General features: G+C 41.9%; 1 pseudogene; it reads left to right on the forward strand.

Annotated features, from left to right (window-relative positions):
• The first annotated feature begins 112,920 nt into the window (after positions 1 to 112,920).
• On the forward strand, positions 112,921 to 114,042 carry LOC148030958 (CBL-interacting protein kinase 3 pseudogene; annotated as a pseudogene).
• Positions 114,043 to 144,179: the final 30,137 nt, after the last annotated feature.

The raw sequence follows: 144,179 nt of genomic DNA on the forward strand, positions 1-144,179 counted from the left end.
GGCTCGTTCAAAGTGATCTGATAGATGTCCTCCGTGGTGGATCCCTCTTTGGACTCATCACTCGATGATGTCTCACTAGCAGATAAATCTTCTAATGTCTCCAATTCTGTAGAAGATAGAGGAGCTCTCTCACTCTGCGGGGACTCAGGATAAGCATCAACCACCACACGCTGGGCACCTCTGCCGAATAACAATCGACCGGCGGGTATATCCACTTGGCAATCCGCTTGCAAGATCCAAGGTCGTCCAAGTAATACTTGGTAACTTGGCCGCCCTGCAAAACGAATCACCCTAAAGTCCAACAGGCATTCTACATTTGCAACAGTGACATGGACCTTAGTAATGCAGCCTTCCGGCTGTCTCAAACTGTCATCTGCCATTCTGAGAATTGTGGAAGTATCTTTCTGAATCGCAAGACCCAACCTTTCCATCAGTTCAGAACTCATAATGTTAACAGATGATCCCGTGTCGACAATGGCATAATCTACTAATATCCCATCGACATAGGCTGCAACCCTTGGGCAATGCTTCTCAGCATGCTCGAACCAGTCATCACCAACTCGCGCAATACCCAAAGGTTCTACAATATACCCGGTACGTAGGATCTTTCTAAATTCCTTACGTACTCCTGGGGAAAGCTTAATAAGCTGCAAAAGGTTCACATCCGGCTTGACTTCGCAAAGAGAGCCCGCCAAATCGAATTCATGATAGTTCGATAGGGCTCGCTTTTCACGCCAAACCATCCGCTCTTTAGGTCGCTGAACTGGCTTCATTGCCTCTTTCTTAACTTTCACCTTCTTCTTTGGTGGTTCCTTATCGGCTTTACTCTCTACGGGCTTCAAAGGTCCCCCTTCTAGGGCAGGATCCAAAACTTGCGTTCCTTTGTCGCCTTGTTTAGGGTTTCCGTCGACAGGCTTATCCATGTCGGCTTCTCTACCCTTTTTACCTCTTGTAAGGACAGCTCGTAGATTAGAGGTTTCAGTATCATTAACGCGTACAGCCTCAATCAAACTAACCCCACTTCCACTTGGTAGCTCTTCCACTGTAGTCTTTGGTCGTTGAAGTATTTGTTTAGGCCCATCCTCTCGCTGGGAATCATTTCCTTGGGCACGATGATTAACAGGCCCTGGTTGCCGACTACCCCGCTGGAGGGAACTGATCTTACTCCAGCAAGTAGCTGCTAGATGGCCGGATTTTCCACAAATGTCGCACTTAACATTTGGGCAATTTCTTGGATAGTGCTGCCCGCCACACCATTTGCAACTAAACCTCGACGGTGCACCCTCCTCCGGGTATCTACTTCCTATCAAATTTTGTTGTTTTTTAAGGAAGTTGACATCAACAGCTATTTGTCGATACTGCTCCGTAATCATGTCGGTATAATGCTTCATCATGTCCTTAACCTCGCCAAGAACATTGGAAGAACTCGACTCATAGCCTTGGTCATTACCATGTCGCTCCATCGGCCTAACAATTCGATTAGGCACTGGTTGTTGAACCACAGGCATGGGATTAGAATTGACCGCCTGGCCTCCACCACTTGGAGCCATTTGACTGCCCGTAGGCATCGACATGCTAGGGGGAGCTGGTAATAAAGGCACATTCTGCATCATGTTCCCTCTCCCATTAGGGTTAGCCATCGCTATCCCTTGGCCACTACTGCCATTGGCTATTGCCATATTGTTTCCCAATACTAGACCCATGTTCGAATTGCCTCTAGAAGCATAGGCTGCTTGTAGTCGGGATTCCACCTCTTGTGCTCGTGTAATGGCAGTATCTATATCCCCCAAGGGAACACTACTCAACTGCAATTGGATATTAAAGTCCAAACCATGTAGGAAATATTGCAATTGGGCAGCTGCGGGGATAGGAATAGAGGTGTCCAACTTACGGAAGACCTCTTTTATCTTCTTCGCATAAGCACGAATATCCTCGTGTGGATCTTGGCGGGTCACGTTGAGTACACGCAACCAATATTGCCCACCCCTTTCAGGGGCAAACTCCCTTCGAAAAGCTCCATAAAATGCATCAATGTTCAATATGGTTCCGGCTTCTAAACCATGATACCATATAGCGGCTCTTCCTTTGAGAGTCATGTTGAAGAACATCATTAAATGCCCTTCTTCTTGAATGCGACAGTTAAACATCAGCTTTTGAAACTCCCTAATGTGGAGTTCCGCATCTTCCTCAACTAACCCATTAAAAATGGGTAGCGGGTAGCCTAGAGCCGGCAAATCCGTCGTTCCTGCTGGAATTGCAATAGGCTGCGCCATGACGAGGATTGGGTTTGCACGAGGAATAGGGAACGGTGGGGTTACACCTCCCGCAATTGACGTGGACTGGCTTAAGGAAAGAAGGGGAGCACTAGAGCTTCCACCTTCTCCTAACTTACTGCTTGGGGTCCTAAGACCACTAGATCCACTCCCTCGTAAGGGTTCAGCACCGCTCCGCTTAGGGGAATATCTCCTAAAGATTTCAGCACGTCGCCTAGCTCTCTCGTCTCTTTCTTGCTTTTGGATTTCTGCTAGACGATGCTTATCACTAAATAACGGATCAAGCTCAGTATCCTTTGGCATAAACTGCTAGTTGGTCCCTAGAAAACCAGGATTCGAGAACCGCCACTTTTAAGCAGCTCCCGGCAGACGCACCACTGATGGACCTAAAAACGGGCCGGCACTGGCTCATGCACTAGCCGGACCTCGTCACTATGCACAAGACAACCCCTCGGCCTCGCGGCCAGGAGCGTCTATCAAAATCTCTGCCTTCCTAAACATTGCGTTTGTAATACGTTGTAGTCCAACTGATCCTAACCCAATATTGCTCCTCAAAGGGAGTCCCTTTCACATAGCCAAAAGGCTCGAATCACATACACATGGGGTTCCTCCTACGGCTGAATGCCGTCAACCCTCTGCGACTCTCCTACACCTTGGGGATTGGCCCCTCGATGCGCCGCTCAACATTTAGACATTTCGCACAAACGTCACTCAAGGTACCAAATAAACGTATCCAGGAATGTACCATTGTCCTTACTTGACTTCCCCTTTATGATCCCACGACTAGCCTACGACATAGGAACCTCACTGCCTCTCAACGTAGGTCATATCCCAAAAACAATTGCAATGCATATCCAGGAGCTAACTCTGATACTTTTAATTTCCTCTAAATGATCATACAAAGAGGTGGATGCCTAGTGCTCAAACATCTTAAAAATCAGCAGCGTGCAAGTGCAAATCATCTCTTTCATGCTTTTCTTTCTAACCGCTTTGTGCTTCGTTGCAACACCTAGCACCGAAGTGATCTTCGTGCTACTAGGTTTTAATTCTTATCATTATTATTCCGTCCTAGATGCGATGTATATAAAATCAGCAAATTATTCCTCATGCTCAGCGTCATTTAACCATTTTTCCACAACTCTACCCTTCCCCGTTGATAGTGCATCATTATATTCATTTCTTTTAGGGTTTCCTTGTCATTTTATGTGGAGAAAGGAATGAAACACGCACCAAAACATATAAACAAGGCTGAACTGAAGCATAACTTCATGCCCCAACCTTGCTATACATCAACAAACATAAATCCTATTTTTCTGTATTTTTCGTAGCCCCAAATGTATTTTTCCCCTATTTTTCATGGTGTTTTTATCATTTTTCCCCATTTTCTTCATTTTCTTGTATTTTTTAAATTGCTGAAAATGAAAACCAGTTTGTGGGCTGTGGCCCTTAGTTCATTTGCAACAAAATTGAAAGATTAGTTGATGTGTATCGACGGTTTTCCCCATTTATATGCCCAAAACCCTTGTTTTTTCCCCATTTTTATGGTTTTTCGTGTCTCGGTTCCCTATTTTCTGCTATCCCACACATGTTTTCCAGATTTTTAAATGATGAACAGCTAGAAACCAACTCAAAGCACGACATACTCAAAACTCAATCCATATGAACACATTTTTATCAACCAAATTTGCATCAAAAGACCATTTTCCTTGTAAAAACAATTATTACCGTGTCTTGCGGGTTTTTCCATTAAATTTGGCACGTCCCACGATTGATTTCCAGCCATGAATTCTGCTTGGAATCAGCAATCTACAATGGTTTTGCATTGCTCTTTCATCCCGTCAAGAATCGGCATCCATCCGGCCGTCCATCTTCATCCTATTCCTTCAAGCACGAACGGGGGCTAAGAGGAGAGAGAGAGAGGAGAGAGAAAGACTGGTTTTCTCTCTCTTCAACCAGTCCACCATTGCGGGAGCGGAGACCGGCGAATTGATCGGCACATCATCTTCATCAGGCCTGGAGGTCCATAACCATGGCTTCTTTGTGAGCCAGCAATCGATTGTGGGGGGGGGGGGTCGCGTTTTTTCCGGCGGCTGTTTTCAGCCGCCGCCCCCCCTCCATATCCACGATTTTTTGAGGGGGGGGTGCCAAAGGTCACCCCCCCTCCTTCACACCTTTTCAAATTTCCATTTTGGACCCCCTCTTGGGCACCCCGGCCGGTTTCGGGCCATCTTCCGCACCCGGACTCGGAACTTCGATCTGAAAATTCCTATGAGCTCGTCTCAACATCCCGGACAGGCCTGCAGCTTCACTGACTGGCACAGGCGCACGGAAAAATTATGAAAATTCACGGAGTGTCGCACGGGCGCCCGTCAAGCACTTAATGCTTAAAATCGTCCTAGGTCGAGCTGCCGCCTTCGTGGTTGAGCATTTTCCCCCGCATTTCCATATTTTTCCCCTATTTTTAGGCATGTTCCGGGGCCTAAAATCCATCCTTCAAGGGGTCACTCTAATTGCACATGCAAATTTCTCTTGTTATGCCACATATTAGTTGGAAGAGCCTATATTGGAAAAATATGCCAGTTGAGGAGAGACCAAATAATTATTTATGCATGGTAGATCATGTATGATCTAGATTTTTGGGATAATCCTTAGCAATTAATATAGAAAAAGCAAACAATAAGGGTTTCAAAGGTACAAAGCATGAAAAGAAAGAGTGAGAAGTAGACATGAACTATTGTAAATATTTATAAACAAAGAATTGAGCCTATTTTATAAGCATGGGAAAATAAAAAAGTGATGTACCACTATGATTAATAGGGTTGAAGTAAGAGACCAATGACTCTACCTATTTACATGTTCCTTTCGCGTAGAAACACTTACCTATAAGAGGTTATTTTGGGGATAGCTCTAAATTTTTATTTATCTATTGCTCTAGGGGATAATGACTAAAAGTTATTTTTTATTTACTATAGTAATTATTTTCGGGATATAAGAGTGGTGTTGAGCTATCATCAAAGATACTATTTTCTTAAGCCATCATCTTAGTTTCAATATATTCAACTTGAAGGGATTATTGCAATTGTACAAAAGAGTAATATAGTTACTCATTAGGTCTATCTATTTCTTGTGCATCCCATAGTTCTTATTTTAGTATTTTTATCTTCCATTTATCTTCTCTTAATTTCCTTTATCCAAAAAGGATTTATGCCCTCTTGAACTTGATGTAAAAGGCCTATGTTAGAGTTTATATGATAGGAGGATTAGCTAAAAATGAAGCTATTATCACACAAAACATATATCACAGATTTTAAGATGACTTATGGAACAAATTAAAAATGAAGAGTCTATTAGTAGGGCTTTGCCAATACTACAAGGGAATGGGATAATAGCCACGGCCATTTGCGATGCAAAACAGTGGTGTCACTATATGGGTCACGATTAACGTCGCAAATTCTATTTGCAACGCATATAGTGACACTAATAGTCATGATTATATTGGCACTAATAGTAATGCATACAACAATGCATACATATTTACGCACATAGGATGCTAATAGCGATGTCGCTCTAAGGAAAAAGTATCAAAACCTGAGCATAACATTTGTTAAGAATATTTGTGAGAAAGAATGAAAGAGAGACTAAGAGAGCTTAAAGCTTTGAGAGGGAGGGGGAGAGGAAGAGGGGAGAGAGGTGGCTCATCACCATCGTCACTGCCACCATGACCGTACTGTATGAAGAAGAAAGATATGTGTGCAAGTGAGAAGGGAGGGAAGGTGTGAAGATGTGGCACAAACTGTTTCATCTTCAGGCCTTTGAGGAAGATACATTGCCTCTTCTTACTTTATCTCTATGTTCTCATGTTTATTTTTTTTGCTTTTCTTTACAAAGAGATGCATGAAAGGAGAGGGAGGGAGGGAAGGAGAAGAATGAAGAGAGAGGAAACGAGTAAGAGGGAGAGAAATGGGAGATACACTACAACATATAGACCCAATAGCGACGTTTAAAGTGACGAAATTATTCATGGAAAAAATTACCCCCATCATCGCTATTCGCGTCGCTATTAGCGATACGATCGATTTGTCACTATTAGCGTCGCTATAAGCATCGCTAATTAAATTAGCAACGCTAACAACAACACAAAGAGCGACGCGTATAGCGACGGTTGCAGAGTAAATTTCCAATGCAAATAGCGATGGTTATAGAGGGTAAAAAAATTAGGTGGCAAGGTATGCAACCCTGCCACCCTTCTAGCTATATGCACTAAATATTCTTGCATAATTCATTTGTCAATGTCACCTACACCTAATGTCTAAAAATTGTGTATCAGATTTTCAAAAAAAACTGAATCGTTTGATTGCAAAAGCTAGATATAATCAATTCGAAAAGGTATTTCACAAGGAGCTTTTTCATCAATTGCTTAGGTGCGAGAAGAAAAAGAGCTTGTGATTGCAAAAGCTAGATATAATCAATTCAAAAAAGTATTACTCAAGGAGATTTTTTATCACTTGTTAGGCCAAAGAAGAAGACCTTCACTTCAAGCTTTCGTTATAGTCAGGGCCTTGAGGTATAAATAAGTCCCATTGATCGATCTTCTACTCACTCTAGCTTATTCCAAACTTGTTGAAGTCTTTTTGGGGGAGCATTTGGACATTTGTAAGAGTTATACCATGGTGTTGGAGCAAGAAACACTTATATAGGGAGTGGTAGTGTCTCTAAGCTCTACTTCTTCCTTCCTGTTTTTACCTATGTCTAAGTCATCTTCTATCTCTTTTTTCTTGTCTTCACCCTCAATCTCAGTGGATGGAGGTGTTTTAAGATGAAAAGAATCAAGCTCATCCTCCCCCTTCTCAAACTCCATTTCTTGAGCTCACACTAGTTGTTGTACTCCAAGTAGATCCCTGAAACGAACAAATTTCTCTTTACCAAGTGATTTGGTAAAGATATCTGCTACCAGGTCTTCTATCTTCACATGAAGTAGATCCTGTAAGTACCATTTCTCAGATGAAATTGTAATGAATCTCTATGTATTTTGATCTAGCATGATAGACGGGGTTGCTAGCTAGCATCCATATACACCTCAAGTTGTGTACATAACCCTCACGCTACTCCATATATACCTCTTCAAGCAAGTCACCATTCAAAAATGCATTTTTGACATCCATCTGTCATAATTTTCAGCCCTTAGAAGCTGTTAATGCAATGACTATTCTCACCATTTTTATATTCTTGGCAACCGAGCTGAAAGTCTACTCATAATCTAGGCCGTATTGTTGTGCATATCCCTTTGCAACAAGCCGGGCTTTATACCTTTCCAATGAACCATCTGACTTGCATTTCTCTTTATAAATCCATTTTTTTAAAGACATCGAGTACCTCATCCTTGTACTTTCGAATGTACAGCCATGTGTATCAGTTGAAATCATCTATCCAACCGAAAGTAGATTCTTGCAAATTTTGTTCTTCTAATATATATCAAGTATTTATTTTTTTTCCCTCTCGCGGAGAGGCCGTAGTGTTGGAAGGGGATAGAGGAGCCAACAAGCTCCTCGTTGGAGCTTGCTCAGCTCCACGAGCATGCAGAATGACACATAGGAGGGGGAGGATTCCCTCCCCTCCCCTATATAATGAGGGAGGGCCGCAGGCTAACGGAAGGGAGAGAGGCACTGAAGACAAGGAAATACTGCCGCCCGCTCACCATGATGTAGATGCCAACGCCAAACTGTCGTGAGGGAGCTTGCTGAGGATGAGAAGGAGCTCAATGGGATAGCCACCGCATATGGCATCACTGGCTACCGTCGCCAACGCAGCTTAAAATGCCCCCCCTCCTGTCACGTGGAGTATGGAAGCTTCCTTGAAGAAGCTTCTTAAGGGTGGCTAATTAAGCTCCCTTTCACCCCCCCTCATATCCATTTTTACTCACTTTTTCCCATCCCCCCCCCCTGGTTTTTTAACCCTTAAGCCCCCCTTCCTATACCCTTTACTTACCCTTTCACCCCCCTCCCGGTTTTATTCCCTTTATTCCTTTCACCCCCCCGATCTTAAACCCTTAACCCCTTTCCGTGGGGCCATTAAACCCCCACTCCCCTTGGCCTCATAAACCACAAATCCTCTCCCTCGTGCTTAAATTTATATGTCCCTTCTTGTGTTTTCCTTGAAACCCCGTGTTGCACCCCCCTCATATTCCTTTTTAACACACCCCCCTAAGCCCCTTTTTAACCCCCGTGTCCCCTTTTCCTTACACCCCCTTTTCTCTCTTCCCCGTGCTATAAGCCTTCACCCTTCACCTTTTCCCTTTCACCCCAGGTTAAAATCCCTAAAACCTTTACTACTTCGTGTCCCAAAAACCTCTCCAAAAAAATCCCCCTTCCTATACCTTTTACCCCAAGCCCAAAGATCTCCCAAGGCCTTTATATGTTTTTTTTGAAACCACACTTACACACACCATTTTTCACCGTGTATAAATCCCTATAGGGCCTTTTTCTTTTAGGCTTTATAAACCTTTCCCTCTCTGAAGAAGCTAAGACCTTAAAGGTCTTGTTACCCGTTTCTCGTGGTCAATCCCTTGACGATTCCTTGACTCGAAAGAGAGAAGAGGAATATTGAAGCAACGACGAGTTCAGAAAAGGAGTGTAAAGCTACTTTCACATTCGAAGGATTACAACTGCGATGCCGCCTAAGAAAGTCCAAGGAGTAGCTACGGGAGGGTCATCTCCCAGTATCCATGTGGATATCTCACCCCAAAACCAGGTTTTTCCTTCTTAAATTTTATATTAGTTTTAATTCAGTCATGCAAGGTGAATTGTCAGGGATAAGATATATTTATTCCTAGTTATTTACGATGAAGGAATTTAGTTTAATTGATCATGCAAAATGGATAAAGTATAAACATGGTTTTCCTTTAAAATAGCCTTATGCACTGAAACGAAATTATGAGCAAGATTATTTACCTAATAAAGTAGTATATTCTAGTTAAATCTTGAAGGAATAAAAACTGCATCTTGCACCATTAACCCCTATTCTTTTTACAATGAATCATCATAGAAGGTGAATTTCATGAAAGGTTTCTTACGTTGCTTAAACTCTAGGAAGTTATCATTGCTAATTGCATATCTTAGCAAGGAAAAGATTGTTTATGTGGCATGAGTTTTGTTCGTAAGGAAAAAGGAACATTAATTGAGCTTACCTAACCTCAAAGCATTAAAGTTTAGGACAGAAAAATCAATTGTCACATAGATAAAAAATCGTGCCGAGGTGATCTCGATATTACCCTCTAAAAGTTAGCTGAATAAATATAAACTTAGAAATACCTATGCTGCGAAATATGCATTGGGAATGATTTAAAAATCCAAGAAATGTTTATACCTTAAATACTTGCCCACCTTTCCTGATTGTAGGGTCAATAAATCGTAAACGTAAAAGAACTAGGGTTTGTCCCTGAGGTTCTTAAAGAAAATAATAACAAACGTTAGCTGAGAAAACTTAAATGAATTGTTTCATTGTATATTACGATGCAGGACTTGCGCAACAAGTACGAGGTCATATGGTCTTGTGATTGGTTCACAAGAAGAAAAGTGAAATACCCTCAACGAGGATGGCAGATCCTTATGCAAGTTATCTTGCAAAAGGATGTATTCTTGATATCCTTCTAAGTAAGGAAGGTTAAAAAAACCGGAAACTAAAGTATCCAATGAGCTTTAGGGTTGATCAAGTTGGGTTAATAGGGTACGCCCTAACCTAGAATATAAAGGATCTTGCCAAGTTGCAAGGTACCCAAGATCGAGTGCTAGATGCATTCAAAAGGAAAGATTCCTTTCTTAGTAGTTTGCCAACAACAAGATCAATTAATGGAAATGTTTGTGCTTGCTACAGATTTTAGAGCACTGTTTGATTTATGAATTACAATTTAAATGAATATCTATACTTCAGGTTGAAGGCCTAAAGGGAGAGGCAGTTTCAGTTACCCCCGACTACCTGCCTGACCCTAACCAAGAGGGTTGTTGACCGCGCAAGGAACGTGTACTGAACCCGTCGTGAGAGGTCTCTCCGTTGAGCTCTACTTGGAGCAGGAGGACACTTGGGTACCAGGGGGGGCTTTGGCCGTAAATCCCTCGCCTTCCAGGTCCTGCACAAGAGGCTAACGTGACTCGGGATTGGATCTCAAGGCCCGCATACTAGTCTACGGGCGGAAGCTTGAAATAGTGATCCTTGTGGATTACTGGATAGCCTTCAGGTGGATTATGGACAAGCGTACGGGTGGAACTCCTTGTATTTCAAAAATAAATATGATGATGTATTAACAAAGAACTTGTCTGATATTGTTTTTCTATGTCACGTGATAAGATTACGTGAAGAAACCAGTGCTTAATGGATTAATTAAAGAAGCTGATTGTTGCATGTCCAACTAACATGTTAGATAATTACCAAACTAAAAAAAACCGAGGAAAGTGCGGAGGATGGGCCATGGGTCCGTCCTATGGTTGGATGGTCTCGGTTGACCGGGAACTTTTCTCAAATCTCGAAGAATAGTGGGATGATTGTCAAAGGACACGAACAACGAAAGGGATGACCTAGAGTTATGTCTGAACCGATTTATGCTATTTTAGGGGAACGGAATGGGACTATGCCTTATGACAGAGAGGTTGAGCTTTGCATCCCTCTCGTTTCCCATTCTCCTTGAACCAAGTGCAGCATGAATCCGCTTCGGACCTGGCATTTCTATGTAAAGTAGTTCGCTTGGGTTTGATGCTAGTTGCTGTTAGAAAATGACCAATCAGGAAAACCCTAATTCGGATCCTAAGTGCGAAACAGCCAGAATACTTCCGCTACATGGCCGATGTGGAAAACCCTAGATCGCAAACCCCGTAGCATTCCATGGGAGTGCCGGGTGGAGCTTTCTAGACATCCTTTTCGATGGACTACTAAGATGTGTCCTGGATGATATTAGTAGACACATTACAGTTGGTATCAGAGCCGACCAACAACAAAATTGTTTTTATGAGATCTCAATGAAATGAAGTAAAGAAATTGTTGTTGTCCAAACATTTCCTTACCTTCAATGCTGTCTTGCAGAATTACGAAGCGTGGAACAAGTTCTTGGTATTTCGAGTCATGTTTATGACTGCAATGCATTCTCCGCTTTATAGACAAAGAATTGGGATGATGAACATCCTGGAGTTGATTTATAACCCATCACCTTTATACATGGAACGAAGATGGACAGATGCTTCAGGAATCTACTATATAGCCGCCCATCAGTTTGAGGAAGAGGAAGAACCGCCTGCATTGCCAATAGGCAAATGTGCGAAAGAGGGGAAGAAGAAGATCCGACCATGAAAGCAGAATTCGAAAGAGTGACAGTCCATGCCGCTTTACACAAGAAAGGGCCGAATTGCCAGTTCTCGGTGATTCAGAAACCATGGGATTATCAAGGTAAAGGTTTCAAAACCTTGATTGATTGTGGCAGTACACATTCCTTTATCTCACTAGCATGTGCAAAAATACTAGGAATAGCCACAGTAGAAGCGCCTACCCTGCTTGTGGAATTGGCAAATGGTCGTGAGGTAACTTGTACCAGGAAAATTGCTAAGGTGGAATTCTTTCTAGGAGGAAAGAAGACTTCGGCTAAATTCAGAGTCATGAATTTAGGTATCCATGAGTGTCTACTCGGAATGGATTGGCTTAAGCCCACGTCCACATTCACTGTGGAAAGGGTCAAGTTTCCTTTCGAAACTCAGAAAGGGAATTAGTCACAACTCAAGGTGAGGTAGGAGTGCCAAGAATCCAATTGGCCAAAGTATCTCAGATCATAAAAGGAGTCAGAAAAGGATTACCCGTTTACTTGATCAAACTCAACAAGTTAGATCAAAAGCAAGAGTCTCATGAAGGACCTTCTTGGCTAAAGGAATACGTGGACATATTCCCTGAAGAGTTGACTGAGATTCTGCCTCAAAGAGAAGTGGATCATGAGATTAGGTTAGTGGCTGGAGCTGCACCAATTGCCAAGAGACTATATAGAATGTCCATACCAGAAGTAATTGAGCTGAAGGAATAGCTCAAGAAACTGTTAGATCACGGCTACATCTGGCCTAGCAATTCACCGTGGGGAGCTCCAGTACTATTCCAGAAAAAGAAAGATGGGACACTTCGACTATGTATTGATTACCGAGGGTTGAATCAATCAAGAGTCAAGAACAAGTATCCTATTCCTAGAATAGATGAGCTTCTTGAACGTCTTCAGGGTGCAAAGATCTTCTCCAAGATTGATCTCAGGCCAGGTAACTATTAGATAAGGATCAAGGAAGAAGATATCCCAAAGACGGCCTTCAATACAAGATATGGGCACCTTGAGTTCCTGGTTATGTCATTCGGGCTTACGAATGCACCTACCACCTTCAATAGATTAATGCAGGATATCTTTAGGCCATATCTTGATGATTTCCTGCTTGTCTTCTTCGATGACACTTTAGTTTATTCTAAACAGGAAGAAGATCATGAACCTCAACTTCGGATTGTCCTTGAGACAATGAGGTCACATAAGCTATATGCAAAGATGAAGAAGTGTGCATTCTTCATGCGTCAGATTGAATATCTGGGATTCATAGTATCATCAGAAGGAATATCAGTGGACCCAGCCAGAGATGTGCTTGAATGGCCAACACCAGTATTTGTCAAAGAAATGCGTAGCTTTCTTGGATTGATAGGATGGTATAGGGTCTTCATAAAAAACTATGCTTTGATTGTAGCACCTCTGACGAATTTACTAAAGAAGCAGACTTCCATTACATGGTCAACTCCCGAACAAAATAGCTTGGATAGATTGAAGCAAAGTTTCGTATCAACACCTATTCTAAAACTTCTAGACCTTAATAAGGAATTCGAGGTAGTAACTGATGCTAGCATTCTTGCCTTGGGGTGTGTACTTATGCAGGAAGGTCATCCACTAGTAGCATACTCTTCAAGGAAATTGAAGAGCCATGAAAAGAATTATGCTATGCATGATCTAGAATTACTAGCTCTCATCCATGCTCTAAAGCTTTGGAGACACTACCTATTGGGTAACAAGTTTACCTTAGTAACCAACCATAAGAGTTTCAAATGGATCTTTATCGAGAACGAGCTCAACATGAGGCAACGCCGATGGATTGAAGTGTTGGAGGAATATGATTTTGAGATCAAGTATCGATCAGGGAAAGAGAATGTAGTTGCCGATGCACTTAGTCGCAAGGCATTTCTAAATTCCCTAATCTTACAGAATCCATCAACGGCCAGATCTCTAGCTACAAAAGTATCTATGCCAAACAACCCTATACTTCAGTTAGATAGAGAGGAAGCATGCCATGATTTAGCCTACCAAACAATGCTAAAGGAGATCTCTACCAAGGAGCAGAATCAAAAGTTGCAAGCTAAGTATCAGGAATTTTCCATTGATAATGGACTTGTCTACTGCAGAACAAGGCTATGTATACCAGCAAGCGAGTCACTTAAGCAGAAGATAATGTGGGAAGCTCATGATTCTCCTTTCGCAGGACATCCTAGCTACGCTAAGACTCTTAATGCAGTTAGGAAGAGCTACCATTGGGAGAGGCTCAAAGGTGACAGTCTCAAATATGTCACTGAGTGTTTGTGGTGCCAATGTATCAAAGCCAAACATGTCATGATGCCAGGGAAACTGCAACCGCTTAACATCCCCCAAATGAAATGGGAATTCATCAGTATGGATTTTGTTGTAGGTTTACCCCAAGTCCAGGGAGGATACAACTCCATCATGGTTGTGGTTGACATGCTTACTAAGGTTGCACACCTTATTCCAGTAAAAACAAACTATAAAGCCTCCGACATTGCAAGATTTTTTATCAAGGAGATATTCAAGCTACATGGTTTACCCAGAAGAATCATTAGTGTGACCGAGATTCTCTCTTCACATCACACTTCTGGAGAGCTATCTTTGAAGCTATTGGGACTTAACTCTATTTTAGCACCACCTACCATTCCCAAACGGATGGCCAAACAGAGCGAGTAAATCAAGTCATCGACGATATGTTTAGGGCATACTGTTGTCGAGAGCCGAAGAGGTGGATTCAATACTTGCCTTTGGTAGAATTTGCATACAATGCTTCTTACCAGCAGAGCATTCAGATGACCCCTTTTCAAGCATTATATGGTCATGATTGCAAAAGTCCCCTAAACTTCTCAGATCCAACCTTAAGGGTTGAAGCTTCAAGATAGATGTTGGAAGACATGGATGATCAAATAAAGTCAATAAGACAAGACATACAAGCGGCCAAGGATAAACAAAAGGCATACACGGATTTGAAGCATCAAGAAAGAGTCTTCGACGAAGGAGACATGGTCTTCATTCGCGTATGCCCTAAAAAGAGTTCCGTATCCTTAGGAGATTACAAGAAGCTAAGTCCAAGGTATTGTGGGCTGTACAAAATCCACAAATGCCTAGGACCCAATGCTTATAGATTGCAACTCCCTGAGAACCTAAAGGTTCACAATGTATTCCATATCAGCCTATTGAAAAAATATGTACCCAACCCTAACCATGTACTTGATGACCAACAAATTGTAATGCCTAGTCAAGGAGTCCTTGAACTAAGGCCGGATAGGATCTTAGATGTTAGGGAGAGACAGTTAAGATCCAGAACCTTGAGAGAATGCCTCGTCCAGTGAAAAGATTATCCCGAAGAGGATGCCACTTCGGTAGATGAAGGCACTCTCAACCATCAATATCCCCAGTTTATCTCCAGATGAGGACATCTCGATTCCCTCTAAGGGGGAGAGAATGTAATATATATCAAGTATTTATTTTTTTTCCCTCTCGCGCAGCGGCACGTCATGCTGGAAGGGGAAAGGGGATAGAGGAGCCAGCAAGCTCCTCGCTGGAGCTTGCTCGGCTCCACAGGCATGCAGAATGACACATAGGAGGGGGAGGATTCCCTCCCCACCCCTATATAATGAGGGAGGGCCGCAGGCTAACGAAAGGGAGAGAGGCACTGAAGACAAGGAAATACTGCCGCCCGCTCACCGTGAGGTAGATGCCAACGTCAAACTGTCGTGAGGGAGCTTGCTGAGGACGAGGAGGAGCTCGATGGGACTGCCACCGCATATGCCATCACTGGCTGTCATCACCAACGCGGCTTAAAATTCCCCCCCTCGTGCAACGTGGAGTATGGAAGCTTCCTTGAAGAAGCTTCTTAAGGGGGGCTAATTAAGCCCCCTTTCACCCCCCCTCATATTCCTTTTTCCTCACTTTTTCCCACCCCCCCAGTTTTTAAACCCTTAAGCCTCCCTTCCTATACCCTTCACTTACCCTTTCACCCCCCTCTCGGTTTTATTCCCTTTATTCCTTTCACACCCCCCCGATCTTAAACCCTTAACCCCTTTCCGTGGGGCCATTAAACCCCCACTCCCCTTGGCCTCATAAACCACAAATCCTCTCCCTCGTGCTTAAATTTATAAGTCCCTTCTTGTGTTTTCCTTGAAACCCGATGTTGCACCCCCCTCATATTCCTTTTTAACACACCCCCCTAAGCCCCTTTTTAACCCCCATGTCCCCTTTTCCTTACACCCCCTTTTCCCTCTTCCTCGTGCTATAAGCCTTCACCCTTCACCTTTCCCCTTTCACCGTGGGTTAAAATCCCTAAAACCTTTACCACTCCGTGTCCCAAAAACCTCTCCAAAAAAATCCCCCTTCCTATACCTTTTACCCCAAGCCCAAAGATCTCCCAAGGCCTTTATATGTTTTTTTTGAAACCACACTCACACACACCATTTTTCACGGCATATAAATCCCTATAGGCCCTTTTTCTTTTAGGCTTTATAAAAATTTCCCTCTCCGAAGAAGCTAAGACCTTAAATGTCTTGTTACCCCTTTCTCGTGGTCAATCCCTTAATGATTCCTTGACTCGAAAGAGAGAAGAGGAATATTGAAGCAACGGCGAATTCCGAAAAGGAGTGTAAAGCTACTTTCACGTTCGAAGGATTACAACTGTGATGGCGCCTAAGAAAGTCCAAGGAGTAGCTGCGGGAGGGTCATCTCCTGGTATCCATGTGGATATCTCACCCCAAAACCAGGTTTTTCCTTCTTAAATTTTATATCACTTTTAATTCAATCATGCAAGATGAATTGTCAGGGATAAGATATATTTTGTCCTAGTTATTTACGATGAAGGAATTTAGTTTAATTGATCATGCAAAATGGACAAAGCATAAACATGGTTTTCCTTCAAATAGCCTTATGCACTGAAAAGGAATTATGAGCAAGATAATTTACCCACTAAAGTAGTATATTCCAGTTAAATCTTGAAGGAATAAAAACTGCATCTTGCACCATTAACCCCTATTGTTTTTACAACGAATCATCATAAAAGGTGAATTTCATGAAAGGTTTCTTACGTTGCTTAAACTCTAGGAAGTTATCATTGCTAATTGCATATCTTAGCAACGAAAAGATTGTTTATTTCGCATGAGTTTTGTTCGCAAGGAAAAAGGAAGATTAATTGAATTTACCTAACCTCAAAGCATTAATGTTTAGGACTGAAAAATCAATTGTCACATAGATAACAAATCGTGCCGAGGTGATCTCGATATTACCCTCTAAAAGTTAGCCGAATTAATATAAACTTAGAAATACCTATGCTGTGAAATATGCATTGGGAATAATTTAAAAATCCAAGAAATGTTTATACCTTAAATACTTGCCCACCTTTCCTGATTGTAGGGTCAATAAATCGTAAACGTAAAAGAACTAGGGTTTGTCCCTGAGGTTCTTAAAGAAAATAATAAAAGGAGACCCTAGGTCTGACAAACGTCAGCTTAAAGAAACTGAAATGGATTGTTTCATTGTATATTACGATGCAGGACTTGCGCAGCAAGTACAAGGTCATATGGTCTTGTGATTGGTTCACAAGAAGAAAAGTGAAATACCCTCAACGAGGATGGCGGATCCTTACGTAAGTTATCTTGCAAAATGATGTATTCTTAATATCCTTCTAAGTAAGGAAGGTTAAAAAAACCGGAAACTAAAGTATCCAATGAACTTTAGGGTTGATCAAGTTGGGTTAATAGGGTACGCCCTAACCTAGAATATAAAGGATCTTGCCAAGTTGCAAGGTACCCCGGATCGACTGCTAGATGCATTCAAAAGGAAAGATTCCTTTCTTAGCAGTTTGCCAACAACAAGATCAATTAATGGAAATGTTTGTGCTTGCTAGAGATTTTAGAGCACTATTTGATTTATGAACTACAAATTAAATGAATATCTATACTTCAGGTTAAAGGCCTAAAGGAAGAGGCAGTTTCAGTTACCCCCGACTGCTTGCTTGACCCTAACCAAGGGGGTTGTTGACCGCGCTAGGAACGTGGACAAAACCCATCGTGAGAGGTCTCTCCATTGAGCTCTACTTGGAGTAGTAGGACGCTTGGGTGCCAAGGGGGGCTCTATCCATAGATCCCTTGCCTTCCGGGTCTTGCACAAGAGGCTAATGTGACTCGGGATTGCATCTTGAGGTCTGCATACTAGTCTATGGGCGGAAGCTTGGAATAGTGATCCCTGTGGATTACTGGATAGCCTTCAGGCGAATTATGGACAAGCCTACGGGCGGAACTCCTTGTATTTCAAAAATAAATATGATGATGTATTAACACAGAACTTGTCTGATATTGTTTTTCTATGTCACGTGATAAGATTACGTGAAGGAACTAGTGCTTAACGGATTAATTAAAAAAACAAACTGAGGAAAGTGCGGAGGATGGGCCATGGGTCCATCCTATGGTTGGGTGGTCCCGGTTGGCTGGGAAGTTTTCTCAAATCTCGAAGAAAAGCAGGATGATTTTCAAAGGACACGAACAACGAAAGTGATGACCTAGAGTTATGTCTTAACCGATTTACGCTGTTTTAGAGGAACGGAATGGGACTATGCCTTATGGTAGAGAGGTTGAGCATTGCATCCCTCTCGTTTCCCATTCTCCTTGAACCAAGTGCAGTGTGAATCCGCTTCGGATCTAGCATTTCTGCGTAAAGTAATTTGCTTGGGTCCGACGTTAGTTGCTGTTAGAAAATGACCAATCAGGAAAACCCTAATTCCGGTCGATCCTAAGTGGGAAACGGCCAGAATACTTCCGCTATGTGGCAAATGCGGAAAACCCTAGATCGCAAACCCCGTAGCATTCCATGGGAGTGCCGGGCAGAGCTTTCTAGACATCCTTTCCGATGGACTACTAAGACGTGTCCTGTATGATACTAGTGGACACGTTACAGTTCTGCTATCTCTTTAATTGACAATAGCTTCTTTGTAATAGAAGGTATATGTAGAACATCATGTAGGCTTGTCTTTCTATCGTTATAGCTACAACATTCTACCTTCCTACTGGTGGGCCATCCCGCACTTGTGCCCAAAATCTTTCCATACCTTTTACTTCCAAGTCTTGCATGACTTCCCGAACAAGGTCCTTATGAAAATATATTTTTGGGATGAGAAGCTCGTATCCGCACTACATGTAGAACATCATGTAGGCTCGTCATAACTTCTTGGTAATAGAAGGTACATGTCGAACATCATGTAGGCTCATAGCTACAACATTCTACCTTCCTACTGGTGGGCCATCCCACACTCGTGCCCAAAATCTTTCCATACCTTTCACTTCCAAGTCTTGCATGACTTCCTGAACAAGGTCCTTATGAAAATATATTTTTGAGATGAGAATCTCGTATCCGCACTACATTCTCCTTATCTCCCGCAGGGTGATAGTGCCTGGTTTCCAACTCCTCTTCTTCTCTAGTGGTTGTTGTGCTCTATGGGGAGCACCTGTTGCTACACTAGAGGAGGCTCCACCTTGTGCTCCAAGTGGCAAGCTTTGGCATGAGGCCTTCACATGGCCGAGAAATGGGGACATGCTTGCTTGGTGCCTGTGTTGCAAGCTCGAGGAGAGCAAGATGGAGAAGAGACAGAGGTTGGGGATTCCCTCCTTCTCCTTTGTAGTTGTCCCCTCTCTTTTAGTGGATGTGGTGGCAATGGTAGTGGCAGTGGAAGCCTCTCTCTCTCTCTCTCTCTTTCTCTCTCTCTCTCTCAATCTCTCTTATGCACGTTGATCTCTCTCACTTCTTCTCTCTATACACTCTTCATCAAAAAAAAGAAAGAGAGAAGTAAAGAAAATAGAAAAACAAAGAGAGAAGAGAGAATGCACTTACCGCAAAGCTTGAAGAAGAATCCTTTCGCGCTTCTCTCCTTCTTCTTCTTCTCCTTCACGGGTTCCCTCCTTCTTCTTTGTAGTTGTCCGCTCTCTTTTTGTGGTGGATTGGTGGTGGCAGCGACCTCTCTCTCTCTCTCTCTCAATCTTCCTTGCGCACGTTGATCTCTCTCACTTCTTCTCTCTATATACTCTTCATCAACAAAAAGAAAGAAGTAAAGAAAAGAGAAAAACAAAGAGAGAAGAGAGAATGCACTTACCTCAAAGCTTGAAGAAGAATTCTTTCGTGCTTCTCTCCTTCTTCTTCTTCTCCTTCACGGGTTCCCTCCTTCTTCTTTGCAATTGTCCGCTCTCTTTTTGTGGTGGATTGGCGGTGGCAGTGACCTCTCTCTCTCTCTCTCTCTCTCTCAATCTCCCTTGCGTACGTTGATCTCTCTCACTTCTTCTCTCTATACACTCTTCATCAACAAAAAGAAAAAGAGAAGCAAAGAGAAGAGAAAAACAAAGAGAGAAGAAATAATGCACTTACCTCAAAGCTTGAAGAAGAATCCTTTCACGCTTCTCTCCTTCTTCTTCTTCTCCTTCACGGGTTCTCTCCTTCTTCTTTACAATTGTCCCCTCTCTTTTTGTGGTGGATTGGTGGTGGTAGCGACCTCTCTCTCTCTCTCACTCTCTCTCAATCTCCCTTGCGCATGTTGATCTCTCTCACTTCTTCTCTCTATACACACTTCATCAACAAAAAGAAATAGAAAAGCAAAGAAAAGAGAAAAACAAAGAGAGAAGAAATAATGCACTTACCTCAAAGCTTGAAGAAGAATCCTTTCGCGCTGCTCTCCTTCTTCTTCTTCTCCTTCACGGGTTCCCTCCTTTTTCTTTGCAATTGTCCCCTCTCTTTTTGCGGTGGATTGGTGGTGGCAGCGATCTCTCTCTCTCTCTCTGTCTCTCAATCTCCCTTGCGCACGTTGATCTCTCTCACTTCTTCTCTCTATACACTCTTCATCAACAAAAAGAAAGAGAGAAGTAAAGAAAAGGGAAAAACAAAGAGAGAAGAGATAATGCACTTACCTGAAAGCTTTAAGAAGAATCCCTTCGTACTTCTCTCATTTTTTTTCTCCTTTGAGAGTTCCTTCCTTCTCCTTTAAACTTGTCTCCTCCCTCTTCATGGATGGCGGCAGTGGTGGTGACCTCTCTCTCTCTCTCTCTCTCTCTCTCTCTTGCTTGTTTACAAACCTGTAAAATGCCATGCTCGAATTTTGACACTTTTTTATGAAGCCCCTCTCTCTCCCATTTTTTATTTCTCTCCATCTCTCTCTTCCTTCCCCTCCCTTTTTCTCTCTATTTCTCTCCCTCCTTCCCTCCTCGCTCTCACTCAACTCATCTCATTGCAAAGACAATCAAAGATAGAAAATAAAAAGCTTAAGAAACAAAGATATTGAAAGAAATGTCACCCTACCTCTCTTTATCTCTCTCTCCTCAATCTCCCTTTACTTTTCTTTCTTAACCTTCTCTCTCATTCTCTCATTGTTTTCCTATTTCTCTCTCCCTCTCTATTTTTTCTCTCTATCTCTCTTTCCCCCTCTCTCTCTCTTCTTTTCACTCTCCTTTCTCTCTTTACCTCACCCTTCTTTTCTACCTCCTCCTCCTCTCTTCCTTGCCTCTCCCTCTCTCTATTTCTCTCTCCCTCTCTATCTCTCTCTATTTCCCTTTCTTTGTTTCCTCTCTCTTTGTTTCTCCCCCTCTCTCTCTCTCATTGTTCACTACAACAGAAACGAGGCATAGATGCGCATGTTAGACGCGCAAAGTCGGGCACGTCTATCATAGCGTCTATAAGTGCGTGTAAACGTGCGTGTAAATAGATGTGAATTTTGCGTCTATATATCCACGCAAATAGGCGCTAATATAGATGCGCCAGCAGACACACAATTATTTAACCACCTAAAATTGCAATTCACATAATTAAAAAATCAAATTTAATAATTATTTAACCACCTGAAATTGATTCTTGAGCATGCACGTGTGCACATGATAAAAACCATAGAATTAAGAATACACATTGAATCATTGAATTAAAAAAATAGAGTTAATAATTACTTTTTCATTGCTCTCTAATGAATGGCAATTCCTCTAGTTGACAAGCCTGATATAAGTAATTAGCGGCAAACGATAGAAATCTTAGAATTAGTAACAAGCATTGCAATATGTATCTCGTAATTTCTCTACGTACTTGAAGATGATAAAAAATACTTTCTTTTTATTATGGAAAATTCAATTTAGCTTTAAACTTGACTATTGATTCTTGATTATGCATGTGTGCGCATGATAAAAACCATAGAATTAGGAATACACATTGAATCAATAAGCAAATTAAGTATGTTACAATGAATGATCCATCTCATCTTCAATGAGATCAACCCTTGCTAAACTATCTACTTCTAGGTCTATGTTACCAAGAGGTAACGAAACAAATAAGTCTATCCTAGTATCAGATGTGTTGCTATATTGCTCAATAACTTCATCAATATCATCGACAATCACATTATTGTCTCCTACGTTCCCTTGAACATCCTCGCGAGGTTCATCTTGTACTATATCACGCATATCATCCATTATGGTGTCATCATGCACATCATCATTAATTGTTGGATTGTCATCTGCTATCTCCATGTCGGTAATATTACCATATATTGGTTTTGAACGATTAGATACAGGGATGACATATCACCATTAGTTATTGTTTATCATTGGATGATACACAACCTGTATTTGAAAAATAAAAGCAAAAAACTTAAGTACTTATTATATTGTGTATATGTATCACATGTATACATATAAAAAAATTAGCCTTTGCATATATACATGCTTGCATTGTTGAGGTAGTACTAATGTGTCATTCTTGTTTTGGTGAAATTTTGCAGAGTCAATGATTACAAAACCACTTGGATGACGTGTGATTGTGCAATGCTCACCATTTGTTACCACTTCTTTAAACCACTTCACATCCAGTACATATATAAAGAATCATCTGAAGTCAAGCGTCAAAATATCTTGGATCAAGCCATAATAACCTTCCATGGTACCATTGGTATCCTCGAAGTGAGCAAGGACACCACAATCTTGGGTATTTCTCTTTTCATCTATACGTTGAGTTGGAAGATGTTTACCCTCGCACCAAAGTGCATTGAATAATGTGCATTAGTAGTAAAAGATAAAAGATCAAACATGTAAATTATTTATATGAAATAAAACTTATAGAAACAAATTAATTGATAGTATGTCTCACCTTTGATAAGCAACCTCGTGTGTATTCCCACTCTTCTTGAGATATATTAATTTCCTCCTCTTTTTCCATTCTCTCCATTTCCTCATGTAACCAATCTATATCAATATGACGTGGGAATGCATTTAGATGATCTGGAAATGAGACATTACAACCATATCTAGTGCAAAATTCTTGTCTTTTGCTTTTTCTTCTTGCCCTTGTTTCATTATATAGTGTCACCCATTTGCTCATTATATCACTCACACAACTTACAAAGTTATTCTTTTGTTAGCACTTTACTCATTCCTTTTCCTTGAGGTACTATAGAGGTCATCCTCAAGTCTTCATCATCTTTCCATAGTCGTGGTTGAGAGGGATCCACTTCAGCAAGATATACAGAGATATAAACAAGGGATGATTGCACTAACCAACCCTTAGCCATGCTTCCCTCAGGCCGTGCTTTTTGCCTCACAAAATCTTTCAAGGTTTTCATGAAGCGCTTAAGAAAAAACATCCACCTTACATGAACTTCCCCACAAAGTGCGATCTCATCAATCAAATGTACGAGTAAATGTAATTGAGTAGTTAAAATGGATCGAGGAAAAATTTCCTCCACCAAACAAACCACCTCAACAGATAATACTCGAGCATCTTGCAATGTGTTTGGATCAATTTCCTTCGAGCTCACGTATCTGTCAAGATGTATAATGTGCTTGTTTATTTTTGTGTAGAAATTCAAAGATATATAATGAAAAAATACAATGTATACACACCTCACAAGCTCTCCCATCTTGTAAATGATATCACGTACATCTTTGGATACACAATGGGATATGCTAGTAGAAAGTACGAACTGAATGTAAACAATATTCATAGATCAAATGATTAGTTGAGGAAAAAGTCATCATACTCCAAAGTTTATACATAGTTACTCCATTAATTACTATATTCATGGTTAGAGATACCCTTACTTGAATCATTTTGTGCCAATTGTGGGACTTCAAACCAGATAGTTGCTCCACACCTCTTTTCTTTTTCTTTATGAAGGCTCCATTGAGACATCTCATACATCCTGTGGGTGTTCGAAAGCTATATATTTGTTCCTTCACTATTTTTTTCTCGTTCTTTGACAACATCCAAGGTGCATGGGGTAGCTCAATCTTTCCTCTGGGTCCAATGCGTGACCAGGCTCGTCTCATGTGACCAATGTTACATAAATCCTCCCTTACATTAACTGAATCACGAGCCCCTATCAAGTGATCCCATAATGTAGATACAACATTTTTGAGTATGTGCATGGGGTGCAACAGGTGATTGATCTTGAGTTCAATCCAGTACGAAAGATGAAAAAATATAGAGAACCTAACAAACAAACAATATATTATGTAAACAATTCATCATGCTAAATACTTTAAAGTCAATCGAGAGAAATGCACTTCTTACCGGCTCATGCCGAGTGGAGGATGGCTGTCGAAATTAATCCATCTCTCCTTCCAATCTCGAATGGTTAGAGATTGTGGAGTCATTCTATTAGTAGGGAGAACATATTTGGGATGGTCAATAGGAAGAAATCGATGATGATTGTCGTAGATAACCTTCTTTAAACGTACCGACTCTTCTTTGAAAATGGGCCACAAATTATCTATATGTTGCCATGCCGGTGTGTCTGCAGGGATCCTCTATTTTCCATCACTTGAACGATGACTAGCATGCCATGACATGAGCTTTCCAATAGACTTACACTTGAACATAAGTTTTATACGTGGAACAATAAAAAAATGTCGCAAAATCTTACGAGGCACATCCATTGACTTCATCTCCACTTCGTATCTTGATTCACCACAAACAGGACACTCTCGTGCGAACTCATGAATCCCACGAAGTAAGACACAATCATTGACACATATATGGATCTTGACATAATCGAGGCCTCCCAGAGATGTCAAGTAATGTCTTGCTTTTGCTGATCTCTCCTAGTTGGCAATTTGTTTCCTTTTGGAAGCATTTGTGATTATAACCTACTTATATTTCTAAAAGTGAGTTAAAAAACCACTAACATATATTTTTGTCTGATTTCAAAATAGAACAATTAATATTATGATTCATAAGCCAAACTGAATTGATACCTACTTCAATGACACATCCAAACTGATATTACTCCATCCATAATTTGTTTTCAAGTTAAGTATCTCGAGGGACGCACGAAGAACGGAGTACGTACAACCTTCATACAACGGAGTAGATGATGCTACATATAGTGGATCATATGGCTTCGTAGAGTGACCTTCTCCCTGAACCGGTTGTGAAAATAGATGGTGTACCATGTTGTCCAAAATCTCATCCTGTACGACTTGATGGGGCATTTCATGAGGGCTACTATCATGGTCCTCAGTCTCTACTCTTCTTGAAGACTCTGCCTCCTCGCGTTGACGTTTTGCAGCCTCTCGACGCCTAGGAGGGAGCATCTGAGGATGTGGCACCACATCCTGCTCAACCATAAAAGGGAGTTTCATGTATGTTGATATATAATTCCCGTAACATAGACTAGCAATCTTAGTGGTAAAAAAAAACAATGAATACCAGTAATTTTTCTTGGTCCCATTCTCCATACAAGCTGAGGTGTGACATTGCAATTCGACGTGCTCGAAAAATACACCATCGACAACGATCACACATGCATTTAATTTTTTGTCATAGCTATGCATCTCGATTATGAAGACGCAATGTTTCATCCTCACTTGAGAATGTGCTCATCAACTCATCAACATGCACCGCACTAGGTGATAACGAAGACATGATTAAACTTAATTCATAACAACATAAAAATATTTGTCATTCATATATTTACATAAAAACTTAAAGCTAGCGTATTAATTATTCTAAGAACTTAATTTTAAATACACAAAAATTATTATAAATACATTAAAACTTATGATAAGAATTCACTATCAAAACTTATCTTAAAAACAAAAAATCATGATAAAGCCTAAATGCACGTCTATATCCGCATTTACGTCGCGTCTATATTGGTGTCTATTTCCACGTCTATGTTCGTATCTACCTGAACAATAGACGCGCATATACACGCAAAAATAGATGCACACGTCAAAATTCAAACCATACTTAAATAAATTTTTTTCAAATTGCGCCTTTCCTTTTCTGCGTTTTTTGTGGTTCTGAAGCTTGAGTTTAGCCGACATGCAGTCTCTTCATGCCTCACCTAGTCTCTTCATGCCTCACCTCCTCATGACTCACCTCTTCTTTCATTTCAAACATACAAGAAGGGAAAAAGGAAAGCCAAGGAGAGGAAGAAAGAGAGAACAAGAGAGAGGAGAACAAGAAGAAGAAGCAAGCAAGCAAGCAAGCATCAAGGGAGGGTAACTTACCAAGGAGAGGAAGAAGGAGAAGGAAGAAGCGCCACCACCCGCCACACCAAACACCCAAGGTGAGTCTCTCTCTCTCTCTCTCTCTCTCTCTCTCTCTTTGTTTCTCTCTTCCTCTCTCTGCTCTGTCTGTGTATTTAGGATTTGTGATTCCATTATGTATTTCATTTTGTAAATCATCAATGGCGTTCGTCGGGCTAGGATTTGTGATTCCATTATGTATTTCATTTTGTAAATCATCAATGGCGTTCGTCGGGCTAAAATCAGCCGACCGAGCGCGTCTGATAGTGTGTCTACATTTCAGTGTAGACACAGATATAGACACGAAAAATGTTTCCTCTCATAGCATCTGAGGGCGCGTCTTAGAGCACGTGTGCTTTGCAGTCTACACGGGATGATACACGCGCTGGACAGAAGATTGACCTACAGTCTACACGCGATTATACATGCGTATTGACCTGGAATGTGCATCTCACAGCGCGTTTGTGCTGCATTATAGATGGAAGATAGACGCACTCAACAGAAGGTTGACTTTGAAGCATGTCTGAGGGTGCGTCTAACCTGCAATTTAGACGCGGGGATACATGCACCAGGTCTCCCAGTTCTGATAGTAAATAATATATTTTTGCAATGATGAATGTGACCAATCCCATGTTTGTGTTTATCAGTTTTCTTGTTTATGAGAAGCACTAGCACTTAAGTTTTATGTTCAATGTCTAAAGAAAGCTCTTTGAAAATGTAGGTAATATATAATTTTTTGTATGCAAATAAATTTGTCTTTTTCTTGTGTTTTTTTTTCAGATGTCGTATCCTGGTTCATCTAGCAATGACCCGGATTTGGATCTCATGAATGATACATTGGTCTCCTTTGGCAGGGGTTCAATGCATTTTTTGGAGGTTTTCCTAGTAGGGAAGACTTCATGGGAGAGATGACCAGACACCTTGGCCGCTCTCCCACAGCAGATGAGGTGTTCAGTGTCATGTCTGGGACGCCTCTGACATCTTTGTCTGGCACTACTTCCCAAACTCCACATGCAGGTACTCCATATGTAGGTACTCCACGTGCATCGATTGAAGCACAAGCATCTGCAGAAGCACGTGCATCTGCAGAAGCTCGTGCGTCCAGCGAGGCAAAGGGTAGTCGATAGAGAGGGAGGAGGGAGAGTCGAGGGGGAGGACGAGGCTTGTGTGGGGGTTGCCTAGGAGGTGGCGAGCGATCACCCTCACCAGTAGATCATGTAGAGGAGGTTGTACGCCAGTACTATAGAGTTACATATGCTTTTGGCATCTTTCATGATGATGAAGGAAGGGATGTAATGGCGTACATGAGGAGCATCGTGCATGCGACGTATAAAGATTGTTTCATTGCCTTCAAAAATCAGAAAAGCGGCTTGTGGTGGGAGGTGTTGAGGGCAGTCCATAGGAGGTACCCAAATCCTGAGGGTCAGCGATTCTTGGATGATTGGAGACGCAAAAAAGTGAGGGATATGCTTCACAACAAAAGATCCCACCTCATGACATGGGCCAAGGACTCACTGCGGAGGCAGGAGGAGGGGGTGTGGAGCCTATAGCCAATCACCTATGTGCCACCGCATAGAGTGGAAGAAAGCCAAGAAGAAAGCAGTAGAGAAAGTGAAGAGTTGCCAGCATGCAGAGGCGTGACGGATCCAAATGGAAACCATGGGATCATCGCATTACGGATCGGGCGGCAGAGAGTCGTGAGAGGCAAAGTTTGTAAGTATATTTTGATTTTTAGTTTTTTAAAATTTATATTTCTTTCAATTATTTATATATTTTATTCTAATCTATTGTGACTCATAATTGTTTGTATATATCCAAATGTTTTGTAGACTACCATCGTTGGTAGTATACCTACTCCTAGAGAGGTAGGTTACCATCAAGGCCATAACTGCGCAGCCACATGGCTTCACTTCTATGAGGAGGGTCTCATCATTGAGGACCAATACAACTGGGCCATGAGGATTCGATAGCTAGAGGAGGTATGTTTTTCTTACTTTCCTATTAAAAGTATAGCTAATTATAACTTTTTCTCCATCTTGTCTATGTAAGCAACCCTGATATTTTGTGTGTGTAGGTGAACCCGGATGTGGAGCATAGCGAGAAGGGGGATAGCGACGCTAGTAGCCATGGTGGTACTAGCGAAGATGTTTCCTCTTCAAATTCATAGAGGAGAACCATACCTCCTCATGAGGCCTTCTTTTCTTGTATATGTATGATCCATCTTTGAGCCTACAGCTTGCGGCCACACTTTAGGTTGTAAGCACTTAAACTTCCCTTGTAAATACTTTTGATATATAATGAATACATGGACTTTTATTTTTAATTCTCGTGCCCGTAAGATACATTGTGTTTTTTCCAAATGCACAATCTGATGTATGGGAGGGGGATTTCCAGTTCTGTTTTGTGTGTCTATCCGCGCGTCTAAATTGCAGATAATTCGCGTCTATACACGCGTCTATAGTGCAGACCACACGCGCTTCATAATTTAAATTAAAAAAAAATTATTATTTTTTTTAAAAAATGACATTTTTTGTTTTTCGTTCGCGTCTACTAGTGCTTGTAAAAACACGTCTATTAGCGTGTATATGTGCGTCTATTGCGCGTCTATTTTTGCGTGTAAATTCGTTGATGCATGCGATTATAGACGCGAAATGGTAGACGCGCAAATAGACAAGCGGATAGACGCACCCATAAGATTTTCTTTGTATTCAAAAATCGCGTTTAAATGTGCGTCTATGAGGCCTTTTTGTTGTAGTGGTTTCTCTCACTCATCCTCCTCGCTCTCTCCCTTCATCTCTCATTTCTCTCTTCCTCTTTCTATTTGTTTCCTTTCTCTCCCTCTTTCTCTCTTCCTCTCTCTTCATTCTTCTCCCTCCCTTCCTCCTTCCCTCTCTTTCCATGTATCTCTTTACAAAGAAAAATAAAAAAAGAAAACAAGAGAACACAAAAATAAAGGAAGAAGAGGCAATGTACCTACCTCAAAGGTCTGAAGATAAAACCCTTTGTACCTTCTCTTTGCACCTTCCCTCCCTTCTCCCTTGCACACTTCTCTTTCTTCTACATGTATAGTGGCAACGGCGATGACGATGGTGATGAGTTCCCCCTCCCCCCTCTCTCTCTCTCTCAGTCTCTCCCTCTCAAAGCTTGAAGCTCTCTCGCTCTCTCTTTCATTCTTTCTCGCAAATGTTTTCTTAGAAAATGTTACGCTTGGGTTTTTGAAACTTTTTTCTCATACCGGTGTCGTTATTAGCGTCGCTATTAGCATCTCTATTAACATCACTATTAGCATCACTATTAGCATCGCTATTTGTGTCCCTAATTCTATTAGCAACACAAATAGCGACGCTTTTTGTGACACCGCTTTTTTGCATCGCAAATGGCCGTCGCTATTGTCCCATTCCCTTGTAGTGATAGGAAACAAAGAGAAAGAGAAAGAGAAAGAGAGAAATGAGATATGAAGGGATAGAGAGAGAATGATGAGTGGGAGAAACAACGAGGGAGAGAGAGGGGAGAAAAAAGAGACAGAAAACAAGGAAAGGGAAATAGAGAGATAAAAAAAGAGAGATGGAGAGGTAAGGAAGAGAGAAGGAGGAGGTAGAAAAGAAGGGTGAGGTAAAGAGAGGAAGGAAAGTGAGAAGAAGAGAGAGAGAGAAAGAGAGACAGAGAGAAGATAAAAGAGAGTAAGAGAGAGGGAGAGAGAAACAGGAAAACAATGAGAGAATTCAAAAGAAGAAAAAGAGAAAAAAGTAAAGGGAGAGATAAAGAGAGGTGGGGTGACATTGCTTTCAATATCTTTGTTTTTAAAGCTTCGATTTTCTATCTTTGATTTTTTTGCAATGAGATGCATTGAGTGATGGTGGTGAGGAAAGGAGGGAGAGAAATAGAAAGAAGAAGGGAGGGGAAGGAAGAGAGGGGTGGACATAAATAAAAAAGAAGAGAGCGAGAGGCTTCAAAAAAAAGCAATGACACTTGAGTATGGAATTTTACAAGTTTGTAAACAAGCAAGAGCGAGAGAGCAAAAGAGAGAGGGAAAGAGCTCAAAGCAAGGGAGGTTGAGAGAGAGAGAGAGAGGTCACCACTACCACCACCATCCATGAAGAGGGAGAAGAGAAGTGTAAAGAAGAAGGAAGGAACTCGCGAGGATAAGAAAGAGGAGGGAAGTATGAAGGGATTCTTATTTGAGCTTTGAGGTAAGTGCATTCTCTATTCTCTCTTTGTTTTCTCATTTCTTTACTTCTCTCTTTCTTTTTGTTGATGGAGAGAGAGATAGAGAGAGAACACACACACACACACACATACAAACATATATATATATAGGCTATGGCAAGTGAAGATGGCTCGAGACCTCGATACGGAGCTCCAAGAAGAAATCATATTGAGGTGGAATTGGGAGACTGCCTCTACATTCGAAGAAGCCACAGAGCAAGTTAAATCACACTTGAAGTAGACAAGAGCCCAAAGAATTTCATAGCTAAAAAATGGAGTGAAGCTGACAAAAAAAGAACTAAGGAGCCAAGAAAAGAAGAAAAATATAAAAAAAGATGAAGTATTTGGGTCAAATAAAGATTATGAAGAAGAAAAGGGAAAGGATGACCTTAGCCTAGATCTTGGAACACCTTGTCTCCGATAAGACGGAGCCAAGTATTACTACCTTGACTACTACCGTGAAGACTACTACCAAGAAGGCTACCTTGAAGATGAAGATCCCTATAATGAATATCCTCTTCAAGGAGATGGATACTACTATCATGAATATTTTCCCATTGACTACCACCTAGAAGGAGAATACGTCTACATCGACTACCCCTATCTAGAAGAATACAAACCTGGAGGACTCCAAGAATAGGAAGAAATGATGGAGTATTGTGTGAAGGGAGAAGGATGGAGAATGGAAGTGTTTCAAAGGTAGAAAGTATTATGATGGAGTTAGGATATAAGAAAAAAGACAAAGATATGTGGATATGTCAGAAAGATGAATCCTTGCACCACAGGTTATAGCTCAAGAGATGGAGTTTCAAAAGGGGGAGGATGAGCTTGATTCTTTTGACCTTGAAACACCTCCACCATTGAGATTGAGGGTGAGGTCAGGTCAAAACCCTCTTTTGAGGCATGAAATGCCTTTGATGAAGGGTGAGGCCAAGAAAGAAGAGATAGAAGATGACTTAGACATAGCTAAAATCAAGATGAAAGAAGCATAGCTCAAAGACACTGCTACTCCCTACATAAGTGTTTCCGACTCCAATGCCATGGCATAAATCTTATAAATGCCCAAATTGTCCCTAAAAAAGATTTAAACAAGTTTGAGATAAGCTGAAGTGAGCAGAAGATCAATGAGACTTATTTATACCTCCAAGTCCTAACTGCAATGAAAGTTTGAAGTGAATCTCTTTCTTCTTGGGCCTAAGCAAGTGATAGAAAAGCTCCTTGAGTAATACTTTTTGGAATTGATTAGATATAGCTTTTGCAATCACAAGCTATTCTTTTGGGGCATAAGAAAGTGACGAAAAACCTCCTTGCATAATTGCTTTTTGAATTGATTATATCTACCTTTTGCAATCATAGATGTAACGTGTCCACTAGTATCATCCAGGACACATCTTAGCAGTCCATCGGAAAGCATATCTAGAAAGCTTCACTCGGCACTCCCATGGAATGTTACGGGGTTTGCAATCTAGGGTTTTCCACATCTGCCACGTAGCGAAATTATTCTGGCTGTTCCCACTTAGGATCGACCGGAATTAGGGTTTTCCTGATTGGTCATTTCCTAATAGCAACTAGTGTCCAACCCAAGCGAACTACTTTACACAGAAACGTCAGGTCTGAAGCGAATTCATGCTGCACTTGGTTCAAAGAGAATGGAAAACGAGAGGGATGCAAAGCTCAACCTCTTTGCCATAAGGCATAGTCACATTCCGTTCCCCTAAAATAGCGTAAATCAGTTAAGACATAATTCTAGGTCAATGTATTCGTTGTTTGTGTCCTTTGATGATCATCCCGCCGTTCTTCGAGATTTGAGAAAACTTTCCGGCCAACCGAGACCACCCAATCATAGGATGAACCGTCGTCCCATCCTCCACACTTTCCTCGGTTTATTTTAGTTATGTAATTATCTAACACATTAATTGGACATGTAACAATCAGCTTCTTTAATTAATCCGTTAAGCATTGGTTCCTTCACGTAATCTTATCACGTGAAATAGAAAAACAATATCAGACAAGTTCTTTATTAATATATCATCATATTTATCTTTGAAATACAAGGAGTTCCGCCCGTAGGCTTGTCCACAATCGCGCTCGAAGGCTATCCAGCAATCCACAGGGATCACTATTCCAAGTTTTCGCCCATAGACTAGTATATAGGCCTCAAGATCCAATCTCGAGTCACGTTAGCCTCTTGTGCAGGACCCGGAAGGCGATGGATTTATGGCCAGAGCCCCCCCTGGCACCCAAGCATCGTCCTGCTCCAAGTATGGTCAATGGAGAGACCTCTCGTGGCAGGTTCGGTCCACGTTCCCGGCACGGTCAACAACCCCCTTGGTTAGGGTTAGGCAGGCAGTCGGGGGTAACTGAAACTGCCTCTCCCTTCAGGCCTTCAACCTGAAGTATAGATATTCATTTAATTTGTAATTAATAAATCAAACAATGCTCTAAAATCTCTAGCAAGCACAAAAATTTCCATTGATCGATCTTGTTGTTTGGCAAACTGCTAAGGAAGGAATCTTTCCTTTTGAATGCATCTAGTACTCGATCCAGGGTGCCTTGCAACTTAGCAAGATCCTTTATATTCTGGGTTAGGGCGTACCCTATTAATCCAACTTAGTCAAACCCTAAAGTTCATTGGATACTTCGATTTTCGGTTTTTAACCTTTCTTACTTAGAAGGATATCAAAGAATACATCCTTTTGCAAGATAACTTGTGTAAGGGTCCGCCATCCTTGTTGAGGCTATTTAACATTTCTTCTTGTGAATCAATCACAAGACCATATGACTTCATACTTGCCGCACAAGTCTTGCATCGTACTATGTAGTAATGGAGTTACGGAACAATCCGTTTTTCAGTTTCTTTAAGCTGACGTTTGTCGGACCTAGGGTAACCTAGCTCTATTATTTTCTCAAGGATAAACCCTAGTTCTTATTTTTCGGTTACAGTTTACTGACCCTATATTCAAGGAATGTGGATATGTATTTAAGGTATAGATGTTTCTTGGAATTTTACTTCATTCCCAATGAATATTTCGCAGCATTTTTAATTTGGTTAACTCTTAGAAGGTAATTTCGAGATTACTTCCGTATGATTTGTTATCTACGTGTCAATTGACTTTTCAATCTTATACTTTATCGATTGAGGTTAGGTTAAAACCAACTAATCTTCCCTTTTCTTTGCGAACAAACTCATGCTAAATAAGCAATCTTTCCCTTGCTAAGTTATGCAGTTAGCAATGACAACTTCCTAGAGTTTAAGCATCGCAAGAATCCTTTCATGATTTGCACTTTCCATGATGATTTGTTGTAAAAAGGAATAGGGGTTAATAGTGCAAGATGCAGTTTATATCTTCCAGACTTAACCGAAGTATACTTCTTTAGTGGGTAAATAATCTTGCTCATAATTTATTTCAATGCATAATACTTTTTGAAGGAAAACTATGTTTATACTTTATTTATTTTTCATGTTTAATTAAACTAAATTTCTTCATCATAAATAACTAGGAAAAAATATATATCTTATCCCTAACAATTCATCTTGCATGATTGAATGAAAACCGATATAAAATTAAGAAGGAAAAACCTGATTTTGGGGTGAGATATCTACATGGATATCGGGAGATGACCCTCCCGGGAGATGACCCTCCCGCAGCTACTCCTTGGACTTTCGTAGACGGCATCGATGTTGTAGTCCTTCGAACGTGAAAGCAGCTTTACACTCTTTTTTGAAATTCCAAGTCGCTTCAATACTCTTCTTCTCTTTTTCGAGGCAAGGAATCGTTAAGGGATTAACCACGAGAAGGGGGTAGTAAGACCTTTAAGGCCTTAATTCATTTGGGAGGGAAAGGCTTACAAGGCCTAAAGAAAAGGGTCTATAGGGTATATATCATGGTGAAAGTGGTGTGTGTGAGTGTGGTTTCAAAATCATATGAAGGGGGGTCTTGGGAGATCTTTGGACATGGGAGTGGAAGGGTATAGGAAGGGGGATCTTGAAGGGATTTTTGGTCACGGGGGTAAGTTCCAAGCCAAGGGGAAAGGTGGAGGGTGAAAGGGGGTTTCAAAAGGCACAAGAAGGGGGCTTATGAATTTAAGCACGGGGGAAAAAGTAATAAGACTTTTCAAGCCTTAGTTCTTTTTGGGGGGGTTCCATCTATGGGAAGGGGGCTTAAGGGGGAAAGGGCTTAATGACTTTTAACATGGGGGGGGGGGGCAGAAGGGAAAAAGAAACCTTCAAGAGGAAGGCTTAAAAGAACTCACAGGAAGGGGGGCTTAGATCCTCCCCTTAGAAGCTTCTCAAGAAGCTTCTGAGAAGCTTCTGTGGGGTCAAAGCCACGTGGAGGGAAGGTATGGTGGTAGCTGGCGCAAGATGGCCGCGCTCCTGTTGTAGCAGTTGGCAGCCCCACTTCAGCTCCACCTCCTCACGGCCCTCGGCTGGAGACCCAGGCGGCGTTCCGTCCTGTCTCCCAAACTCCCTCCTTCATCTAAACCTCACGCAACCCTATACTTCCCCCCTAGCTGTCCTTCTCTCACAATCATGGTAGCGTCATGGCTCCCTGGCTCCCCCCACTTTACGCTGGCAGCATCATCCTCGGTTTAAATAGGAGGGGAGGGGGAAATCCTCCCTCTCTTACTCGGTAGCACGCATGGCCCTAGCACCTACATGGGTGCCAGCATGCTGCATTCCGTGTCCTCCTTCCCCTCCAGCGTGACGTCGGATGGGGGAGAAGGAGGGGGGGAAAATTTTTTACTTTTATCTTATTTGATATATTACAATAGAACTCATTTTCTTTACAAAATCTAATGCACACTTTTTTGACATTAGATGTACATGATATTGGCAAATTAATTATACAATAATATTTAGTGTATATAGCTAGAAGGGTAGCAAGGATGCATGTCTTGCCATCTTATTCTTTCCCCTCTGTAATCATCACTATTTGTGTCAAAAACTTACTTTACAATCGTGGCTATTATCATAGCTATATAGTGACACTAATAGTAATGAAAATAGTGATGCTAATAGTGATGCATATAGCGATGAACTTATCGCATCTCCTAGTGATGCGAATAGAAAGATGACGAGGCCAATTGTTTCCTTAAATGTCGCTATTGCGTCTATATGTTGTAGTTGAAGAAGTGATTTTGGAGATAAAAAAGTTGATAGTATAAATATTTCTAGGTTTCTTTGCTCCTATACAAAAAGAAGCTAGAGTTGGCCAATGTACTAGTGATGACTATGGAGATATTTCACAAGGTTGTTTTCTATATAATTTGAAGCCACATAGAATCAATCTTCAAAAATTATGAAAATACTTGGCGTAATTTTAAGAAATTCCTAAAAGAGGGTATTTCATAGAACATACAAATAGAATAACCAAGTTGACATTTCTAGAGTGGATTCATAATCCTATAGAAAGGGCCTCTTATTCTAGAGCTACAATGAGAGTCTAAGATCAAGTATGATCAATTGGACATTGTAGAGCATTATCTTTGCTTCAAGAAAAATCTCTTTTGTTTTTACAAGTTGCAGACCCTTCAACACCTACAATTAGAGCTATATAACTATTAGCGAATGATACTATAGAGCAAGGCATAAAGAGGGAATGGAAAGACATACTAGATGCTTTATTAAATCTAGTGAGAAGGAGAGTTTTTAGTCATTCCTAGACCTATGTTGGGTTGGTCAACATGGGTGTTAGAGCCAATGATTAGGCATCCATCTTCCATGCCTTTTTCAAATTCTTTAAAACTCACCGACGTGGATACAATTATAAAAGATATGCTAGATTTATAGATCAAGCTTATTAAGCTTCATGGATGAACTTCTCTAAAATATGCAACATTTACATATCAAATTTGCTAAACTGAAAGGTTTGTGGAAAAGTTTTACTTCAAAGTCCCTAGCTAGGAATATTTTGTCATCGTGGTGTATGGTGTGATATTACAAAGCATGACCACAAAGATTATGATTCATATAGAGATACTTTAAGAAAGAATGCGAGTTTAAGAAAGAATGTGAGTTTTGGGAAGAATGGAAAGATTCATGAAAAAGAAAGTGGTATGTCTCTTTTTACAAACTTCAAGAAGGAATGTATGATGAAGATTCTTGAAGATCTTGTAATGTGGAATGCAATATATAAGAATATATGTTGCTATCTATGGATTGCAAATAGAGACATCTCTAATTATTTGTGTAGATAAGAAAATAGAGTTATCCATGCCATGCAGTCTATAGCTAAGGGTAAACTACCAAAGATAGAGCTAAATGATGAAGGCCTGAGTATTAGAGAGAAGACTAGGTGGGATTCCCCTATGAGTTCCTATTCTCTTTATGCTTATTTGTTGAAGCAACAAAATAAATATGTAATAGTGGAAGATAAAAACAAAAAATATGACGAAAACCTAGGACATCAAGGAGGATTACTAGAGGGTATGGCATGATTTGGGGATTCTATACTCTACATTTATCTTACTATGCCATACATGTACACCTACATAACATGGTTTTGTAGCTTGGCAACGATTCTCCTTTCTTGATTGTTCATGGGAAGCTAACTTATATTATAGTCAAGCAAGTACAAGAAGTCCAAAGGAGTCACAAGTATCCTAAGCTTTTTCTGGGTGTAAAAGATAGGGAGGGACAATCATTAACAAGAGGCTTAGCTTGATCAGGGGTGTGATTGATGGGCACTAGGTTTTGGATGGATCGAGGGGAGTAAGAGCTAGATCCAAGGTTTCAGGTGCTAAAGCCTTCAAGTAAGTCTAGTATTGCCCCTAGTATAAGAGTGGAGAAGGAGGCCCTAATAGCCCAATATAGAAAGGATCTTAAAAAGGTTTTGGAAGAGAGGATTCTAAATAGCAAAGCCAAGTTTACATCAGGTGAAATGAAAAATCCATGTGTTGCATTGATAGACTATGGCTCATAGATAAATGTCATGGTGTGAGAAGTATTTATGAGAATGAAAGATGATCTATATATGTTGATCATGTACAGGGGATACACACAACCAATAGTTCTGTAGGAGACCTATATCTAGCCTCTCTAAAGGTGAAGTAGGATTCATGTCCATATATGAGATGTATAGGATGATCACCATTTCTTTATGTATAATTCCTCATTATAGCTAGCAATATTAGGTCAATCATTTATTATTACAAAAAGGATGGAGACTGAAGTTCTAGATGATGGTTTTGTCTATGCAATAATCAAGATCAAAGATAATAGAATAGCATTGTAGTTTATGACAGTCTATGTCAATGATGTAAGAAATAGAGATATATTGAGGGATTATCCACTATCTCCCAATGCTATAGAATTTCAAGACCTAGGTTTCTACTAAGCACTATTGTGATGCGAGACTACAATGCTACTAAAAGGAGAAAGCTCTCACCTACTATTGCTACAATCAGGATACTTTTACTTTGAGCTTTATAGGATTATTAGTAGCACGTTCATGAAATTCCAAAGGATTAAATAAATGAACAAAGCTTTCAAACTTTATATTTGTAGAGTAGAAAAGACTTTGAAAGAGTAGGATTTATTACAAGATGATGAGAGGATCGCTACAAGATACAGGCCTCATACCGATGTTCAAAGTGACAAAAATGTTCATTAAAAAATTTGCCCATGTCATTGCTAAACTTGTCAGTATTAGTGTCTCCATGGAACCATCGCTATTAATGTTGCGATTGGCATCAGTATTTGTGTTGCTTTTGCGATGCTGCAAATAATGACACAAATACTGACCTCAATAGTTACAGTTTGTGATGCATATTGCGATGCCAATAGTGAAGTATGCAGTAAATTTGCGATGCTAATAGCAATGGTTATAGAAAAAGAAATATTTGTGGCAGGGAAATAAGCTAGCGTGCCACATATAGCACTATATCATGTATTTACATTCTGCAAATCCATTATATATTCAGTGTACAATTGTCTTCAAAATGAGTGCAAAATGTACAAGAATCCACAAGATTCAAACATAGAATAAATACAAGATTGCTGATGAAAACTCATGGAATCACGTCAAGATACAAAGAATGATAATAGCATAGTACATAGAAGATGGCTCCATAATTCACAAGACCAAAAAGGAAGAGGATGTGCAATCTATCAATCCAATCGCAAGCTATAGATCCTCACCATCCGAAAGCTCGTCCCAACGCAAAGGAGCATTGAAATGGAGTCTGCAAGAAGAAAACAACTACACATCACTCCACCATACATATTGTATTTTAGTAAAAATAGTAACTACAGGCAAGAAAGATAAGTGACTTACTGGGCGGATGCGTGCATACTGTCTATTGATCAATGCAATGAGACCATGCCTCTTTGCATATCGAGTCTCTAGGCCAGTGGGATCATGATTTGTAATGGAGTGTTACAAAGAGAACAAAATACAACTATTAGAAACACGATTGTCAGTATAAGAGATATTGCAAAAAACATATGAGAAGAACAAAAGAAAAACTTACAAAGTCCTCCAAATATGTCATGTGGCCAACCACTCCCAAGATGATGGCCTTCTTCTAGAGTCTCCGCCACTGATTTGTGTCTAGCCACTCGGGCTTTGAGGCACCACTCTTGAGTGGCTTGCATCCATCGTCTGTGTGATATGTACGCACACTTTCACTCCATCATCCAATATGTGGAAAACCTCTCTACCATTGTGGGTATCGGAAAATCCTCATGCAAGGATACTACTATGCAGTCCTTGCTCCCCTCGGGCATGTTCTTTCCATGGTCCAAGACGTTGTTTCAAAAAACTTGTTGGCACAACTCTCTCATACGAGCCATCACCCTCTTCTCCTCATCATTCATGATCTCAACTCCTATCTTGTTATCTCTACAAGGTATCCATACCCGTCTGGGATATGTCTAAGATGTGTCCTCTCCCACCTATGACTGCGCTCCTAGGCATAATAACCATGAGACCCTTGTATATCTGGTGTACTCATGGGGGTGGTATTTCTCGGAGTAGCACCCATAGGGGTGCCACTTGTGTGGATGGTTGAAGAAAAAGTTGGAGTCACTTGAGTAGACGTCCCCAAAGGTGTGACAAATGCTATGGGTGATCCAAGTCCACCACAATGATGAGAGGAAGACACTGCATCAGTGCCTCCACAACAACCACCTAAGCCACCCTCTCTCAAATATGCACAAGAGCAAGGAGTAGCACATGTATCGCAATGGGTAGTATAAACTATCACAGATAAAGAAGCATTATGAACAACGACTAGACTTCAAATAGCAAAATACGAAGGCCACTCATAGTCCATTCGTAATACCAACCCGCAACATTCTGATTTCCTTTCACGCGTGAACTACTTCTATGAGACATATGATTAATTGTTTTTAATTAAATAAAGGCAAAAAAAATTCCCTCTCCTCCAGCCGAGTGTCGAGCTAGAGAAAGAGGGGAATAGCATGCCCATTGATGCGTGGGGGAGGGAGGATCCTATCCCCTCCCCCTATATAAATCATGGTTGCTGGTGGCTATGGTAGCCTGGGGAAAGAGGACGAGAAGGAGCTGAAGACGCTGTGAGGAAGAGAGAGGTTAAGGTCATTGACGTGCTACCATCACTGTGTGAGGGAGAGGAGGAGTTGAGTGGAGGCACTGCAAGTCGACGCCATGAGGGCGCTGTCTCCCATCTGCCGCACCTAGCTGCCTAGTCGTCGCCGCCATATGATGGCCTCCAAAAATCCCTCCCCCCCCCACGTGGAGATCTGAACCTCCCCCTCCATGTGACTGTAAGTTTTTGAAGCTTAGAAGCTTCCAAGGGGGGCTTTCTCAGCCCCCCTTCCTGTGGGTTTTGGGGTTATTCCCCCCCCTTCCAATTTTTCCCCTAAGGGCCTTAGGCCCCTTTCCTATAGCCTTTAAAGGCTACTTTTGTTTCCCTTTAAAAATTCCTCCCTAAGGACTCCCTTAGGGTCTCCTTTTCCCCCCTTGGAGTTTCTCCCTTAGGACTTTATAAAGCCCCTTTTTCCCTAAATTTTTTTTTACCTTAAGCCCTTCATTCGACCCCCTCGAATTTCCCCTAAGGGCTCCCTTAGGCCCTTTTTATAAATTTTGTTTACCCCCTCTTCAAAAAGAAGATAGGGTGTTAAGAGTCTTTTGACATTTTTCTTTCCCCATACAAAAGCCCTCGTAAGGGTTTTTTTCCACCTTCTAATCCCTGTTCGCGTGAATCTTTATAAGGCCATTAAGCCTTTCCCATGGATTTAATGGGTCTTATCCGCAAAAGATTTTGAAACACCCCCTTTGTCGAAATCCCTACTTCAACAAGGAAGTCTTCTAAAAACTACTTTCGAGGACGATGCAAGTTATCGCAAAAGGGAGCCACAATGGAATTTCAAAAAAAGAGTTATTAAGCTACATCCACGATGGAAAGGCTGCATTCGCAATGCCTCCTAAGAAAACCAAAGGCGCATCTGCAGGAGGGTCGTCTCCTAGCATCCATGTGGACATCTCACCCCAAGTCTAGGTTTTCATTCCTAATTTTTATTTGGTATCGTTATACTCGTGCAAGGATAATTGTTGGAAATAGGATGCACTTTTCGTCTTAAATGCTTTAGAAAAATTAGCTCACAAAGGAGGAATTTAGTCATTAATATTTTCAATAAAAAAAGTAAAATAAAGGGAGCATAAATGCATAGCAATGAATTAAAATTAGATTAATGCCCATTGTTATAAAACGGAATTAAAATAGTATACTTCGTTTAAACATGGAAGTATAAACTGCATATCGCAATATTAAGCCATATCTTCTTCGCAATGAATCATCACGGGAAGTGCTAGGAATCCTTAGGAAAGTGCAAGGCATGAAATGATTCTTACAATGCATAACTATAGGCAATTATCTTTGTCAACTGCATAAATTATCAAGTAAAAGGTTGCTTGTTAGCATGAATTTTGTTCGCAAAGTTATAGAAGATTAGTTGGAATTAACCTAGCCTATGCCTGACCTTAAATCAATAAGTTAGGGTTGAAAAATCAATTTACGCATAGACAACGAGTCATGTGTTTATGAAATGATAATGTAACTATCTTCAAGAGTTAAACAAATTGGCATAAACCTAAACACCTCAACCCTGGAGTACTCATTTAGAATGAGTTAAATTCCAAGAAATTCACTAGGAATTAATACGTGACCTAATCCTACGTATTGCTAAAACTGAAACTCCTATACCTTAAATACTTGCCCACATTCACCGAATGTAGGGATAGTGAAACATATTTGGAAAGTGAACTAGGGTTTGTCCCTAAGAATCTTACGAGATGGAACTTGGAACCCTAGGACTGACGACGCCAGCTTAATATAATCGTGAACAGATTGTTTCGTGACTCCATTCAATGAGTAGTATAGTCTCATGGTTCGATGCGACGCTTGTGCAACAAGTGTGGAGTCATATGGTCCCGGGTCGAGTGTTGGACGCATTCAAAAGGAAGGATTCATTCCTTAGCAGTTTGCTAACAAAAACGACCAATGGAAATATTTGTGCTTGTTAAAGACTTAAGAGCACTATTTGGTTTTGTTTGATCAATGAATTAAAAGATAAATGGATATCTAATACTTTAGGTTGAAGGCCTGAAGGAAGAGGCAGCATGAGTTACCCTTGACTACTTGCCTGACCCTAACCAAGGCGGTTGTTTGTTAACCGCACCAGGAAAGTGGACCGAACCCACCGCAAGAGGTCTCTCCATTGAGCGCTACTTGGAGCAAGAGGATGCTTGGGTGCTAGGGGGGGCTCTGGCCGTAAATCCCTTGCCTTCTAGGCCCTGCACAAGAGGCTAACATGACTCGGGATTGGATCTCGAGGCCCGCATACTAGTATGCAGGTGAAAACTTGGATTGGTAATCCCTGTGGATTGCTGGACAGCCTTCGAGCAGGTTGTGGATAAGCCTACGAGCCCGACTTTTTGTATTTCAAAGATAAATATGATAACCTGTTAATAAGGAACTTGTCTGATATTGTTTTTCTATGTCAAGTGATATGATTACGTGAAAGAACCAGTGTGTAACGGTGAAGAGCCCCTGCCACGGCACCATGAGAACCACGAACCAACCAAGAGAGGCTACAAATACATTTGCTGGACACAAAACCTGCAAGAAAACTCTCCTTCTTCTCACCAAGAACCATGCTCTCCAAACACACAAGAGGAAGGCACACAAGAAATTGGACAATTCTTCCATCCTCACCCTCTTCCTCTTCCTCACTCTCCATTAGAAATGAGCATGAAGCACAAGAGAGGAAAGCAAGAACAAGAAAGATGAGAGTTGTGCCAAAATGAGAGAGGGAGAAATGAACCGTGAGAGAAGAAGATAAAGGAAGAGAGAGGGTGTAACCACCTCAACCTCCCACCTCCTCAAATCCCACGACTGCAACCACCTCCTTTTCCTTTCTTGAATTATGAAATTCAAATTTGCATACATTGGCTAAGGTCTAAAGACCTTTCAATTTTTAGCATGAGACAAAAGGGTTTGACCTTTCCTTTTCCTAGGAATATTTTATAGTGTGTCTCTTTTGGACTACACATTTTACATTGCTTCATATTTGGTTTTAACAAAGCGGTACATTTGCAAAGTATCAATTTAACAAAAGATGTTTCCATGTGAGCACATTTTGGTGCCTATTTTTGCACTGATTTCCTGGTCATCAAACGGGCTAATTAAAGAAGCTGATTGATACATGTCCAACTAATGTGTTAGGTAATTAAATAACTAAAACAACCCAAGGAAAGTACGGAGGATGGGCCATAGGTCCGTCCTACCGATGGGTGGTCCCGGTTGGCCGGTAACTTTTCTCAATCACGATGGACATCTAGAAGATCGTCAAGAACACGCACAACAAAAGCGTTGACCTAGAGATAAAATTGATCCCTATTTATGCTGTTTTAGGGGAACGAAATGGGACTATGCCTTATGGCAGAGAGGTTGAGCTTCACATCCCTCTCTTTTCCCATTCTCCTTGAACCAAGTGCAGTGTGAATCTGTTCAGACCTGGCGTTTCTGCGTAAAGTAGTTCACTTGGGTCCGACGCTAGTTGCCGTTAGGAAATGACCAATAAGAAAAACCCTAATTCAGGTCGATCCTAAGTGGGAACGGCCGGAATACTTTCGCTACGTGGCAGACGCGGAAAGCCCTAGATTGCAAACCCCGTAACATTCCATGGGAGTGCTAGGTGGAGCTTTCTAGACATCCTTTTTGATGGACTGCTAAGACGTGTCCTGAAGATACAAGTGGACACGTTACAAAACCTGACATATCTTATGCCAATCATGGGATTTTAGCCTTGATAGTTGGTTGTGTAAAAAAAAAAAAGATATGAGAGAACGCATAATACCCCTCAGAGTGTGGATAGACTTGATTATTTGCTTTATAATGCGGTCTTATTTAGTCGGAAAAAACCAAGGAGTACGAGGTAGTTGTGCAAGTGATTTCTTATTAAGCCTAAGGTCTAAAACATTAAAATTATAGATTCAAACTTTTGTGTTTACATTGTCCTCCAAGTGGATATTTTATTTTTGAGGGGGCAAACAGACTCAAATTGGAGATCCATCTGGACAAGTGGTTCCGCAACATTGATATCTTTAAATGTGGCCTTTGTCATGCACTTTTTGACTCTCAGATGTAGTAGTTACTTTATAATGCCAAACCTTGCGAAGATTAAATGGGGGGTCAAATAGAGTCTGATCAACGAACCGAGACTTGCCTTGGATTCGCGATGTTAAAATGCATCTTGAAAACTCCAGCTTGGCTATTTGTCACCATTTGATTTCTCATGAAAATTTGGACTTTAGCGCTTTTTGGGCACTTTTTGCTCCAAAAACGGCCTCGAATTCTTTAAACACGGCTCAAATTTTGGTCTTAAAATCCAACTCTCATTGGTGACCATGGGATAGGGCGACTTAGCATGTCGAAACCCATGAACAGATCTCTACATGCATAATCATAAAGAGCATCAAGCTTATATAAAACTTATGATCAACAAAGCACAAGAATAGCTCTCACCCTACCCCTTAATAAAATCGATGCATGAAAATCCACAAGGGATAGGCCCAGCATAACTTGACAAAAGTCTTGAGCGAGTCTCTAACCAGCTGCTCCGACTCGCGGACTGGCTAAAAACCTATCAAAGAGGTCATCCTAGTGGTGGTCTGAGCTACCTACCTAACTTAGGATAGCTTGACTAGGACCTAGGCAAGGACTCCTATGGCCTAGTCATCATATTCTTCTAGTAACACATTTTCCGTTCAAGGTTGCACACTTAGGCATGTGGAGGAAGCTGAGGGTAGAGTGATCCAAGGAGAATATGGCATCAATCTCAAATCCTAACTCCTTACCCAAGCACCTACTAATCTCTTGTGAGGTGACATTTAATCCTTGGTTCTCATGCTTACTCCTCCTAGATTTCATGCCTTGGTTTTGTCAAGGGTAGGATGAGAGTATGGGTTTTATTGTGTATATATTTTTTATAAGCTTGATGCTCTTTGTGATTGTGTTTATGTGCAAGTTTTTTCATTAGATTTGATAGGCTCAGTCGCCCTATCTCATGGTTGCCAATGAGAGCTAGATTTTAGGACTCGATTTGGACCCATTCTTGGAGAACTGAAACTGGTTTGGGAGTCAAAAATTGCCCTGAGAGGCGTTAAAGTGCCCGAGTGGCGAATGGTTTGAGCTAGAGTTTTCCTAGTTGCATTTCGACGTTAAAAATCCAATGCAAGTCTCGGTTTGTCGATCTTGAGGTCATTTGACCCCTCATTTAATCCCCACAAGGTTTGTTGTTACAAAGCACCTACTGGATCCAAGAGTTGTAAACTGCACAATCAGGCCCAACTTCATAGATTTTGACATCATGAAGTGAGTCATCCAGTCGGATTGTGAATCAGAGTTTGTTTGCACTCCCAAACAAGTCGAAAACTCTTCCGTGGTAGTTCAAAAGTGGTTTTTTTGAAGTGGACATTTTATAAATGAAATGAAATGGAACTATAAATTTAAAAAACATGCAAAAATATGTTGAGATGTAGCGAAGGGGCATTTTTTTATTGGCACTCTATTTTTTGGGGATTTGTGTGCCTCTTGATTTTGAATCATGTAGAGAGAGAGAGGGATCCTTAATCTATGCAGAGATAGCAAGATTTTGATGCTAACAATGTGTAATATGATGAGGGGAATGAAATTCTTATTTTTAGTCTTTCTCTCTCCTTTTTCTCTCCTCTTGTGGGTTGTTCATATGCATCAATGAAAGAGAGAAGGGGGTGGGGGTTGATGACAATTTTGAAGCAATAGAGGATATAGATTGGGGCTGAAAGAGTGTGTCACTGGCAAGAGAGAAGCGTCAGTGGCCTCTCAATCTTGAGATACGTGCCTTAAACACACGGGTTTCTATGAGTAAGTATTCTTTTTCTTTGTTTAATGAGAGATAATTGAAAGAAATTGATAATGATGATTGACCTTGATTTCATATGCTGAATTATCTCTTAAATGAAAGAGATAAACCAAAAAAATTGATGACATAATAATTTTTCCTCGAAACATGTTAAACCCATAAAGTTTGGTTGTTGAAGAAATCATAGAAATTAGGGATTTTAATGAGTGTTTTGAGTTCCCATGGAATAAATATATATATATAAATGGTGATGAGTAATTTTGATCAATGAGAGCTCATAATTTTAATCTTTCATAATTTTTGAAGAAATAAATAGAGATAAATCAAGAAAATTAGATCCTTCATGATAAATAAATAAGAACAAATAAGATCCATGTTTGTGGATCTGTGAGAAGGTTGAGGCATGAGGATTAAGCCTCATTTCATCCTTGTTTGTATGTTCTAGTGGGGTTTATTGCTTTCTACATGGAAAAAGACATAAAAACGAACCCTACACCTATGCAACCTTGCAAAGCCTTACTTGTTAGGGGGAAAAGAGGTTGTAAGAGTGAGAGTTTGTTGAAAATATATAAAATTCTGATTCATTTGGTTTATGCAAAGCATATAGTCCGATAATAATCTAAATTTAAAGAGACTAGTAGTATGAGAACACTTGGTGCTAGTCTTTAGCAACGCCACAATAACGCGTAGGTTGAAAATCATTAAAGGATTATTTTGCACACCACGTGGCTGATTTCTAATCATAAAATGGTTTCACACAATGGTCATACACTTATGCATTTTTCATGCCACATGGTATAAAACCTAGATGCATAGCACTTGATTGCCTTTAAAAATGACCAACGTGGAGTGTGAGGATTTCTAGATTGTAAGATAGACGACTGATTCCTTGGGGTAAGTTTAGTGCAGAAATATCAACTCTTGGATCATTTGATATACAAAAGAGTAGAGCTTGTACATTTGTTCTTTATGTTGAAGCAATGCATCAAGCGGCCAATCCCTGAGATTTAGGAGAGCTGTAGTGGGGTCCTAGCACTGAGCCGAGAGGTAGCCTCCTATGTATGTGATATGTGGTATATTATACTAATGTGTATGGAATCTCCCTCTAAGGAGTAGGAGAGGGAAAATGTTGGACTGTGTCCTATTACAAACGCAACATTAATATTAGAGTTTAATATAGTGTGTCCTTTAGACGCTCCTGGCCATGAGGCCGTGGGGGGTATCTTGTGTGTCTTAGAGGTCTGGCTAGTTGTAACGCGCGCGCCTATCGAATGTCCAAGCACGTTTTTGCAGTCCATTGAAGTACTAGGCCCTACTAAAGCCATCAAGTAATGAGAAATTGTAATGTGTCCACTTGTATCTTCAAGACACGTCTTAGCAGTCCATCGGAAAGGATGTTTAGAAAGTTTTGCCCAGCACTCCCATGGAACGTTATGGGGTTTGTGATCTAGGGATTTCTACATCTGCCACGTAGCGGAAGTATTCCGGCTGTTCCCATTTAGGGCCGACCTGAACTAGGGTTTCCCTTATTGGTCATTTCCTAACGGCAACTAGCGTCGGACCCAAGCGAACTACTTTACGCAGAAACGCCAGGTCCGAAGCGAATTCATGCTGCACTTGATTCAAGGAGAATGGAAAATGAGAGAGATGCAAAGCTCAACCTCTCTGCCATACGGTATAGTCCCATTCCCTTCCCCTAACACAACATAAATCCGGTTCAATCATAACTTCAGGTCAACGATTTGGTTCTGTGTCCTTGACGATCTTCTGGCAACTATCCATTGTGATTTGAGAAAAGTTCCGGGCCAACCGAGACCACCCATCCGTAGGACGGACCTATGGCCCATCCTCCGCACTTTCCTCGGGTTGTTTTAGTTATTTATTTACCTAACACATTAGTTGGACATGTAACAACCAACTTCTTTAATTAACCCATTAGGCACTGCTTCTTTCACGTAATCTTATCACTTGACATAGAAAAACAATATCAGACAAGTTCCTTATTAACAGGTTATCATGTTTATCTTTGAAATACAAAAAGGTCCAGCCGGTAGGCTTATCCACAATCCGCTTGAAGGCTATCCAGCAACCCACAGGGATTACCAATCCAAGTTTCTGCCCGTAGACTAGTATGCGGGCCTAGAGATCCAATCACGAGTCACATTAGGCTCTTGTGCAGGACTCGAAAGCTGAGGGATTTACGGCCAGAGCCCCCCTGGCACCCAAGCATCCTCCTGCTCCAAGTAGCGCTCAACAGAGAGACCTCTCACGATGGGTTCGATCCACTTGCCCGGCGTGGTTAACAACCCCCTTGGTTGGGGTCACGCAGGCAGTCGGGGGTAACTGAAGCTGCCTCTCCCTTCAGGCCTTCAACCTGAAGTATAGATATCCATTTATCTTTTTAATTCATTGCTCCATCAAAGCCAAAAAGTGCTCTAAAATCTGTAGCAAGCACAAACATTTCCATTGATCATTTTTGTTGGAAAACTGCTAAGGAATGAATCCTTCCTTTTGAATGCATCCAGCACTCGATCCGGGATGACTTGCAACTTGGCAAGATTCCCTATATCCTGGGTTAGGGCATACCCTATTAACCCAACTTGGTCAAACCTTAAGTTCATTAGTTACTTCAGTTTATGGGTTGGTCTTTAGTTTCCAATCAATCTTCCTTAGTCAAGAAGGATACTAAAGTATTCATCCTCTTGCAAGATAAATTGCGTAAGGATCTGCCAACCTCATTGTGAGAATTTGGCCATTCTCTTGTGATCCAATCACAAGATCATATGACTCCGCACTTGCAGCGCAAGTGTCGCATCAAACTATGAGACTTATTTTACTCATTGAACGGAGTCATGAAACAATATCATCTCTTGGTGGGTTTTGCTCCCTCCACTTCTTGTTGCGAGTCTTCTCACATGACCTACAGTTTCCAAGTTCCATGTTGTAAGAATCTTAGGGACAAACCCTAGTTCACCTTCCAAATATGTTGCACTATCCCCTCATTTTGGCGAAAGTGGCCAAGTATTTAAGGTATAGGAGTTTCAACTTAGCAATACGTGGTGATTAGGTTACGTATTAATTCCTAGTGAATTTATTGGAATTCAACTCTTTCTAAACAAGTACTCTACGGTTTAGGTGTTTTAGGTTCATACCAAATTGGTTAACTCTAGAACAGTACTCTTGCGTAATGCACGTTTTGCTTGAGTATGCGAAAGCAGTGGAAAAATATTAGATGCATGCATACCATATAATGTAATAGATTTTCCTTGAAAATTAATATTCATTGTGTGCGTGGAATAATCTATATTTGGATTATGCTGGTGTCTCCAAGGCATTCCTAGAATAATGTCGCTTGACTGTAATGGGACAACTAAGAAATTCCTTCTTTCAGTGAATGAACCAATTTGAATTTCTAAATCTTGAACTTCTTGTGTGCCATTGTACCTAGTGCCTAAAAATGCAGCTTTTATGCGATAATGCGTAGGTACACTCTGTAATTTCAATTCCTTTACCAATTTTGCTAAAATAAAGTCATGAGTACTACCGTCATCATGCAAGATAGTTCTTTCCTTTCCATGCACCAAACATTTCATAGTCAATAATGAATGTGGAGTAGGCATACCTGGTAAAATGTCGGAAGTAGTAGTAGTATCATCCTCATCTTCAGTGAAATCAGGAATATCCTCATGCTCGTCTTCGTCCATGGCTCCAAGATAGTTGATATGTGCTGGTGGCTTCTTTGAATGACAATTTGCTGCGAGATGCCCAGGCTGGTGACATTTATAGCATACTATTGGCTTGGCTTTGGTTACATTATTTGCAATGGCTGGAAGTCTGAGTACATTTGGATTTGCTTGTGTGGATTGACATTGGATGGTAATGCAGGTGGTTTAGCCCAATTCTTGCGGAAAGATAGTGAAGAAAAACGACCTGGATTAAACCTTCTAAAATTGGAATTGAATTGTTTAGATCCATAATTACCATTGGTTTGAAATTGCTGTGGTCGTCTGTCTCTTCCGCGTAACTTATCTTCAGTGTCTTGAGCTAGGGAGATGGCGTCTTCAAGGGTAGCAGGCTTGAACATGTTCACTTCAGCGTAGTAATGTCCAAGAAGTCCAAACATATACTTCCGCTTATGTGTCATTTCTGGTACGTCTTCAAGCATGCGTAGCTGTAGGAGTGCATTCCAAAAAAGCTCTGTATACTGTGGAATAGGCTCACGATCCCGTTGTTGAAGTAAATCCCATTGCTTGATAGCCTTCTCATGAAATTGCGGTGGAAGGAAATTCTGCATGAACTTCTTCTTGAAATCTTCCCAACTAGCAGGACATTTTATGCTCTTGCGTACTATAGTCCACCAAAGTGATGCTCTGTCTACTAAATGATTAGTAACACACTTGATTTTATCTTTTTCTGGATAAGTTGCCTCATGGAAATAGTCATCAAACAGGCTAATGAATGATAAAACGGTCTTTCCTTCTCGTATGCCATTGAAAGTGCGAAATTTGAAACTTCATTTACTTATCTTTGATTCCTTGCGAATGGTTTGTGCTTCAAGAGTGGCGTCGATGGTACGTCGAATCAAATCTTCAGCTTGAGGTTATTCTTTGTCGGTGGACGCTCTCTGTAATTTTGTCAATTGCGCTTGCAATGCTTGTCTGGCTCTTCATTCTTCTTCCAATTGTAGCATGATTAGATCCAGCTTTTGTTCCATGGTAGGCTCAGGTAGGTCGTCTTCAGCCATAGGATCATCCATATGTGGGGTTGTCATCCTGTAAAACTTAATAAACCTTTCTCACTCAAAATCAGGTTAGCGGAATGAGCGTAGCTCAAATTCGGGGTTACAAGGCTATGTATTTTTGGGTATTTCTTTCTCAATTTTCAGAAAATCTGTAATATTTCCTTCTTCATTTGCTAAAAATACTTCACCAAACCTGTAGATAGGTAGAATACTTTGCCACGAACAACTTTCCAGTTCAGAGTTTTTGCGCAGGAACAGCCCTTCTAGGAGTTTTGAGCACTAGTCAGTTATGATTCCAGTTGACTAGTCTGACTTGCAGAGTTGCAGACTTAGTCGACTTGCAGAGTTACAGACTTGCAAAACTTAGGTCGACTTGATAAACTTGCAGGACTTGATTCCAGTCGACTTGCAGAACTTGACTTTTGATGCGCAGGACCCGGAGTTGCTACTCTTGATTATCCTGTGTGACTTGCAGAAGCTTAGAGTCTTAAGCTTATGGAACTTATGGCTTACCAAGCCAAATTTGATTTTCGTGTATTCGAGTATGTTGGCGACAGATTCGATCGTGGCGAGTTTATACTGACGCTGCCGAAACGATTTTTTTTTTGTGGTTAAGCTTTATTAAAGCTTTTAAGACTTTTGATTTTTTTTTAAGCTTTTAAGCTTGTAATTGAAACTTATCTCTGGTTTTTGACGACTTGATGAAGGAAATGGATGCATGGTCGTCCGCCTGCACAGCTTGGTCCTTCGCGATCTGACAGTAGAAACAGGGGTTCTTGATCGCCAGAAGTCTGTCTATATCGACGGTTCGCGACGAGAGTGACTGTAGAGCCGATCGTTCCTAGAGCTCCGCCTTCACTCGAGATGGGTAGCGATTGGAAGCTCTTGATCTCAGCTCCGCTCTGATACCACTGGTGCGCAGATCGGTTGCAGTATGCTCACGTAGTGAATCCCGGAAGGTCCCCAAGAGCAATGAACTCTACCTTTTTGCACAAAAAACAATGTAAAAGCATGAACGACAAGAAGCAAGAGACCAATTGGGTTCAATCTCCCCCCATGCCTTGTGTGAGCGCTTCACAAAGCATGTATTTTATGTATATTTCAATCTTCATGCTCAATAATAGCCCAATTTACAGAAATATGACAAGCTTTTAGCTTTTGAGTTTGCCTTCTACAAAAATAGGAAATAAAGCTAATGGACGGTGCCCATAGAGTCTGGCACGCCCAATCTCAATGTCCAAATAGAAATAACATATCCGTGCGCATAGGCGCATACAAAATAATAATCAATAATCCATGTCTCAATAGACATAACAAAATATAGGCATGGCGCCTATCAAAATACAATCCAAAGGTCGAATACTCGCTAGACTCCAATGCTTTCCTCCGCCACTGCTGCTATCTCTACACATCAACTGAAGCATTCACAATCGTTAGTAAAATAATACAATTAAACCGAAAAAAGTGAATACCTAGCAGTCTTCAGCTACATAAATAAATCAACTGGTTAGAAATAAATCCTAACCTTAATTTATTACGAGTGCGCACTCTAAACTCATAAACGTTTATTAATTTAATATGCATTTTGCGGAATCACCCGCTATGGAATCACCCATGTACACACTAAATTAATGAAACGCCTGAAAAGGACAGGCGTCCCCATCAACTTCTCGCAGAAAGAATCCTCTTTGTGTATGAGCCCCGGTCATCTAAGTTTACGGAATCCACCGTAAAACCTCACGGAATCCACCGTGGAATATGCCTCCTGGCATCAACGTTGCAAGTCGCCTGAGCCAACAGCTGTAAGAAAGAGACAAGAATCTAACCCTTTGGGGCACCGAGGATTCGAAATATTGGCAGAATAAAGTTTTTGAAGTGCCTCTGTCTGTGCCCAGATACGAGTGCCAACTACTATGGCAAAGGCGCATCTACGACGACAATGTCTTCACATGGATGGCCTTCTATAGCACTCTCCTTTTAGAGAGGAATAACTCTGCATACATGGCATACCCTTGATGAATAGGAGTAGAATTCGATAAAAATGCCCACGGCTATTACGAATTCCCTATAATATACAACCCATGCACCACCACTTTAGTCCAGGCCCTCACCTTCACCTCTGATAGCTTAGATGCCACCATGATATGCTTTATCACCGATTTCTCCTCCTACCTAGATCCCGCCTTCATCACCACTTGTAACTATCTTAGGCTCCTAAAAATACTACTTAGGCAAGATCCCACCCTGGCTGAACATGGACTTCCCTCGCTCTTTTTTTATCCTATCACAATTGATAACTGTGCGATGACCTGTCTCATCATGCGGGCCAGCCTCCTCGCTTCTTTCTACATTGCTATTCTTGAAGACATCAGTAAAAACTGCTTCACTCACTGGAGCCATCCTTTCCTCTGCACCACTCCCCTCCAAGTTCATTTGAATCTTAAGAATTTCCTGTAGGGTCGAAGATTTTTTATCCACTCCATTAAATCTCCTTCACCGCCCCCCTCTAGGGATGAGGACTAACAAGTCCCTACAACTAAATCGAATATTAAATAATAATAATAATTATTTAATTTAAAAAATGCACTTGTACGCTGCGGTCTTGGCACACTACTCACAATCCCTCCACTTAGGGGTCCTTAAGTTAGGCACGTCCGGTGACCGCGGTCAGCCAGTCCCACTCCTAACCCCCTAGCCCCTTTTTGCTCCCACTTAATGCCTAGGGAACACCAAGGGCAGGACACACCTAGGGAGTTAACACTCAGTTAGACCTGTCACCCTACGTTACACTCACCACACCTCCCTACCACACGAACGGGGTCCTCAAGTGTGGGACATCACCCAAGCCTATCTGTGGTTAGACCCACCTCCCCGTTCCACCAGCAAGTGCATAGGACACCCCACAATAAAAAAGACACTCCCCTTAGTTAAGAGCACCGCACTTTCTCCTCGCCACCGCCACTGCAAGATGTGTGAAACCATCAACTTTGGAGGCCCCATCACACACTTGACAATATTTCCCATGCTCCCATAGTAGCCCAACCCGCCTATACCCCTACCATCAACTTGCCGACCGCCTGCCCTTTCCCAACAAACAACTCAATGTGCCATGGGACTGGCACCTATCTCTGAGGGGGGTAATATTGACCTCAAATCAGAATAGCAGAAAAATAAAGGAAAAAACACAAAAAGAATAGAAAGAGAGCAAAGGCATAAAGGCGGCCTCGAAAACTAAACTAAGGAAAAAAGAGCAAGTGTAAAGGAAAGGCACCTCAAAAAGTGTAAAAATTCTTCTAAAAGAGCGCCAAGCTCCCTCCTGTGCCACTTGTAAAGGAATGGACGGGTATAGGCATGAAGCAAGAAGAGGGAATTAGGAAAAGGGACCTTGCAAAAATGGTTGGTCATGTAACAAGGGATGGGCGCCCATGGGGGTTTTAGGGTTTGTATATATAAAGTTCAAAAAGTGAATGAAAGCTCAGTCTTTGGTGTGTGGCTAACAAGAGTCCTCTCTTCTTCTCTTGTTCTCTTCTTCTTGCTAGTGTGTGTGCTCTTGAGGGTGTGAGTGTGAGAGTGTGAGAAAGTGAGTGAGTGTGTGGAAGTGAGGGATCAAGAGGATGAAGCTCTTCACCATCTCCTCTTCTCTTTTTCTCTCTCTTCCCTTCCCTTCTCTTACCTTGCACGCGGCTATGAAGAATGGAGCTTGGAGATGCAGGAGGCTTGAGGATGCTTAAGCTAGCATCTAGGATCGTGGGGCTACCAACTTGTGTAAGGGAGGAGAAACTCTTTTCGGCATCAAGGTAAGCTCACTACACCAAGAGAGGATCGATGACGCATCGGCTAGGTGAGAGATAGCCATGAGAGCTAGCTTGGAATGCTTGAAGCAATAAGCAATCCATGAGACTTGGCGGTTGAGCGAAAGCTCCCACATTTTTTCCATGCATCTCTTTGTAAAGAAAAACAAAAAAAGAAAATAAGAGAACACAGAGATAAAGTAAGAAGAGGCAATGTATCTACCTCAAAGGCCTGAAGCTGAAACCCTTTGTGCCTCCTCTTCACACCTTCCCTCCCTTCTCCCTTGCACACATCTCTTTCTTCTTTGTGTAGTTTGGTCATGGTGGTGATGACGATGGTGATGAGCTCTCTCTCTCTCCCTCTTCCTCTCCCTCTCCTTCCCAAAGCTTTAAGCTCTCTAACTATCTCTTTCATTCTTTCTCGCAAATATTTTCGGCAAATGTTATACTCGAGTTTTTAATACTTTTTCTCAGAGCAGTGTTGGAGGGGTTATTGTCAAAAGGTCGAATCCATCGGGGATCAGATATAGAAGGAAGTAGAGATACAAGATGCAAGAGAAGATAAAGAATACACAAGAGGTAAACACTATAATGACAAAGCACAATGAACTGAATCAATATGTATTAAAAGAACTTGGAATCCTTGTACTACTCAGAAGCAATCTCCAAGCATTAGATCTCCTCGAGCTTCTTCGTAGAACAAAATATACATCAAACTTACAGCTCCTTCTCTGCTGCTCGAAACCCAAATTTGATGGCTTAGTTGGCTCTGAAAGGGGGGTAAAACCTTTGGACACCTGGTCTCGGATCTCCCAGATCACTTCTTCTTTCTCTTCGAGTTCAAACTGTTGTTTTTAGCCTGTCAACAATAATCGCGACATGCGTGATTTCGCCAATCTGTATTTTTTATGAAAAATCTCCTAACTGGCAAAAAAAGCAACTTGCTTTTTGCATGCTATCCTAATCTAGAATCTTTTTTAACTTTTTTGAATTTTTTTACAATAAATAATATTAAAAATATGCTAAAATTATTCAAAAATCTAGTAATTTTAGATAATCCATGCCACTCGCACTAGTACTAATGACTTAGATCACATTGACTCTCTTGATCAATAAGAAAGTCGGATGATGATCCATCCCAAAGTTTTTCACACCGTGTCCGCGTAGTGGCACGATAGCGACATCGCTATTAGCATCCTATGTGCATAAATATATATGTATTATTACATGCATTGCTATTAGTGCCAATATATGCATCACTATTAGTGTCACTATATGTGTGCAAATAGAATTTGTGACACTAATCCTGACGCATATAGTGATACTGCTATTTTGCATCGCAAATGGCTCTCAATATTGCCCCTTTCTCTTGTAGTATTTGCAAAGCCCTACTAATAGCCTCTTCATGTTTAATCTATTCAGTAAGTCATCATAAAATCTATGATATATGTTTTCTGTGATAACAACTTCATCTTTAGCTAATCCTCCTATCATATAAACTCTAACATAGGCCTTTCACATCGACTTCCTGAGGGCATTAATCCTTTTGGGAGCAAGGAGAAAAAGAGAAGATAAATGGAAGATAAAAATACTAGAACAAGAACTATGGAATGCTTAAGAAATAGATAGACCTAATGAGTAACTGTATTACTCTTTTGTACAATTCCAATAATCCCTTCAAGTTGAATACATTGCACCTAAGATGATGGCTTAAGCAAATAGTATCTTCGATGATAGCTGAACACCACTCTTGTATCCCGAAAGGAATTCCAATAGTAAATAAAAAATAACTTTTAGTCCTTATCCCCTAGAGAAATAGGTAAAGAAAACCTTAGATCTATCCCCAAAATAACCACTTATAGGTAAGCCTTTCTACGCGAAAGGAACATGTAAATAGGTAGAATCACTTGTCTCTTACTTCAACCCAATTAATCATAGTAGTACATCACTTGCTTATTTTTCCACACTTATAACAAAGGCTCCATTCTTTGTTTATAAATATTTAGAATAGTTCACGCCTACTTCTCAATGTTGCTTTTCATGCTTTGTGCCTTTGAAACCCTTATTGTTTACTTTTTCTATATTAATTGCTAAGGATTATCCCAAAAATCGAGATCATACATGATCTACCATGCATACATAATTATTTGGTTTCTCCTCAAGTGGCATATTTTTCCAATATAGGCTCTTCCAACTAATATGTGGCATAACAAGAGAAATTTTCATGTGCAATTAGAGTGACCCCTTGACAACTACCTAAGGGTCTTAGAACTAGTATTGGTTGGCCCTACAATCTAGGATAGATCTATTGAGGCAAAAAAAAATTATGATCTTTATTTTGATAACAAAGTTTTAGATGTGTTCAAGTCATGAGAAACTAATGGACAATAAGAAAACAATAGGCCAATGATGTGATCAGAATGCTCAACTCTTGAAGGCATGCCAAACTCTCAAGAAAATAATGGAATCAAAGGAAACAATGGGCTTAGTTCTAAAGCTAAAGAAAAACAAGAATCTTAGATTGACAAAAATAACGAGCCTTATTTTGAAACCTTTCAGGGCTCTACACGAGGTCATTCTAAAATCAAAATATGAAAATTATTTACCATAGGTGATACTAGAACCAAGGTCCTTTCTAAGGCTACACTTTCTCTTTTAGATTACCAACCTCATGGATAGGTTGATAATATTTACAATAATACATTCTATATTTTCTTACAATATGGTGGCCGTATCCAGATTGTGTCCTCTAATAGTAAAATGCCTAGGGATGCTATAACCTACACCGACTACGTATACACATTGCATTGATAGCTACTACATGCATTGGTATACGAAGTATATGTCCTAATATTATTGCATTGAAATACTTGTGGATATATACCCTTCCATTTTATGTTTTTAGTGTATTTTTCATGGAAAAGTGACTCTTGAGCACAACTTCATGTGGATAGGGAGCTTTCCAATATGCATTTTAAAGTGATAATTTTTTTGTTTGAATTAGCATTTCCCTCTTGTTTACAGTGTTTACCGTAGAACAGAGGAGCGGAAAAATGGAGCAGAGGAGAGGGAAAATGGAAAAAAGGAAATAACAAAAAAGGCACAGAATAAAAGAAGGAAAAGGCGCCTTGACCGGTAACCAGACCCTGAAAAATTTAAATGTTCGGGCACGACCCCGAGAAAGTCTCAATGTCACCTCGAGACAATAAAAGAGTAAAAGGCGCACCATTAAATGTGGAAGCGACCCCGAATCCTTGTAAAAGAGTGGCAGGCTCGCTCCTGTGCAAATTGTATGCATTAGTTGGGAATAGGATAAATTAGAATGGTGGGAAATGAGAAATGGGCTTAGGTAGGCCAATGGTCGGCCTTGTAAAAAAGGGGATGACGGCCCAAAGAAGGGAGGGCATGTATATAAAGTTCAAAAGTGAATGAGAAGATCATTCTTGTGTGTGGCTAAAACTTCTTCTTCTTCTCTTGTTTCTTGCCTTCTTGCTTGTGCTTGAGAGACAGAGTGAGGGAGTGTGAGAGTGTGAGGGTGTGAGTGATCGAGAGGGTGAAGCTCTTCACCATATCCCCTTCTCTTCTTCTCTTCTCTTCTCTTCTCTTTTCTCGCACGTGTGGCTATGGAGGATGGAGCTCATGGGAGAGGGATTGAGGTTGCTTGAGCTTTTCACATGGATCGTGGAGCTACCCGTGTGCAAGAGAGAGGAGGGTACTCGATCGAGCATCAAGGTAAGCTTACTACACTCGTAAGGTAGGCATGGTGCGACAGCTATGTGAGAGGTAGCCATGGCCACTCGGCTTGAAATGCTTGATCAATAAGTGGTCCGTAGGTCTTGGGGTAGAGCTGGTAGCTCCCCTTCATTTTGGTTCCGTTGCTGGGACCGACGGAATCGAGCCTTAAGCACCGTGCACATCAAATCGAGCATAGGAGTAGGGCCTTTGCCCAAAACGGTGCTTGAGATAGATAGGATATTTAGGAGGTTTAATCGTTGGAATAAGTAAGTATTTTGAGTTTTTTGATGAGTGCTTGAGTAGGTAAATACAACCCATGCTTGGTTTTGCGATTTTTTGTTAGCATTAGGTAGGATAGGATTGAGATTCAAAATTGGAATGGTAGGGTTTTTTGCTGCTATAAATCTGGTTGCAATAAGAAAAAGAAGGTAAAAATCGTGTTTTTAAGGGGGAAATCGCAACGGGGAAAGGCTCTAAGGTTAGAGAGTGGTTGGGCAATGCTATGTAAGACTAGGGTAAGGGGAGAAGAGCTCATTTGCATTTTGACTTAGTTGAGAGAGAGCAAGAGAGAGTGAGAGAGCTACAGGCATAGGAGAGGAGCGAACGCCCTTCGATCAAACTTTCGAGGTGCTACAGGTATACAAATCTCTTCCCCGGCATGCCTTTGTGTGTATTTAACAGCCTAGAATAGCTAATCATCAGCATCACACTAGATTCGTCACCATTTTCCTAGTCGAAAGTGCACCGACCCCGACGGGTTCGGACTTTCGAATCCCAAAATCCGGCAGTTGGTTGCCCCGAACCTAGGGTTTGGTGTTTGGCCTTTGGGCATTCGGCTACGTGCCATTTGGGCTTTGGTCTTTGGCCGCCCGAACGAAGGCCTTCGAGCTTCGGAGTTTGGCCTTCGGGCCATCTAGCCATTCAGACCTTATCATTCAGGCTTGTGCAGTTCGGACGCCGATTCTAGGATTCGGACCTTGCTATTCGGGCCAATTTTGACCGAATGCATTTTTTGACATTATTTTAATAATTTAAGCCCAGACCCACGTTGCCGACACTAGTGCGACCCTGTAGGTGCGAGAAAATCATAGAAAACTTGGTCATGTTACTAGGAAATCTAGCAGAGTGTGTTGTCACAGCCTAGTCGCAACAGCAAACCAAACATCAGACCCCCACATACCTGAGAGACGCAGCAGAAACCCAGATTTTAACCAAGCAGCCATGTGCTGACCTCATACCCAGTGGCCAAGAGTTGAAGGTAGCATTGACATCGCACTTGAGTGTTGTAATCATGCACACACAGTAGGCCACATTAGTTGTGCACTGAAAGAGCAGAAAGCCTGATTTCGCACCGAACGCAAAGACACCACACTGAGTGTACATAATTTGAGGATTGGTTGTAATAACAAGGAATACACTCGAGCATAATCATTCAAGGAACCCACCAATAGGAGTGAACCCAAAGACTTAGTAGACAAACAGGGTTAGGACCCAGGAGTATGTTAAGTGGACGCGAGGATCCAGAAGACCACAACATAGAGGATCGGGCGCTGCCAGAACTACTCGAACTGATCGATGGCCTTGTGGAATTGGAGGCAAAAACAATGTCAAGATCAAGAGGCGATCGAGAAGAGGACCGGCTAGACCTAGGAGATTTCCCAGTCTGAGTACAGGAACTAGTCCATGACTACGATTTACTTACTAGGACCGTGATCTAGGGCAGACATGTAGAAGAAGTGGTAGCAAGCCTCGAAGAAGAGAGAAGATCAGTCAGGAGAGCGCTAGAAGGCATTATTGCCTACAACCATGAGCAAAGGGCTAGAAAGCTATAGCAAGATGTAGATATGTACGAGGCTAGAAGGGTGCTAGAACTACCTGGGACAATAAAATCTGGATCGAATGAAGAGAAGGAACGAGCAGCAGAGACTGACATGACATTTAGCGAACTTGTAGCCAAGCGACTCATGGACAATACGTCCGTTGAGCAGAGTGCTACAGCCCTAGCCACCGCACTACTCTTGGGATTAGGAGTCACGCAAGGGGTTAAAGGGTAGGCTAGAATCCCTATCATAGCAAAACAACTAGCGAAGTATGAGCCTAGCAGTGACCCATACAGCTTCGTGGAGCAGTTCGAGCAAGTATGCAAAGCAAACGGTCTTACTGACTTTGCGCAACGCTCTCAAGCTTTTGGCATGTGCTTAGGCGATAAGGGGAGAATCTGGTATTCTAGCCTCGATGACCCAGAACGTACAAACTTTGCTCACCTTAAGGGCCTCTTCATCAAGAGATTCTCGGAGGTAGGGTATTCTGACAACCTCATCGTCCGGTTGATAAATATCAGCCAAAGGGAGAAGAAAGACGTCAAGGACTACATCACTCATGTGCGTAGCCTCTTGAAAAGGATCCCTGCCAATGAATGACCTACTGAGAGGGCAGTGTCTACAGTATTCATGAACGAAATTCGGAGTGAGGAGCTCTACAAGGCTTTGGCCAGTAACTCTACCTTGCAATGAGATGTGCTAGCTAAAGTTTTTGAAGAAGCAATACATGTAGATGATTAGCTTAGGGAATGAAGCATGAGGACTACCAGTCGAGAAAGTGCAAATCAGAGGGATCTAGAGAGATCAACTATTTTGGGAGAAAAAACAACCCCTAGTGTGCAGGAAAAAGGAAAGAGTATGGACCAAGGCCAGGAGATGGTGGAGATGAGTATGGAGATTGCACAACTATAGGAACTGATAAGAAAACCTGCGCGATCACATGTACAGTGTATATATTGCTGTGGCAATCACCTCCTAGCTGAATGCCAAGATCCTAGATCTAGGCCATGCTCAAATTGTGGTAGATTTGGGCATGATGCATTGCATTGCAGGATACCGAGGAGATTCCCATATGCACAGTAGTATAATCCTCTGTACTTAGGTAATAGGCCACCCAATTTCTTTGGGAGGGGAGCCCAATTGGCACTCCTTGCACCAAATGACTCAAGACCTACCGTACCTAGGCTGGAGATGAACCCAATAGGTATACCAAGACCACCAGGGCCTTTTGTAACCCACCCACCGAGCGATGCTCCAATTCACTATGTGGAAGAGCCTAGTGAAGAGGAGACATATGTCAACCCATACATATCCTATGATGAGGAGGGCAACCCATTCCTGATAGACTATCGGCCTGTGCCAGTGATGGCATTAGGTAGAGGAAGAGGCAGAGGCCTTGGGGGGCCAACCGATCGCATGTTGGACCTACGGCCATCCAGGCCACATTTCATCACATTTCCCAGAGAAGGAACATGCTAACAAGGACAAAGCGGATCTCTGATGCAAGAATATGGGATCACTCACCTGTTTCCTGATTGTCCTAGGCGGAAACCGTCAGCTAGCTCTGCCAACATACTGTCAATACCTCTGGGGCTGCTTAGAGTTGACACCTTTGATAGTGAGGACACACCTATCCCACTACAGGTTATGACGTGAGCTCAAACAAGGCAGGAAGGCATCTCTCTACCAGGACCTAGCAATCTTGACGCAGCCTTGATAGGGAAGAAAAGCCGTAGGCGGAAGAAGAAGAGATCGGAAGATAAAGTCACACTAAAAATCGAGAGTGCTACGACTCTCCTTGCGGGAAAGAAGGTCTCGGATGCAGAGACTGAGACCTCAGCCTCGAAGACAGCTAAGATAGGGAGTGCCAATGTAGGGGAATATCCCCATCCCAAATGGCAACTCGAAGCTATAGCCAAAGTCAAGGAGTGGGTCAAGGATGCCCAAGAGCACCTTAAGGATGCTGAACCCATACTAGAAGATCCAATGGACGATTTTTCTAGTGTGAGCACACCAGTCTCATCCACAAAACCACAAACTAAAAGTGTATCCTTGCCACAGGGGCAACTCTGCAGCAAGGCCAAAGGGGGACTTACCAGGGTAGACAAAATGCATGGCCTAGGAGTGCTAGCCTTAGGGGAAGACAAGAGCCCAGCAGTCTCCTTGCAACCTTGCTGTCCACCCCAATAACTCTAAGCATAGAAGATCTGCTTAGGCAGAATCCTTCTTTATGGCAGGAGTTAAAAGATTTGGTGGAGGGACACACAGGACTTACAGGTGCTGATCAACAAGATCATGATGTAGTTACACAAATCCCAAGTCTAACTCTATACTCAACTCCTAAGTCATTGCACATCAATGCTTTCTGGGAAGGCACTAAAATGCATGCAGTCCTACCTATTCTAGCCTTAGGAGATATGACGCGGAAAGGAATTGTGGACACAGACGCTAGTGTTAACGTACTGAGCCATGCAATTTTAGAGGCATGGAAAAACCCTCCTGTAGAGACTGCCAGGTTCAATGTCACGTTAGCAAATGGAATGAAGGTAAGGCCATTCGAAGTCTTAAAGAACTGGCTAGTAAAGATTGCAGGTGTGCAGTTTTCGGTGAACTTCATTGTCATGAAGGGAGTGGACTACGACATACTGCTAGGCCGACCTTGGATGAGAAACGCTCGAGTCATTGAAGATTGGGGGAATGGTTTGATCTTCCTAGGGAGCAGAACTGAAGCAGTAAGGGTAGAGATGGGCACTTGGAAAATGACCCCGGTTGACCTAAATGCCATCTCAGCCATGCTGAAAGGCAATACTTAGATGACCAAACCCTATGGATCACTCACTAAATATATTCCCTGCCCTGAGGATGAGCAGGATTGGATGCATGTCTTGGCAACGATTAACCTACCATTCTCAGATGAGGAAGAACTATATCAGCAGGCTGCTAAAGCCACAACCATGCCAATAGAGGAGCCGACTGTGTCACTCTGCATGATGGTAGGAAGCTCACTCAACCCAAGGAAACCTATCTCATTCCATATCCCCAGCAATAAGCTAGAGCTTCAGGAAATTGTAGAGTATCTGATAGACACACTGAAGGGCAACTTGGCTACCAACCTAAAGCCTCTACGTGATGTGTTGACTAAGCCAGAATGAAAATGGACCAAAGTCCACGATCTCAATTTGTTATACAATTGGGCTTTAGTTACTGACGACAAGGAGACTGAAGAGGAAAGCTTAGGCGATGATGAACGATCTGAAGAGCAAGACTCTAACGACGAGGAATATGAGGACTGCCACTCTACAGGAGATGAAAGTGAGGAAGAGATAGATACACTAGAGTATGACACAATAGGGAGAATAATAGAGCAAATCAAGGCAGACTCAAGACCCAGGAAGGAAAAGACGAATTGAAGTGAAAAAGGAGTCATGCGGATGGAGTGCGATAGATCCTGGCTAGAACACATAGGAGCCATGGATTACGAGCAAGCCGTAGTAGCATGACCATGGGTGATCCCATTGCTCAAGACGGATGCACCTACTAAACTACGACCCCCTGGGGAAACTCCTTCCTCGAGCGAGGGATGTGAGATTAACTCGGAGTCGGAAGTTAGCACTGAGAGTGATCCCGAGATACCCCAACCCTCTAAGGTCAAACGTACAAAAGGGGACTTGCCAGTCCACCTAAGATGCATGAGATTAAAGGAGGAGGCCAGGATGTGAACAAAGGACTCAAAAGCAGAGAGGCAAAAGAAACCGCAAGATCTACCCAAATGGTTTAAAAAATTTAAAAAGGGTGACAAAGTAGTGATTCTGCTAGGTGCGAAGAGGCAAGGCCAACCTAGTGAACCGATCAAAGGACCCGCCAAAGTCAAGGAAGTCAACTTGGCTGGGGAGGGCGAAAAGCCAAGACCTATATTCATTGCAGACGATTTGACGGAGAATGAGGAGGCCAGTCTTGCAAGAGTATATTGATGTATTTGCATGGACATTGGAAGAACTTAAAGGGGTCGACCCTAGGATTGTGACTCATAATATCCCAATGGCCCCTAATGTAGTGCCAACAAAGTAACAACCTTACCCCATGAATCCCAAACACGCCCATGCAGTAAAAGAGGAGATTGATAAGCTCATGAAGGCGGGATTCATATATGAGATTGAGCACACAAACTGGGTATCACTGATTGTGATCCTGATGAAGAAAAATGGAAAAATCCGAGTGTGCGTTAATTACAAGAAAGTTAATGCCGCTACGAAGAGGGATAACTACCCTTTACCATACACTGAGCACATGCTTGAGAGGGTAGTAGGTAAAGAGGCCTACAGTTTTCAGGATAGCTTCTTGGGCTACAATCAAGTGCAAGTGCACCCCGATGACAAACACAAGATTGCCTTCACCATGGAATGGGGTGTATTCGCCTACATTGTCATGCCCTTTGGGCTGATGAATGCGCCTACGACTTTCCAACGCTTAATGTGCACTATCTTCAAAGATATGCTTAGGCACGAACTAGAGGTGTTTGTAGTAGACTTATGCTTACTAGTTGGGCCGAACACTTAGAGAAATTGAGAGATGTCTTTGAACGATGTTGGTTATACAACCTCTCATTGAACCCCTTGAAGTGCCAGTTCTGGGTGAAACACAGATGTATCCTAGGGCATGTGGTGTCAAAGAACGGCATCGCCATGGACTTTTCAAAAGTCAGAGTCATTGTCGACCTTCCGCCACCCAATAACTACAAGGGAGTTCAGTGTTTCTTAGGACATACTGGATACTATTGCCGCTTTGTACTAAATTATGCACTGATTGCTACACCATTGTACAAGCTGTTGATCGTGTTGGAGTGGACTCAGGAATGCTAGCACGCATATGAAGAGTTGAAGAAGGATCTTACCACTGCACCAATCTTACGAGTCCCAGACTGGAATATAACATTTCATGTGCACATAGACGCCTCTAAGTTTGCTATTGGGGCCGTGCTATGCCAGCCTGGTGAACATAACTTAGACTATCCGGTGAGTTTTGCCAGTAGGCAGCTCACAGAGACCGAGATGAATTATTCCACCACAGAAAGGGAGGGGTTGGCCATGGTATTTGCTGTAAAGAAATTTAGACATTATATGTTGGCCACTCCCTTTGTCTTCTTTGTTGACCATCAAGCCTTGCTCTATCTTGTGAACAAGCCCTGCGCTACAGAATGCATAGCTAGATAGTTACTTCTCCTATTGGAATTTGACTTCTCTGTGGTTGTACAAAAAGGAATGCAGCATTACATTGCTGACCATATGTCCCGCATACCCATAGGAGAGGCCAGTGGACAAGGCATACCTGACAATTTACTAGCGGACGCTCATCTCTTTAACTTGTCTAGTGAGAGAGAATTGTTTAAAGCTAATCTGATGCCATATTGGGCCGACGATATAGTTCAGGTGCTGGAGAAGGGATTACCTGAGAGACTAATTGAGAAGGCAATGCTGAGGAGACTTATTTTGAAAATCCAACCATACCAATTGATAGCCAGCCAACTCTATAGGTTAGGACAAGATAGCTTATTGCACAGATGCGTGTGTGAGCACAAGATGCACGATGCATTGAAAGAAGCACATGGCGGAATCGATGGAGAACACTTTAGCAGGGATACAACAGCTCGAAAGGTGCTGCAATCCCAACTATGGTGGCCCACACTATTCTGTGATGCTGCTAAATTTGTGAAGCACTGCGACGAATGCCAAAGATCCAAGGTGCCCGTGTGCAAAGATAAAATGGAGTTGACCCCTATCATAGCCTAACAACCCTTTGGTGAAAAATGGGGCATTGTCTTCATTGGACCTATCAGTCCCGCAGCATAGTACTCTCAAGCTCACTACATCATAGTGGCAAAACTGATTATCTAATGAAGTGGGCAGAGGCAAGAGCTACAAGGAAGAATGACTCTAGAACCAGTACAAAGTTCTTGTGGGAGTAGGTCATTTCACGGTTTGGGTGTCCAATAGAATTAGTCAATGATCAGGGCACACACTTCATTAATGAGGTGATAGTGCATTTGCTCTCTACTTTTCTAATCATTCACAGAAAATCCTCGCCCTATTACCCTCAGGCTAATGGACAAGCCAAATCCACCAATAAAATCCTAGTCAATGTACTCACAAAAGTGGTATCTACATCTTGGAGTGACTGGGACAACAAGTTAATGGCGGCCTTGTGGGCCTATAGTACGGCTTATAAAATGGCTATAGGCCAGACGCCCTTTAGGCTGACTTATGGAATGGAAGCCATTCTGCCCTTAGAGTTTTTTGTCCCTAGCTTAAGGATAGCAATGCAGGAGCATTGGGAGGGAAGAGACGCTTAGACAAATCGCTTGGTAGAGCTAGAACGTCTCACGGAAACCCGTCTCTTGGCCATCCATGCGCTGATTTGTGAGAAAGCATGGAGGAAAATGTGGTTTGACAAGCATATCAAACAATGCGACTTTGATCAGGGGGATCTCGTTGTGCTATACTTTGTGAAGGGTCAGAAACAAAAAATGAAATTCCATGGACTGGGACCTTTTCGAGTACGTGCAATTAGTCAAACGGGCAACGTTGAATTAGAGACGCTCGAAGGCGAAGGAATCGGCTTTTTCAATGGCAGTCACATAAAAAAAATACTATCCTCCTTCCCACCTGTTGCATGAGCCACCTATGTTGGAAGCCCCTATCAACGTCTACGTGGCTACTATTATGGAAATAACAGATCAAGATGAGGAAGCAATGGCACCCGCCTACTTACGAATCACAGTCACTGTAGAAAAGACCTATTCTTTTGATGCTTTGATTGACGAAGGTGCTGATTACAATATCTCGACGCATGACCATTGGACACGCATTGGTCAACCTAAACTGTAACCCACCAATGCAAAACTCACCCCATTTGGGGGCAATGTTTACATCTCTTAGGGAAGTGCAAAGTGGTCATTTCTATTGAGTCTGAACACATACCAGCTTTCTTCCACGTGTTGCCTAACACAAAAGGGGCCAGTAATATGTCACTATTAGGTCGTACTTTTAAGAAGCAGACGAATTGTAACATGGATTATAATCTAGATCGCATCCATCTTGCTATAGGCAGTGTGCGCATAGTGATGACTTTCAACAAGGGCTGTTCTGACCCTTTCAACTTTGTGAAGCCACCGATAGAAATCACTACGACCGCACTTACGTTTAGGTCGTACTTTTAAGAAGCTGACGAATTGTAACATGGATTATAATCTAGATCGCATCCATCTTGCTATAGGCAGTGTGCGCATAGTGATGACTTTCAACAAGGGCTGTTCTGACCCTTTCAACTTTGTGAAGCCACCGATAGAAATCACTACAACCGCACTTACGTTCAAGTCTACACGAAAGGACACTAAGGTCTCACGCCAAGCTCTAGACGCTATACCCAAACCCAGCAAGAGTTCTCACAAGGCCAAGGAGTCTAAGCTTATATGGGCGCCAAAGCGGCAAAGACCACCTCCGGGTAGACCACCCAAACATGCTTCTAAATGCCAAAACAATCAATCATCATCATGGCCTAAGAGGCAATTTGGATGCTATCAACATAGGCACACAACCATGCTGCGATAAATCCCCAAAGATCTTTTGCAAGCGCAAGGCTATTACGACAGCAACCCCTGGATTTGGATGCCTAAGAATGACAAGTCTAAAGGCTCATCTCCAAGCAACCTCACTCCAGTGAGAGAGACTTGCAAACATAGTTCCCGGGCCGTAGTTAGCAAACCATTGTCGGCTGTGACTAATAAGTCCCAGCTAATTTATCGACCAAAGCAATCGCTAAAAGCCTCAAGCTTACCTCACTCAAAAGAGTTGAATACTTCCGCAACTGTGCACTCAGAACCCAACACAACTTCCATGCCACCAAAGCTCCCTACAGCACTTCAAAGTGCTTTGGAGTGCAAAGCCACACCCGTGACACCAACAACGGAGTCACTGCTGTCCAGCTCAATTGCACCATCACCACTAGTAGGTCTTAGGCCTTCCTATGCGGTACAATCTTTCCTTTCCTTGGCTAAAACCTTGCTGAAACTTCAAGAGATGACCTTATGACCTGCATTAAGGTGTTAGACCACACTTTCACCACATTTTCTAGGAGTTATGAGTGGTTGGACCTAGATCTTCTTGATGAACCACTTGCTTCTGATGTTCGTGAATTACCATGCACTTGGGAGGAATACGAGTTTATGACCATCAAATTCCCCAAGATCACTGCTGAACTAATAACAAATGAAGAAATCTCAAATGAGCAAGCTGTTCTCAGGTGACTAATCCCCTCATACCGTAAGCCTCCTTGTTCTGCACCCGAACAAGAATTACATGGGCTCATGCAACTTGCAAGCTCAACTTCCTCATTCTTACAGCAGTGATTCACTTTGCAGACCCAATGGGAAAAGAAAGGCTGTCGTATCATGACAAATGTTGAACAAAGGAGGGCAATCAAGATCATTGAATATGATCCTACTTATGTGACACCTCTTTCATTTAGAGTTTTGGCCATTACCCAGAACCAACACTTAGATGACTGTAATATTCCCGCACACTGCGTACCGTAAATATTGACTTCCCGCACGCCGTGTAAATCCTGTGCAAGGGTATCCCCTACATCGTATTATTGATAGCTTAACCCATACCATTCACGCTCAAAAATGAGGCCTCCACATTGTAAATTAGAGGCTGGGGTTGAAGACCGTAAAAGCCGCGAGGGAACACCCTTTTTGAAGGGGCAATTGGATACATTTTAGGCAAAAAAAATTTTAAATTATCCCTTCCCCCAGCGGATGCATGGCTGGAGGAGAGGGAGTGTGGGGAGGAATGGCCTAAGGAAGAGTGAGTAGGGAATGCATGAGGAGGGAATGGCATGAATCCTCCACGTGGTGGAGGCCTTCTCTTCCCCCCCCCCAGGCCTATAAGAACCCCCTCCCCAGGGAGTCAGGGGAGGAGAGGATAGCGTGAAGTCGCCGTGCTGAGGAGAGGATAGCGTGAAGTCACCGTGCTGAAGGAGAGGGTAGCGTGAAGTCGCCGTGCAGGAGGAGGGTAGCGTGAAGGAGGGGCGCCGTGCTGAGGGGATGATTAGAGGGAAAGGAGGCCTTGCTGGACGTGCTGCAGCCGCCGTGCCGCTGGCCGCCATTGACGCCGCCGTGAGGACCGCCTACAAGGCCTGCTGCCGTCGCCCATTCCCTGCCATCACCATCATAATCCCCCCCTTTTTCCGTCGTCATAATTCTTCCCCAATCATTACCCTCCCTTCCCCCACGTAATCTGTGGAAGCAGAAGCTTCTTAAGAAGCTTCTAAGGATTAAGGCCATAGGCCTTGATCCTATGCGACTTCTCGGTTTTTGAATCCGGTTAGGGACATTCCTATTCCCAATCGAGGAGAAGATACCGATTTCCTAGCCGTCTCGAAAAGCGAGAGTAAAGGAGTCCCTAACCACGACTACAATGGCTCCTAAGAAGTTGCAAGGCGCGACTGCGGGAGGTTCATCTCCAAGCATTCAAGTGGATATCTCCCCGAGCCCACAAGTCCAGGTTTTTTCGAGTTTATTCTCACATAAAGAGATGTTTGGGCACCCTTAATTCCATAAGGGAGAATGCATTTTTCGCTTATTTTTAATGCATTGTGGCAGCTTTAAAAAATACATTTGATAAATTATCTCTTTAAACATTAGACAAGGTTGATGCATGTCATGAAATTGAAACGGTTGCATTTCCAGAGTTGTCCGCCTTAGAAGTCTAGCTGCATGTTGCTATTTTGGAACATTATCAAAGTAATGAGTCTAAACTTATATTACTTAGGGCAAAGAAATGAAGTTGATAAGTGCATTTGGTTACTAGACATGGTAGGAATAAGCGTGTGACGCATGTTAAGCAACATCTTCCTTGTAATGATTCATGAGGAAAAGTTAACACCCATAAGATATTATCCGGAAAGAAATAGCGGAGTACGAAAATGATCTTATGGACTTGCAAGTAGCATGTAACATGGAATAAGTTAACACTAGCTTTAGTTTGGTATGAACTTCATTAACTACATTGTAGCTAGGGAAAAGTTGCGTGTTGCATAGTCATCATGCAGAAATTTCATTCATCAGGAGCTGTATTTAGGAAAGGTCGCATGGTTTATCAAAGCATGAGATTCTAAAGTGTAGACAACAAGGTTGTAGGCATGGATATTTGATGTAAGTCCTAGTAGGTCCTAGGAAAGTTAGTACCCAGATTATCATGCATTTTTACTATACCAAGGAAGGATAGAGTTATTGTGAACCATGTGATGCGTAGAAGCAATGAATCACATGTTTACATGTATTGCGGTAGTTGCTACTATTTTTCCTCCTTTAAGATCTAGTTTATTGTCTAGGAAGGATTCATCCTTGTCGCGAGACAAGCATAGTGAATTACCCAAATCACCTAGCCACGAAGGATTTCATATGGGCATGGTTCAGTCAATACGATAGATACCCCAAACACTAACTAGGGGTTAGCGCGTTAAGGATTCGGCCAAGTTTTCCCATTGTCGCTAAGTCAGAACCTTCAAACCCAATAGTCCTAACCATATTCCCAAAAATGTTGGGCTAGTTGGATGCTCATGTAAACAATAATCTAGGATTCCTACCTTATGGACCAAGCGTTCAAGATGATGAAACTCGATTTGAGTTGGATCCCTAGGACTAAACGCTGTCGATTTAGTGAAATTAAGGATGGGGTGGGTAAAAAGACACCCTCAACCCTCCTTCTCGTCTGAAGTAAATTCCGCGACCTGAATACGCCATTCATTAGGTGAAATGATCTCTTAGAATGGAGGCAACACTTTTGCAATAAATTGCAACGTCACTTAGCCTTGCGGTTTGATCATAAGAAGTTTTGCCATTCCATGGATTAAGGTTGGCAGGTTCTTGCGCCACTTTAAACTCGCAAGGGGGAAAGGGTAGTCGTCCTTTTACTCTATCCTCATTAGGGAAAATTTGTCAAGTTAAGGGAAGCTAGGCATTTGCTTGGACGCAAATGATTAGTCAATAAACTAAAGCGACATGGTCGCCGAAATCTACCATAAACCAAACCTAAAGTATAGACAGGGTATGACCCTAGCCCAAGGACGATAGGAATCTTGCCAAGTTGCAATTGATTCCGGATCGAATGCGGGTTGCATTCGGAGAAAAGGAGTCACTCCTTAACAGTTTGCCAACTAAAAACGACCACTGGAATTGATTGTGCTTGTAACAATTTAGAAAGCACTGTTTGCATTGTTTGTTCAAGGAACTAAAGGATGAAAGATATATAAATGCTTCAGGTTGAAGGCCTGAAGGAAGTGGCAGCTCAGTTACCCCCGACTGCCTGCCTGACCCTAACCAAGGGGGTTGTTGACCGCGCTGGAAACGTGGACCGAACCCGCCGTGTGAGGTCTCTCCGTTGAGCTCTACTTGGAGCAGGAGGACGCTTGGGTGCCAGGGGGGGCTCTGGCCGTAAATCCCTCGCCTTCCGGGCCCTGCACAAGAGGCTAACGTGACTCGGGATTGGATCTCGAGGCCCGCATACTAGTCTACGGGCAGAAGCTTGGAATAGTGATCCCTGGTGGATTACTGGATAGCCTTTCGACGGATTATGAACAAGCCTACGGGTGGAACTCCTTGTATTTCAAAGATAAAAGGATAAAATGATAATAAAGAAGTTGTTTGACATTGTTTTCTTTATGTCCTGTGATAAGATTACGTGAAGGAACCAGTACCTAACAGGGTTAATCAAGGAAGCTGTTTGATATATGTCAAATTAATGTGGTAGGTAATTACATAACTAAAACAAACCGAGGAAAGTGCGGAGGATGGACCATGGGACTGTCCTATGGATGGGTGGTCCCGGTTAGCCGGGAACTTTTCTCAAAAATCTTCAACGAACAGAGGGATGATCATCATCGCCGAAGCAAATAACGAGAACGATGACTTAGATTTACCTGTTACCCGATTCACGCTGTTTTAGGGGAACGGAATGGGACTATGCCTTATGGCAGAGAGGTTGAGCATTGCATCCCTCTCGTTTCCCATTCTCCTTGAACCAAGTGCAGCGTGAATCCGCTTCGGACCTGGCGTTTCTGCGTAAAGTAGTTCGCTCGGGTCTGACGCTAGTTGCTGCTAGCTAATGACCAAACAGGAAAACCTTAATTCCAGTCGATCCTAAGTGGGAAACGGCCAGGACACTTCCGCTACATGCCAGACGCGGAAAGACCTAGATTGCAAAACCCGTAACATTCCATGGGAGTGCCGGGTGGAGTTCTCTAGACAGCCTTTCCGATGGACTGCCAAGACGTGTCCTAGAGGATTCTAGCGGACACGTTATAGTTGGTATCAGAGCCGACCAAGGAATTATTTTCATGAGATTTCATTAAAAATGAAGTAAAGAAATTGTTCCTGTCCAAACATTTCCTCATCTTCAATACTGTCTTGCAGAATTACAAGGCGTGGAACAAGTTTTTGGTGTTCCGGATCATGTTTATGACTGCAATGCGTTCTCCGCATTATAGGCAGAGAATTGAAATGATGAACATCCTGGAGCAGATTTATAATCCATCACCTCTATATATAGAGCGAAGATGGACTGGGTCTTCAGGAATCTATTACATAGCTGCCCACCGGTTCGCTTATCTACAGACCAACCTGAAGAGGATCAAGTGGTTGGAAGATTTGAAAGTCATGAAGCTGTTCATTTTTGTGGAAGCTCACGTAAATTCGACTTTGCATATTCGAGGTCGGAGAGTTGAATTGAACTCATATGTATATGAGGAAGTAACCCGTGTAATTCCAGCTGATAGGATTAAGGTATTGGGCCGCCATGGGAAGTATGGATTCCAGCGGAAAGGATATCCTGAACTTCCGATGAATTATCGATTCCTAAAGATTCATGACCCAAAACCCTACTATTACACAGTTCCTGTAGACAAATCCAATACAATGTTGTTCTCCCCAAACTAAATGTAATGATTGGATTATCATCACACGAGATGTTGTATAAGGCTACGCCATATAAATATAAATAAGGACTTCTTTTATCACTATCCGATTGTGCACCAGGGTTGTTGCAAAAAGTTAAGTAGCTTCATGATTTACGAGATAGCTGAACTAAAGATAAGCTAATGTCAATTATCATACAATAATGTTAAGAAAACTTTTATCCAGGCACAACCCCAGGTACAGGTTCCAAATTCGCCCCCTACATCAAGTACTACTGTGATTCAGGAAAAGAAGTTCCTCCTCAAACAGATAAAGCCACCCGAGTTTGATGGGAGAGGCAGATTCGTCCAGTCAGATGCTGAGATTTGGATTGAATCTATGGAGGATTACTTCGAAGCAGCTGGTACAGCACCTACCAATCAGGCCATGCTCGCCAAATTAAAACTCACCGGTGAAGCCAGACTATGGTGGAAACAATGGTGCAGGGATCAAGGGATTTCAGAGGGGTCCGTTACCTGGGAGAAGTTAAAGCAAGCCGTGCAAGGCAGATATTTGCCACCTGCATATCGTACACAGAAAATGAATGAGTTCTATGAGCTAAAACAGTTAGGACTCACCCTTGACGCATACTACTCTAAGTTTGTCTCACTTTTAAAGTATGCGCCACAAATGGACACGACACAGCAGGTGTCCAAATTTTGCGCAGGCTTAAATCCACCTGTAAATACCCGTCTCGAATCTATGCGACCATCAGATCTTCAGGATGCACTCATTCGAGCGGCACCTATAATTCAGGAAGTGCAAGCTAAACCAAGGGGTATTAAGAATTGGTCTTATAGCGACCCGAACAGAGGGGCATTCAGACCCCAAGTTAAGAGAGTTCAAGGCCACAATCAGGGACAAAGGAAGAAAGCAAGGACAAATAACGTCAACAACTTTGTTCCTACTCACGGTAATGGCCGAAACCTCCGATGCTTCCACTGCAATGAACTCGGTCACTTCAAAAAGCAATGCCCCAAGCTCAGCGAGGGACACCGTCAAGGTGCTGGCCGCGGTCAGGGAGCCACCACCCGTGGTAGAGGAAGAGCTGCCTGCATTATCAATAGGCAAAGATGTGAAGCAAAGCAAGAGGAAGACCCGAATATGGAAGCGGAATTCGAAAGAGCGACGGTCCATGCCGCTTTACACAAGAAGGGGCCGAATCGCCAGTTCTCGGTGATTCAAACACCGTCGGACTATCAAGGTAAAGGTTTCAAAACCTTGATTGATTGTGGCAGTACACATTCCTTTATCTCACCAGCGTGTGCTAAGAAATTAGGAATAGCCACAGTAGAAGCACCTACCCTACTTGTGGAATTGGCAAACGGTCGTGAGGTAACTTGTACTAGGCAAACTGCTAAGGAGGAGTTCTATCTGGGAGGAAAGAAAACCTCAGTCAAATTCAGAGTCATGAACTTAGGCATCCATGAGTGTCTACTCGGGATGGATTGGCTTAAGCCTAATGACGCCCACATCCACTGTGGAAAGGGTCAAGTTTCTTTTCGAAACTCTGAAAGAGAATTTGTTACGACTCAAGGTGAAGCGGGAGTGCCAAGAATCCAGTTAGCCAAAGTATCGCGGATCATAAAAGGGGTTAGGAAAGGATTACCTGTTTACTTGATCAAACTCAACAAGGTAGATCAAAAGCAAGAGTCTCATGAGGGACCCTCTTGGCTAAAAGAATATGCTGACGTATTCCCTGAGGAATTAACTGAACTTCCACCCCCAAGAGAAGTTGATCATGAAATAAGGTTAATACCTGGAGCTGCGCCAATTGCAAAAAGACCTTATAGAATGTCCATTCCGGAGGCTATTGAGTTGAAGGAACAACTCAAGCAACTGTTAAACCAAGGCTACATCCGGCCTAGCAATTCACCATGGGGAGCTCCAATCCTATTCCAGAAAAAGAAAGATGGGACACTTCGACTATGTATTGATTACCATGGGTTGAATCAATCAACAGTCAAGAACAAGTATCCTATTCCTAGAATAGATGAGCTTCTTGACCGCCTTCAAGGTGCAAAGATCTTCTCCAAAATTGATCTCAAGTCAGGTTACTATCAAATCAGGATCAAGGATGAGGATATTCCAAAAACGGCCTTCAATACAAGATATGGGCACTTTGAATTCTTGGTTATGTCATTCGGTCTTACAAATGCACCTGCCACCTTCAATAGATTAATGCAGGATATTTTTAGACCATATCTTGATGATTTCGTGCTTGTCTTCTTCGACGACACTTTAGTCTATTCTAAACAGGAAGAAGATCATGAACCTCAACTACGGATTGTTTTGGAGACAATGAAGTCTCATAAGCTGTATGCAAAAATGAAGAAGTGTGCATTCTTCAAACGTCAGATTGAATATCTAGGATTCATAGTATCATCAGAAGGAATATTAGTAGATCCAGCCAAAGTCAGAGATGTGCTTGAATGGCCAATACCAGTATCCGTCAAAGAGATACGTAGTTTTCTTGGCTTGACAGGATGGTATAGGGTCTTTATCAAAAACTATGCTTTGATTGCAGCACCTCTTACCGACTTACTAAAGAAGCAGACTTCTATTACATGGTCAACTCCCGAACAAAATAGCTTCGACCAATTGAAGCAATGTTTGGTATCAGCACCTATTCTGAAACTTCCTGACCTCAATAAGGAGTTCGAGAAAGTAACTGATGCCAGCATTCTTGCCTTGGGGTGTGTTCTTATGCAGGAAGGTCATCCAGTAGCATACTCTTCAAGGAAATTGAAGAGTCACGAAAAGAATTATGCCACGCATGATCTGGAGTTATTAGCTGTCATCCATGCTCTAAAGCTTTGGAGACACTACCTCTTGGGCAACAAGTTTACTCTAGTAACCGATCATAAGAGTCTCAAATGGATTTTTACCCAGAACGAGCTCAACATGAGGCAACGTCGATGGATTGAAGTATTGGAGGAGTATGATTTTGAAATCAAGTATCGACCGGGGAAAGAGAATGTAGTTGCCGATGCACTCAGTCGCAAGGCATTCCTAAACTCCCTAATCTTGCAGAATCCATCAACGGCCAGATCTCTGGCTACAAAGGTATCTATGCCAAGCAACCCTATACTCGAACTAGCTAGAGAGGAAGCATGCCATGACTTAGCCTACCAAGCAATGATTAAAGAAATATCTACCAAGAATCAGAATCTGAAGTTACAGGCCAAGTATCATGAGTTTTCTATTGACAATGGACTTATCTACTACAGAACAAGGTTGTGTATACCAACAAGTCATTCACTTAAGTAGAAGATATTATGGGAAGCTCATGATTCCCCTTTCGCAGGACATCCTGGCTATGCAAAAACTCTTAATGCAATTAGGAAGAGCTACCATTGGGAGAGGCTCAAAGGTGACGTCCTCAAATATGTCACTGAATGTTTGTCTTGCCAACGTATCAAGGCTGAACATGTCATGATGCCAGGAAAATTACAACCACTTGACATTCCCCAAATGAAATGGGAATTCATCAGTATGGATTTTGTGGTGGGCTTACCCCAAGTCCAAGGAGGATACAACTCCATTATGGTTGTAGTTGACATGCTTACTAAGGTTGCACACCTGATTCCAGTAAAGACAAACTATAAAGCCTCCGACATTGCTAGAGTGTTTATCAAAGAAATATTCAAGCTACATGGGTTACCTAGAAGGATCATTAGCGATCGAGATTCTCTTTTCACTTCACACTTCTGGAGAGCTATCTTTGAAGCTATTGGAACTCAACTCTGTTTTAGCACTGCCTACCATCCCCAAATAGATGGACAAACAGAACGAGTAAATCAAATCATCGAGGATATGCTTAGGGCTTACTGCTGTCGGGAGCCGAAGAGGTGGATTCAGTACTTGCCGTTAGTAGAATTTGCCTACAATGCTTCTTACCAGCAGAGCATTCAAATGAACCCTTTCCAGGCATTGTATGGTCATGATTGTCGAAGTCCCCTAAACTTTTCTGATCCTACCCTAAGGGTGGAAGCTTCAAGACAAATGTTGGAGGACATGGATGACCAAATAAAGTCAATAAGACAAGACATACAAGCAGCCAAAGATAGACAAAAGGCATATGCGGATTTGAAACGCCAAGAGAGGGTCTTCGGAGAAGGAGACATGGTTTTCATTCGTGTACGCCCCAAGAGGAGCTCTTTATCTCTAGGTGAATGCAAGAAGCTAAGTCCAAGGTATTGTGGTCCGTATAAAATCCTCAAATGCCTGGGACCCAATGCTTATAAATTGCAACTTCCAGATAACCTAAAAGTTCACAATGTATTCCATATTAGTCTCTTAAAAAAATATGTACCCAACCCAAATCATGTACTTGCTGACCAACAAGTTGTAATGCCTAGTCAAGGAGTCCTTGAACTAAGGCCGGAAAAGATTTTAGATGTTAGAGAGAGACAGTTAAGATCTAGAACCTTGAAAGAATGCCTCGTCCAGTGGAAAGATTATCCTGAAGAGGATGCTACTTGGATGGATGAAAGCTCTCTCAATCTTCAATATCCCCAGTTTATCTCGAGATGAGGACATCTCGATTCTTCTAAGGGGGAGAGAATGTAATATTCCCGCACACTGCGTACCGTAAATATTCACTTCCCGCATGCCGTGTAAATCCTGTGCAAGGGTATCCCCTACATCGTATTATTGATAGCTTAACCCATACTATTCACGCTCAAAAATGAGGCCTCCACATTGTAAATTAGAGGCTGGGGTTGAAGACCGTAAAAGCCGCGAGGGAACACCCTTTTTGAAGGGGCAATTGGATAAATTTTAGGCAATTTTTTTTTAAAATTATCCCTTCCCCCAGCCGATGCATGGCTGGAGGAGAGGGAGTGTGGGGAGGAATGGCCTAAGAAAGAGTGAGTAGGGAATGCATGAGGAGGGAATGGCATGAATCCTCCACGTGGTGGAGGCCTTCTCTTCCCCCCCCCCTAGGCCTATAAGAACCCCCTCCCCAGGGAGTCAGAGGAGGAGAGGATAGCGTGAAGTCGCCGTGCTGAGGAGAGGATAGCGTGAAGTCGCCGTGCTGAAGGAGAGGGTAGCGTGAAGTCGCCGTGCAGGAGGAGGGTAGCGTGAAGGAGGGGCGCCGTGCTGAGGGGACGATTAGAGGGAAAGGAGGCCTTGCTGGACGTGCTGCAGCCGCCATGCCGCTGGCCGCCATTGACGCCGCCGTGAGGACCGCCTACAAGGCCTGCTGCCGTCGCCCATTCCCTGCCATCACCATCATAATCCCCCCCTTTTTCCGTCATCATAATTCTTCCCCAATCATTACCCTCCCTTCCCCCACGTAATCTGTGGAAGCAGAAGCTTCTTAAGAAGCTTCTAAGGATTAAGGCCATAGGCCTTGATCCTATGCGACTTCTCGGTTTTTGAATCCGGTTAGGGACATTCCTATTCCCAATCGAGGAGAAGATACCGATTTCCTAGCCGTCTCGAAAAGCGAGAGTAAAGGAGTCCCTAACCACGACTACAATGGCTCCTAAGAAGTTGCAAGGCGCGACTGCGGGAGGTTCATCTCCAAGCATTCAAGTGGATATCTCCCCGAGCCCACAAGTCCAGGTTTTTTCGAGTTTATTCTCACATAAAGAGATGTTTGGGCACCCTTAATTCCATAAGGGAGAATGCATTTTTCGCTTATTTTTAATGCATTGTGGCAGCGTTAAAAAATACATTTGATAAATTATCTCTTTAAACATTAGACAAGGTTGATGCATGTCATGAAATTGAAACGGTTGCATTTCCAGAGTTGTCCGCCTTAGAAGTCTAGCTGCATGTTGCTATTTTGGAACATTATCAAAGTAATGAGTCTAAACTTATATTACTTAGGGCAAAGAAATGAAGTTGATAAGTGCATTTGGTTACTAGACATGGTAGGAATAAGCATGTGCCGCATGTTAAGCAACATCTTCCTTGTAATGATTCATGAGGAAAAGTTAACACCCATAAGATATTATCCGGAAAGAAATAGCGGAGTACGAAAATGATCTTATGGACTTGCAAGTAGCATGTAACATGGGTCTAGACAGCCTTTCCGATGGACTGCCAAGACGTGTCCTAGAGGATTCTAGCGGACACGTTACAATGACCAGGTCCTAGCCCATCCTTACATTGACCAATTCCTTACGGAAGAAGAACTGCACGTTGCAAGCTGCCTTAATATCGAAGATATTTTCAAGATGTCTTGACCTATATCTCCCAAGTTCTTGTACAACCCCTTGAACTCGATCGTCACGCTCGACTTGAGTACAACCCTGCATTTTATGAGTGGTTGTTGGCCGGAACACCCCATCACAATCACCTTTGATATCCTCACCACTTTGTTCAATCCTAGGAAGGTTTTCATCTTTTCGAGGGGGAGGAATAAGGCTAAGAAGGCATAAATAATTGTTGAAAGGTTGACTCGGTGATTTTAAAAAAAATAAAAAATAAAAAATAAAAATAAAAATAAAAATTAGTTAGCAAAATTTGTCAAGCTCTTTGCATTCTTGTTTTGTGTATTTTTCATGCTTAGCTTCATTTAGCCATGTTTTCCTTTTCCACTTGTGATTAATGAAAAGTATTTTTGCTAGGCAAGAACCCAAGATGGCTCATCAAGATCATGCTCATAAGCTTCCCTTCACGGAAGAAGAGAAGCAAAAATATATGGTGAATCTAGAAATTCAAGCTTACGGACGGCTGAATTTCCGAATTGTCCACAACCTATCCAGGGTTGTGGAAACGGAGGAAGCAGCTAAGCAGGTCATAGAAAAGTGCAATATGACCAAGTATGTGGAGAAGGTGGAGTAAAATGTGGACCATGCAAGGTGTGTTGAGTTCTTACGAACTTTCGACTCTGTCTCCAAGAGTGCCACAGTGACTGTGAGAAGGGGGGATGCTGCCAGGCAAGTCAAGGTACCCTTAAGCAAGGAACTAGTAGAAAAGGCACTGGGTTTGGTATCAAGGGCTGTCAAGAGACCAAAAAGGGATATCTTCGCCATGCTAAAAATGGACAGGGGCCAGGTGCCATCCAACAACGGAGTCAATATCCAGGACATCCCTGATGACAAAATCTGCATGCGTGCTAAAGTCATGCACATCCTTTTCTCTAGCCATCGATACATTGCCTATATGGGCAGAATAAATGTGCCTGCGCTCGAAAGCCTCGCAACAACCAATGCACCAAAAGAGATCGACTGGAATGAGTATGTAAGACACACAATCGAGAAGGTTGCCGTAGCGCTGGATCTAGGAAGCCAACCTGCTAGAGGTGAATCCCCAGTAGCAAAAGATAGGAAGAAGGCCGCCTCCAAAGTATCATTCATTGGATATGGAGGTGTACTAACCGCCCTCATTGAAGGAGTAAAGGAGGCAGGAGCAGCAGAGGAGGAGCAAGAGAGACCGCCACCCTCACCACACTACGAAGAATCCTGTGGCTCTGATGAGGAAACATAAACTGATGAGAGTAGTGATAAAGAAGAAAAGCAATAAGAACAACACCAGCAGCAACAAAGAGAGCAGCGCACTAAGCGCTTCCAATAGCAAAGGGAAAACTAAGGAGGAATAAAGAGAAAGAAGAACTGAAAAAAGTGTAAAGAGTGTTAAGAGCCTAGGAAACAGAGAGGAAAAGGAAAGAAAAAGAGGATGTACAGAGAGTGAAGAGGAGTCTAGAAATGCAGAAGAGGAGAGGAAAAGAAGGGTTGAGGAGGAGGAAGAAGCCTTGAGGAAGAAGGAACAAGAAGATATAGAACTTGCAACTCACCTATCTGTGGAACAACATCAAAGACAAAGAAAGAAAACCCCACCCAGGAGGATGAGAACCCGGACACGAGCCTGAATGTGCCAGTTCCCATCCCGCCGCCTGTCTCGCAGAGGGCAAGGGCAAGGAGGCCATCACGCCTGTCCCTTTTGGTTTTGTGGCAACTAGCCCTGCTGCTTCTGTAATAACCATCCCTACCCCAGGAACTTTGCCAAAGGTCAATGAGAGCAATATGGTCACATGGCTGCAGTTCCTGGTGGAAAGCGAGTTAGCGAGAGAATCTGGCATAGCCACCCCAGTGTCACAAGTGAAGAGGGCAGCCATGGCTGATGTGGAGCCAAGCCCAAAGCTTAAAAGACAGAAAATAGAAGCTACTACCACCGCCGCTACCATGTCCCATCCCCCACCTCCAGCAGACGAGTACGATGAGTACGTTAAAGAGCTGCTCTCACAGCTAGAAAAGGCCAAAGAAGAAAATAGAACTGCCATGGAAGAGTTGGCAATAGAGCGAGAATCAAGAGCCACTCTCCAGCTGGAGAAAACTAAACAGATAGAAGAGTGCCAAAAGGAGATTGCTGTGCTAAAGGAGGAAGCCAGCAATAGAGATGCAAAAGAAGCAAAAAACCTAAAGGAATGTGATGCTGCCTGGGAGAGAAGAAGAAAAATCCTGATGGATCGTCTCAATGGAGAGAGGGAGACCACTGCTCACTTGCGGCACAAGAATTACCAGCTCACTGCACTCAACCAAGAGGCACAAAACCAGCTTGAGAAGATCAAACAGGAGACTGCACAGCTAGACAAGCTAAGAGAAGAGCACGTCCAAAGAATGCAGGTGAAGTTGGATTAGCTCATGTTAGATATGATCAATGCCCCACCCTCATTAGGTGCTACCAATGATCCATGGTGCTCAAAGTTGTAAGGCCCCCATTATGAGGAGAAGCCAAATGTGAGCCCGGACATTGGTTGAGTCCTGACTTGTATATCAGATGAGGTCTATGTGACCGGATGGCAAAAAGGTGACTGTTGTGGGTCTAATCTTTGGGTTAGACGGAGTGGTTATGCTGGTAGCAACTCGAGGCCCTGGCTGGGGGGTCCCAGGGGGGCCAGCGGCCCCCCTGGCGGGGGTCCGGGGGCAGCGCCCCCGGCCCGATGGTAAAGGGAATATTCCCTGGAATATTCCCTGGCCGACTAGTGGAGGCTCATATGGTAGGTCGGTCAGCAGGCCGACCTAACGACCTTCGCGGGCTATAAAAGCTAAACCCCTTCGCAGCCATCTTACACTCATCTTTCACCCAGTCAGAGTTGTTGTTCCAGCTAGCCTTAAGCTCTTCACCTATCTTCTGTCTAGATCGCCATCTAAGCTTCACACAGTGGAAGCGCACGGGTGGACAGAGCCATCTTTGTATCAGTTGTTTGGAGTTAAAGAATTTTACTGATTCTCCTCTTATCTGTTGTGTACTCTCTATCTCTTTCTCAGATTCTGTTCGCTGCGCCGTGTAATATTTTACATGGTATCAGAGCCCAGGGGGCTCTAGAGATCGGAGAGCGTGCAAGAGGCAAAGGCTTCAACAGCAAAGAGAAACGATGTCGACTCCGGGAAGCAGTTCTGGCGCATCCGGAAGCGGTGCAGGAGGTGGTGCTGCTGTACCGGCTATTCAAACACTGAGGATTCGTCCACCAACCTTCAGCGAAGGCAAGTTAGATGGTACAAACTACACCTTGTGGAAGTTCAAAATTACTACTATCCTTGATTCTTATGAGCTTCTGGAGACTGTGCTGGGGACTGACGCAGAACCACAGCCTACCCCCGACCCATCAAATCCTAGTGTGATGATTCCTCCGAATGCAGATCTTCTACGAGCTTGGAAACGAAGGAATGCAGATGCATTGTGTGCCTTAGTTACAAGCTGTTCTGACAGTGTTTTGACTCTGATTCAGCATACAACCAAAGCGTCAGAGGCTTGGAATGTACTAAGGAGTCAGTATGAAACACGAAACCAAACAAGGATTCAAAACTTGGAGAATCAACTAGCAGCGGAGAAGTTTGCTGAAGGAGAGACGGTTGAAGCATTCATCACTCGGATTAAGAATCTGCGCGACCAGATGGCTGGCGCTGGGATACAAAAGACTAGCGAAGAGCTAGCTCGGAGGTGTCTTCGGATTTGTCCACAAAAGTTTGATGGACTAGTAACTGCCCTTAATACTCAGGTGAGACCTCAAGCTTTGACTTTTGAGGAGTTTTGTGCATTATTAATGGAGGAGGAGTTGAGGCTGAAAGCCCGAGAAGGAAGCAACAATGGAGATGCTGCATTCTCTGCCAATGCAAAAGGCAAAGGTGTTTCCTCCACCAAAAATGATGGTGACAAAAAGAAAAAGGGCGGCAAGAAGAAGTTTCAAGGAGAGTGCTTCTACTGTAAGAAGAAAGGACATGCAATTGCAGATTGTCGTGTCAAGAAGGCAGATGAAAAGAATGGTACCCTTAAAACTAAAGGGAAAGAGACAGCCAATACGGCTGAAGCAGAGTTGGAATTATTCATGGCGACCATTGAGGAAGTGTGCTCCTCGGCGCAAGAAGAATCTACCACTGACTCTTGGGTGTTGGATAGTGGGGCCTCCCGTCACATGACCAACAAGAAAGGTCTATACAGTTCTATGCAGCCTCTACAAGAATCCATCACTGTGACGGTTGGAAATGATGCTAAATGCCCTGCTGCGGGCACAGGTACTATTTCTTTTGTTGCTGCAAATGGTGAAGTCAAAAAGCTTTCAAATGTGTTGTATGTTCCCGAAATCAGGAGAAATCTCTTATCAGTTGCTGCCATAACTGATCTTGGTCATGAAGTGAGGTTCAAGAAGACAGGTGCAGAAATTATTGATAGTGCTGGCACAATTGTTGGCAAAGGAGAAAGAAGGAACAACCTGTATGAGCTAAGTGCTCTTACAGCCACCGCTGGAGTGGGCACAAGTAAGCTTTGGCATGAAAGGTTTGGACACATCGGATTTGCAGTATTGAAGGAGATGCAAAAGCAAGGTATGGTTGCTCACCTACCTACAATAACTGAATTGAAGGAACCATGTGAAGCTTGTATGATGGGCAAGCAACAGAGAAAGGCATTTCCACAAGAAAGCAAGAATAGAGCACATGCTCCTCTAGAGTTGGTGCATGCTGACTTGTGTGGTAAGATGCCTACACAGGCCTTGGGGGGATCTTCTTATTTTATGTTGATTGTCGACGACTACAGTAGGAAGATGTGGGTGTACTTCCTTCGTGATAAGGCTCAAGCTTTTGGTAAGTTTAAAGAATGGCTAATACTTGTTGAGAATGAAACAGGGAAAAGTGTGAAGAAATTTAGAACAGATGGTGGTGGTGAGTTCAACTCAAAGGAGTTTGAAGGCTTTTGCAAGAGCAAAGGTATCAAGCGTCAATTGACAACGCCTCACACACCTCAGCAGAACGGTGTTGTGGAACGTAGGAATCGCACCATTGTGGAGATGGCAAGATGCATGCTAAAGGGCAAGGGATTACCTAACCATTTTTGGGCTGAAGCTGTTAATACTGCAGTCTACATTCTAAATCGGAGCTATACAAAGGCTCTCAAGGGAAAAACACCTCATGAGGCTTACACTGGTAAGAAACCATCTGTCTCACATTTCAGAATTTTTGGATGTGAATGTTATGCACATGTTCCAGATGAGAAGAGAAACAAGTTACAACCAAAAAGCAGAAAATGTATCTTCTTGGGTTATAGTGATGAGCAGAAGGCTTACAAGTTATATGACCAAGAGGCAAAGAAGATCATCGCGAGCCGTGATGTGGTGTTCAAGGAGGAGCCGCATACAGTGGAGGAGGAGAAGGCAAGGTCTTCCACTTTATCATCAAGCGAAGAAGTAGTCCACTATGAACCTGTCCCGAGAGCTATCCCTATCCTTAAGGAGGAGGAAGCATCATCTTCAGATGATGAGGAAAAAGTTCACCAACCTGACATCACCCCACCGGAAAAGCCATTGCCGCGCTGGGTGAAGCAGCTCTATGACCACAATAATCCTATGCCTGCATCTGTTGAGGAGAAGGCAGACGGACCAAGGAGGTCTCAGAGAATAGAGGAGCAAAGGAGGGCTTCTGCTCACATAGTCAACATGGCCTTGATGGTTGAGATTATGAGAGAAGTAAAGGAGCCAACTGACTTAGAAGAAGCACTTGCAGATCCATCATGGAAGGCTGCTATGCAGGCGGAGTATGACAGCATAATGAAGAATGACACTTGGGAGCTAGTGGATCGGCCAGCAAAGCGGAAGATTATTGGCACCAAGTGGATCTGGAAGGTAAAGTACAAGGCTGATGGTACCTTAGAAAAGTACAAAGCTAGACTGGTTGCCCAAGGATTTTCACAAGTTGAAGGGTTTGATTTTCAAGAGTCATTTGCCCCAACTGCCAGAATGACCACTATTCGCACGGTACTTGCAGTGGCTGCCCACAAGAAGTGGCCAGTGTACCAAATGGATGTTAAGTCAGCGTTCTTAAATGGTGACCTCAAGGAGGAGGTGTACGTGGCTCAGCCACCAGGGTTTGAGGCCCCCCATTCTGAGAACAAAGTGTGTAAACTGAAGAAGGCATTGTATGGGCTGAAACAAGCCCCTAGAGCATGGTACCAGCGGATAGATAGGTTCTTTTTAAACCTAAACTTCAAAAGATGTGCCTCAGATGCTAACTTGTATGTTTACAGGGATGGTAAAAAGTCTGTAGTGATTGTCCTATATGTGGACGACCTTCTTATTACAGGTGACTATGAAGATATGATCAACCAAACTCGAAAGGCTTTGAGTTTTGAGTTTGAAATGACAGACTTGGGCTTGCTGCACTATTGTTTGGGGATTGAAGTCTGGCAAGAGCCAGGAAAGATCTTCATCTCTCAGAAGAAGTATGCATGGGAGATCTTGAAGGCATTTGGTATGACCGAGTGCAAGGAGATAGCTACACCTATGGAGGTGAATGTAAAGTTATCCGTTGAGGATACATCAGCACTAGCAGACATTGGGAGGTATAGGAGGTTGGTCGGCAGTCTAATCTACTTGTGTAACACCAGACCAGATATCAGTTTTGCTGTTGGTGTTTTGAGCAGGTTCTCAAACAAACCTCATGAGAGTCATTGGAAGGCTGGGATGCGGGTGCTCAGATACTTGAAGAAAACTCTTGACTATGGTATCACATACAGTTTCGGAACTTCTCTTGTGGGGAACTGTGACTCAGATTGGGCAGGAGACATTGATTCCAGGAAGTCAGTTTCTGGTTATTGTTTCTCTTTGGGTTCAGGAATTTTCTCTTGGATTAGTAAGAAGCAACCAACAGTGGCATTGTCTTCTACCGAAGCAGAGTACAAGGCAGCTTGTTTTGCTGCATGTGAGGCCGTATGGTTGAGAAGGATTCTATGGCATATGGGAGTGCAGGATGAAGAACCAACTGTGCTGAGATGTGACAATCAGAGTTGCATCGCCATTGCCAAAAATCCAGTGTTTCATGCACGCACCAAACATATAGAGATCCAGTATCACTATGTGCGTGATTTGATGGAGGATGGGATAGTGGAATTGGTCTACTGTCCAACAGAGGAGAATGGAGCAGATATCTTCACCAAAGCACTTACGAAGGATCTGCTTCAAGTTCATCTTCAGAGACTCGGCATTGGGCCGAGGAGATAGTTCACCTATGGGTGGACATTGAGGGGGGGTGTTAGATATGATCAATGCCCCACCCTCATTAGGTGCTACCAATGATCCATGGTGCTCAAAGTTGTAAGGCCCCCATTATGAGGAGAAGCCAAATGTGAGCCCGGACATTGGTTGAGTCCTGACTTGTATATCAGATGAGGTCTATGTGACCGGATGGCAAAAAGGTGACTGTTGTGGGTCTAATCTTTGGGTTAGACGGAGTGGTTATGCTGGTAGCAACTCGAGGCCCTGGCTGGGGGGTCCCAGGGGGGCCAGCGGCCCCCCTGGCGGGGGTCCGGGGGCAGCGCCCCCGGCCCGATGGTAAAGGGAATATTCCCTGGAATATTCCCTGGCCGACTAGTGGAGGCTCATATGGTAGGTCGGTCAGCAGGCCGACCTAACGACCTTCGCGGGCTATAAAAGCTAAACCCCTTCGCAGCCATCTTACACTCATCTTTCACCCAGTCAGAGTTGTTGTTCCAGCTAGCCTTAAGCTCTTCACCTATCTTCTGTCTAGATCGCCATCTAAGCTTCACACAGTGGAAGCGCACGGGTGGACAGAGCCATCTTTGTATCAGTTGTTTGGAGTTAAAGAATTTTACTGATTCTCCTCTTATCTGTTGTGTACTCTCTATCTCTTTCTCAGATTCTGTTCGCTGCGCCGTGTAATATTTTACAGCTCATTGCGCAGATCGCCAATGGAGATCAGGAGCAATCCCGCCTACACCATGAGCTCAAAGACCAAGAGCAACATCTCATGGCTATAACCCTCCATCAAGGGGAGAGCCTGTAAGTTATGGAGAAGAGAGTGAAGGAATGGGCTGACTACAACAAAAGGAGGGTACAAGACCTAGCACGCTGATTGGTCAAAGCAGAAGGAGATAGAGTATTGGCTGAAAAATTAGGCAGAGGCTGCCCAGCTCTCTATGATAGCCCAACAACATACATTGCTCAACACACTGCTTCACTCCACCAAAACAGGAGAAAACGAGGCCAATAATTAGCTGATGCAGAAGAAGCTAGACATTGCATAGAGAGCCCTAACAGCAGGCGTGCATATACCACTACAACTAAGAGGCCCGTCGCAGAGCCTGGAGGAGCAAAGAAAATACCTTACACAGCTAGGCCTGACGATGCAAGAAATTGACGAACTGGGTTTTATAGAAGAGAAGGTGCAAGAAGAAGTGCAAGCAGAAGGGGGTGGACCAGAGTTTGATATGGGACCTCAGGAGGAGGACTACATCCCACCACCCTCTCCTCCATGACAAGATGAAGTGCAGCCCACTAACACATCCGCTGAGAGGAAATCAGCCCTGGCTAAGCGCAGAAGAGAAATGGTGGACAAGGCAAGGAAGAAGCTGAACATTAGACCTATCCCAAGGCAACGTGTCCCTCTCCCACCATGCCTTGAGGACCTCCCCCCTGAATTCCATGCAGATTTAATTATCTGGGAATAGCAAGAATGTGCCCGCAACCCCTTCGACTTAAGCTTCAAGCTTCCCACCAAACTAAATAGAGTAATGCCCATTGGAGTTGTAAATGATGTAATCGCTATGGGTGCAAGGCTCAAGGACAAGTGGCTAGCGGAGCGAGAGGCCAACCCAACTGCTTGGGGATCTGAGGACCATGAATTTTGGCATGATAAAGTCCTCCATGTGCCTAGATCGGTGGAGGGCTATAATTGCCAACCCACCTAGAGAAGACACATTTTTTATGTCAACCTTGACACTTGGATGGCGTTTTGTAACACCCTTCCTTCTGAGAGAAACGACCCCACTTTCATGCCGTATCCTCGAAGGGTAGGCATGGATTTTAATCTTTCCATCCATGGCAGGTTCGATTTCCCTATCATCTATAACACCAATAGCACCTCCCATAAAGATGCCCTTGTATTTACCGTCCCTAATTTGTACAATTCCATAGATAGATTCCTTAGTGAGTTCACATCCTATCCCGACCCCGCCTTCATAACAACCTGTAATTATCTTAGACTATTTAGGGTCCTAATCCACTAAGAGCCTGCACCTCAAGAATGCCACCTTCCACCCCTTTACTTCAACCCCAATGCCATAGATAGCAGCACCATGACTTGCCTCATGATGCGCGCTACTCTTTTTCCATCCTTCTGTATTGCACTGCTTGAGGATATGAGCGATAGTAAATTCACACAATGCAACCACCCTTTCCATTCCACCAACACTCTCAAGACCTGCCTCAATCTCAAGGGCTACTTGCTGAGCCGCAGATTCCTTAACAAAGCTCCTCGCCCTCCACCATCCCCTACCCGCCATTTGGATGACGAGGATTAAACTCCCATCATGCCCTTGTGTCACAAGCATCTATGTATAACCTCTTCAAAAAAAAAAGCCACAAGGCAACAAAAGAAAATGTGAATTGGAAAGAAGAGTCAACAACAAAGAATAGCAAAGCCAAGGGATGAATCTACTACTAAGCAAAGATAAGAGAGAGAAGACTTCACATGATGAGCTTGCAACTTCTCTTCGCCTTGTTCTGCACCACAGTCACTGCATCTAGGGTTCTCCCTAGCCCCTTCCCCACTTCACACTTAGGGCACATCAAGGGCAAGACTTTCAGACCTTTAATGACATCCTTTAATGACCAAAACTTTTTCCATGTGTCAGACATGACACCATTGCTGCTATTTCAGGCACTTTTCTCCATTGGATTGGACGAACCAGCATGCTTCATGTTGCCAACCATTTGCCTGCTGATGGCTACCATGACTGAACCAAATCAAGCAGAAGGAGTACTTAGTAATAAATCTGCCATTGACATAGATCTTGGAACCTCATCTTTCAAAGATGCATGCCTAACGCCTCAAGATCTACAGATCGCTTATTGAAAGGTTGAAGATCTTCAATGCAGCACTGAAGATCTTGAAATCACAAACAACGATCTTCAAATCAAAGACACAGATCTTCAATGCGAAGACGAAGCATATCTTTGTCAAGGCAGAGTTCGGGGGGGCTTCTCCAGGATACATCCCTCCAATACCATGCTCCTAAGGGATTGCTTATTGATCTAGCGTTTCGGATGCTCGAGGGATGACCGGCTACATATTTTTCACCAGCCAACTAAAACCCTTATCAGCCATTGCAGAATGGAAGCCACAACTGTGTGAGAAATGCCGAGAATCTTCAGGAAGCCTAAAGCACATCGGAATCTCTCCTGGTCATCATCATTAGACTCCATCACCTCTCATTCACACAATCACCTTTGAACCGATGTCATCTACCCACCAGTTCCGCTTAGCAGCAGACCCAACTAGCCCACTACTTCCCACCGCAGTGCCATGGGACTGGCACTTGGCTAGGAGGGGGGTAATGTTTACCGTGTTTACCGTAGCACAGAGGAGTGGGAAAATGGAGCAGAGGAGAGGGAAAATGGAAAAAAGAAAATAGCAAAAAAGGCGCAGGATAAAAGAAGGAAAAGGCACCTTGACCAGTAACCAAACCCTGAAAATTTTAAATATTCGGGCACGACCCCCAGAAAGTCTCAGTGTTGCCCCGAGATAGAAAAAGAGTAAAAGGCGCACTATTAAATGTGGAAGTGCCCCCAAATCCTTGTAAAAGAGTGCCAGGCTCGCTCCTATGAAAATTGTATGCATTAGTTGGGAATAGGATAAATTAGAATGGTGGAAAATGAGAAATGGGCTTAGGCCAATGGCCAGCCTTGTAAAAAAGGGGATGACCGCCCAAAGAAGGAAGGGCATGTATATAAAGTTCAAAAGTGAATGAGAAGCTCATTCTTGTGTGTGGCTAAAGCTTCTTCTTCTTCTTCTCTTGTTTCTTGCCTTCTTGCTTGTGCTTGAGAGAGGGAGTGAGGGAGTGTGAGAGTGTGAGGGAGTGAGTGATCGAGAGGGTGAAGCTCTTCACCATCTCCCCTTCTTTTCTTCTCTTTTCTTGTTATATTCTGCATTGAGAGAATAAATGGGACTTATCGATTTTTTTTTTATAAATTCCCCCCTTATCCCTCCAGTCGACTGACGAGCTGGAGGGGGAGGGGAATAGAAGGAGTTGTAACCTCCTTGGTGGAGCCTTAGGAGAGAGGGGGACCATGCGTGTTGACACGCCATGAGGAAAGATTTCCTTTTTTCCACTATTTAACCAAGGAGAGGGGGCCGCTGTACACAGGAGGGGGAGCCGTGTGAGAAAGGCCGAAGGAGATAACCCTGCTCTGCCGCCATATCACCGAACTGAGGGAGGAGGACGGAAGGTTGCGCCACCTACATCCTGAGACTGCCGCTGCCGTTGTCGACCCATCCACAACGAGCCATCAAACCATGTATATTCAGAAGCTTCGAAGAAGCTTCTTCGAAGCTTCTAAGGGGGAGATCTTTAAGCCCCCTTTCCCCCCCCCTTATGTTTTTCTTTAAACACCCTTGTTCCCCCCCCCTCCCGGGTTTTTAAACCCCCCTTAAGGCCTTGTTTTCCCCCCCCTCACGGTATAATCCCCCCCACCTAAGCCTTGTTTTTTTTTCCCCTCCGGATTTTAATTCCCCCCAAAGTCCTTATTACCCCCCGGGTTTAAATTTCCCCCCCTAAGCCCCCTTGTTTCCCCTCCCGGTTTTAATTTCCCCCCTAAGTCCTTGTTCTTTTTTTTTTTTTTTCCCCTCTTGGCTCTTTAGACTATTCAAGTCACACCCATAGGCCTACTTTGTCCTTAGGCTACCTTGTGGATTTCCATTCTCTTGCATTAATTCCTTCACTCACTTTTTAGATCTTTTTGTGCAAGTGTCCTCTTAGTTGAGCTTTGTGTTCTTAAGTTTTATCAAACAAGCCGGTGTCCACACACTCCCATATCCTAAAAATCCAATTCATCATCATGGCCTCGTATGGTATCCCATAAGATAAAAGATAGGGAGGGAAGTAGAGGGAGTGAAGGAGGAAGAGTGGGAAAAAGGTAAAAGAAAAGGAAGGAGAAGACGATGGAATTCCAAGAAGAAAAAGGAAAAGGCTATCTCACATTTGAACTACGATGCCACCGAAGAAAGTCCAAGGTGTAGCTACGGGAGGGTCATCTCCCGGTATCCATGTGGATATCTCACCTCAAAGCCAAGTCTTTCTTCTTGGTGTTAATTCGGTTTTAAGTCAATCATGCAAAGAAAAATTGTTGAGGATAGATATATTTGTTCGAGTTATTTTTAACGAAGGAGTTAGCTTATGAATGACAATGAATACAAATTAGCTTTCTTCAAATTGCATCAAGCATTATAAAATTATAGGCAAGATTAGCCATTTACTATAGTAATATATTCCTAAAGTGTAGAAATTATATCTTGCACCATTAGTCTTATTCCTTTCGCAACGAATCATGGTAAAATGGCTAAATTCATGAAAGGTTTCTTTCGATGCTCAAATTACTAGGGAGTTATCTTTTCTAGTTGCACATCTTAGCAAGGAAACTGTTGTTATTTGGCATGAGTTCATCTTTAAAGAAAACGGAAGTTAAATGTTAGGAATTAACAAGTATAAAAATTAGATATACGAACTCATTTGGAAAGAAAATGTAATGGGGAATTGCTGGATGACACTCTATTAACACTTTTTCCCTGCTATTTGAGGACTTGGGACTAATAAAGTGTGTATACACCAATTTCACAGCTAGGCCTTTTTGTGCCAGGGAGTATTGTCGCTCTTTGTATCACCTTGGCATTAGGCTATATGCCAAATTAAACTGTATTGATTGGGAAAGTTAATTGTCACAAGGATAGTAAAACCGTGACAAGACGATTAAGATTACCTTCGAAAAGATAACCGAACCGATTTAAACATAGAAACATTCATACCCTAACACTTGACTACTTTCCTTACCGTAAGGACAATAATTTCATAAAGGTAAGAAACTAGGGTTTGTCCCTAAATGAAGAAACCCTAGGCCTGACATAGGTCAGCTTAAAGAATCTAAACAGATTATTCCATCGTAGGACTTGCGCAACATGTATGAAATCATTTTGTGATTGATTCACAAGGAGAAAAGCGGAAAAAAAAAACCCTCATCAAGGACGGCAAATCCTTACACAAGTTATCTTGGAAAAAGACGTAGTTTTGGATATCCTTCTAAATAAGAAAAGTTGTAAAATAGAAACTAGCATATCCAAGGTACCTTAGGGTTAGCCAAGTTGGGTATGCCCTACACCGGAATATAAGGGATCTTGCCAAGTTACAAGACATCTTGTGAACGACTGCTGCTAATACACTCAAAAAGGAAAGGACACTTCCTTAGCAATTTGCCATACAACTGGGCTGATTAATGGAAATGTTTGTGCTTGCTAGAGATTTTTAGGGCTCTGTTTGAATTATGAATTACAAATTAAATAAGTACCTATACTTTAGGTTAAAGGCTTGAAGGGAGAGGCAGTTTCAAGTACCCCCGACTGTCTACCTAACCCTAACCAAGGGGGTTGTTGACCGTGCCGGGAACGTGGACCGAACCCGCCGCGAGAGGTCTTTTCCGTTAAGCTCTACTTTGAGTAGGAGGACACTTGGGTGCCAGGGGGGGCTCTGGCCGTAAATCCCTCGCCTTCCAGGGCCTGCACAAGAGGCTAACATGACTCGGGATTGGATCTCGAGGCCCGCATACTAGTTGACAGGGTGGAAGCTTCGAATAGTGATCCCTGGAGATTACTGGTTAGCCTTCAGGCAGATTATGGAAAAGTCTATGGGCGGAACTCCTTGTATTTCAAAGATAAAATGATGAAATGTTAAAAGAACTTGCTTGATGTTGTTTTTCTATGTCTCGTGATAAGATTACGTGAAGGAACCAGTGCTTAACAAGGTTAATTAAAGAAGCTGATTGTTATATGTCAAATTAATGTGTTAGATAATTACATAACTAAAACAAACTGAGGAAAGTGCGGAGGATGGGCCATGGGTCCGTCCTACGGTTGGGTGGTCCCGGTTAGCCGGGAACTTTTCTCAAAAATCTCGAAGAAGAGCGGAATGATCATCATTATCAAAAAGAATAACGAGAACGATGACCTAGAGTTACATCTTACCCGATTTACGTTGTTTTAGGGAAACGGAATGGGACTATGCCTTATGGCAGAGAGGTTGAGCGTTGCATCCCTCTCATTTCCCATTCTCCTTAAACCAAGTGCAGCGTGAATCCGCTTCGGACCTGGCGTTTTTGCGTAAAGTAGTTCGCTCGGGTCTGATGCTAGTTGCTGTTAGCTAATGAACCCTTTAGGAAAACCCGAATTCCGGTCGATCCTAAGTTGGAACGGACAGGATACTTCTGCTACATGGCAGACGCGGGAAGAACTAGATCACAAAACCCATAACATTCCATGGGAGTTCCGGGCGGAGCTTTCTAGACATCCTTTCCGATGGACTGCTAAGACGTGTCGTGGATGATACTAGGGGACACGTTACAGTTGGTATCAGAGCCGACCAACAACGGAATTGTTTTTATAAGATCTCAATAAAATGAAGTAAAGAAATTGTTGCTGTCCAAACATTTCCTCATCTTCAATGCTGTCTTGCAGAACTATGAAGCGTGAAACAAGTTTTTGGTGTTTCGGGTCATGTTTATGACTGCAATACATTCTCCATTTTATAGACAAAGAATTGGGATGATGAACATCCTGGAGCAAATTTATAATCCATCACCTTTATACATATAACGAAGATGGACGGGGTCTTTAGGAATCTACTACATAGCTGCCCAGTGGTTCGCTTATCTACAGACCAACCTAAAGAGGATCAAGTGGTTGGAAGACTTGAAAGTCGTGAAGCTGTTCATTTTTGTGGAAGCTCATGTAAATTCGACTTTACATATTCAAGGTTGGAGGGTTGAAATGAACTCATATGTATATGAGGAAGAAACCTGTGTAATCCTAGCAGACAGGATTAAAGTGTTGGGCTGCCATGAGAAGTATGGATTCCAATGAAAAGGGTATCCTGAAATCCAATGAATTATCGATTCCTAAAGATCCATGACCCAAAACCCTACTATTACACAGTTCCTGTAGACAAATGCAATACAACGTTGTTCTCCCCAAACTGAATGTAATGATTGGATTATCATCACACGAGACGTTGTATAAGGCTACGCGCATGTAAATATAAATAAAGACTTCTTTTATCAATATCTGGCTGTGCATCAGAGTTGTTAAAAAGTTAAGTAGCTTCATGATTTACGAGATAGCTGAACTAAAGATAAGCTAATGTCAATTATCATATAATAATGTTAAGAAAACTTTTATCCAGGCACAACCCCAGGTACAGGTTTCAAATTCGCCCCCTACATCAAGTACTGCTATGACCCAGGAGAAGAAGTTCCTCCTCAAGCAGATAAAGCCACCCGAGTTTGACGAGAGACGCACATTCGTCCAGTCTGATGCTGAAATTTGGATTGAATCTATGGAGGATTACTTTGAAGCAGTTGGTACTGCACCTACCAATCAAGCCATACTCACCAAGTTAAAACTCATAGGCGAAGCCAGACTTTGGTGGAAACATTGGTGCAAGGATCAAGGGACTTCAGAGGGGTCCATTACTTGGGAGAAGTTAAAGAAATCCGTGCAGGGGAGATATTTGCCACCTACATATCGTACTCAGAAAATGAATGAGTTCTACGAGCTAAAACAGCTAGGACTCACCCTTGACGCATACTACTCTATATTTGTCTCACTCTAAAAATATGCGCCACAGATGGACATGACCCAACAGGTGTCCAAATTTTGCGCAGGCTTAAATCCACTCGTAAATACCCGTCTCGAATCTATGCGTCTATCAGATCTGCAGGATGCACTCATTCGAGCGGCGCCCATAATTCAGGAAGTGCAAGCTAGACCAAGGGGTAACAAAACTTGGTCCTATAGTGACCCGAACAGAGGAGCATTCAGACCTCAAGTGAAGAGAGTTCAAGGTCACAATCAGGGACAAAGGAAGAAAGCAAAGACAAATAACGTCAACAACTTTGTTCCTACTCAAAGTAATGGCCGAAACCTCTGATGTTTCGACTGCAACGAACCCGGTCACTTCAAGAGGCAATGTCCCAAGCTCAGCGGGGGACATCGTCAAACGCCTTTCCAAGGTGCAGGCCGCGGTCAAGGAGCCGCCACCCGTGGAAGAGGAAGAACTTCCTGCATTGCCAATAGGCAAAGATGCAAAGAAGAAGAAGAGGAAGATTCGACTATGGAAGCAGAATTCGAAAGAGCGATAGTCCATGCCGCTTTACACAAGAAAGGGACGAATCGCCAGTTTCTCGGTGATTCAAACACCGTCGGACTACCAAGGTAAAGGTTTCAAAACCTTGATTGATTGTGGCAGTACACATTCATTTATCTCACCAGCATGTGCAAAAAGATTAGGAATAGCCACAGTAGAAGCACCTACCCTGCTTGTGGAATTGGCAAACGGTCATGAGGTAACTTGTACCAGGAAAACTACTAAGGAGGAATTCTTTCTGGGAGGAAAGAAAACCTCAGTCAAATTGAGAGTCATGAATCTAGGTATCCATGAGTGTCTACTCGGGATGGATTGGCTTAAGCCTAATGACGCCCACATCCACTGTGGAAAGGGTGAAGTTTCCTTTCGAAACTCTGAAAGGGAGTTTGTCACAACTCAAGGTGAGGCAGGAGTGCCAAGAATCCAATTAGCCAAAGTATCTCGGATTATAAAAGGAGTCAGAAAAGGATTACCCGTTTACTTGATCAAACTCAACAAGTTAGATCAAAAGCAAGAGTCTCATGAAGGACCTTCTTGGCTAAAGGAATACGCTGACGTATTCCCTGAGGAGTTGATTGAACTTCCGCCTCCAAGAGAAGTAGATCATGAAATTAGGCTAGTGCCTGGAGCTGCACTAATTGCAAAAAGACCTTATAGAATGTCCATACCAGAAGCTATTGAGTTGAAGGAATAGCTCAAGCAACTGTTGAATCAGGGTTACATCCCCGGCCTAGCAACTCACCGTGGGGAGCTCCAGTACTATTCCAGAAAAAGAAAGATGGGACACTTCGACTATGTATTGATTACCGAGGGTTGAATCAATCAATAGTCAAGAACAAGTATCATATTCCTAGAATAGATGAGCTTCTTGATCGTCTTCAAGGTGCAAAGATCTTCTCCAAGATTGATCTTAGGTCAGGTTACTATCAAATAAGGATCAAGGAAGAAGATATTCCAAAAACGGCTTTCAATACAAGATATGGGCACTTTGAGTTCTTGGTTATGTCATTCGGGCTTACAAATGCACCTGCCACCTTCAATAGATTAATGCAAGATATTTTTAGACCATATCTTGATGATTTCGTGCTTGTCTTCTTTGATGACACTTTAGTCTATTCTAAACAGGAAGAAGATCATGAACCTCAACGTCGGATTGTCCTTGAGACAATGAGGTCCCATAAGCTGTATGCAAAAATGAAGTAGTGTGCATTCTTCAAGCGTCAGATTGAATATCTGGGATTCATAGTATCATCAGAAGGAATATCAGTAGACCCAGCCAAAGTCAAAGATGTGCTTGAATGGCCAATACCAGTATCCGTCAAAGAAATACGTAGCTTTCTTGGCTTGACAGGATGGTATAGGGTCTTTATCAAAAACCATGCTTTGATTGCAGCACCTCTTACAGACTTACTAAAGAAGTAGACTTCTATTACATGGTCAACTCTCGAACAAAATAGCTTCCACAAATTGAAGCAAAGTTTGGTATCAGCACCTCTTCTAAAACTTCCTGACCTCAATAAGGAGTTCGAGGTAGTAATTAATGCCAGCATTCTTGCCTTGGGAAGTGTACTTATGCAGGAAGGTCATCCAGTAGCATACTCTTCAAGGAAATTGAAGAGTCATGAAAAGAATTATGCCACGCATGATCTAGAATTATTAGCTGTCATCCATGCTCTAAAGCTTTGGAGACACTACCTGTTGGGTAACAAGTTTACTCTAGTAACCGATCATAAGAGTCTCAAATGGATTTTTACCCAGAACGAGCTCAACATGAGGCAACGTCGGTGGATTGAAGTATTGGAGGAATATGATTTTGAAATCAAGTACCGACCAGGGAAAGAGAATGTAGTTCCCGATGCACTCAGTCGCAAGGCATTCCTAAATTCCCTAATCTTGCAGAATCCATCAACGGCCAGATCTCTAGCTACAAAGGTATCTATGCCAAACAACCCTATACTTGAACTAGCTAGAGAGGAAGCATGCCATGATTAGGCCTACCAAACAATGATAAAAGAAATATCTACCAAGGAGCAGAATCAAAAATTGCAAGCTAAGTATCAGGAATTTTCCATTGATAATGGACTTGTCTACTACAGAACAAGGCTGTGTATACCAGCAAGCCAGCCACTTAAGCAGAAGATATTATGGGAAGCTCATGATTCTCCTTTCGCAGGACATCCTGGCTATGCAAAAACTCTTAATGCAGTTAGGAAGAGCTACCATTGGGAGAGGCTTAAAGGTGACATTCTCAAGTATGTCACTGAATGTTTGTCTTGCCAACGTATCAAGGCCGAACATGTCATTATGCCAAGGAAACTACAACTGCTTGACATTCCCCAAATGAAATGGAAATTCATCAGTATGGATTTTGTTGTGGGCTTACCCCAAATCCAAGGAGGATACCATTCCATTATGGTTGTGGTTGACATGCTTACCAAGGTTGCACACCTGATTCCAGTAAAGACAAACTATAAAGCCTCTGACATTGCAAGATTGTTTATCAAGGAGATATTCAAGCTACATGGGTTACCTAAAAGAATCATTAGTGACCGAGATTCTCTCTTCACATCACACTTCTGGAGAGATATCTTTGAAGCTATTGGGACTCAACTCTGTTTTAGCACCACCTACCATCCCCAAACGGATGGACAAACAGAGCGAGTGAATCAAATCATTGAGGATATTCTTAGGGCATACTACTATTGAGAACCGAAGAGGTGGATTCAATGCTTGCCATTAGTTGAATTTTCCTACAATGCTTCTTACTAGAAGAGCATTCAAATGACCCCTTTCCAGGCATTGTATGGTCATGATTGTCGAAGTCCCCTAAAATTTTCTAATCCAACCCTAAGAGTTGAAGCTTCAAGACAAATGTTGGAGGACATGGATGATCACATAAGGTCTATAAGACAAGACATACAAGTAGCCAAGGATAGACAAAAGGCATATGCAGATTTGAAACGTCAAGAAAGAGTCTTCGAAGAAGGAGACATGGTGTTCATTCGGGTACGCCCTAAAAAGAGTTCTCTATCCCTAGGAGAATGCAAGAAGCTAAGTCCAAGGTATTTTGGGCCGTATAAAATCCTCAAATGCCTAGGACCCAATGCTTATAGATTGCAACTCCCTGAGAACCTAAAGGTTCACAATGTATTCCATATCAACCTATTGAAAAAATATGTACCCAATCCTAATCATGTACTTGATGACCAACAAATTTTAATGCCTAGTCAAGGAGTCCTTGAACTAAGGCTAGAAAGGATCTTAGATGTTAGGGAAAGATAGTTAAGATCTAGAACCTTGAAAGAATGCCTTGTCCAGTGGAAAGATTATCCCAAAGAGGATGCCACTTGGGTAGATGAAGGCACTCTCAACCATCAATATCCCCAGTTGATCTCGAGATGAGGACATCTCGATTCCTTCAAGGGGGAGAGAATGTAATATTCCGCATTGAGAGAATAAATGGGACTTATCGAAAAAATAATAATTTATTCCCCCCTTATCCCTCTAGCCGACTGACGAGCTCCGACTGACGAGCTGTAGGGGGAGGGGAATAGAAGGAGCTGCTCCTTGGTGGAGCCTTAGGAGGGAGGGGGACCATGCGTGTTGACACGCCATGAGGAAAGATCCCCCTCCCTTCCACTATTTAACCAAGGAGGGGGGGTCGGCTGTACAGAGGAGGGGGAGCCGTGTGAGAAAGGCTGAAGGAGATAACCCTGCCGTGCCGCCGTATCACCGAACTGAGGGAGGAGGACGGAAGGTTGCGCCAGCTACATCCTGAGACTACCACCGCTGCCATCGTGGACCCATCCACAAAGAGCCGTCATGCCACGTATATTCATAAGCTTCTTGGAAGCTTCTAAGGGGGAGATCTTTAAGCCCCCTTCCCCCCCCCCCCCTTATGTTTTTCTTTAAACCCCCTTGTTCCCCCCCCCCCCCTCCTGGGTTTTTAAACCCCCCTTAAGGCCTTGTTTTCCCCCCCTCCCAGTATAATCCCCCCCCCCCCCCCAAAGCCTTGTTTTTTTTTCCCCTCCGGATTTTAATTCCCCTCAAAGTCCTTATTACCCCCCGAGTTTAAATTCTCCCCCCCCCCAAGCCCCCTTGTTTCCCCTCCCGGTTTTAATTTCCCCCCTAAGCCCTTGTTCTTTTTTTTTTTCCCCCTCTTGGCTCTTTAAACTATTCAAGTCACACCCATAGGCCTACTTTGTCCTTAGGCTACCTTGCGGATTTCCATTCTTTTGCATTAATTCCTTCACTCACTTTTTAGATCTTTTTGTGCAAGTGTCCTCTTAGTTGAGCTTTGTGTTCTTAAGTTTTATCAAACAAGCCAGTGTCCACACACTCCCATATCCTAAAAATCCAATTCATCATCATGGCCTCGTATGGTATCCCGTAAGATAAAAGATAGGGAGGGAAGTAGAGGGAGTGAAAAGTGGGAGTGAAGGAGGAAGAGTGGGAAAAAGGTAAAAGAAAAGGAAGGAGAAGACAGTGGAATTCCAAGAAGAAAAAGGAAAAGGCTATCTCACATTCGAACTACGATGCCGCCGAAGAAAGTCCAAGGTGTAGCTGTGGGAGGGTCATCTCCCGGTATCCATGTGGATATCTCACCTCAAAGCCAGGTTTTTCTTCTTGGTGTTAATTCAGTTTTAAGTCAATCATGCAAATAAAAATTGTTAAGGATAGATATATTTGTTCGAGTTATTTTTAACGAAGGAGTTAGCTTATGAATGACAGTGAATACAAATTAGCTTTCTTCAAATTGCATCAGGCATTATAAAATTATAGGCAAGATTAACCATTTACTATAGTAATATATTCCTAAAGTGTAGAAATTATATCTTGCACCATTAGTCTTATTCCTTTCGCAACGAATCATGGTAAAATGGCTAAATTCATGAAAGGTTTCTTTCGATGCTCAAATTACTAGGGAGTTATCTTTGCTAGTTGCACATCTTAGCAAGGCAACCATTGTTATTTGGCATGAGCTCATCTTTAAAGAAAACGGAAGTTAAATGTTAGGAATTAACAAGTATAAAAATTAGATATACAAACTCATTTGGAAAGAAAATGTAATGGGGAATTGCTGGATGACACTCTATTAACACTTTTTCCCTGCTATTTGAGGACTTGGGACTAATAAAGTGTGTATACACCAATTTCACAGCTAGGCCTTTTTGTCCCACGGAGTATTGTCGCTCTTTGTATCACCTTGGCATTATGCTATATGCCAAATTAAACTGTATTGATTGGGAAAGTTAATTGTCACAAGGATAGTAAAACCGTGACAAGACGATTAAGATTACCCTCCAAAAGATAACCAAACCAATTTAAACATAGAAACATTCATACCCTAACACTTAACTACTTTCCTTACCGTAAGGACAATAATTTCATAAAGATAAGAAACTAGGGTTTGTCCCTAAATGAAGAAACCCTAGGCCTGACATACGTCAGCTTAAAGAATCTAAACAGATTATTCCATCGCAGGAATTGTGCAACATGTATGAAATCATTTTGTGATTGATTCACAAGGAGAAAAGGGAAAAAAAAAACCCTCATCAAGGATGGCAGATCCTTACGCAAGTTATCTTGGAAAAAGATGTAGTTTTGGATATCCTTCTAAATAAGGAAAGTTGTAAAATAAAAACTAGCATATCTAAGGTACCTTAGGGTTAACCAAGTTGGGTATACCCTACACCAGAATATAAGGGATCTTGCCAAGTAACAAGACATCTTGTGAACGACTGCTGATACACTCAAAAAGGAAAGGACACTTCCGTAGCAGTTTGCTATACAACTGGGCTGATTAATGGGAATGTTTGTTCTTGCTAGAGATTTTTAGGGCTCTGTTTGAATTATGAATTACAAATTAAATAAGTACCTATACTTCAGGTTGAAGGCCTAAAGGGAGAGGCAGTTTCAATTACCCCCGACTGTCTACCTGACCCTAACCAAGGGGGTTGTTGACTGCGCCGGGAACGTGGACCGAACCCGCTGCGAGAGGTCTTTTCCGTTAAGCTCTACTTGGAGTAGGAGGACGCTTGGGTGCCAGGGGGGGCTCTGACCGTAAATCCCTTGCCTTCCGAGTCTTACACAAGAGGCTAACGTGACTCGGGATTGGATCTCGAGGCCCGCATACTAGTTGACGGGCGGAAGCTTGGAATAGTGATCCCTGGAGAATACTGGTTAGCCTTCGAGCAGATTATGGAAAAGCCTACGGGTGGAACTCCTTGTATTTCAAAGATAAAATGATGAAATGTTAAAAGAACTTGCTTGATGTTGTTTTTCTATGTCTCGTGATAAGATTACGTGAAGGAACCAGTGCTTTACAAGGTTAATTAAAGAAGCTGATTGTTATATGTCAAATTAATGTGTTCGATAATTACATAACTAAAACAAACCGAGGAAAGTGCGAAGGATGGGCCATGGGTCCGTCCTACGGTTAGGTGGTCCCGGTTAGCCGGGAACTTTTCTCAAAAATCTCGAAGAACAGCGGAATGATCATCATCATCAAAAAGAATAACGAGAACGATGACCTAGAGTTACATCTTACCCGATTTACGTTGTTTTAGGGGAACGGAATGGGACTATGCCTTATGGCAGAGAGGTTGAGCTTTGCATCCCTCTCGTTTCCCATTCTCCTTGAACCAAGTGCAGCGTGAATCCGCTTCAGACCTGGCATTTCTGGGTAAAGTAGTTCGCTCGAGTCTGATGCTAGTTGCTGTTAGCTAATGACCCCTTTAGGAAAACCCTAATTCCGGTCAATCCTAAGTGGGAACGGCCAGGATACTTCCACTACATGGCAGACGTAGGAAGAACTAGATCGCAAAATCCGTAACATTACATGGGAGTGCCGGGCAGAGCTTTCTAGACATCCTTTCCGATGGACTGCTAAGACGTGTCCTGGATGATACTAGGGGACATGTTACAGTTGGTATCAGAGCCGACCAACAACGGAATTGTTTTTATAAGATCTCAATAAAATGAAGTAAAGAAATTGTTGCTGTCCAAACATTTCCTTATCTTCAATGTTGTCTTGCAGAAGTATGAAGCGTGGAACAAGTTTTTGGTGTTTCGGGTCATGTTTATGACTGCAATGCATTCTCCGCTTTATAGACAAAGAATTGGGATGATGAACATCCTAGAGCAGATTTATAATCCATCACCTTTATACATAGAACGAAGATGGACGGGGTCTTCAGGAATCTACTATATAGCTGCCCACCGGTTCGCTTATCTACAGACCAACCTAAAGAGGATCAAGTGGTTGGAAGACTTGAAAGTAGTGAAGCTGTTCATTTTTGTGGAAGCTCACGTAAATTCGACTTTACATATTCAAGGTAGGAGGGTTGAAATGAACTCATATGTATATGAGGAAGTAATCCGTGTAATCCCAGCAGACAGGATTAAAGTGTTGGGCCGCCATGAGAAGTATGGATTCCAACGAAAAGGGTATCTTGAACTTCCAATGAATTATCGATTCCTAAAGATCCATGACCCAAAACCCTACTATTACACAATTCTTGTGGACAAATGCAATACAACGTTGTTCTCCCCAAACTGAATGTAATGATTGGATTATCATCACACGAGACGTTGTATAAGGCTACGCCCATATAAATATAAATAAAGACTTCTTTTATCAATATCTGGCTGTGCATCAGAGTTGTTAAAAAGTTAAGTAGCTTCATGATTTACGAGATAGCTGAACTAAAGATAAGCTAATGTCAATTATCATATAATAATGTTAAGAAAACTTTTATCCAGGCACAACCCCAGGTACAGGTTCCAAATTCGCCCCTACATCAAGTACTGCTATGACCCAGGAGAAGAAGTTCCTCCTCAAGCAGATAAAGCCACCTGAGTTTGACAGGAGAGGCAGATTCGTCCAGTCTGATGCTAAAATTTGGATTGAATCTATGGAGGATTACTTTGAAGCAGCTGGTACTGCACCTACCAATCAAGCCATGCTCGCCAAGTTAAAACTCACCGGCGAAGCCAGACTTCGGTGGAAACAATTGTGTAGGGATCAAGGGACTTCAGAGGGGTCCGTTACTTGGGAGAAGTTAAAGAAAGCTGTGCAGGGGAGATATTTGCCACCTGCATATCGTACTCAGAAAATGAATGAGTTCTACGAGCTAAAACAGCGAGGACTCACCCTTAACGCATACTACTCTAAATTTGTCTCACTCTTAAAATATGCGCCACAGACGGACACGACCCACCAGGTGTCCAAATTTTGCGCAGGCTTAAATCCACCCATAAATACCCGTCTCGAATCTATGCGTCCATCAGATCTGCAGGATGCACTCATTCGAACGGCGCCCATAATTCAGGAAGTGCAAGCTAGACCAAGGGGTAACAAAACTTGGTCCTATAGTGACCCGAACAGAGGAGCATTCAGACCTCAAGTGAAGAGAGTTCAAGGTCACAATCAGGGACAAAGGAAGAAAGCAAGGACAAATAACGTCAACAACTTTGTTCCTACTCAAAGTAATGGCCGAAACCTCCGATGTTTCCACTGCAATGAGCCCGGTCACTTCAAGAGGCAATGTCCCAAGCTTAGCGGGGGACATCATCAAACGCCTTTCCAAGGTGCAGGCCGCGGTCAAGGAGCCGCCACCCGTGGAAGAGGAAGAATTGCCTACATTGCCAATAGGCAAAGATGCGAAGAAGAAGAAGAGGAAGATCCAACTATGGAAGCAGAATTCGAAAGAGCGACAGTCCATGCCACTTTACACAAGAAAGGGCCGAATCGCCAAAATTCAAACACCGTCGGACTACCAAGGTAAAGGTTTCAAAACCTTGATTGATTGTGGCAGTACACATTCCTTTATCTCACCAGCATGTGCAAAAAGATTAGGAATAGCCACAGTAGAAGCACCTACCCTGCTTGTGGAATTGGCAAACGGTCGTGAGGTAACTTGTACCAGGAAAACTACTAAGGAGGAATTCTTTCTGGGAGGAAAGAAAACCTCAGTCAAATTCAGAGTCATGAATTTAGGTATCCATGAGTGTCTACTCGGGATGGATTGGCTTAAGCCTAATAACGCCCACATCCACTGTGGAAAGGGTGAAGTTTCCTTTCGAAACTCTGAAAGGGAGTTTGTCACAACTCAAGGTGAGGCATGATTGCCAAGAATCCAATTAGCCAAAGTATCTCGGATCATAAAAGGAGTCAGAAAAGGATTACCCATTTACCTGATCAAACTCAACAAGTTAGATCAAAAGCAAGAGTCTCATGAAGGACCTTCTTGGCTAAAGGAATACGCTGACGTATTCCCTGAGGAGTTGATTGAACTTCCACCTCCAAGAGAAGTAGATCATGAAATTAGGCTAGTGCCTGGAGCTGCACCAATTGCAAAAAGACCTTATAGAATGTCCATACCAGAAGCTATTGAGTTGAAGGAACAGCTCAAGCAACTGTTGAATCAGGGTTACATCTGGCCTAGCAACTCACCGTGAGGAGCTCCAGTACTGTTCCAGAAAAAGAAAGATGGGACACTTCGACTATGTATTGATTACCGAGGGTTGAATCAATCAATAGTCAAGAACAAGTATCCTATTCCTAGAATAGATGAGCTTCTTGATCTTCTTCAATGTGGAAAGATCTTCTCCAAGATTGATCTTAGGTCAGGTTACTATCAAATAAGGATCAAGGAAGAAGATATTCCAAAAACGGCCTTCAATACAAGATATGGGCACTTTGAGTTCTTGGTTATGTCATTCGGGCTTAAAATGCACCTGCCACCTTCAATAGATTAATGCAGGATATTTTTAGACCATATCTTGATGATTTCGTGCTTGTCTTCTTCGATGACACTTTAGTCTATTCTAAACAAGAAGAAGATCATGAACCTCAACTTCGGATTGTCCTTGAGACAATGAGGTCCCATAAGCTGTATGCAAAAATGAAGAAGTGTACATTCTTCAAGCGTCAGATTGAATATCTGGGACTCATAGTATCATCAGAAAGAATATCAGTAGACCCAGCCAAAGTCAGAGATGTGCTTGAATGGCCAATACCAGTATCCGTCAAAGAAATACGTAGCTTTCTTGGCTTGATAGGATGGTATAGGGTCTTTATCAAAAACTATGCTTTGATTGCAGCACCTCTTATAGACTTACTAAAGAAGTAGACTTCTATTACATGCTCAACTCCCGAACAAAATAGCTTCCACAAATTGAAGCAAAGTTTGGTATCAGCACCTGTTCTAAAACTTCCTGACCTCAATAAGGAGTTCGAGGTAGTAACTAATGCCAGCATTCTTGCCTTGGGGTGTGTACTTATGCAGGAAGGTCATCCAGTAGCATACTCTTCAAGGAAATTGAAGAGTCATGAAAAGAATTATGCCACTCATGATCTGGAATTATTAGCTGTCATCCATTCTCTAAAGCTTTGGAGACACTACCTGTTGGGTAACAAGTTTACTCTAGTAACCGATCATAAGAGTCTCAAATGGATTTTTACCCAGAACGAGCTCAACATGAGGCAACGTCGGTGGATTGAAGTATTGGAGGAATATGATTTTGAAATCAAGTACCGACCAGGGAAAGAGAATGTAGTTCCCGATGCACTCAGTCGCAAGGCATTCTTAAATTCCCTAATCTTGCAGAATCCATCAACGGCCAGATCTCTAGCTATAAAGGTATCTATGCCAAATATCCCTATACTTGAACTAGCTAGAGAGGAAGCATGCCATGATTAGGCCTACCAAACAATGATAAAAGAAATATCGACCAAGGAGCAGAATCAGAAATTGCAAGCTAAGTATCAAGAATTTTCCATTGATAATGGACTTGTCTACTACAGAACAAAGCTGTGTATACCAGCAAACCAGTCACTTAAGCAGAAGATATTATGGGAAGCTCATGATTCTCCTTTCGCAGGACATCCTGGCTATGCAAAAACTCTTAATGCAGTTAGGAAGAGCTACCATTGGGAGAGGCTTAAAGGTGACGTTCTCAAGTATGTCATTGAATGTTTGTCTTGGCAACGTATCAAGGCCAAACATGTCATGATGCCAGGGAAATTGCAACCACTTGACATTCCCCAAATGAAATGGGAATTCATCAGTATGGATTTTTTTGTGGGCTTACCCCAAATCCAAGCAGGATACAATTCCATTATGGTTGTGGTTGACATGCTTACCAAGGTTGCACACCTAATTCCAATAAATACAAACTATAAAGCCTCCGACATTGCAAGATTGCTTATCAAGGAGATATTCAAGCTACATGGGTTACCTAAAAGAATCATTAGTGATCGAGATTCTCTCTTCACATCACACTTCTGGAGAGCTATCTTTGAAGCTATTGGGACTCAACTCTGTTTTAGCACCGCCTACCATCCCCAAACGGATGGACAAACAGAGCGAGTGAATCAAATCATTGAGGATATGCTTAGGGCATACTGCTGTCGAGAACCGAAGAGGTGGATTCAATACTTGCCATTAGTTGAATTTGCCTACGATGCTTCTTACCAGCGGAGCATTCAAATGACCCCTTTCCAGGCATCGTATGGTCATGATTGTCGAAGTCCCCTAAACTTTTCTGATCCAACCCTAAGAGTTGAAGCTTCAAGACAAATGTTGGAGGACATGGATGATCAAATAAGGTCCATAAGACAAGACATACAAGCAGCCAAGGATAGACAAAAGGCATATGCAGATTTGAAACGTCAAGAAAGAGTCTTCGAAGAAGGAGACATGGTGTTCATTCGGGTACGCCCTAAAAAGAGTTCTCTATCCCTAGGAGAATGCAAGAAGCTAAGTCCAAGGTATTGTGGGCCGTATAAAATCCTCAAATGCCTAGGACCCAATGCTTATAGATTGCAACTCCCTGAGAACCTAAAGGTTCACAATGTATTCCATATCAGCCTATTGAAAAAATATGTACCCAATCCTAATCATGTACTTGATGACCAACAAATTGTAATGCCTAGTCAAGGAGTCCTTGAACTAAGGCTAGAAAGGATCTTAGATGTTAGGGAAAGACAATTAAGATCTAGAACCTTGAAAGAATGCCTTGTCTAGTGGAAAGATTATCCCGAAGAGGATGCCACTTGGGTAGATGAAGGCACTCTCAACCATCAATATCCCCAGTTGATCTCGAGATGAGGACATCTCGATTCCTCCAAGGGGGAGAGAATGTAATATTCTGCATTGAGAGAATAAATGGGACTTATCGAAATTTTTTTTAAAATTCCCCCCTTATACCTCTAGCCGACTAACGACATGGAGGGGGAGGGAAATAGAAGGAGCTGTAAGCTCCCTGGTGGAGCCTTAGGAGCGAGGGGGACCATGCGTGTTGACACGCCATGAGGAAAGATCCCCCTCCCTTCCACTATTTAACCAAGGAGGGGGGGGCCACTGTACAGAGGAGGGGGAGCGGTGTGAGAAAGGCCGAAGGAGATAACCCTGCCGTGCCGCCATATCACTAAACTGAGGGAGGAGGACGGAAGGTTGCGCCACCTACATCCTGAGACTGCCGCTGCCGTCGTTGACCCATCCACAATGAGCCGTCACGCCACGTATATTCAGAATCTTCCAAGAAGCTTCTTGGAAGCTTCTAAGGGGGAGATATTTAAGCCCCCTTTCCCCCCCCCCCCCCCTTATGTTTTTCTTTCAACCCCCTTGTTCCCCCCCCCCCCTCCCGGGTTTTTAAACCCCCCTTAAGGCCTTGTTTTCCCCCCCCTCCCGGTATAATCCCCCCCCCTAAGCCTTGTGTTTTTTTCCCCTCCGGATTTTAATTCCCCGCAAAGTCCTTATTACCCCTCGGGTTTGAATTTTCCCCCCCCTAAGCCCCCTTGTTTCCCCTCCCAGTTTTAATTTCCCCCCTAAGCCCTTGTTCTTTTTTTTTTTCCCCTCTTGGCTCTTTAGACTATTCAAGTCACACCCATAGGCCTACTTTGTCCTTAGGCTACCTTGCGGATTTCCATTCTCTTGCATTAATTCCTTCACTCACTTTTTAGATCTTTTTGTGCAAGTGTCCTCTTAGTTGAGCTTTGTGTTTTTAAATTTTATCAAACAAGCCGGTGTCCACACACTCCCATATCCTAAAAATCCAATTCATCATCATGGCCTCGTATGGTATCCTGTAAGATAAAAGATAGGGAGGGAAGTAGAGGGAGTGAAAAGAGGGAGTGAAGGAGGAAGAGTGGGAAAAAGGTAAAAGAAAAGGAAGGAGAAGACGGTGGAATTCCAAGAAGAAAAAGGAAAAGGCTATCTCACATTCGAACTATGATGCCGCCAAAGAAAGTCCAAGGTGTAGCTGCGGGAGGGTCATCTCCCGGTATCCATGTGGATATCTCACCTCAAAGCCAGGTTTTTCTTCTTGGTGTTAATTCGGTTTTAAGTCAATCATGCAAAGAAAAATTGTTAAGGATAGATATATTTTTTCGAGTTATTTTTAACGAAGGAGTTAGCTTATGAATGACAATGAATACAAATTAGCTTTCTTCAAATTGCATCAAGCATTATAAAATTATAGGCAAGATTAACCATTTACTATAGTAATATATTCCTAAAGTGTAGACATTATATCTTGCACCATTAGTCTTATTCCTTTCGCAACGAATCATGGTAAAATGGCTAAATTCATGAAAGGTTTCTTTCGATGCTCAAATTACTATGGAGTTATCTTTGCTAGTTGCACATCTTAGCAAGGCAACTATTGTTATTTGGCATGAGTTCATCTTTAAAGAAAACAGAAGTTAAATGTTAGGAATTAACAAGTATAAAAATTAGATATACGAACTCATTTGGAAAGAAAATGTAATGGGATATTGCTGGATGACACTCTATTAACACTTTTTCCCTGCTATTTGAGGACTTGGGACTAATAAAGTGTGTATACACTAATTTCACAGCTAGGCCTTTTTGTTCCACGGAGTATTGTCGCTCTTTGTATCACCTTGGCATTATGCTATATGCCAAATTAAACTGTATTGATTGGGAAAGTTAATTGTCACAAGGATAGTAAAACCGTGACAAGACGATTAAGATTACCTTCCAAAAGATAACCGAACCAATTTAAACATAGAAACATTCATACCCTAACACTTGACTACTTTCCTTACCGTAAGGACAATAATTTCATAAAGATAAGAAACTAGGGTTTATCCTTAAATGAAGAAACCCTAGGCCTGACATACGTCAGCTTAAAGAATCTAAATAGATTATTCCATCGCAGGACTTGCACAACATGTATGAAATCATTTTGTGATTGATTCACAAGGAGAAAAGGGGAAAAAAAAAAACCCTCATCAAGGACGGCAGATCCTTACGTAAGTTATCTTGCAAAAAGACGTAGTTTTGGATATCCTTCTAAAAAAGGAAAGTTGTAAAATAGAAACTAGCATATCTAAGGTACCTTAGGGTTAACTAGGTTGGGTATACCCTACTCTGGAATATAACGGATCTTGCCAAGTTACAAGACATCTTGTGAAGGACTGCTTATACACTCAAAAAGGAAAGGACACTTCCTTAGCAGTTTGCCATACAACTGGGCTGATTAATGGAAATGTTTGTGCTTTCTAGAGATTTTTAGGGCTCTGTTTGAATTATGAATTACAAATTAAATAAGTACCTATACTTCCGGTTAAAGGCCTGAAGGGAGAGGCAGTTTCAGTTACCCCCGACTGTCTGCCTGACCCTAATCAATGGGGTTGTTGACTGCGCTTGGAACGTGGACTGAACCCGTCGCGAGAGGTCTTTTCTGTTAAGCTCTACTTGGAGTAGAAGGACACTTGGGTGCCAAGGGGGGCTCTAGCCGTAAATCCCTCGCCTTCCGGGTCCTACACAAGAGGCTAACGTGACTCAGGATTGGATCTCGAGGCCCGCATACTAGTTGATGGGCGGAAGCTTGGAATAGTGATCCCTGGAGATTACTAGTTAGCCTTCGGGCAGATTATGGAAAAGCCTACGGGCGAAACTCCTTCTACTTCAAAGATAAAATGATGAAATGTTAAAAGAACTTGCTTGATGTTGTTTTTCTATGTCTCGTGATAAGATTACGTGAAGGAACCAGTGCTTTACAAGGTTAATTAAAGAAGCTGATTATTATATGTCAAATTAATGTGTTAGATAATTACATAACTAAAACAAACCGAGGAAAGTGTGGAGGATGGGCCATGGGTCCGTTCTACGGTTGGGTGGTCCCGATTAGCCAGGAACTTGTCTCAAAAATCTCGAAGAACAGGGGAATGATCATCATCATCAAAAAGAATAACGAGAACGATGACCTAGAGTTACGTCTTACCCGATTTATGCTGTTTTAGGGGAACAGAATGGGACTATGCCTTATGGTAGAGAGGTTGAGCTTTGCATCCCTCTCATTTCCCATTCTCCTTGAACCAAGTGCAGCGTGAATCCGCTTCGGACCTGGCGTTTCTGCGTAAAGTAGTTCGCTCGAGTCTGACGCTAGTTGCTGTTAGCTAATGACCCCTTTAGGAAAACCCTAATTCCGGTCGATCCTAAGTGGGAACGGCTAGGATACTTCCGCTACGTGGCAGACGCGGGAAGAACTAGATCGCAAAACCCGTAACATTCCATGGGAGTGCCGGGCGGAGCTTTCTAGACATCCTTTCCGATGGACTGCTAAGACGTGTCCTAGATGATACTAGGGGAAACGTTACATTTCTCGTCCGCGTGGCTATGGAGGATGGAGCTCATGGGAGAGGGATTGAGGTTGCTTGAGCTTGTCACAAGGATTGTGGAGCTACCGGTGTGCAAGAGAGAGGAGGGTACTCGATCGAGCATCGAGGTAAGCTCACTACACTCGTAAGGTAGACATGGTGCGTCAGCTATGTGAGAGGTAGCCATGGCCGCTCGGCTTTAAATGCTAGCGGTCCGTAGGTCTCGGGGTAGAGCCTGTAGCTCCCCTTCACCTCTATTGGCTTTCGTGAGACCTATGAGGATGATGTATGCCTATGCATTAGTTAGTCATAATTGATGTGTGGTAGCATTCTCCTAACATCATACTTTTGCCTATTCTTTGCCATTTAGCTTGTGGCACCTATAGCATTGGCATCGCTTGCCCTCCACATTCAACTCTTTGGAGCAATCACACCTAGCCACGCCGCATGAAATATTTTATCCTATCATAGATAATGATCTATAGGCCTTGAGCATGCCTAGCCCAAGATTGCTCATGTTTAACCTACAAAATTTTATGCTAGAATAGTAAGGATTTCAAAATTTTCTTAAGGCTTAAGCTTTGCCTCACATGACATTAACTACATAATATATGTCAAATGTTAGTAATTTGACATTATTTATTCACTACACTAAATTTTGAATAATTTTTGTAAGTTTTGTGTAGTGATTGGTGTTGCATCTCCATCACAGTCCCTCTATGTCCAAATCCAAAAAAATATTTTTCATAGCATTGTACTCCCATTTTAAGCATAAAGTAAAGTCATGTATTGTGCATAATAGATTCAGGAAGCAGTGTTTTAGGTGAATCTAAGTAAAAGCATCACAAATAGATAAAGAATAGCAAAGAAGAGGAATTTCTAAAGTCACTTAAAGAGTGGGAGGGCAGCTACATCAAGGCTTTTTCTACCTTTCTCATGAACCTAACTTCAAAGGTAACCTCTAATATAAATGTGCCTTATTTCAAATATACACACCCATTGTTCAATCCTTGAAATATTTTATGAGTCCTCATCATTATAGCTAACTAATTATCGTACTCCCTAATGTGATAGGAAATGGATGGATCAATCCAAATCACATCAAATTCTAAGGACATGTTGTCCCACCTTACTTAGGATCAAGCTCAATTCAAGCTAAATTATTTGGGATATTAAGGTATCTAATTAGAAAATGTGGGAAAAATCAAAGACCCAAGGCTAATGTGCTAACTTTTCAAGGCAGATGCATTTTGATGTCAAAGCACACAAACCAATATATGTGGGTGAATGCAAAAGTCTAATTTTAACAACATGGAATAGCACTTTTTGGATAGTTCATTCCCTAGCGATATGAAGGGATTTCATACGACATACCTAAGATTTCGTGCTATGAGATGTAGAGAATGTAATTCCCTAGTTACATATAGCGAATGCATTTGTACATAGCTAGTAGATATTAGAGAATTTCCTACATTCCACAAGTTTTCCTATATACAAACTACTCAAAAGCTCCTTGTGATCGCTAGCATTTCACCTCATTGTAACTCGCTCTAGGAGGTTGGTGACGAGGGCCGAACACACTACGAGAAGGAGGTGAAAAAAACCCGTGTTTGGTTTTGTTACACACTATACAGAGGGGTTGTTAAGCCTCTCTTAGTTGCGTGCCGACTACACAGTCCGGATATACCATCCGACGAGGTACGGTCCCCCATGTAGATATACCAAGGTTGGGATTAAGAATTTACATGCAGAAGCCGATATTGAGCGTCTATTCAATTGTCTGGAATATTAGACAGGCAGGCAGTGACATCTTGCCGGCCATGAACGGAGACCGGACTACAGGATGCAGTAAGACACCTAAGGTCAGTGACAATACAATGACGGTGGATGACAACGACGCAATGCTGGTGCAGGAGCAGCAGCAGCAGGACGTGGTGATAGGGGCCAAGTATCTGATATGGGGTCACCGTGCGCTGGGCCGTGGAAGCCAGGGCACGGTGAAGCTAGCCAAGAATCTGGAGAGCGGGCAGACGGTGGCTATCAAGATCTTGGACAAGAAGAAAGTGAAGAAGCTCCAAGGGCGTCCGCAATATTGTTGGTATCGTAAGAATTCATCAGTACTGACAGTGCAGGAGATGAGAAGCACGTTGGAGCGCGAGATATGCTCCATGAGACAAGCGCAGGGCCATGAGAGCGTGTTGAAGCTGTACGAGGTCATGAACAGCAAGAGTCAGGTGTTTCTCGTAATGGAATACGCCGCCGGGGGTGATCTGAAGCGAAAGATGGCGGCGAGCCCGCAAGGGCGGCTAAGAGAGGAAGACGCGCGGCACTACTTCAGGCAGCTGGTGGATGCCTTGGACTTCTGCCACGGCAGGGGGGTGTACCACCGCGACCTCAAGCTGCAGAACCTGCTCTTAGACGGCTGCGATACCCTCAAGCTCGCTGACTTCGGCCTGAGCGCCCTTCGGTCACCAGCTGCATGTCCTGCCGACGTCGATGCAGATACTGAAACCAAGCAATTCTTGCAGGGTTCTTATGTCGACAGTCTCCTCCACAGCGCTTGTGGCACGCCGCACTACGTGGCGCCGGAGATAATTCTCACAGGGATGCGCAGGGAGAGTGAGCCTGACGGCATTAATGCCTATGGCTATGATGGTGCGGCTGCCGACCTGTGGTCCTGCGGGGTGGTCTTGTTCACCCTGCTGGCCGGTCGCAGGCCCTTCAAAGATGCTGCCGTTGGAACTCAACTTTTTGATCAAATCTGTACTGCCCAGTTCTCCTTCCCCCCCTGGGTCTCTCCACAAGCCAGGACGCTTATCAACAAGCTGCTTACTGTGGACCCTCGGAAGCGCATCACCATCAATGAGATTCGACGGGACCCATGGTTCTCAGCTAATAACTCGTATGTTTCCCTGGATGATGATCGCCGCACCGATCCATGACGCCGAATTATGGCCGAGTATGCCGCCCACGACAGTGTCAGTAGCTCTCGCCGACAACACGTACGAGTTCGCCCTCCCGGTCTTCGATCTCTCTTACCGGGCCGGCTATGCAATCGCCGTTGCATTTTCCTCCAACTTCTACTCCTGCTGCGATAGAGAGCAAAATGTTGGTCCAAGTGCAAGAAACTGTCTTAATTATGCCATAGGGAATGTGGTGCACAAGGCTTGAACTCACAGATTCTTATTCCTCAACTCTCAGCCAAATTACTATGGCACAACCCAATGAGCATACATCATGTCATGTATTGTATCAAAGGAATGCAAATATTGGAGTGTAACGAATTGCATCTTCATTCTAGTTCCTTGTTTGTATACATAGTTTTGTATGATCTATGCATTGAATAGGGTGAGGAGAGAATTACAATTGTTGTTGCTAATGAATTCATCTATGAGGACCCAAAATAAGGCTTGATTTGACATATACATGAGTTGTTCTTTCATTTTGGTAAGATAATCCCAAGTGAGCAAGTATATTGTTTTATTGAGGTGCGAACCAATGCATAATACCCATTCCATCTATGTTTGAAACTTCTAATAATCTTGTTTTTTGGAGTGGGTGTAATAGAGAACATTTTTTCTATTGGGTAGTATTGCACCTCTCAATGACTGAGATCACATTTCTTCTTTTGTCCTTATTGCGTGCTTTTCAAATTCTCTACTGTGGAGATGCACATGATAGCTCAATGTGTTTGGAGATGTCTTTGCCAATCAATCACACCTTTCTTCCCAAGATGGACATACATCTACATTAGATTTAGAGGCAACCTCCAATCATGACTTTCTTGAGCACAAAATGGATATAGTAATGATTCTTCTACCATTGTGTGATAGGTATGAAAAAGATACAATAACATCTCACCCTACTATTCAAGGTTTAAATCTATATGCATAGCAATCATTTGTTTGATTATCTTATTAAGTCATTTTTTGGTGCAATCTATTTCAAGGTGCAAACAATTGTGTTAGCCCCACATACTTTGTTAATAAAACTCAATTACCCTAGATTTGAATTTTAGGCCTTGGCTCAAAAGTGTATGTCTAGGGTATGAATGCCTGATGATGACATCTTCTAGCAAGAGTTGAGCCACTATTGGTGTTGTTTAATCTAGAACAATATTGACTTCATACAATCACCTAACATATTTTGTAAGGATCATGAAGTATTTATTACCAATTCTAGATTTCAAATAGAGGGTTGACTATGTTTAGTGCAACCAATTAGAATGGATGCATGTCATTCAAGGAGCCCATCTAGAAAAGCTTGTGGTATTTTGTGTGAGTGAAATATAGTGCACTCCTTGAGATGATCATTGATGGTGTTTTACATGTGGGCCAATACATTTTAACTAATACGAAGATCATCAATACTTTGAAAAGGAGATTACAAAGTGCTCAGCAGATTTGTGAAGGTTTGTTAATGAAAAAGATTTATATCTATTACATAAAGATGTTTTAAATTCTTCATGAGAAAGATAAAATTAGAATAAGATATTTATAAATAATGGTAAAAAGATACGAAAAATCCAAAAAAACACAAAATATGTTACATAGGGATTTATAAAACATGTGATAAATGCATGTGATATATAGAATTTATACATCATAATGTCCCTTACAAACTTACAGAGTGTCAAGTATGGCATGAAGGTAAAGTTGCTCCTCTAATAACAAAGCTAATGCTTGTCAAACCTCCCTCCATAAGAGTTTTCATGAGAGACACTCCATGAAGAAGCAAAAAAGGCTATCTTGTTTTGGGGGTGTATAATGATAATTTGAAAAATACTCATTGAAAATATACATAGAAAAACATTAGGGAGTTTGGAGTTCGTCTTTTCACTTTGTGTTATCACTCAATATGGCATGATGTTCTTGATAGTTCTTAGAGGTAAAGGAGTTGATTATTTTAGGAAAATTGGAAATAACTTGATATACCATTCTATTAAAAGGCTTGTGTGTGAAGCGAGTTTTTGAATGAGCATTTGAGCAAGCTTTTCTAGATAACCTTCATTTCTTGTTTCACATAGTCCACTTCTTTCTCCTCTTCTTCTAGGCATATATCAAGCACCACTACTGCTCCTATGCTATCACCACCATCTCCACCACCACCACTAGTATCATCACCTCCACCACCACATTCTCCACGACTACCTCCATTGCTCTTGCCAATACCACCTCTACCTCTTTCATGCCACCACCTCTAGTACTTCTACCATCTCTCTATTTGTCCCATGTAAGAATCTCTCTCTCTCTCTCTCTCTCTCTCTCTTTCTGTCAACTAGCAGCTTCTCTCTTTCACCCTCTCTTTCTCACACACACACACACTCTCTCTCTCTCTCTCTTTCTCTCTCTCCCCTACATGAGCTACCATGTATGACATAGCCCATCTCAATAAACAGAGTCATGAGTGCCAATTAGATGATTCATCTAGCAATTCTTTGAATTGAACTAGTCAAGCATAATTAAGCACACATGTTATCATGTGTAACTTGCTATTCTTAGTAAAAAATGTCCAAGAGTGAATTACAAATACATAAGGATACAAGTTACATGATAAATTCACCAAATCTACGATCAAATTATGTGATCTAGATGAAAAATTCAAGAAAACTATTATAACATAATCAAAGAAGAGATCTAGTAGCCATACATTGATGTATAGTCATGTTTATTTAACTATGTAAGAACATAGATAAAAACATAGAACTATGGAGCAATAAAACATTCATATAAACATGGTGTTAATAAAATCCTAAAAATTATTGGCTATTTAGTAAAACTAAACATGTTTTAAGATGTCTATATACTTTAAAATCGCAATCATAGTATTTTTGGATTTTCATCCTAAAAGAAACTATGCATTAAAAGATGCAAGCCTCATACTGACATTCAAAGCAATGCAAATGTTCATTAAAAAAATTACCCCTATCATCACTAAAAGTGTCGGTATAAATGTCTCTACAGAATCATCGTAGAAACCATCGCTATCTGTGATGAAAATAGCCACACAGATAACGATGATTTGCGACATACATATAGTGACGGAAATAGCGATGTGTGTAGAGAAATCAACGACGCTATAGCGATAATTTTACAGAGGAAAAAAGAATTTGTGGCAAGACTAGTGATGACAACGCATGACTAGTCAACATTACATGGAATCGTGGAGAGAGAGAGGAGCCAAAACAAACATGAAGAAGTACAAGACTGGTGATGACAAGGCATGACATTACATGGAACCATGGAGAGAGAGAAAGGAGCCAAAACAAACATGAAATTCTATCTGCAATTATCATAAGATATGTTTTGATATAAAGGATGATAAATAAATCTAAGGAATATGGAAGATGCCTATTCAAATCACATGACCAAAAAAGAAAAGGGTGTATGCTCCACGAATCCAAGTGCATGCTATAGATCCTTGCCATTAAGAAGCTTGTCTCGACACAAAGGAGTATCGAATGGACTCTCTAAAGTGAATAACTACACATCAATCTACCATATATAATGAAATTTTCTTTAAAAAGTGACTATGAACAAGAAATGTGATTAACTTATTGAGCCTCCGCATCCGTACAATCTATCGATGAGTACAAGGAGACCATCTCTCTCTACGGATCGAGTCTCCAAACCTCTAGGATCATGGTTTGTGATGAAGTGATGCAATGAAAATAGAATATAATTGTTAGAAACATGATTATTAGTACAAGTGATATTACAAATAAAAAAGAAAGAAGAACCAAAAGAAAACTTACAAAGTCTTTTAGATAAGTCCTATGGCTGCCATTCACCAGACAATGCATGATTCCTTTGATTGTGCCGTCGATGCCTCTCACTATAGTCCCCATCATCCTAGAGAATCTATAGCCTTCTCCATGAGTCTCTGCCAATCATCTATGTCCAGCCACTCGGGCTTTGAGGCGCCACTCTTGAGTACCTTGCATGTGTTCAATCCTTTATGTGACATGTATACACGTATACACTCCATCATCCACCCATTGGAGATCTCTCTATCGTGATAGGTACGAGAAACTCCTCATGCAAAGATGCTACTATATAGTCCCTTCTCCCCTCCAGTATATTCTTCCAATGGTCCAAAACATTGTGCCTAAATACTTGTTGACACAACTCTCTCATGCCAGACATCACCCTCCTCCCCTCATCATGCATGATCGCATCAAATGTCATGTCATGTATGAGATACCCATAATGTGCTAGTGTACGTCTAAGATGTGTCCTCTCCTAGCTCCTACCATGCTCTTGGGCATAACTAGGAGACCCTTGTATACTTGGCGTATTCATGGGGGTAGTATCTCTCGAGTAGCACCCATAGAAGTGCTACTTGTGCATGGCTGAACAAAATGTGGAGTCATTGGAGTAGATATCCCTACAGATGTGACAAATCTTAGAGATAACAAGCACCCACAAAATCAACAAGACAGAGATACTACATCGGTGCCTCTACAACACCCACTTGAGCCACCCTCTTTAGAATGTGTATGAGTGCAAGGAGTAGCACCCCTCTCTAGAATCGACTACGTATTCACAACATTCACATTTCTCCAGCATTCCCTAGAACCACTCCCTCTATCTAGGTCTAGTTTAGAGTGTCAACCTCATCTATTGGAAACCAAAGCGTCATAGTGTGCTGAAATAGATCTCACCGAATGGCATGCGAGATAACTCCTAGTCCACCATATCTCTAAATTGGACCATTTAATTTGTAGACATATGTGTAAACCATAAACGAATTGAGTATGCGGATGTAGACATGACCCGGCCTATGGCCCCATGTCAATCTCCTAGCACAATTATATGTACACTAGAAGTTCTATAGATAGGTAACCAAAAAAGGAGAAGTCCACTTCATTCTCAAAAAAATCCTAGCATTCTATCTCTTCATCTATATTACTTGTGTCTGCCTCCTCTACATACTCTAAGCCCTTTTCGGCCTCCACCCTCTACAATATCAACCCCTTCACACGTGTATACTTTTCTCGTCTATGGTGAGGACATATCTTTCATCATACACTCTCACAGTTTAGGGAGCTATTGGCGCAACTGATGCCAGGAGGCATATTCCACGGTGGATTCCGTGAGGTTTTACGGTGGATTCCGTAAACTTAGATGACCGGGGCTCATACACAAAGAGGATTCTTTGTGCGAGAAGTTGATGGGGATGCCTGTCCTTTTCGGGCGTTTCATTAATTTAGTGTGTACATGGGTGATTCCATAGCGGGTGATTCTGCAAAATGCATATTAAATTAATAAACGTTTATGAGTTTAGAGTGCGCACTCGTAATAAATTAAGGTTAGGATTTATTTCTAACCAGTTGATTTATTTATATAGCTGAAGACTGCTAGGTATTCACTTTTGTCGGTTTAATTGTGTTATTTTACTAACGATTGTGAATGCTTCAGTTGATGTGTAGAGATAGCAGCAGGGCGGAGGAAAGCATTGGAGTCTAGCGGGTTTTCGATCTTTGGACTATATTTTGATAGGCGCCACGCCTATATTTTGTTATGTCTATAGAGACATTGATTATTTATTATTATTTTGTATGCGCTTATGCGCCTGGATATGTTATTTCTATTTGGACATTGAGATTGGGCGTGCCAGACTCTATGGGCACCGTCCATTAGCTTTATTTTCTTATTTTTGGTAGAAAGCAAACTCAAAAGCTAAAAGCTTGTCATATTTTTGTAATTGGGCTATTTTTGAGCATAAAGATTGGAAATATACATTAAATACATGCTTTGTGAAGCGCTCACACAAGGCATGGGGGAGATTGAACCCAATTTGTCTCTTGTCTCATGTCGTGCTTGCTTTTACATTGGTTTTTGTGCTAAAAAGTAGAGTACTTTGTTCTTGGGGACCTTTGGGAATTCACCACGTGAGCTACCTGCGTCCGATCTACGCACCAGTGAATTAATGAAACGCCCGAAAAGGACAGGCGTCCCCATCAACTTCTCGCACAAAGAATCCTCTTTGCGTATGAGCCCCGGTCATCTAAGTTTACGGAATCCACCGTAAAACCTCACGGAATCCACCGTGGAATATGCCTCCTGGCATCAGCAACATACCACCATCAAGATTGTCAGGAATTTGGATAAAAGATTACATTTTTCAATATCACCTATAAGAGTGAGTCAACATTTGTTATTTTTTCATATTGTGAAATTTTTTTTTTTAAAGTCATGCATCTGTTCATAATGGCCCACTAGGGCAAACGTGTCACGAAGATCCATGCATGTTTTCTCAGAATCTATTTTGAAAAATCCCGATGGATCTCACTGCATGATTGTCCCAGCTTCTTTCAATAATACTTAAAACTACTATACATCGAATATGATCATGAGGAAGTTATAGTAATCCACTAAGATAACACATTGTAAATTTTCAAAAGACTCCATCTCATCTACAACAATGTTCGGATGCATGGCACATTGTTGCCTCTCTTGCTCCAACTTTTCCATGATACCACAATCCATTGTGGAGCGCATTTTGTTGATGCACTCAACACAAAAATGTTGCCCATGTGACCACGCGACACTGTAGATTTTGTGATGTACAATGAAACCATTAGATTAGTTTTCGCATATAAAATTTAAATATGATAGCTTATAAAACATGCAATTATGGACATTGTTTGTTCTATGCTACTTTTCTATTGTGGACATTGGCAAAAAAAATATTGCTATCCACTTTTGTCCTATTAAAATCTATTTTTACCTCATAGATAGTAAAATATCATTTTTTGTAGTTTCCTATATGGCTATATACTAAGTTATATGCTACAATTACTATATAGATAACTATATTATAATTTTACTATATAGTAACTTTTTAATAAAGCTACTTTATAGATAATGTCTATTTATAATGCCACTATATATTAAATTTTTTTATAAAGTTACTATATAGATACTTATTATAATAAATTTTCTACATAGTAAGTTCGCTAGAGAAATATATGTATATTCAATAATATTTTTCTAGATTGGAAATCTAGTAATGTTTGATTTTTTCTAGTTATGTGCAAAATTAATTAGCAAATTCTTTTTTTTTCCTATATAGTAAGTGGTCTAGAATTTATTGTGGGAGCTTCTTCACTTTCTTCTTATCCACGATCTTGATGGCCACCATCTTTCCACGCTGCGCATATGACCAATCATATTGAATGGTTTGGACAAATACAAGACTTACAAAATCCAAGTTATGTACAAATGGGTGATGATTCATGCCACCTAGTTTCACACATTGAAAAGATTTCCTTGTTCTTCCATGATGGCTAGACAAAGAGTCTATCAAAATATATCACATGTGCCATCAATTACAAACAATTTAGTGTTTTTTGGCCAAATGGTGGAGGGAGGGTTGCATGTTCGATTTAATGCAAAAGATTATTTTGTAGAAGAATTTAACAATAAGTGTAGGTTGGTGGTAAAAGAAAGTAAAGTTGACAACATGTTCACTTTAGATGTTCGAATTCCTGCAATGAATATTGCTATGTATGCTAAAAAAGGAGTAGTTGTAGACATTAAAATATGGCATAAATTTATTGGACATGTAAATGTACAACACCTCAAATCAATGCAATCAAAAGGATTAGTTATAGGGTTGTTTTCTTTTAAAATTGCAGAATTTCACAAAGTGTGTGAAGCATGTCAGTTTTATAAGTAGACAAAACAACCTTTTTCGAATGACAAAGAGATGTGAGTAGTCTTGGAAGTCAAGTGCTTGAGATAAAATGGAGGGGAAGAGTATCTCTCTAATGTATTTAGTGCCTTCTTGAGGTCTGATGGGATAAAAAGACAATTTACTTGGAGATATAACCCATATCAAAATAAGATTGTAGAAAGAAAACATAGGCATATTGCAAAAGTGGCACTGATTGTGGCTGAAAAGAATATGCAAAATATTTTTGGTTTGAAGCTATTTATAGTGCTATATATATTATAAAGAGAATTTCCACAATTGCAGTTTATGAGATCACCCCTGAGGAACACTTTATAGGTAGGAAGCCAGATGTATCACACTTGAAAGTGTTTGGTTGTATCACATATGTTCATGTACCACATGAGCTGAAAAAGAAGCTTGATCCAAAGGCTAAAATATATATTTTCATCGGATAATCTTTAAAGTAAAAAGGATACCATTGTTACAGCCATGTCATCGTAGGTGAGTTTAGAATGAGCAAGGATGCTACTTTTTATAAGATGAGCAATTGGTACACATCTAATGGTAATGCATCAAATGATGATGATGATGATGATGATAATAGTTATGTGTAGAAAGAAAAGCAAGAATCACGGAGCCTTAGTGAACTAGAAACATCATCTATTACTACATCTACACTAAGCCCTTGGTCTCGAAGATTGAATAGCCCCATATCTTTAAGTGGATCTACAAGATTTATAGGTAAAGACAAAGGGAAGAAGAAAGTTTCAAATGGTTCAGAAAGTTGATGCATCTATTAGTCATTTGGGATCCATCTAGTCTTTAGATAAACTACAACTCATGCACAAGAGCTTCTAAGCTTCTAAAATCTTTAGATATACATGCTAGGAACATTGAGATATAGATTTTCTAAGGTTATTGAGCTAGTCCCTCTTACATATGTAAAAACATATAATATTTTGAATATGCCACCACATAGGAAGAAAAAGGTAGATGAAGACCCTAGATATTAACAATATCACACATGAAAAAGATACAATACATTTTGAAATTATGATAAAATCTACAAAAGAACAAGTGGAGAATTAGAGCAAGCAGAAGAGAAAAAAATCAAAAGAAACGAAAGTATAGTAACCAGGGTCATTAGAAACTAAGCTCTCTAGCCTACTTCAAAGTGTTGATTCACATGGTTCCATGTGCATTGTTGTTTATGTGGTGATGTTGGAAATTAAAAGAATACTATTGCTTTTTAATCAGAGTGTATTCAAATACTTAAGGATAAAAGAAGAGAAGTAAATTTCTATTCTAAGGGTTCCATGTGCATTCTATTCAGCAATAGAAAGGATACTATTGTTGTTTATTCAAAATGTATTTAGATCCTTAAGGATAAAAGAAGAGAAGTAAATGATTTTATTTTGCATACTGGGTTGTGATATAACATATTTACATATTTTTCTTAAGAACAATAAGCTGATTGTATTGATTGTTCATTCATGTACTATCTTCTTCTTTAGGTGCATTATACATGATTTCCCTTTTTAAATATAAGAGAAATGAGCTTGATGTAGGTGGACTTGGATACTAGCTCAATCCAATTGATTTTGAAACTATGGAACTTCTGTTATTTCCATACCATGAAAAGTAAGTACTTTGTTGTTATATCTTTTTTTTATAGAATACTTCTTTACAAGATTATGATCATATGACTATTGGAGCTTGATTGTAATAAATTACTTTGATAAGAAATGCTATTTACTTAATTTTCTAAAGGACGCCCATAGAGATACTAAGATGTAAGGAAACATTTTAAGCTTTCTTGATCATTTGAGTTCATGTTTTTTATAATTTCTCTATATTTAATTATTGTTTATATGGAGATCCAAAAAGAATGATTGAAGCGGAAAATAGTATATCTCTAATGCCTTCTAATCTACTTAGTATGAACAAGTTATGGTGAACTCTTGATCAAAAGATGTTAAGAAGGTAACCTCCCCAAATCACCATAAATATGTTCGATATTTTCAGTATGTGTTGTCAGTTTTAGATTCCTTATAAAAAAGATAGCCATTCATGTGGTTGGAGAGTCATTACCAATGCTAGAAGATCAATTCATTTAATTTATTTTAATAACTATAAAATTATATGCTAACGTGAAGAATAGTTAACTTTAAGATAGATTTTTACTCAAAAGATAGCTCATTGCAAAATAATGGTAGAATGACACTCTTGTTATTCTAGTGTACATAGTTTTTTAGGGATTGTGATAATATTGAGCATGCTTGGTATGAAATAGTAAAGCTTTTGATATGGAAGGAGAGGTGCAACAATTCCAAGGAGTCATGTGGAAAGTTGATATGGAAGGAGAGGTGCTAACAATTGTAATAAGTACAGAAATAAACTCATCAGGTACAATGACTAAAAAACTAAAGAAAGGCCAAAGAACTCCTCGAAAGGATGTCTCCCCTAGGGAATATCCTCACAAAAAGAAATATCCTTTTTTATATAGATTTTTAGTATTGCCTTGTCAATACTTACGTATATGGTCATGATTAGAGCAAAGAGAGATTTACTTTAATGTTAATGCTTATATTCATATTGATGGTAAGTAGATCTATTTCTTAATATACTTGCACTATATTTTTTTCTCTTGTCCTTCGTATTTTGCAAAAGAATTCAGCACAAATGTTAGTTATTTTGAAAGATGGATCATAAAACTTGTATCCTTAGAAAATTTTGAATATCCAATGAAAATAACTTTCAAACCAAAAGGATCCAATTTTCTGCAAGTCTCTTTGGGTACATGAATATAAGCAATACATCCAAAGAATTGAAAGTATGAAATAAAAGGAGTTTCACCTATCCAAGTAGTAATTAATATTTTACTAGAAGGATCAATCATTCTAGGAAGATGATTTTGCACAAATACTGCTATTAAGACTGCTTCAGCCAAGAGACATCGAGGTAAGCTAGAATGAATGTACATACATCGCATGGCATTGAGGATAGTCCTATTTTTACATTCACCAATACTATTCTGTTAAGGAGTAGGAAAATGTATATTCATGATGAATACCACCCTAATTATTACAATAATAATCAAAATAATTTGAAATGTATTATTTATCATTATCATTGCAAAATCTCTTGATGTGACGATCTGTATAAAGTTCTGTAGCTTTTTGATATTTCTAAAAAGATAATAAAGCTTCCAACTTGTGTCGCAAGAGAAAAACAATGGCATACCTTGAGAAATCATCAATAAAAGAAGTCATGAAAAACTGATAATGAGATTTCGATGGAGGAAAAAGGCCACAAATATCAATGTTGTGAATAAGATCAAGAAAATATCTGAAATGAGTTGTGGTGGAAATGGAAAGTGTTTGCAAAAAATCTTTTCAAGTGCACAATATTCACAGATACCCATATTAGGACAAGCTTTGAATTCCATACCTTGAACACTTTTATGGCCCACAAAGGTATTTGGTTGCAACAAGTCTGACCATATTATGAACCTTAGTCGACCAGGGAATATTTCAAGAAATATTCCCTATACGGTCAAGTCAAGGATGCTACCCTCGGACCCCCATCAGAGGGGGGCAGCTAACCTCCTTGAGACCCCCCAACCAAGGGCTGCAAACCGCTAGATCCACAAAGATCACTTTTTTCTAATTGGTCATATCAAGCTCATCTAACATGCAAAGCAGCATTCACCCAATGTCTGTGCTCACACATGGCTTCGCCTGATAATGGGGGCCTTACAACTTAGAGCAACATGGGTTATTGGTGGAACCTTACAAGTATGGTGTATTGAGCATATCTAACACCCCCCTTCAATGTCCACCCACAGAATACATTCTTAGCCCAATGCAGAGTCTCTAAAGATAAATTCAAAGAAGATACTTTGTAAGAGCTTTGATGATGATATCTGCTCCATTCTCCACTATTGGCAGCTCTAGTATCCCATCCTTGATTAAGTCAAGCATATAGTGATACTAGATCTCAACATGTTTGGTGCATGCATGAAAAACTATATTTTTGAGAATGGTGATGCAAGTCTAAGTATCACATCTTAGCAGTATTGGATCTTCATCATATACTCCCATATGCTATAGATTTCTCCTTAACCATACTACTTCACATGTAGCAACGCAAGTTTCCTTGTACTCTACTTCGGCAGAGGACATTTCACAATAAGTTGCATCTTACTGATCCAAGAGAAAATTCCTGAACCTAAAGAGAAATAGTATCCATAAACAAATTTCTTCGAATCTTTGTTACCTACTCAATCTAGCTCACGGTTCCCTATAAGGGAACTTGTGGAACTATATGTGATACCATAGTCAAGAGTTCCCTTCAAGTATCTAAGCACCCACTTCCTAGCTTTCTAATGACTTTCTCATGGTTTGTTTGAGAATCTACTTAAAACACCAACAACAAAACTGATATTTAGCCTAGTGTTACACAAGTAAATGAGGCTGCTAACCAACCTCCTATAGCTCCCAATACCTCCTAGTGCTGATGTATCCTCAATGGATAACTTCACATTGACATCCATAGGTGTAGCTATCTCCTTACACTCAGTCAAGCCAAATGGTTTTAAGATCTCACATGTATACTTCTTTTGAGGGACGAAGATCTTACTAAGCTCTTGCTCAACTTCAGTCCTCAAACAATAGTACAATAAGCCCAAGTCTATCATTTCAAACTTAGAGCTCAAAGCCTTTTGAGTCTGATGAATCATATCTTCATAGTCACCTATAATAAGTAGGTCGTCCACATATAGGAAAATCACTATAGACTTTTCACTATCCCTATAAGCATGCAAGTTAGCATTTGAGGAACATCTTTTGAGATTTAAACCTAAAAAGAATTTATCTATGTGTTGATACCATGCTCTATGAGCTTTTTTTAGCCCATACAATGGCTTCTTCAACTTATACACTTTTTTCTCAGAATTGGGGGGACCTCAAACCCTGGTGGCTGAGTCACATACACCTCCTTCTTGAGATCACCATTCAAGAACGTTGATTTGACATCCATTTGGTAAATTGGCCACTTCTTATGAGTAGCCACTACAAGTACTATGTGAATAGTTGTCATTCTAGCAAATGGAGCAAATGATCCTTGAAAATAAAATCCTTCAACCCTTGAAAATCCCTATTCAACTAATCTTCCTTTTGTACTTTTTAAAGCTACCATCCACCTTGCATTTTACCTTCCACACCCACTTAGTGCCAATAATCTTCCTATTTTCTGTACGATCCATTAGCTCCCAAGTTTCATTCTTCATGATGCTATCATACTCAGCTTGCATAGCTACTATCCATGCTAGATTGGCAAGTGCTTCGTCTATTGGCTCCTTTACTTTTCTCACAATCTCAACCATCAAGGCCATATTGACTATGTGAGCAGAAGCCTTTCTTTACTCCTCTATTCTCAGTGACCTCCTTAGTCCATATACCTTTTTCTCAATTTTGTTAGGTATAAGATTGCTGTGATCAGAGAGTTTCTTCACCAATCAGAGCAATGGTTTTTACCCTAGCGTGATTGTAGGTTGGTAAACTTTGTACTCATTATCAAAAGACAATGCTTTCTCCTCCTTGAGAGTAGCGACAACTCTTAGGATAGAGTTATAATGGACTCCTTCTTCAATAGATGATAAAGTGGAAGAACTTATATTCTCCTCCTCTACTATATGTGGTTGCTCCTTGAACACTACATCACAACTCACTACGATCTTCTTTTCCTCTTTGTCATGCAATTTGTAAGCCTTTTTCTCATCACTATAACCCAAGAAGATACATTTTTTATTTTTTTAAATTTAACTTGTTTCTCTTGTTCCTTTGGAACATGTATATAACATCCATATCCAAAGATTCTAAAATGTGAGATAAATGGTTTTCTAGCATGGTAGGTCTCATGGGGAGTTTTACCCTTCAGAGGATTTGTGTAACTCCCATTGACAATGTAGACTATAATATTAACAACTTTTTCCCAAAACTGATTAGGAAATTCCTTTCCCTTAACCATGCACCTTGCCATTTCCACAATGCTGTGGTTTTTACATTCAATAATGCCATTTTGGTTGAGGTGTATGAGATGTCGTCAATTGATGCTTAATCCCTTTCTTGTTGCAAATGTCTTCGAACTTCTTTGAGTCGAATTCACCACCACCATTTGTTCTAAACTTCTTCACACTTTGCCTTATATCATTCTCAATAAGTTTTAGTCATTCTTTAAACATATGAAAGTGAAGGAAGTACACCCACATCTTCCTATTGTAGTCATCGACGATTAACATAAAATAAAAAGATCCTAGCAAGGCTTTTGTAGGCATTTTACTACACAAGTTAGCATGCACCAACTCTAGAGGAGCTTTTGCTCTATTCTTTCTTTCTTGTGAAAATTCCTTTCTCTATTGTTTGCCCATCATATAAGTTTCACATGGTTCCTTCATTTTAATTATTATAGGTAGGTAAGCAACCATACCTTGCTTATGCATTTCCTTTAACACGGCAAAACGAATGTGACTAAATCTTTCATGCCATATATAGTTCACTTGTGTCCACACCAACCATGGCTATAAGATCACTTATCTCATAGAGATGGTTCCTCATTTCTCCTTTTCCAACAACTTTGCTAGCATCGTCAATAATTTATGCACATGTACTAGTGAATCTCATGCACTACAACATATACATGCTATAATGACGTTTTCTTTATATATGAAAAATATCCTCGTCGTCGCTATTAGCATCTCTACAAAACCATCACTATTTGCCTCGCTATTTTCGTCGCTAATTTCGTTGTTATTAGTGTCGCTATACCGATGAAATTAGCGACGGTTACAAAGGAATTTTCGACACTAATATCGATCATGGCAGAATTATTTTGCAACGCTAATATCAACGGTTGCAGAAAAAAAAATTGTGACAGAGCTGCAGATGCAGCCCTGCCATAGTTAGAGCCACACAGGGCTAAGAGACAATTCTTGATGTCAAAGAAGTTAGACAATCGATCCGAAATAATGACAAGACTTTGCAAACAAGTACTTTCATGACATTAATTAACACAAATGTGCACTGCATTGATAAAGAAAATAACAGAACTTAAATTGAGAAGTGCTACTATGACAAAGCAAATATGTATACACCTATACATCAATATGTGGTGAATAACATGGAGATGTGTATATGGAGTCATGCTATAACATAGAAGTCCGAATCATATACACTTAGCTATTACATATGGAGGATAGAGGCCATAAGACCTTACATAATACAAGATGGGGAGTAATCCTATGTAGCCTAATCTGCTCTCTAAGACTCATCCGCGTCAGAAAACTCCTCTCGTTGTAGTGGCATACCAAAGGGAGTCTGCAACAGAAAATACATATATAATTGTGAACACCAAATACAAACTGACATATAATGACAAATTTCTCAAATTAGGAATAATATTTATTACTACTTACTGGTCCTCTGCGAGCATAGAGCTTCTCGATTAGGGCACTCAAGCCATGCTTCTCCCCGTATGTCACCTCTAGTGCAGTCGGGTCGTGATTCGTAAAACCTTGTTGTGGCACACAAACATTGAAAAACAACGTACTTGAGATTCATGTTCGAAATACATACATCAACATGGATGTCATTAAATTAGAGTACTCTACCCTATTAATACTTACGAAATCTGTAAGGAATGTTGTGTGGCCGCCGCTACCAAGGTGATGCACCAATCCTGCGTCCAAGCGCGCCTTTTCTGCGTCCTTCTGCTGCTTCCACTTGTCTGGAGTGGATGTCTCCTCATCTTAAAGATTACTCCAATCCTCTGTATCTAGCCACTCTAGCTTCGATTTGCCCTGCTTAACTGTTTTGCGTGCATCAAACCGCCTATGTGACTGATAGTAATGCATACGTGTCATCATCCACCCTCTCGAAAATCTATCATTGCTAGAGGGCTGAGGGAACTCTCGATAAAATGTATCGATTATGTACTCCTTGCTGGCATCTGGAATCTCCTTCCACTTGTCTATAATTTTTTGCTGAAATACTTGTTGGCACAACTCATGCATCTTAGAGATGATAGCTTTTCCCTCATCATTCATGTATAAATGGCCAGTGGACTTATCTATGAGATACGAGTAACCTGCAAGATTTTTCAAACGGCTACTTTCATGACATTAATACAAATGTGTCAAACACAACTTGAATTGATAAGTGCTACTGCGAAAAAGGATGTGAAAGTACATACCTGGAAGAGTGGGTTTCGTGTACTTCTTGTCGGCCCTAGGAGTGATCGATGGAGTGCGTGAAGGAGTGGGAGCAGTAGATGTCTGCCCGCCACCGCCAATGAAAGATGGTATCGACTCCCTGGTGGCAGTATGAGTGGGAGAGACTGCATCTGTATCCCCACAACAGGAGTTGCCTCCTCCTCGACTACGTGACTCTGAAGCAAAGCGAGACCTGTGACTATGTCTATTGGAGACCGAAGCATCGGAGCCAATCATGCTGAGGTGGAACGGAAAAGCTGTGCATTATCTCTATCTCTGACCTGTGCTAGCTGCTTCGGTGAGAAATGCGCTAGCATCGCATCAATGTTGTCATCTATAAAATCGCGACTCAGTCTATCGTCCGTGCCCAAATCCTAAACCTGCACATACAAGGAAAAATAATAATATTAGATAATGAATTGCAAGACATAATAAAACTAAGACTTAATTAGCAAGACTTCATTTTAAAATAATAATAATAATTAGATAATACAAAACACCATACTCCAAAAACATACAAACTGTCCTAACCGATTTGCAAAAAGTGGCATTACTGTAGTGGGAGGAACATTTTGATCGAGTCACTTTTGTTTAGGGTTCCACAATCTCATCTTGACATAGCTCAGTATACACCAAGAGATCTATACAAAATTCTCCACAAAATGAGGACTCTGCTTCATTTTCAAAAAACCCATCCTCTATCTCCTCTATCTCCATAGGTGAGAGGTCTTGGTCCTCCAGGCGGTTTATCCTAGTTTCTTGTATGCCTTCTGTCATTTCCGCTATTAAAGGTGTCTCTTCTACGATCGGTACAGGGGTTCTGGAAAACACGGGGATACTCCTAGATGTCATGGGAATGATATACCACCATTGAGATTGTTGCAGATTAGGGAAAAAGATGACATGATCCATATTACGATTAGTATAAAAGTCAACGATTTCATGCTATCTTTTATGTTGCATAAAATTTCTTGGGCTCCCAAGGGTCATGCCCACTTTGGCAAAAAATAAGTCCACCTCTTCGTATCTTGACCGGTTTCTTGGCCATTTCCCCGTCCGGACTCGGAATCGAGCTCTGAAAAATCCTGGGCGTCCGGCTTAGCGTCCCGCATTGGCCAGTAGCTTGTGTCAACCTGCACAACTGTCTGAAAAATTATGAAAAATCAACAAGTGACGCTCGGGCACCTTTAAAGCACTTTGGCGCTTAAAATCGTCCTAGATCGAGCCGTCGCCTTTGATATTGAATATTTTTCCCTTGATATTCATAATTTTTAGCTATTTTTAAGCACTTCCCGTCACCTAAATTCTGCTCTCATTGGCGACCACGGGATAGGGCGACTCAGCTCGTTGAATCCACGAACATATCTGCACATAAACAACCAAAGAAGCATCAAACTGATACAAAACAATTATATAATAAAACTGAGCACAATGCTCCCCCTACCCCTAGACAGAACCAAGGCATGACATCCACAAGGAGTAGGCCTAGCATTATCTTATAAAAGATGCGAAGTAAGTCACTAACCAACTGCTCCAACACAGCCAAACTAAAAAAACCTATCAAAGAGGTTGCCCTAAGTGGTAGTCTGTGCTACTTACCAACTAAAAACAACACCACTAGGAGCTCCTACAAGGCGAGGACTCCTATAGCCTGATCAAGGAGTATTTTCTTTCAGTACATTTCTTCATTTAGGATTGTTATTGGATGAACATAGGGCATGTAAAAAGGAGGGAGCTGAGCGTAGTGACCCAAGGAGAATAGGGCATTGGCCTCAGGACCTGTCTCGGCACCCAAGGACCTACCAAGCCCTCGCAAGGCGACACTTAATCCTTTTCTAACGCTCACTTTTATTTTTGCTCCAACCTTCCTTGTTTTGTCATCATTTTCCAGCAAGAAGCCACCCCTAAGAAGACAAGGTATCGGCCCCAAGTCTGATTCATCCCCAGGAACCTACCAAGCCCTCGCAAGGCGATGATCAACTGCTTATATATTTTCATTTCTTTTCTTTTCTTGGGAGAGGGGTTAGAACCCCTTTTTACACACCTTCGTATTTATATTCATCTTTTAGGATGTACAGAGTTTCTTGGCATCATCATTATTAGCTTCTGGCAGGCTTCTCTAGCTGCCTCACTACTAACAAGAACTCCTAGAACGACTGCCTAGCAGGCTAGCAAAACAGGGCCACTAGGACTTCCGTCTAAAACAGGTCTTTCGATGCCTGACAATGTCTTTACAGGAGGCAATGACTACTCCGACCTCCCTCAAACATACTTAGCCTAAACCTGGGACTTTAGACCTTGGTTGCCGGTCCCCAACAAAAATGTATCCCCTCGACAAGTACAAATACACATATAACAGGAAAGAAAGGTACTCGTAAAGGAGAGGTATCACCTGGATTGGCCACAAGAAGCTTCCATCGCAGCAAAGGTTCCTCCAGACTCCACCAAATTCCATGAACACGAAACCTGTCCAGCACAACACTTAAAACGAAAACCTGATTAAATGCATCCGCACTAGACAGGGGAATGGCCCTCTTGGCCTAATGAAATGCAACACTTCATTACAAAACTGAATCGACCCTCTTGGCCTAATGAAATCAAACAATACTACATAATATCCTCCTGGAAACAACTATGATAGACATCAAAGCATACCATTCCCAGGGAAACAGGACTCGTAGCCCTAAACTAGGTGCATTAGATTATGACCTATCCCTCCCGCGTATATCGCAAGAGGTGCTCGCATCACATGTCGTCTAATCAGTCTATGGGTCCTAGATAATAAAGGCAGATGAGTCTCGCTTACCCTCTGCATCACCCAGATCAACCATCGTCTGCCAAAGAGGGCATGTTCAGAAAGCATACCCCACAAATGACCGGGTCCTATCTCACCATCAATAGATATATCGGGACAAGGGCCACAATTAAAGAAGAGGTCTTCTTCATATGCAAAATTAGCCAAAGAATCGGCAAATTGATTCCAATTCCGTGGAATCAGCTGAAAAGACACTCTATCGAATTCGTCTAGCAGGGCTATGGCGGTATGATGGTACATACAAAGGATGGGGTTTCGTACCATGTACGTCCCATTGAGTTGATTTAAAACCAACTGAGAGTCCCCTTTCACCAATAACTGGCGAATACCACCCTTCTTAAAAATATTCAAACCCATAATCAGGGCTTTGTATTCTGCCATATTATTGGTAAAATTCGCCCTGAGATAAGCAGCTAACTTCATGACAATGCGTCGTCGGGAGTCTCGGATGACAACTCCTACACTTTCTTTTCGGCATGCACCCCTGGACACCCCATCAAAGTACAAGTTGTACGTCCATAAAGGGTTCACATATCCCGCCATCCTGAACTCTACTCGTAATTATGGTAATCGAAATTTAGCATATTCAATGGGTGGACTGTAGGCTCCATCCCTCCATCATCATTGAATTCAATAGGGATGCTAGTCAAAATTTGTAGGCAGTGATGGCAGAAGACCTTGATCTCCCAAATAAATGCCCCACCTTCTTGCTCAATCACCTTGTATCCTTTGCTCCACCAAATGAGCTTTCCCTGATGATACCTCTGTTCTAAATATGGGTGTTCCAAATAAGGGATCAGACGACCCATCAACCTCTATCACGATTTCCTTGCAGATGTTTGATCAATCTTGCCTAGACCTGCAAGGCAGTCATAGCATTAGTGCAATCAGAAGTAATAAGGTTTAATCTTATTAAGATTAACCTTATTTTTAAATTCTATCCCCTCAAGGTCAGCTAACAAGACTGTCAATTTATTCTTTCCTATTCTAACGATCCTATAGGGCCCGTCCCATTTGGGCTCTAGCTTGCCTGGAAATAATTCACGTCGTGCATCATAATACAGAACAAGCTGTCCTTTCTTGAAGGTGTATTTCTTGGTTTTGAGGTCGTGTAGCTGCTTCATTCGGCACTTCGCCACTTCTTGGTGTAATAAGCTCTGTAGCTTAAGCTCATCTAAATGTGCCAGTGTCATCAAGCGCTCAAAAAGTGTGTCTTTATCGCTCAAAGAATGATTGATGGCAAACCGAATAGTCAGCAGCTCAATTTCTAAAGGCAAGACACACTCCTCCCCATATACTAACTTGAATGGGGTATGGCCAGTGGCTCGTTTGAAAGTCGTATTATAGGCCCACATAGCCACGTATAACTTTTTATCCCAATCCCGTTTCTTTTCCGACACAATTTTGGACAGGATGCCCACAAGCTGCTTGTTGGTGCTTTCAACTTGCCCATTGGCTTGCGGATTATATGGGGTTGTCTTGTTATGCTTGATTTGCCACATCTCTATCAAACCTTTAATCACCTTATTCAGGAAATGGGTTCCGCGGTCCGACACTAATTCTTTCGGCGGACCAAACCGGCATATTATCTGCTCTAAAAGGAAACTAACAGTTTCTTTAGCATCATCTTTCATTGTTGCACGTGCTTCTGACCACTTTGTGAAGTAGTCAGTTGCTATAATGATGTACCTCTTTTGTGTAGTCGATGACGGAGTAATAGGACCCACAAAGTCTATTCCCCACTTCTCAAATGGAAGTATTGCCATAATAGGGGTGAGTGGTCGTTTCCTATTCTCTCGACTATCATAGCGTTGACAAATATCGCATCTCTTAACATATGCAAATGCATCCTGGAAGATGGCAGACCACCAATAACCTGCTCTTAAAGCCTTTTGTGCTGTAAGCCGTCCAGCAAAATGGCCACCGCAAGCAAAATCATGGCACTCTTCCAAAATGAATGGTACCTCGTCAGGCATCACACACCGGCGATAGATATCATCAACCCCTTGCCGATATAACGTACCTGCGATCAAAGCAAACGTTAACGCTTGCTCCTTAATTTTCCTTCTCTCAGCTTTAGATAATTCGGATCCTGCCTCTCCTGTTGATAAATAATGCGTTATTGCAGCATACCAGGAGGGGATAGATGCCGTATCTATTTTAAATAACGACTCCATGTCACTACCTTCAGCCCCAGATTATTTCGGCTCCCCAAAGTCCACAAGACATTCCACGATTGTAATATTTCCGTTGTAAATATTTCCAACCCGTATGATACTCATGCAAGGGAATGACGGCATTGAATATTTGGACAGTGAAATTGTACATTCTCCATTGGCATGAACAAGACCAAAGTCAAGGAAACCCGCTTATGCTTGTGTGAACCCCCTCTTGGAAAGAAATCAAAATGAAATATTTTGATTTATGGTTATAAAAACAAATCCAGCCAACGATCGTGCTGGAGGAGAGAGAGGGGAGCTGCTATGACTTAGCTTCGAACTGGAGCTCGTAAGGGAATGTAGGCATGCATGATGCCGCGTGGGACGTGAGGGAGGACCCTCCCCCTCACTTATTTAAGTGGTATGGGAGGCAACCGTGAAGGGGGCCGACGTGAGGAGGCTGCCGGTGAAGGAGGCGATGGTGAAGGAGGCGACCGTGAAGGAGGCGACGTGAGGAGGCTGCCGGTGAAGGAGGGCCGTGAGGGAGCTGCCGATGAAGGAGGGGCCGTGAGGAGGCTGCCGCGAAGGAGGGGGGACTGGGAAGACGACGTCGTGCTGCCATGTTGCGTGGAGTAGAGAGACTCAGAAGATGTCGTGCTAGAGACGCTGCTGTCGTGGAAGCTAATCGCTGCCGGACTAAGGGACGCCGCCGCCCACAACGCTGACAGCCGAGCTGCCATAAACATCATCCTAATCTTCCACGTCGTTTCCTTATTACCCTCTCCCTCTTTCACGTGGCTGCTGTCCGTAGTCAAAAGCTCCTAGAAGCTTCTTTTAGGAAGCTTCTAAGGGGGCTTCCTTAGACCCCATTCCCACAAGCCATCCATAAGTCCATTCCTAGCCACCCGGGGTTTTTCTTTTCTAAAGAAGCTCATAAATCCTCCATTCCCGCAAGCACCATTTGTAAGAGGCTTTCCGCAAACCCCCTCGCAAAGCTCCAAATCCCTCAAGCCCAAGTCTCACAAGCCCGGCCTACTAAAAGATCCGCAGTTCTATGAAGGTATCTCTTGCATACGAGGGAGAAGGGCAAGATCTCAAGGCTGCATACCAAGGCGAGCAAATTCATCGTAAGGGCAAAGGCAACTCGAAATTCCATAACTACGCCCACGATGGCCCCCAAGAAGTCGCAAGTCGCGCCTACGAGAGGTTCTTCTCCTAATATTCATGTGGTTATCTACCCGAGCCCACAAGTCCAGGTTTTTACTAATTTTGATTCCACGCAAAAATATTGCATTAGTCACGATAACTTCATGGATTAGGAAGCCCCTATGCTTGCTCAAAATCACCTAGTCAAGTTAAATGCAACTGGAATTAAATCGACTATTTGAGCAGTTATTAGAATTAGTTCATGACATGAAATTGATCATTGGTATTTTTCGTATAAAGAAATTGTCTATCCATTTAACGTCCTTGATAGTATGTTGCCCTGTCATGCATTTTAAAGTGATAAGCCTAGAAACCTATTGCCTATCATTATAAGGTCGAAATTATTAAGTGCACCTTTGACTAGACATGGAAAAATTAAATGCATGTCCTATTTTTAGGCAAATCTTCATTGTAATGATTCATTAGGGAAAGTCGTTAACACCCGTAGGAAATAGCAAAGCATGGAAATGATTCTTTGAGCTTGCATGAAATAGGTTAACTCTAGCTTCAATTGGCATGAATTTCATTTAACTATATTGTAGTTAGGAAAGGATTGCATGTTGCACATTCGTCACACGCAAGAATTTCATTCATCAAGAGTGTATTTAGGGAAAGGCTGCATGGTTCATTAAAAGCATGAAATCTTAAAAGCTTAGAAAAAGAATTGCGGGCATGATCCTTGAACGTAAGACCTAGTTGGTTCAATAGAACTTATTCTGGAATTTATCATGCGATTTGATTTTAACAAGAAAAGTTAGGGTTATTGGGAATTTAGTGGTACATAGAAGCAATGAATCGCGTGCTTACGTCAATTGTGACATGTTGCAACTAGTTTTCTCCTTTAGATCAAGTTAACGTCTCTAGGAAAGAATTGTCCTTGTCATAAGACAAGTAGGTCAATTTACCCAAGTCATTTGTGGTATCATGACTGTTAGGGTTTCGTATAGGCATAACTAGCCGATTCAATAAAAACCTCAAGTACTAGCTAGGGCTTGGCACGTTAGAGATGTAGCCAAGTATCGTACTTGGACGCCAAGTCGAAGTCCTCAAACCCAAAGGTCCTACCCACCTTCCCGGAAAGTTGAGCCAATGGGACGCACACGAAAATAAATATGTAGGGTTTCTACCCTAAGGATCATTCGACCTAATGCCAGAACTTGGATTGAGTTGGAATCCCTAGGACTGAACGTTGTCGGCCTAGTGCGATTAGGATTGCGTTGAGTAAGAAGACACCCTAAACCCTATTTTGATTCTAATCATAATTCTTTGACCAGAAAACACCATTCAACGGGTGAAATGATCTCTTGGAATGGAGGCGACACTTGTGCAACAAGTTGCAACGTCGCATAGCCTTGTGGTTTGATCACAATAAAGTTTTGCCATTCCTTGGAATGAAGTTGGCAGGTTCTTGCGCAAGTTTAACTTGCAAGGGGATGAGTAGTCATCCTGTTACATCACCCTCATTGGGAAAATTTACCAAGTTAAGGAAAGTTAGGTATTTGCTTGGACGCAAATGATTAATCAATAAATTAAAGCGACATGGTCGCCAGGATTTACTATTAATAAAACCTAGGGTATTGGTTAAGTTGGGTTAACAGGGTATGGCCCTAACCCAAGGACAATAGGAATCTTGCCAAGTTGCAATTGATTTCCGGATCGAATGCTGGATGCATTCGGAGAGAAGGATTCACTCCTTAACAGTTTGCCAAATAAACGACCACTGGAATTGATTGTGCTTGTAGCAGTTTAGAAAGCACTGTTTGCATTGTTTGCTCAAGGAACTAAAGGATGAAAAGATATATAAATGCTTAAGTGATGACACTCAAAAGAAGCATAAAAACAAGGCATAAAAGAATCCCAGCATACATCATATTTTCATTTTTTGTCAAGAGAATAATACTACATTGTTACAAAATCACTAAAATACACACTTATATGAGGGGGCCACATCCATATCCACATACATCCATAATAAATAAATGATATACACAAAAGTGTTACGTGCATGCATTTGTGAAGGGTAGGAATACTCAAAATTAAAGGCCAAAGGTCTTATAATATCAAATGTATCAAAGTTTCAAAGAAATAATAAAAATACGAAGGGGTGTGCTTTTTGGGGAAGAGATGGGGTGGAGTGCACGAATGGTTATGTGCCTCTTTCCCTTCCCTCTCTTGTCCAATCGCACATTTTCCTTTTTGGTGGTGCAAAAAGTTGTTCTCTCTCCTCTCTCCTCTGTCTTTTGTGCAGAAATTCCTCTTTTCCCTTTTGTTCTTGTATAATGGTTGAAGCTATGGATCATTTTGGTGCGCAGCCGGGGAAGAAGATGATCTCAAAACACCAAAGGAAGAAAAAAAAGAGACTTGAAGATCTGATGCAAAGCAGTGAAGAAATTGTGTGTTCGAAAGTACAAGAAGGTGCAAGATGAGATGGAAGCCCGTGAGAAGGATGGAAAGATGAAGAAGAAGTGTAGCAGAAATAGTAGTGCAGCGTCTCCATGTCTCCAAGAGGAACGAGAAGAAGAAGAAAAGGAACTCCCACATGCACATCTGGTTTCTCTTCTACACATTGTTGCGAGCTTGGTTGTCTATCTGGGGATGTGAGAAGAACCAAGAAATAGCACATCATCAGTTTTCAGGGGTCCCCAATCAACATGGGCACAATCGCATCATAAGGAGGATTGAGAAGAGGATTGTGAAGTCGTGCCCATGAGAGGCTGTGCCCATTGATGTATCATACGGAGAAGAAGGAGATTGAGGAAGAAGAAGATTTTTCCCCTCTTCGGGTTCCCATATGGCCAAATATCCAACTAATGAACACAAATCCATCGAGGCGAGAAGAAGAAAAGGCGCCTTCGTACCACGCCCCCCTGTTGTGCAAGGCACCCCTCCCTCGTTCGCCTCCCTTCCTTCATCTTCGTCTTCTGTTTTTTCTTGACATCGATACAGACACAGACAACAACAAGAGATATTGAGAGAGAGAGAGATGTCTCAATTGCATCTCCCTCTCTTTCATGCCATCCTACCTCACCTCACGCAGTCCAATTCCTCATTCAGACAGCCCGATCCTTTTCCTCCTTTTCCTGCGCTACTAAAGATGCTGCCTCGTACAGGCTTATCAGGGGGATTCCATGGCTTCTACTCTGCTTCGTCTCCTGAACTACCCATCAAGCTATAATCTCGGTCTGTTGAGAGGAACAGAGTAGGTCCCGCCATCGCCGCCTAGAGAAAAGGTCCCATTTGGGAGGAGACCGTTTCTCCTCCTCTCGAAGGATACACAGGCTTTTGGGTCCAGCTAGTATTGCTTCTTCTTCAAGGAGAAAGAAAGCGCCAGGGGAGAGAGCAGACCCAATAATGGAGAGCTTCCATTTTAAATTTGATGCTGCTGTTCCCGACTCTGTTACTGCGGTTCCTAGTGTTGTGATGTTTCATGCCATGGATGGGTCTGCTGGTCTGCCTGTCAAACCTTGGGCCCTTATGCATAGAGGTGATTCTGTGTTCTAGGTCGTCTGTGTGGATCATGATGTTTAGGGAAGGAAATGCAGAGAACGAAGAGAAGGGAAGGGAAGGAAATGCAGAGAATTAAGGAAATTAAGGACGAATTGAAGAAGTTTTCGTTTAGGGAAACACACAGAATGAACTGAAGAGAGAAATGAGGTGACAGGGAAAAATGAGGAGGAATCACCCTCCCTTTGCCACTCGCCCCATCGCACATATGGATTGACATGCTGCACCCACTCTAGTGGCATTATTATCTTCATCAGCATCAGCAAAACTAGTCATGCTACCCGCCTTCCTCCTGGATGCCTGCTACACATTCCTCCCCTGCCGCCTTGCTCTCATTATGAAGAAGAAGAAGATGTTGAAGAACAGATAGTTCAATCCTTCAATGGCTACTCCTCTCCTAGTCCATGGTGTTGCCTTCTCCCCTTCGTTGACACCCTACATCTATGCCTCCCTTTCAACCGCAAAGCAACAAAGGGAGGAGCAGCATATTCAAAAATGTATTATCTACTTCACAATGGGGGAGCGATAGGATTTTGCATCTCTTGGCTTTCCAAAAGAAGAAGAAGTACCACACGGATACAGAGATACAAAGAGAGAGCTTGTAAGAGGTTGAGGATGGTGAAATGCAGAATCGAGAAAGCAACGAGCACGAGATTTCATAGTCCTCCCTTGACTCCTTCACCGATCCATACGGACAACCCTAACTTTGCAGTTGTGCCCGTGGATGCCGTGAGAAAGCTCTCTATGCTGTGCTGTTGTTTTGTCGTCTCATCATCTTCACAAAACCCAACAATTAGCACAAAATCAGATATCGAGGGAGAGAGAGAGAACGCCCTTGATCACCAAGAAGTACAAGGCGCCGTCATCATGTTGTGGTCTTGCGGAGGTAGAGGATACGGAGGAAGAGGATGCTCTTGGCAAAGCGTCGAGGCTGCAACAAATCCCATCGTATCTTCTTTTCCCTCAACCCTAATGAAGTACCAAATACCCTAACCCTTAACTTTTAATGAAAAATAAATAAATAACATATTTAATTTACTAAAACACTTTTTTAAAAAAACAAAACAAATGCATGGTCCTATTCTATATTGCCTCTCAAATGAATCTCTAAGCTCAATCCCTTTGAGACCCCTTGAAAGTACCTCCATATCCTTTCATATTCCCTTCATCCCCCTCCCTTAGCCTTAGCAATACCTTCTCTCCACCATGGCACCATCTTCATCCTCCTTTATGGTGGCCTTTCCCTACTCTTCACCTCTCCATCCTTGCCAATATCTTCCTCCCCATTGCTATCTTCCTCTCTTTTAAGAGACACACATCATCTTCATTTCCCTTTCTCTTATGATACCATCTTAGACCCATTATCCTATTGTTAAGGGTATCATACCTTAAATAAATCTAATATCATCTAACAACAACCTTTAACAACACAAAAGTTAAAGCCTCACTCAGGTTACACAACCTAAGAAAAATAAGCTCTTGAAAGACACGAGAAACAAAACCCTAAAGGGCAACCATAAGGTTTAACAACTCTTAATATCTATTATTAGCATTGCTTTTAAATAAATAAATAAATAGCTTTTTGCAACGGTAAATCTCTAATGGGGTTCTCTTCCTAGCTATCAATGCTAATAAACCCCTACATCCGAAGATACATAAAGATGTGGCTACAATCAAATGGTGTTCCCTTCAAGTGCCTATGGAGCTACATGATGGAGTCTTCTTCCTTTCTACATTGGGCAAAGAAGTTGTGCTTGTGATTCCTTGTGGAAGAAAAACCCTATCCTTTGAAGACTAGTAAAGTTTTTCAGTGTGGGAGTATAGTGGAGGCAGGAGTTCCCTTACTCTGGTGGTCGTGGATTTGGAGTCCCATACCCTACCATGGCTAGGCCTCATCCTGATAATCAAAGTTGTTTTACTAACAATTTTGGAAGTTGTTTGTGTTAGACAATGGTTCTTCTTTGGCAAGGTTCGCGAGGACGCTTCACATTTCAGTGTGGGAGGAATATGATGACACTCAAAAGAAGCATAAAAACAAGGCACAAAAGAATCCCAGCATACATCATATTTTCATTTTTTGTCAAGAGAATAATACTACATTGTTACAAAATCACTAAAATACACACTTATATGAGGGGGCCACATCCATATCCACATACATCCATAATAAATAAATGATATACACAAAAGTGTTACGTGCATGCATTTGTGAAGGGTAGGAATACTCAAAATTAAAGGCCAAAGGTCTTATAATATCAAATGTATCAAAGTTTCAAAGAAATAATAAAAATACGAAGGGGTGTGCTTTTTGGGGAAGAGGTGGGGTGGAGTGCACGAATGGTTATGTGCCTCTTTCCCTTCCCTCTCTTGTCCAATCGCACATTTTCCTTTTTGGTGGTGCAAAAAGTTGTTCTCTCTCCTCTCTCCTCTGTCTTTTGTGCAGAAATTCCTCTTTTCCCTTTTGTTCTTGTATAATGGTTGAAGCTATGGATGAAGATGATGAAGATAACGAATCAGTTCATTATTAAGTGGAAGATTTATGGTTTCTTTTCAGTTTTGAGATTAATGGGTCAGCCATGTGCATAGATTTTGCATGCTTCTACCTTGGTTTCATGTTTATTTCTTGCCGTGGGAGGGTTGCTGTCATTCAGGTTGAAGGCCTGAAGGGAGAGGCAGCTTGAGTTACCCCCGACTGCCTGCCTGACCCTAACCAAGGGGGTTGTTGACCGCGCCGCGAACGTGGACCGAACCCGCCGCGAGAGGTCTTTCCGTTGAGCTCTACTTGGAGCAGGAGGACGCTTGGGTGCCAGGGGGGGCTCTGGCCGTAAATCCCTCGCCTTCCGGGTCCTGCACAAGAGGCTAACGTGACTCGGGATTGGATCTTGAGGCCCGCATACTAGTCTACGGGCAGAAGCTTGGAATAGTGATCCCTGGCGGATTACTGGATAGCCTTCGGGCAGATTATGGACAAGCCTACGGGCGGAACTCCTTGTATTTCAAAGATAAAATGATGAAATGATAATAAAGAAGTTGTTTGATATTGTTTTTTTATGTCACGTGATAAGATTACGTGAAGGAACCTGTGCTTAACAGGGTTAATTAAAGAAGCTGATTGTTATATGTCAAATTAATGTGTTAGATAATTACATAACTAAAACAAACCGAGGAAAGTGTGGAGGATGGACCATGGGTCCGTCCTACGGATGGGTGGTCCCGGTTAGCCGGGAACTTTTCTCAAAAATCTCGAAGAACAGCGGAATGATCATCATTGTCAAAACGAATAACGAGAACGATGACCTAGAGTTACATCTTACCCAATTTACGTTGTTTTAGGGGAACGGAATGGGACTATGCCTTATGGCAGAGAGGTTGAGCCTTGCATCCCTCTCATTTCCCATTCTCCTTGAACCAAGTGCAGCGTGAATCCGCTTCGGACCTGGCATTTTTGCGTAAAGTAGTTCGCTCGAGTCTGACGCTAGTTGCTGCTAGCTAATGACCAAACAAGAAAACCCAAATTCAGGTCGATCCTAAGTGGGGACGGCCAGGATACTTCCGCTACGTGGCAGACACGGGAAGACCTAGATTGCAAAACCCGTAACATTCCATGGGAGTGCCGGGCGGAGTTTTCTAGACATCCTTTCCGATGGACTGCTAAGACGTGTCCTGGATGACTCTAGTGGACACGTTACAGTTGGTATCAAAGCAAACCAACAAAGGACTTGTTTTTAAGAAATTTTAATAAGAAGAAGTAAAGCAAAAGTTACTGTTCCAAACATTTCTTTACTCCAATGCTGTCTTGCAGAATTATGAAGCATGGAACAGGTTCTTAGTGTTTCGAGTCATGTTTATGACTGCGATGCGTTTTACGAATTATCGACAAAGGGTTGAGATGATGAACATCTTAGACCGCATTTACAATCCATCGTCTGTGTACATGGAACAGAGATGGATGGGTGTTTCAGGGATCTATTACATAACTGCCTATCGACCTGCGTACCTTCAAATTAACTTGAAGAGAATCAAGTGGATGGAGGATTTGAAGATCGTGAAGCTGTTCGTCTTTGTTGAGGCTCACGTAAACGCGACCCTATAGGTCGGGGGTCGAAGGGTTAACCAGAATAAGTATGTGTACGGAGAAGTGATTCAAAGAATCCCTGCCGACCGAATCAAGGTTTTGGGACGTCATGAGAAGAATGGATATCGAAGGAAGAGAAACCCTAATCTTCCAATGAACTATCGATTCCTGAAAATCGATGACCCCAATCCGTACTACTACTCAGTTCCTGTAGCTGAATGCAACAATATCTTATTCTCCTCGAATTAATGTATCAACTTGTTCCATCACCCCAAGAAATAATTGTACCTCGAAAGGGCTATGCTGATATGAATGGAATAAAACTTTTTTTTGACTTGACTGTGAATATTGATAAAGAAGTAAAGTGATTT

This window comes from Lygodium microphyllum, chromosome 9 (assembly GCF_053477565.2).
Source record: "Lygodium microphyllum isolate KBCC chromosome 9, Lygodium_microphyllum_v1.1.10, whole genome shotgun sequence".
Taxonomy (NCBI): domain Eukaryota; kingdom Viridiplantae; phylum Streptophyta; class Polypodiopsida; order Schizaeales; family Lygodiaceae; genus Lygodium; species Lygodium microphyllum.